This window comes from Hyla sarda, chromosome 6, assembly GCF_029499605.1.
Source record: "Hyla sarda isolate aHylSar1 chromosome 6, aHylSar1.hap1, whole genome shotgun sequence".
NCBI classification, from domain to species: domain Eukaryota; kingdom Metazoa; phylum Chordata; class Amphibia; order Anura; family Hylidae; genus Hyla; species Hyla sarda.
In genome coordinates, this window is record NC_079194.1 from 88,415,005 (window position 1) to 88,559,183 (window position 144,179).

A 144,179-nucleotide genomic window follows, 5' to 3' on the forward strand; every position below is an offset into this window, starting at 1 on the left:
CCAGAGCAGGAGAGGTTTGCTATGGGGATTTGCTCCTACTATAGACAGTTCTTGACATGGACAGAGGTGTCAGCACAGAGCACTGTGGTCAGACAGAAAATAAATTAAAAAAGAAAATAACTTCCTGTGAATCGCTTATACAGCAGCTAATAAGTACTGGAAGGATTAAGATTTTTAAATAGAAGTAATTTACAAATCTGTTTAACTTTGTAGCACCAGTTGATTAAAAAAAATGTTTTCCAGTAGAGTACCCCTTTATGCAGTGGTGAGGTTATGCTGGGAGTTGTAGTTTCACTGACCATAACTGTAGAACTGACAAGCGACTACAGCTCTGATGTAGAGAGGAGAATACACAATGATATCAGTGACGTCTTCTCTATAGTCTTCCCTTATCTAATTCAGATGGTACATACCGCCTGGTCCAGCTAAAACTTCTGTCTGTAGAATGTGACGCCCAGACGTCTCCTCACTATGTCAGCGGATTCTCATCCTCTATATGAAAACAATTATTATTATAAACCTGCCAGACACTGTATCCTCTAAATATAATACTACTATACACTATACTCTTTGATTATAAACCTTCCATACACCATACCCACTGAATATAATAATACCACACACTGTACATTCTGAATATAATACCATCACATACTGTACTCTCTGAATATAATACTACCATATACTGTACCCTCTGAATATAAATCTGCCACATACTGTACCCCTGAATATAATACTATCACATACTGTACCCTCTGAATATAATACTACCATATACTGTACCCTCTGAATATAAATCTGCCACATACTGTACCCTCTGAATATAATACCAACACATACTGTACACTCTGAATATATTACTACCACCCACTGCGCCCTCTGAATATAATACTTAGAGATGAGCAAACTACAGTAAATTCAACTCGTCACAAACTTCTCGGCTCGGCAGTTGATGGCTTTTCCTGCATAAATTAGTTCAGCTTTCAGGTGCTCCCGTGGGCTGGAAAAGGTGGATATTGTCCTAGGAGACTCTTTCCTATGAATGTATCCACCTTTTCCAGCCCACCGGAGCACCTGAAGGCTGAACTAATTTACGCAGGATAAGTCATCAACTGCTGAGCCGACAAGTTCGTGACGAATCGAATTTACTGTAAGTTCACTCATCTCTAATAATACTACCACAAACTGCGCCCTCTGAATATAATACTACCACCCACTGTGCCCTCTGAATATAACACTACCACAAACTGCGCCCTCTGAATATAATACTACCACCCACTGTGCCCTCTGAATATAACACTACCACAAACTGCGCCCTCTGAATATAATACTATCACCCACTGTGCCCTCTGAATATAATACTACCACAAACTGCGCCCTCTGAATATAACGTTGCCATACAGTGCACCCTCTGAATATAATACCACAACCGCAGTAACACCCCTCAACATCCGTTAGCTGATGCTATTACCACGGGAGGGGGGTATTGGTGGTGTTGCTAGTGGATGAACGGGGTGCTACTACTGGGGGGGGGTTTGCTGAAGGATGATGAGGGTGCTACTGGCCATCCCCCCTGGCAGTATCACCCCCATCATCCATCGGCAGGATCATCCTCCTGGCAGGAGCACCGCCATCATCCACCATCAGGATCTGCTGATGGAGGTGCCGCTGGGGGGGGGGGGGGGGGCTGGTTGCTGGCGGATGATGAGGGTGCTACTGCCAGGGGGGGGAGCATTAGGTAGGCAGCAGTTCCCCCACATTAGGTAGGTAGCAGTTTCCCCACATTAGGTAGCATCTTTTCCCCACATTAGGCAGCATAGATTCCCCACATTTGGTACCAGTTTCCCCACATTAGGTAGGTACCAGTTACCCCACATTAGGTAGCAATTTCCCCATATTAGGTAGCACAGATTCCCCACATTAGGTAGCAGTTTCCCCACATTCGGTAGCACAGATTCCCCACATTAGCTAGCATAGACCCCCCACATTAGGTAGCATAGACTCCGCACATTAGGTATCATAGACTCCGCACATTAGGTAGCATATACTCCGCACATTAGGTAGCATAGACTCCCCACATTAGGTAGCATAGACTCCCCACATTAGGCCGCAGGTTCCCTTGCAGGTTCCCCACAATGCGTCAAAGTCTCCCCCCCCCCCCCCCCCACACACACACACACACACACACAAAAAAAACATACAACACAACACAGAGAGACACACACACAAACACACACAGTCAGAGAGACACACACTCACAGACAGACACACAGAGTCACACAGTCACACACAGAGTCACACACAGAGTCACACACAGAGTCACACACACACACACACACAGTCACACAAATACACAGAGTCACACACACACTCAGAGAGTCACACAAACACACACAGTCACACACACAGAGTCACACACACAATCTCTCACACACACACAGTCACACACACACAGAGTCACACACACAAACATAGATAGAGACAGACACACACACTCACCCATCCAGCGCAGCGATCCTTCTCACCGGGCGCAAAGCGAGTGACGTAACTGACGTCCCCCTGCGCGGCCATGCGGTATGACGTCAGGCCGGCGCAGACGTGGGAGCGGAGGCCGGGCACAGTACTGGTGAAGGTGAGAGGGGGGGGCGTGATGACGGACGGGCGCACTGAAAGGGGGGGCTGGGTTGCTAATAGACGGGCGCACCGCACACACAGCACAGGGGGGGGGGGGGGGGGTGCTGACGGATGGGAGGCCGGTCGGGCACATAGGGGGGTGTCAGTGTAGCTGGGGAGGGGGTGTGGGTGCTGCGGAGCGTCTTGGTGTCACCCCATTAGGTTGGTGTCACCCGGTGCGGGCCGCACCCCCCGCACCCGGGTCGCAACGCCACTGGTAGCAGAGACCACTGTTGTGAGACAGAAAAGAACGTCTCAACTTCAGCAGCTGATAAGTACTGGCAGGATTAATATTTATTAATAGAAGCAATTTACAAATCTATTTAACTTTCTGGAGCTAGTTGATATGAAACAAATTGTTTTTCACTTGAATACCCCTTCAAATTACAAATCCCATGATTCCTTCTGTGAGGTCACTTTTCTCCCACCCACACATCAGCCATCCCACCCACTAAAACACACCAGTGATCCCGTCAATGCAATAGACCAGTGTTTTCTGACCATGGTGTCCCCAGCTGTTGCTAAACTACAATTCTTGCAGAATGATCTTCCTCCCAGCCAGCGGTTGCTCAACCCATTGAAAAAGACAGGCACCCTCTCATTACCTGACTAGTGATGTAATCTCTCAGGCTGCACTGCAACCTGGGAAAACCTGAGATGACACTCATTTTGTATGCTGTTAAAAATAAATCACAGAAAAATTGCGAGATCACACTAACTTTACAGCCCCCGGTAGCATAGTCAAATAAAAAAAATCCCAGAATACCCCTTTAAAGACATAGCTATAAGGCAGTGTTTCCCAACCAGTGTACCTCCAGCTGTTGCAAAACTACGACTCCAAGAATGCCCGGACAGCCTTTGGCTGTTCGGGCATGCTGGGAGTTGTAGTTTTGCAACAACTGGTGGCAAACTGGTTGGGAAACACTGCTATAAGGTATTCCAGTAGCAGTTGGACTCAGGTCTTTTGGTGTCATGGGCCCATAGTTCTCTCTCTCACATAAGAAAATGCCAGTATGCTAAATAGCATATGGTTGGGAGCCCTGATATGGAATTTGCATAGGGGTCTAAAGGTTATGTTCACGGTGGAATTTTCAAGGGGAATTTAGTGGAAATATTCCGTTTTAGAAGTTCTGCCACAGCACAGTCCCCCATGTCAATGGGATTCTGCTGTACTGTGAACACAAAATTTCTGCAGCAGAAACATCTGCCATGGAAATTACAATATCTGCGTCCATAGAAACAATGGACATGTTCATGGTTTGTACGAAATGCATTTCCATCTATGGAGACGGCACATTTTCAAGCGGTTTAAGCGCTTGGCAGAGCATGCAAATTGCAACATGTTTGTCCATGTTTTTCGGGCAGACATGTCGGGAATTTTTTCGCCTAAAAGTTTAAAGTTATGTCTCTTTTCTATTTCTTTCTCTTCTATGGCAATTGCTTTCTACAACAATACTGGAAAATTGTAGACTTTTATTTATGTATTCATATTTATTTATTTATATTTATTTATTTGCACTTAATTATATATATAATTTTTGTTATTTATTATTATCTTTTAATAATCTACTAAATGCTGCTTTCTCTCAAACCAATCTTGCCATAGATATAAATAGAACAATTATTAAAAAATATTTTGCACCTGCAAAATTGTGAGTGCAGTGTGTTTTTGTTTTGTGCATGCACTGAAATTGCCATCTAATTTTGCACTATTTTTATGTTGTCTGCACTGGCTTTGTCATTTTTCTTCTTGTGCGCTTCCAGGGGACGGTGTAGTAAACAGATGCGCTAGTTGGTGTCCTGGATTTATCACTTACGCAAAAATGATTTTTGTACAAAAGTACTTCAGTGACTAGCTGGCATAGGAATGTGTGAGCGTTTCACCCTTTTTGTGCACTATTCTTGTCATTTGTACAAATTTATGAAATGACAAGCGCCACATAATAGATTTTGTGCAGCAAAGGGGAAAGTCACACACTTGCATGGTAGGTTTCGCATTGCACAAAAATTTGCGCTAATAATAAATATCCTCCATTGTGTTCTTTCAATGAAGTAGGGGGTACATGATTAAATAAGATAAGCTTCTGGTGTCCTTCACCTTAGGAGGGAAAAGTAGACTGAGACAAACTCAACCTATACAATTCATCTGTCCCCGAAAATAATCCATTGGGCAAATGTGTACTAACACAGAATCTGTAGTCACATTTGAGCCCAAGAATACGGCAACCACTAATATGCAATGACTTAGCAATAAATCATGTAGCCTCCTAGCAGCAAAATGCTGTATATTCCCATTAGATTGATCCTTCGATGCTGATGGTATGGATGAGTAACTTAGAATTCTAGTTTCCTTTGAGAATCCTCTAAAAAACTTGCCTACATTGTAGTTTGTCTTTATAGAGTATGATTGCAGGCTAAGATACTAGTTATATCAAAATGTCTAATTTCGTTCAATAGGGTATCTGATCATTTACAACTTCACCCAATATATAAATTTACCAAAACTCTGTAGACCCGATTCATACACTGCAATCCACATTAGCGTAGGATCCGCGTTGCCTGCTTGTATTCTTGTGGGATCCATAGCTAGTGAGGTGAGGTGGAGTCTACATTATTCAAAATGAGAAGGAGAGAGGTCTTATCTCCCTGCGGGCTCTCAATATTAGATTCCACAATGCAGATTGGGGTGCCTGGGGTCCACCAGTAACACTAAATCTAGGGGTCGACCAAAAACTTGCATGCAAATATTACATATTTTACCATTTTTAAGAACACATTAAAAAGTTACTGCACAAAGCCAGGACGTTTTAAGATGTCTTGGTCCTATACAGGATCCACCTGTTCCCCTGTGGGCTATTCGGAGCCTTCCTGAATATAGGTTTGAGAAGGCGAGGGCATCACAACATTCAGCAAACTTCTCTGTACACGCACAGACTAATACTGTTGCGCACAATGTTCCCCACAAATAAATGTTCAGTGATTATTGGTGGACAAGGTGGCAAGTTTTTACTACAGTTTCTGTACCCTCATTAGAGAACTAGAGATTATTACTATAGTAATATTTTCCTTAAGTATATTTAAACTTTTTCATATTAGGGGTAGGGAGTCAAACAGAGTGCATCTGCAGTGTACTTCATACTGCAGATAAGCTGTTGGCAGTTACCAGAGCGAGCTCCCTGCTACGGGCGCGTAACTCTGTGTGTCTACATTCAGAAATCCACCGCTATGAGCAGACACAAAGAGCTACCCAGCCCTATCCTGGGTTCTAAAAATTATGGAGAGAAAAAAAGACATATACTCACTTACCTCACTCCTTCAGGGGTCCTCCACTGAATGCTCTGGCTGCTACTTCACACTTGTCTCGGCAGTGATGGCCCACTAAGACAATCACTGACTTTGGGGGGACACCACTGCAGCCAGTGATTGGCTGAGAGGGTGCTCCCTACTAAGACAAGTAGATAAAGAAAAAAAGAGAAGGCCCAAAGAGGTGCCTAGAGCATTACCCTAGGAAGCGAGTAGCACCCCACAAAAGTGGGGACAGGTCGGGGGTCTAATAGATGGCCGCTCACCTGGAGCGTATATTAAATACGCATATAACCTCAATTGAGGTAATGATGTAGGAATCCGTGCAAGCCCGCAGGTCTCAGGATGGTGAGATCATGGAAGTGAAGGAAGGTAAAGCTTTATTGGTAGATTAATCTACCAATAAAGCTTTACCTTCCTTCACTTTCATGATCTGGTCGTGACATCATTCGGATTTCCGAGCGCCTGGTTAAAGGTCCTTTTTTCCTTTGCTGCACCACCCTACTAAGACAAGTCCGTCTCAGACGTAGCAGCCAGATAATTCAATGGGGAATCAAAGAAAGGTAGGCGAGTATGTAAGGTTTTTTATACCCCTTTAAACATTTTAGCTCAATATGTAGCACCACTGCCTTGTAGCATAGGTGTCTTATGTTGAAATGCAACCACATGTAACACCTGTATGGAGTTTCTATGTTTTTACATACCTTGCCTCCATTTTTCCCACACTTAAAAAACCATACTGCAATTTTCCATGAAACTGCCACTATGATGTACATGTGTAGCCATATACTACAAACCAGACGTCTGGCAAGCCATCTTTTGAATCACTTGCTGTTCACGGTCAGACTATGGAGGTGGTCACTGTGGATGGCAATTCCAGAAGTAAAATTACCAAAATTGGCAGATTGATCCCAGTTTTGATCTATGATCTTGTCTGGTCTTCTGGTGATCAGGTATGCATCTGTCACTTGCCAAGGCCAATAACTTTAATTAACAATGGGCTAAAAAATCCATCATGTTATATCCAAGCTATCTGCCTTGGTCAGTGTTTACCTTGCTTAAGTGTGAAGTAGTTGTCAACAAATGACGCTGTTAAAACTTCCATGCGGTCAGCATGATATGACTTGTCCAGATGTCCGTTTTTTGGACTATTCAAGTATAGGCAGATATCGGTAACTTTTCCCCCATTAGCGTTTACAGCTTCCAAACAAATACCAGAAGAAACTAAAATTTTATTTAACAGAAAAACCCTTAAGATAATATCCTAAAATGTACATTTTTGTTGCTATTTACCAACTGATCTTTCACCTTTCAAACAATGAAAGGGGTTAACAGAGTATTTACCAGGTTAATGGCAGCTCTAAGCTATTTCAGGAGCCGTCTATGCCAGTTTGACCCAAAGGTTGCATCAATGTATACACCTATTAGCTGAAAACAATGCCCGTTCTGTCTTTTCGGAGCAGCAAACTGAAGGGTCCCATTTGTTGGATTTCATAAGTTGTATTGTTTCCCCCCACCATTCCACATAATACAACAGACTCCAATAACAATTTGCAGACACAGGATGTAATGAGTCACGGGATGTGTAATTTACATGGAAAATTTCACTGGCTCTTTCACTTCAATTTCTCCTGTACCCAAATTATGTAATTGCTTAAAAGTAAAAAAAAAAAAAGAGTCTTAATGAACATGGTCCTCATCAAATCCATGGAACGATCCCCAAATCCCTCTAAACTAACAAAGCCATGATGTAGACAATATGGAGTTCACTAACTCTCTTCAATCAAGAATATTTTCCACCTTATTAAAACTTTGAATCTCCACCTTTCAAGCCAAAGTCAAGAACTACTGTAAAGATTTTAAGAGAAGAAGAATAGAGGTCTTATTTAATGTAAACCATGTCAACAAAGCCGTTCCTTTGTCCAAAGTGGTGTAAAAAGTTTATCAAGCCCAGCTGGAACGTATTATAGGTTTTATTACAGAATACTGTATAATTAGTAACAGTGCGTTCCTGAACAGAAAAAAAAAATGGAAATATGAAGTCGAGCTGGGGCGAATTAATTGTTGCAGTGGTCTCTCAGTGGACCGTAAAAAAAAAAGGGTCCCCTGAAGGAAATAATCCAACCTTACAGGCAAGCTTACAGTGGAAAAATAAACCCAAAAAGGGGCCATTTTTAGAGAACGACCTAAAAGAGAACATTTTAAAATTGTATTGTTTCTTTTGATTAGTAAAATAGGTTTTACACACTTGTCGTGCACGATATTATGTCTGGGACAGGTTCATTTTTGGGGTGGTCAACATTCTATTGAGTAAAAAAAAAAGGGGAGGGTGGGTCAGGTATTGAGGCCATCGTATGGCAATGAAGCCAGTGTTTTCCAAGATGACCCGTAAAAGCCAAAGGTATTTTGACCTATGGGATTAATGTATGGTTTGGTAAGACAACTGTTAGGTACACGTTGTTTGTTAGCAAACTCAAGCTGCTGGCTTCATAATCCATTTTGATGTCTTGAAAGTTTTGATACTTTTGTACAACAGTGTATCAATCCAGCTACTAGTATTCTGGGGGACAGTTTATACTCTCATAGCTGGGTTCACACCACGTTTATCATAAGGGGACCAGATCTGGCTGGGAGATGGGAAAACCGGGTGCTCCCGTATTCCAGCTGGAACCAGCCCGCATCTCATTTATTTGAATGAGTCGACCGGAGTCAGATAGTGACTGGTAAACGGGAGCCCCCGGTTTTCCTATCTCCCAGCCGGTCCTGTATGTGATAAACAAGGTGTGAACCCAACTTTACTGTCATTAAGAAAGAGGTATCAGTTTAGGGTGAGAATTTATCCAATGTTCTTCTTAATATGCACATGTGATATATTGTACGTTCTTCTCTATGACCCTGACACTTTTGGGAGAATTTACTATTGTATGCTGAGTGTCTGACATGCCGACTGCATTGTGTGACTTGTTTTTATGAGCTGTATTTTTTTTGTGGTACCTACTATTTTGGCCCCTGTTTGTTGTTAAATCTGGGCATCTCCTAATGTACAATGCAAACTGCAAAGTTATCTACGCCTCTGTTTTAGTTTTTTGCGTGTAGCTTGCGCTAAGAAATTGCACCAGAAACATGCCTTTTTTATTTGTAAATTTGATGGGAGAACATACATCAGCCACCCCTCCTTTTACAAGGTTAAACCCCCTTTTTCAGTGGATAAAGTTATCTAAAACTCATGGAACACGTCATGCAAGTCATGTTAGTCAGTTTTTGGAGCATTTCCAGTAGTAAATCTGGGCCAGTATGTTTTCCAGTATTTAGATGCAGAACTTTGAAACAATAAAAATTTGCATTAGTACTCGTTATTAAATGGCGTCCATTTCTCAATACACAAGCCATGGTTCTACATGAATGTAACGTGTCAATAAAAAATTGAGTAAAGTAAAAAAAAAAAGAAAAAAATTGTTCTTCAGATTTTTTTCCTTCCATCACATGACATCATGTTTCCATTGAATCTCTCTTTATCTTAGACCTTGTGTTCAGCACATGCGTACTTTGACAGCTCTTCTGGTGTATATAAGGGAAAAGCCCTGCAATATTAGCAGAGAGGCAGCCCTGCAGTGGGAATGCTGTCAGCAGTCAACAGTTCTGTTCAGTTCCTGGATATTAGAAGCAGAGGGCCTAAGGATTAATTAGGCATAACACTGGGGCCTTTTCAGAGCACACTGGGAAAGGAAACAGTTCATCACTCTGATGAAAGATCAGTGAACCGATGAAGGCAAAAGGAGCTGAATAAATATAGACCACTTGGTAGTCCTCTAAATTATTGAAAAAAAAAAAAACCTGGTAGAGATCACAAGGTAAATCACTGCATCTTGTAATGCTAATTTGGTGCCATGTAGTGTGGGTGTTTATTTGCAAAACAATAAAATAAAATATATACCGTATATACTCGAGTATAAGCCGAGTTTTTCTGCACGATTTTTCGTGCTGAAAACACTCCCCTCGGCTTATATTCGAGTGAACTCTCCACCCTCAGTGGTCTTCAACCTGCGGACCTCCAGATGTTTCAAAACTACAACTCCCAGCATGCCTGGACATGTCCGGGCATGCTGGGAGTTGTAGTTTTGAAACATCTGGAGGTCCGCAGTTTGAAGACCACTGCCAGGCCTTTGTCATCATCCAGACACCCCCCCCCCTTTAGTTTTGAACTCACCTCCCCTCGGCGGGAAGGAAGAGTGAGCTGGTCCGGACCATCTGTGCTGCAGGGACCGTCCGGTGGGGAGAGATAGTTGTTCCAGGCTGTCCATCTTCACCGGGTGGGCATCTTCTCGGCGCTTCGGGCCCGGCCCCGGAATAGTTATGTTGCCTTGATGACGACGCACAGTGACGTTCATGCGCAACTTCCCTGTGCGTCGTCGTCAAGGCAACGTCATTATTCCGGGCCCAAATCGCAGAGAAGAGGTCCCCCCGGTGAAGATGGACAGCCCGGAACCACTATCCCTCCCCACCGGACGGTCCCTGCAGCACAGATGGCCCGGACCAGCTCACCCTTCCTTCCCGCTGAGGAGAGGTGAGTACAAAACTAAAGGGGGGGGGGGGGTATGGATGATGACGAAGGCCGCAGTGGTCTTCAACCTGTGGACCTCCAGATGCATTGCAGTTACTGATGCAATTTTTAAAACCCAAAGGCATAAATAAAAGACCGTCTAAGCAAGTAGAACATCACCCTAAATATTTGCCAATTCTTTTGAATCCCCTTTTAGCTTTGGCTTAGTAATAAATCTCCATTAAAAACTACACTAGTGATTTTTTTTCCCCCCCAAAGATCGGATTCACACCAAAGGGCAGATTTACTATTGCGAATGTGCCAGAATTGTGGCACAATTTGCACCACAGACAATAAAAAAACGGGGGTACATGACAGGCGCCATATTAAGTATGGGTTTGAGAAACTTTTAAGGCAATTTTGTGTCTTGCTGGACAAGGGGTGTGGCTTACAGAAGGTGGGAGGAGCTTGGCAGGAAAGGGGTGTGGTTTTTGTGTGACTTTTTGTATGAAAAAAATTGTTAAACAGTTGTTGAAAGCAAGTTCAGAGTCGGTCTAAGGCTAAGTTCACATATTATAAAATTTACAACATGTTTTTCGCACATAATTGGCCACATTTTCAGCAGTTATGAACAAAAATCACACAGGATAGTTTTTTTGTAAAACCGCCACTGCAGCTTTTGAGCCAAAACTAAGTGTGGACTCAAGGAATGGGAAATATAAAGTAAGAACTTATACTGTTCCTTTATTATGGATCCACTTCTGGATTTGTCTTTCAATGGGAGTTTCCCCCAAAAAAACCTCCAAGTGGAAACACAGCCGAAACAAATCTGTAGCATGTGAATATACCCCTATATGGACCATTTTGTAAGAACTATATGACAGATAAGTCTTAGCAGGCAGCAGAAAGCTGTAAAAACCATTGTGCAGTAAACCACATTAGAATCTGATCTAACATCTGAGCATCTCAAATAACCTACTTCCACATACAGTTGCATAGTGCTTGAGTACGAGCAGAGAAGTGGGTGTGAATTGATATGGTGCAGACTGGTGTACAAAGAACACCAAAACCAGTGCCAGCAACTGGATAATCGAGCTATGCTTTCAGCAAAGGAGAACAGAAATATTTATATAGAAGAATATTTTTTCATATAGCACTAATATATCCTGTGGTGTTATAACATGTAGAGGATCAACCTGTATTGAAACCCATAGTTTATACTCTTTTGGGCACTTTACATTTGAAATACATTTGAAGTATACTCGGGAGTACCGTATTTTTCCACCATATAAGACGCTCCGGCATATAAGACGCACCCAATTTTAAAGGATGAAAATCTAGAAAAAAAAAAGATTCTGAACCTTCAACCTGCGGACCTCTAGATGTTGCAAAACTACAACTCTCAGCATGCCCGGAGAGCCGTTGGCTGTCCGGGCATGCTGGGAGTTGTAGTTTTGCAACACCTGGAGGTCCGCAGGTTGAAGACCACTGGTATAGGAGGTAATACTCACGTGTCCCCGCCGCTCCGGACCCGTCACCGCTCGTCACCGCTGCCCTGGATGTCGCCCTCCATCGCTATTGCCGTGTCCCCGGGGTGTCCCCGTCGTTCCAGAACGTCTCTGCTGCCGGTTATCCTCACTCTCCGTCGCCACCATCACGTTGCTACGCACACCGCTCCTATTGGATGACTGGACGGCGTGCGGGACGATGTGATGACGACGAAAAAGAGCGCCGACCATGCAGGGGATCCTGGCATGGAGCAGACACCGAGGAGGCAGGTAAGGTCCCTCCTGGTGTCCTGTAAGCTGTTCGGGACGCTGCAATTTCACTTTCGCTTCAGACGTGGCAGTCAGCTTTGATCGATGCGTCTGAAGGGTTAATACAGGGCATCACCGCCGCGATCGGTGATGTCCTGCTTTAGCCGGGGGTCCCGGCCGTTGATGGCCGCAGGGACCGCTGCGATAGGACAGGTTTTAATGTGTATTTGCCGTATAAGACGCACCAACTTCCCCCCCCCCCCCAGTTTTGGGGAAGAAAAAGTGTGTCTTATATGGCGAAAAATGTGGTGAGAACAGAAGAGACAATCATTTTTGATAGAACTAATTGTATGTCAGATATGTCTGTGTAAGGGGACATAACAAGAGTAGAGATGTCGCAAATTGTTCGCCGGCGAACAGTTCCCGGCAAACTTAGCATGTTCACGTTCGCATCGCCGGGCCAACATATGTGAAGTTCGATTCGCCCACTATACTTTAACATTGCGAAAACTTTGACCCTGTGAGTCAGAGTCAGCAGACACATTAAAGCCAATCAGCAGCAGTCCCTCCCTTCCAGACCCTCCTACCTCCTGCACGGCATGCTGCAGACTTAGAAAGTGGAGGGACAGAGAAGCTGCTCCTGCTGTATAGGGAAAGCGATAGCTAGGTTGCTGCTAGGTGGTGTATTCAGGGTCCAATTTACTCCTAAAACACTAGTCTAACATCTGCTTTAAGGACAGCACCAAAAAAAGCCCTTTTTAGGGCTCAAATATCAGTCCATGTGTCTTGCAACAGCTGGAGGCACCCTGGTTGGGAGGAAACCGCTGGTTAAAAGGGGTACTCCGGTGTAAAACGTAATTTCCTTCAAGCAACTAACTACAGTATTAAAAGGGCTATAAGTTCAGTCCGTGTGTCTTGCAACAGCTGGAGGCACCCTGGTTGGGAGGGAACCACTGGTTAAAAGGGATACTCCGGTGTAAAACTTAATTTCCTTCAAGCAACTAACTACAGTATTAAAAGGGCTATAAGTTCAGTCTGTGTGTCTTACAACTGCTGGAGGCACCCTGGTTGGGGACCTCTGCTTAAAAGGGGAACTCCGCTGGCAACCTTTTTTGCTCATTGTCACACTAGTGCAAATCACATTTGGTGTGACAGCTGTTCAAAAAAAACACAAAACTTTTTTGGCTGTGAAATAAAAGCAGTGCTGCCTAAAGGGAGGCTCTAACGATGTGCTGCCTAATATGGGGGAATCTATGTGCTGCCTAAAGGGGGGATCTAAATATGTGCTGCCTAAAGGGGGCTCTATGTGCTGCCTAAAGGGAGGCTCTAAATATGTGCTGCCTAATATGGGGGAATCTATGTGCTGCCTAAAGGGGGGCTCTATGTGCTGCCTAAAGGGGGGCTCTAACTATGTGATGCCTAAAGGGGGATCTAAATATGTGCTGCCTAAAGGGGGCTCTATGTGCTGCCTAAAGGGAGGCTCTACCTATGTGCTGCCTAAAGGGGGGCTCTAACTATGTGCTGCCTAATATGGGGGAATCTATGTGCTGCTTAAAGGGGGGATCTAACTATGTGATGCCTAAAGGGGGATCTAACTATGTGCTGCCTAAAGGGGGGCTCTAACTATGTGATGCCTAAAGGGGGATCTAAATATGTGCTGCCTAAAGGGGGCTCTATGTGCTGCCTAAAGGGAGGCTCTACCTATGTGCTGCCTAAAGGGGGGCTCTAACTATGTGCTGCCTAATATGGGGGAATCTATGTGCTGCTTAAAGGGGGGATCTAACTATGTGATGCCTAAAGGGGGATCTAACTATGTGCTGCCTAAAGGGGGCTCTATGTGCTGCCTAAAGGGAGGCTCTACCTATGTGCTGCCTAAAGGGGGGCTCTAACTATGTGCTGCCTAAAGGGGGGCTCTATGTGCTGCCTAAAGGGGGCTAAAGCACGTTATTCCAAAGAATTTAGGAATAATAGGTGATTTATGCCCTTTATGGATTAAAACCAGACTCTGCATCAACTATGTAATTTTCCATGGGAGTTTTGCCATGGATCCCCCTCCAGCACGCCACAGTCCAGGTATTAGTCCCCTTGAGACAACTTTTAAATCACTATTGTGGCCAGAAAGAGTTTTAAAATTCGCCTGCCCATTGAAGTCAATGGTGGTTCGCCCGACTCGCGAACATTTGAGGAAGTTCGTGTTCGCCATTCGCGAACCGAAAATGTTATGTTTGCGACATCACTAAACAAGAGCTTTAGACAACACATCTCTACAACTTTCTATGTAAAATGCTGCCCGTCTATAAGCACCTTAGGCCCAGCTTACAAGGTGCAGGGCAAGAGAAAGTTTTAACTGTACTATTACAAGATTCGCACCTGTGTGATCCAAAAATTGTTAGGACAGATTTTCATTGTAAGGAAAAGAAGGTGCACATTCACTGTATCCAAGCAAAGTTCTTAAGATCATGTATAATGAATTACTACTATTAGAGTGGCACTGGCTTACTGGAAGCAAGAAAAATGGGAATGCATAGGAACATAACTGGGCCAGAGCATCTTCAAAATGACAGGTGTCGTGGTGTGTTCTAAGTATGCAGTGGATAGTAGCTACAAACAAAAGTGCAAGGATGGACAAAAGCATGGTCATGGGTGCCCAAGCAGAGCCGGTTCTGCCTATAGGCAGTCTCCTGGAGCACCCTCTTGATGGGGGCGCCGCTCTGCCTGCTGCAAGAAAGTTAGTAACCAGCCAGCATCTGAAGCGCCAGCTCAGCCAGAACCATTGTTGCGTGAGGAGGGGGTTTGTTACAGTGTGACAACCCAGTAGTAGGTGATTACACGAGAAGGAGGATTGTTACAGTGTGTCATCACAGTAGTAAGGAGATTACAAGAGGAGGAGGTTTGTTACAGTGTGTCACCCTAGTATTAAGGAGATTACATGAAGAGTGTTTTTTGTTACAGTGTGTCACCCTAGTAGTATGGTGGGTCATGTCAAAGGGCCAAGCCAATGGGCGGGGTCAAGGAGCGGCAAAAATTAGCTTTCACCTAGGGTGGCAAAAATCCTTGCACCCTGTGTCCAAGTCTCATTGATGAATTTGGGAAGTAAAGGCTAACCTGTCTAGTCAGATCTCACAGAAGAGTTACCATAGTACATTGCTGAACAGAGCACTGTTGCGAATAATAGAAAGATGTTAGTATACATAAGGCACAGTAGCTTGAAATGGATAGGGCTTAGTAGCTACAGACTAGTTAGAGTGCCCATGCTGGCTCCTGTCCACCACACACAGCACCAACACTGGGCACTTGAGCATTAGAACTGGACCATGATCTTCTACATAAGGTGAAAGCCCAGCTGCATGTGCATTACCTACCTGAGGAAGAGATGGCACCAGGGTAAACTATGGGAAGAAGGTAAGCAAGCAGAGAGTGATGCTCTGGGCAGGAGACCTGACAATCATTTGGATGCCACTATGACACATACCAACTACATTACTTAAACATTGCTTCAGACCAAGTACATCTGTCACGATGCCGGCTGGCAGGTAGTGGATCCTCTGTGCCAGAGAGGGATTGGCGTGGACCGTGCTAGTGGATCGGTTCTAAGTCACTACTGGTTTTCACCAGAGCCCGCCGCAAAGCGGGATGGTCTTGCTGCGGCGGTAGTGACCAGGTCGTATCCACTAGCAACGGCTCAACCTCTCTGGCTGCTGAAGATAGGCGCGGTACAAGGGAGTAGACAGAAGCAAGGTCGGACGTAGCAGAAGGTCGGGGCAGGCAGCAAGGATCGTAGTCAGGGGCAACGGCAGGAGGTCTGGAACACAGGCTAGGAACACACAAGGAAACGCTTTCACTGGCACGATGGCAACAAGATCCGGCAAGGGAGTGCAGGGGAAGTGAGGTGATATAGGGAAGTGCACAGGTGAACATACTAATTGGAACCACTGCGCCAATCAGCGGCGCAGTGGCCCTTTAAATCGCAAAGACCCGGCGCGCACGCGCCCTAGGGAGCGGGGCCGCGCGCGCCGGGACAGGACCGACGGAGAGCGAGTCAGGTACGGGAGCCGGGGTGCGCATCGCGAGCGGGCGCTACCCGCATCGCGAATCGCATCCCGGCTGGAGGCGGTATCGCAGCGCCCCGGGTCAGTGGATCTGACCGGAGCGCTGCAGTGAGGAGAGTGTAGCGAGCGCTCCGGGGAGGAGCGGGGACCCGGAGCACTCGGCGTAACAGTACCCCCCCCCTTGGGTCTCCCCCTCTTCTTAGAGCCTGAGAACCTGAGGAGCAGACTTTTGTCTAGGATATTGTCCTCAGGTTCCCAGGATCTCTCTTATGGACCACAACCCTCCCAATCAACTAAAAAAAAAGTTTTCCCTCTGACCTTTTTTGATGCCAGAATCTCTTTGACGGAGAAGATGTCCGAGGAGCCGGAAACAGGAGTGGGGGGAACAGATTTGGGAGAGAAACGGTTGATGATAAGTGGTTTAAGAAGAGAAACGTGAAAGGCATTAGGAATACGAAGAGAAGGAGGAAGAAGAAGTTTGTAAGAGACAGGATTAATCTGGCACAAAATTTTGAAAGGACCAAGATAGCGTGGTCCCAACTTGTAGCTAGGGACACGGAAGCGGACATATTTAGCGGAGAGCCATACCTTGTCTCCAGGGGAAAAAATGGGAGGAGCTCTTCTTTTCTTATCCGCGAACTTCTTCATGCGTGATGAAGCCTGTAAGAGAGAATTTTGGGTCTCTCTCCATATGATGGAAAGATCACGAGAAATTTCATCCACAGCGGGCAGACCAGAGGGCAAGGGGGTAGGGAGGGGGGGAAGAGGGTGACGGCCGTACACCACGAAAAATGGGGATTTGGAGGAAGATTCAGAGACTCTGAAGTTATACGAGAATTCGGCCCATGGTAGAAGATCTGCCCAATCATCCTGGCGGGAGGAAACAAAATGTCGTAAATAATCACCCAAGACCTGGTTAACTCTTTCTACTTGTCCATTGGATTGAGGATGATATGCAGAAGAAAAATTTAATTTAATCTTGAGTTGTTTACAGAGAGCCCTCCAGAATTTAGACACGAATTGGACGCCTCTATCCGAGACGATCTGCGTAGGCAACCCGTGAAGAAAAATTGTTTAGCCAACTGAGGCGCTGAAGGAAGACCAGGAAGAGGGATGAAATGTGCCATTTTGGAGAATCGATCAACGACCACCCAAATAACAGTGTTGCCACGGGATGGGGGTAAGTCAGTAATAAAATCCATACCAATCAGAGACCAAGGCTGTTCGGGGACAGGCAGAGGATGAAGAAAACCAGCGGGCTTCTGGCGAGGAGTCTTATCCCGGGCACAGATAGTGCAGGCACGCACAAAGTCCACAACATCCGTCTCCAGAGTCGGCCACCAATAGAAGCGAGAGATGAGTTGCACAGATTTCTTGATGCCTGCATGACCTGCGAGATGGGAGGAGTGACCCCATTTGAGGATTCCGAGGCGTTGGCGTGGAGAAACGAAGGTCTTTCCTGGAGGAGTTTGCCTGATGGAGGCTGGAGAAGTGGAAATCAGGCAGTCAGGAGGAATGATGTGTTGCGGAGAGAGTTCAACTTCAGAAGCATCCGAGGAACGAGAGAGAGCATCGGCCCTAATGTTCTTATCGGCAGGCCGAAAGTGAATTTCAAAATTAAATCGGGCAAAGAACAGGGACCACCTGGCCTGGCGAGGATTCAGCCGTTGGGCAGACTGGAGGTAGGAGAGGTTCTTGTGGTCGGTGTAAATAATAACTGGAAATCTTGATCCCTCCAGCAGATGCCTCCATTCCTCAAGTGCTAATTTAATGGCTAGAAGCTCTCGATCCCCGATGGAGTAGTTCCTCTCCGCCGGAGAGAAGGTCCTAGAAAAAAACCCACAAGTAACAGCATGCCCGGAAGAATTCTTTTGTAGAAGGACAGCTCCAGCTCCCACTGAGGAGGCATCAACCTCCAATAGGAAGGGTTTAGATGGGTCAGGTCTGGAGAGCACAGGAGCCGAAGAAAAGGCAGACTTGAGCCGTTTAAAGGCGTCTTCCGCTTGAGGAGGCCAAGACTTGGGATCGGCATTTTTTTTGGTTAAAGCCACGATAGGAGCCACAACGGTAGAAAAATGTGGAATAAATTGCCTGTAATAATTGGCGAACCCCAAAAAACGTTGGATAGCACGGAGTCCGGAGGGGCGTGGCCAATCTAAAACGGCAGAGAGTTTGTCTGGATCCATTTGTAGTCCCTGGCCAGAGACCAAGTATCCTAGGAAAGGAAGAGATTGGCATTCAAACAGACATTTCTCTATTTTGGCATAGAGTTGATTATCACGAAGTCTCTGAAGAACCATACGGACATGCTGGCGGTGTTCTTCTAGATTGGCAGAAAAAATCAGGATATCGTCCAGATATACAACAACACAGGAGTATAAGAGATCACGAAAAATTTCATTAACAAAGTCTTGGAAGACGGCAGGGGCGTTGCACAGGCCAAAGGGCATGACCAGATACTCAAAGTGTCCATCTCTGGTGTTAAATGCCGTTTTCCATTCATCCCCCTCTCTGATGCGGATGAGATTATAAGCACCTCTTAAGTCCAGTTTGGTAAAGATGTGGGCACCTTGGAGGCGATCAAAGAGTTCAGAGATGAGGGGTAGGGGGTAGCGGTTCTTAACCGTGATTTTATTAAGACCGCGGTAGTCAATGCAAGGACGTAGAGAGCCATCTTTTTTGGACACAAAGAAAAATCCAGCTCCGGCAGGAGAGGAAGATTTACGGATAAAGCCCTTTTTAAAATTTTCCTGGACGTATTCAGACATGGCAAGAGTCTCTGGGGCGGACAGAGGATAAATTCTGCCCCGGGGTGGAGTAGTGCCCGGGAGGAGGTCGATAGGACAATCATAAGGCCTGTGAGGAGGTAGAGTCTCAGCTTGTTTTTTGCAAAAAACATCCGCAAAGTCCATATAGGCCTTAGGGAGACCGGTTACAGGAGGAACCACAGAGTCACGGCAAGGGTTACTGGGAACCGGTTTTAGGCAGTCCTTGGAACAAGAGGGCCCCCAACTCTTGATCTCCCCAGTGGACCAATCCAGGGTTGGGGAATGAAGTTGAAGCCAGGGAAGTCCAAGGAGAATTTCAGAAGTGCAATTGGGGAGGACCAAAAGTTCAATCCTCTCGTGATGAGGTCCGATGCACATTAGAAGGGGCTCCGTGCGAAAACGTATGGTACAGTCCAATCTTTCATTGTTTACACAATTGATGTAGAGGGGTCTGGCGAGACTGGTCACCGGGATGTTGAACCTGCTGACGAGAGAGGCCAAAATAAAATTTCCTGCAGATCCGGAGTCCAAGAAGGCCACAGCAGAGAAGGAGAAGGCAGATGCAGACATCCGCACAGGCACAGTAAGACGTGGAGAAGCAGAGTAGACATCAAGGACTGTCTCACCTTTGTGCGGAGTCAGCGTACGTCTTTCCAGGCGGGGAGGACGGATAGGACAATCCTTCAGGAAGTGTTCGGTACTAGCACAGTACAGGCAGAAATTCTCCATGCGGCGTCGTGTCCTCTCTTGAGGTGTCAGGCGAGACCGGTCGACCTGCATAGCCTCCACGGCGGGAGGCACAGGAACAGATTGCAGGGGACCAGAGGAGAGAGGAGCCGGGGAGAAGAAACGCCTCGTGCGAACAGAGTCCATATCCTGGCGGAGCTCCTGACGCCTTTCGGAAAAACGCATGTCAATGCGAGTGGCTAGGTGAATGAGTTCATGTAGATTAGCAGGGATTTCTCGTGCGGCCAGAACATCTTTAATGTTGCTGGATAGGCCTTTTTTAAAGGTCGCGCAGAGGGCCTCATTATTCCAGGATAATTCTGAAGCAAGAGTACGGAATTGTACGGCATACTCGCCAACGGAAGAATTACCCTGGACCAGGTTCAACAGGGCAGTCTCAGCAGAAGAGGCTCGGGCAGGTTCCTCAAAGACACTTCGAATCTCCGAGAAGAAGGAGTGTACAGAGGCAGTGACGGGGTCATTGCGGTCCCAGAGCGGTGTGGCCCAAGACAGGGCTTTTCCAGACAGAAGGCTGACTACGAAAGCCACCTTAGACCTTTCAGTGGGAAACTGATCCGACATCATCTCCAGGTGCAGGGAACATTGGGAAAGAAAGCCACGGCAAAATTTAGAGTCCCCATCAAATTTATCCGGCAAGGATAGTCGTAGACCAGAAGCGGCCACTCGCTGCGGAGGAGGTGCAGGAGCTGGCGGAGGAGATGATTGCTGAAGCTGTGGTAGTAACTGCTGAAGCATAACGGTCAGTTGAGACAGCTGTTGGCCTTGTTGCGCTATCTGTTGCGATTGCTGGGCGACCACCGTGGTGAGGTCAGCGACAACTGGCAGAGGAACTTCAGCGGGATCCATGGCCGGATCTACTGTCACGATGCCGGCTGGCAGGTAGTGGATCCTCTGTGCCAGAGAGGGATTGGCGTGGACCGTGCTAGTGGATCGGTTCTAAGTCACTACTGGTTTTCACCAGAGCCCGCCGCAAAGCGGGATGGTCTTGCTGCGGCGGTAGTGACCAGGTCGTATCCACTAGCAACGGCTCAACCTCTCTGGCTGCTGAAGATAGGCGCGGTACAAGGGAGTAGACAGAAGCAAGGTCGGACGTAGCAGAAGGTCGGGGCAGGCAGCAAGGATCGTAGTCAGGGGCAACGGCAGGAGGTCTGGAACACAGGCTAGGAACACACAAGGAAACGCTTTCACTGGCACGATGGCAACAAGATCCGGCAAGGGAGTGCAGGGGAAGTGAGGTGATATAGGGAAGTGCACAGGTGAACATACTAATTGGAACCACTGCGCCAATCAGCGGCGCAGTGGCCCTTTAAATCGCAAAGACCCGGCGCGCGCGCGCCCTAGGGAGCGGGGCCGCGCGCGCCGGGACAGGACCGACGGAGAGCGAGTCAGGTACGGGAGCCGGGGTGCGCATCGCGAGCGGGCGCTACCCGCATCGCGAATCGCATCCCGGCTGGAGGCGGTATCGCAGCGCCCCGGGTCAGTGGATCTGACCGGAGCGCTGCAGTGAGGAGAGTGTAGCGAGCGCTCCGGGGAGGAGCGGGGACCCGGAGCGCTCGGCGTAACAACATCCCCTTCATGGCAGCGGGATTTCCTAATGGCAGTGACCTCTTTCAGGATAATGCCCCTACCTTACTGCAAAAATTGTTCAGAAATGGTTTGAGGAACATGACAGAGATTAAGGTGTTGACTTGGCCTCCAAAAGATCTCAATGCGATCGAGCATCTATTCCATCTCTGCTGGAAAAACAAGTCTGATTCATGGAGATTCAAGGACGTACAGGATCTGCTGTGAATATGTACCTTAGAGGTCTTGTGGAGTCCATGCCTCAACGGATCAAATTTGTTTTGGTGACACAAGGGGGAGAAAATATTATGGCTAACATTGGTAAATAGTTGCAATACTAGAGACATCAGATGGACGAGTGGCCTTTTTGTAAACAACCTGGAACCAGTTAATAAGTCGACATTAAGTCATAAAGTGAGTGCACAACTGGGGTAGTTTTGGTGGAGGAGGTGACAGAGTTACTTATTGCCAAAGAGGGGCAGTAAGTAGGTATGTACTCCTTGTGTTTATAAATAACAGTCCCCTATGCGGTTACAATCCAAGAGAAGTACAACACAAGTGTCAGTCAAATAGTCTCAATGAAAACAACGCATTTTGTGTGAAGGAACAAAACAGAACTAAGTGCTTGTTAAACAACTCTGTGAAAGAATTAATGGCTAACAAAATGTTCAATATCCTCATGGGTCAGAGTCTTAAGGCTGCAGAAGCAACCTGATTAGATGAAGCTGATAAGACTAAGGAAGAAGGCAAAACCAAGGAGGAATTCCAGCATTCCTGCTCTGATGACGGAGCTCCACTCTCTGTGCGCACAATTAATCCGGGCTGATGAGGGACATGATGAGGGGTGATGAAAAGACCAGGGGGCAGCATGGGAAAACAGCCGTCCAGAAACACAAAAACATTTCATTGTTTACAAGTAAGATCTTGAATGGAACATTGATGCTGACCTAATAATCTAAAATTAATTTGCAACCCCACCTATTCCTTAATATTGGATGTCTCTATTCAGACCGCTAAATCGCAGGGATAAGCTTATTAATACGTTTTCTTAATTTGTACATTTTTTATTTGACGTAAATACATCTCTTGCTGGTAGAAGTGCAACAATGCAGGCATCAAGGACAAAGTGCTTGCCACACTCTGTATATGAAACACAGGCATATATATATATAATAATATATATATAAAAAATAATTAATGTCCTGTAGGAAGCATATAAAGGTTGGTTGGAATGTGTTATAGCTCTGTTATTCTCCTGTCTGCTGGATTCTGCTGGTAATATAGCCCAAGGGTGCAAGGCTCTGTCTGTCTGTTGTTCACAGACAATGATCTTCTGGAATCTGAAATACATATGCTGGCCACACAAGTGCAAAACTGGCCAGTGAAGTTGGTCACTTTTATTACACTGGCTGCTGCACAATGCTTAAAATCATTCTTCAGGGGTATAAATTATTTGGCAACATTTTCTGTTGCTCCGATGCTTCATAATTACATGTGAATTCATGGAAACACATAGGGTTACATGGGAGCTGCATTCTAGGGTCCCTATTACAACCACAACATCCTTATCTCTGCCATTTCCATATACTGGAGGCATCCTGCCCTATTTGATACCCCACCTTCTGTGAATGTCACTGTACAGAACTTCAATGGTGATCTGCAATCAGTTCAGTAGAGCTGCAGGGGTCTGGGTTGTAGAGCCGTAATGCAGACAACAGTTAAGGGGTATTCCAGTCCTTAAAATCATATCCCCTATCTACAGAATTGGAGATAAGTTTTCTCTAGGACCCACAGCAAGCTCCACAATGCGGGCCTGACTCTCCACAGTGATGAATAGAGATACTTAAAGGAAAATTGTCAGCCAGTTCACCCACACTAAACCCAATACACTGGCATATAGTGTGGGTGAACAGGAGTCCATACAGGGGTCACTTACTTGTCTGCCTCCACTGGCCGCTGATTTATGCCCTGGTAAAGTTACGCTGTTTGTCCCCAGCATCGCGGTTTCAAGGCAGGGCCCCCACCGGCCATTTGCCTGTGCACCGTCCTAAGCCCTCCCCCTTACTTAGCATAATCATTATCTTCAACTCCACGTCTTAGTGACATGGAGTCACATGCCCCCTGAGCACAGCGATCTGTCTGCAGAGCGCATGCACTGAAGTTTTTACACAGGTCACACGTCTTGATGACGTGAGAGTTGTGCGTCGGGAGAGCTGCTCTGCGCAGCATAACTGCGCATGTGCCGGTCCCTCGCTACACCCGACTTCCGGGTAGCAAGGGACTGGCGCATGCGCAGTTACGCTGCGCAGAGCGGCTATCCCAACACGCAGCTCTCACGTCATCAGGACTTGAGAGCTGGGTTAAAACTTCAGCACAAGGGCTTTGCAGACAGAGTGCTGCACTCAGGGAGTGTGTGACAAGAGGCAGACAAGTAAGTGAGCCTGTATGGACTCCTGTTCACCCACACTATAATGCAGTGTATTGGATTTAGTGTGGGTGAAATGGCTGAGTTTTCCTGTACAGCTCTTGGCTATCTCCGTTGCTTACATAGACATTGCACGGAGTGTGTGCAAACCCATGGCCCCATTCAGTGGGGATAACCAGGGCCCATTCTAGAGATCGCAGGGTGTCCCAGCAGTTGGAATCTTCATAATCAGACACTTAAACTTTATCCTGTGAATAGGGGGATGAGTTTTTAAGGGCTAGAATACCCCTTTAAATGTATTTGTTGTGAAAGCAGCCATTAAAATATATGTAGCATTTTTGAAAAAAAATGTAATAAAAAATAAACATTTCCCATTTCATGAATGTTTTGATTGATGCGAGTCGAGGAATTGAAACCCCCAGTAATAATAAAAAGGGGCACAGTGCTTACGCCCCTTTTTTTTTTTTTTTAGCAATAGTCTCTCAGCTATGGATAGGCCATTAATCCATTTTCCCTTGAAACCCTTTTAGGAAAATACAAGCAATGGCAATTACTGAACACTTGTATTTCACACCTAATTGTAAAAGAAATCATTCCAGCTATTTCCTTCCCTTCCCCTTCATCCCTACCATGTCCTAAATTACTCATAATTGTCTTACATTCAAAGGAAAAATGTCTTCCTACTGACTCACAGCAACCGAATACCCAGCTTTATGTCAATGGTACAGGCAACAGGTGAAACCCTAGTCATTGGATTATCGATAGTTTTCTGCCTGTTGAGTCTATATGTGAAGGAAGCCATAAAGTCTCCTGTGTTTTTAGTCTAGGGAGATAATTTTGGGTTCAGGTCACAACATCTTTAAGTGTAGATCAACCAAGACATAATCTGAATTGTTTCCTAATGTAATTTCAGCCTACGGGCTCATGGATAAGGCTTTAATATGGCGCTGAGTACACGGTCACAATGAGTGCTAATGAAAGTCTATGAGGCCATTCTGTACCTCCCTATGCCCCTGATTTCTAATGGGGACACTCACAGGCTTCAAATAAAGTAAATGATGTCAGTTTTCTTAAAGCAACACCGTATGGCTGCATGGCCGTAGGACAGAGTTGAACAGACCTTGTGTGCCCATGAGGCTCCATGCACATTGTCCACATTGTCCATGTATTTCAATTGTCTAAAAAGAAAATCCTTTCTATAGTATTGTGCATTTGCAGGAAACATCATTCTCTACTGCACCTTGATAAAACATTTTTGTTATATGGCACAAAGGGAAAAACTTTTATCAAGTTCTAGTCTGGATACAACTTCTGTTCTCCCTATAATGGCAAATTATTTTCCACAGCCTATGTGTTTGGAGTCAATCCCCATTAGGGCGGTTTTAGAACCCAAAATCCTGAGAAGGGTCTGGTCTTGGATGGTGCCAGCATGCTTCATTGCCCCCCTTATACCCGTTCTCTGATGTTTTACACCTTTGACTTGAAGATAAGATATAGTCTATATATATCAGATTGCCATACATAGTATACACATATTGTAACAGTGTATGGCTTTGTTCTGTTCCCTCGGGTGGCATAAAGTATTTACAGGGGAGCCACCATTAGTTGGAGGAGAATAAGCCAGAAAGAATTGCAATCTCTGGAAAGCCCCGAGGTGCTTCCTCTTCCTGCTATCTTTTATTGTCCTGAACACTAATTACAAACGGACATTTTATGTTTCTACTTAGCTGCCAGGAGCTAAATTGATAGCATGTGACCGAGATCCCGCCATACCCCCGTATACATCTCACAACACAAATGTTTACAGACAAAAAACCCTTGTGGTTATTTTCTCCTGAGAGCGCGCACATGTTCTGTATGTTTTATGGAGGCCACATGCGAAGTACACACACAGCGTGCAGCCTGATAACAAGATTAGCAATATATATGGTTTTCTAGTCAATGAACTACAAATGCCATCATGCACCATGACTCTAAAGATCATGCACTCACATTTTTCATATATCATTGCTCTGCATTATGGTGACACATTAGGGCTGCTCCATTCAGAATTTTATAAAAGGGCTAAGTGATTGGCTACAGTGGTCATGTGTCCATGTCGAGAGGACCCTGGATGTACGGAGACCAGTGGGATGAAGAAAGTGTTGGAAAGGAAGCCATGGGTTATCAGTAAGGCAAGGAAGACTTCTTTTATTATTTTTGTCCGATCTAGGCTAAAAAAAATGGAATGGCTGAACAATTCCTTTATCAGCACTATGAGGGTATGAGACCTATTGGATTATTACACATTCTGGTTTATCATTCATAAGAGAAAACATATGAATCTTTAAAAAAAAAAAAAAAAGGAAATCCAACATGAGTATCAATGGTTATCTTAGTCTTTTGCTCTTGTGAAATTACTGATTATTTTGAGGTTTTGTATTGGAAACAATGGCTGGACTACTAGTACTTCTGTACTATCAGATATGGCGTGACATTATGAGTTGCTGTCATGGGATCAATCTGTGTCCCTGTAGAGGCTGATGTTTTTTTAGAGATCAGTGGGGGTCTCAGCACCCAAATCCCCACCAATAAGGACTGCTGGTATACCACTTGTCCTTCCTTCGACAACTACTACACACCTTTAACACCCCCATAAGACTAGCCTTTTGGAGATATTTTGACCCAATTGCCTAACATCACAATTTGCCCTTATCAGAGTCACTTCACTTGCTCATTTTTCTTGCTTCACATGACCGTCTGTTCCCGTTATATCATGCCCTTTATTAAAGGGGTACTCCGGTGGAAAACATTTTTCTTAAATCCACTGTTGCCAGAAAGTTAAACAGATTTGTAAATTACGTCTATTAAAAATTCTTAATCCTTCCAGTACTTATTAGCGGCTGTATACTACAGAGGAAATTCTTTTTGGGGGGATTTCTTTTCTGTCTGACCACAGTGCTCTCTGCTGACACCTCTGTCCATTTTAGGAACTGTCCAAAGAAGCATATGTTTGCTATGAGGATTTTCTCCTGCTCTGGACAGTTCTTGAGATGGACAGAGGTGTCAGCAGAGAGCACTGTGGTTGTGACAGAAAAGAAATCAAAAAAGAAAAGAATTTCCTCAGTAATATACAGCGCTAATAAGTACTGGAAGGATTAAGATTTTTTAAGAGAAGTAATTTACAAATCTGTTTAACTTTCTGGCATCAGTTGATAAAAACATAAAAAATAAAGTTTTCCACCGGAGTACCCCTTTAAATCTGTTCAAGCCTTTAGCAAACAGTTCAAGCCTTTTGCAAATGGATTCCATTGATGTCAGTGGGATCTTTTTTTACAATCCTTTGTCATCCTTTTGCATCCGTTTTGTTTCTATTCTGTTTTTCTACAGAAAAAAGGACAGTGCATGCATTTTTTTCCCCATCAAAAAAAATAAATAAAAATAATAATAATAATAAAAAAAAAAAAAAAAAAATGGAAGAGAAACAGATACAATAAATTTAACATTGAAGTCTATGGGAAATGGATGAGCCTTTAATGTCATCTGTTTGCATCAGTTTGCATCAGTTTTTTCAAATATCTTTTTGATCAGTTATTACTTCTGAGCATGCTCAGAAGAGGTGTGAGCAACCAGTAAATTGCCAGACAGAAAAAAGACAGACATTAACGGACAATAAAGAATATAAACTGATGCAAAAGGATGCCACTTTTTTTTTTTTTTATAGTCCGTTAAAATAACAGACAAATGGCATCCTGTTACATCAGTTTGCATCTGTTTGTTAGTATTATCCGTTTGGCAACAATAACAGGAGAATATCAGGATGGGAAAGAATGCCATGTGGACCTAGCCTAAATAATCATCTTCAAGAACAGTTTGTTCACTTGGTGCCTAACCTCTTCAGGACACAGGGCGTATGGATACGCCCTGCATTCTGAGTCCTTAAGGACACAGGGCGTATCCATACGCCCGTGGGAAATCCGGTCCCCACCGCTAGCCGGTTGGGGAACGGAGCCGGATGCCTGCTGAAATAATTCAGCAGGCACCCCGGCACATTGCCCAGGGGGTTCCTGAGACTCCCCCATGTCGGCGATCGGAGAAAAACGCATGTCAATTCAGACATGCGATTTTCTCCTATTCCGGGCTGATCGGGTCTGTGGTGACCCGATCAGCCGGAAAATAGGGCTGATCGGAGTTGTCAGCAACAGCACCGATCAGCGTAAGGGATAGTAGTGAGGTCGCAGAGCTGCGATCTCCTCCTATCCCCTGCCATTAGTCAGAACGGAGTTCTGACCAATGGCAGCGCAGGACAGGGGGTTGCCATGGCAACCCCCCATTTTGCCTGCCCCTGGATGTCGAGGGGATCTGGGTAGAAGATGGAGGCCGTATCTGCAGGAGAAGATGCCTGGGGACTCGTGATCTTCGCTGGAGCCTGCTGGATACTTGCTCAGGTAGGGAATCGACGGTGGGGGGGGAATTGAAAGTGAAAGTAAAACGATCTTTACTGTGGCAACCACTAGGAAGGCCAAACTGCAACTCCCAGCATGCCCAGACAGCGCTGGGAGTTGTAGTTTTGCAACATCTGGAGGGTCACAGTTTGGAGACCACTGTTACAGTGGTGCCCAAACGGTAGCCCTCCAGATGTTGCCAAACTACAACTCTCAGCATGCATCGACTGCCCAGGCATGCTGGGAGTTGTAGTTCTGTAACATCTGTCCCTTCAGATTTAGCAATTTTCATGACATTTTTGAAAATTGCTGCTCTACTTTGAAGCCCTCTAATTTTTTCAAAAAGCAAAAATATGTCCATTTTATGATGCCAACATAAAGTGGACATATTGTATTTGTGAAGAAAAATAAAATTTATTGTGAATATCCATTTTCCTTACAAGTAGAGTGCTTCAAAGTTAGAAAAATGCAAAATTTTCAAAATTTTCATCATATTTTGGGATTTTTCACCAAAAAAGGATGCAAGTAACGCCGAAAATTTACCACCAAAATAAAGTAGAATATGTCACGAAAAAATAATCTCAGAATCAGAATATTCGGTAAAAGCGTTTTCGCGTTACTAATTCGTAAAGTGACGGTGGTCAGAATTGCGAAAAAGCGCTCAGTCCTTAGAGTGAAAAAGGGCTGAGTCCTTAAGGGGTTAAGGGTAGGTTCACATTGTTGTTCGCATCCGACACATTAAAGGTCCGATTGCCTCTTTTTTTTTTTTTTTTCAAACCAATCAGACCCTGAAATGGGTCGTTTGCAAATTTGCTACTACCGGGTCCCGACCGACCCCATTCACTTGCATGAGGTCTGTCGGTGATCCTGTGATTTTACAGGAATTTATTGGAGAAAAAAATTGTACTTGCACAATTTTTTTCTCCGCTAAACTCCCGTCGATCCAACTGGATTGCCTACGGAACTCCAAATAGCGACGTCCGGTGGCAATGTGAACAAGGTCTAATTCATCCCCCTGCTCAATACAGTAGACATTTGTAACACTCACTTTCCGGAGGCAGGAACGCTGGAGGATGTGGATCCGCTGGACCTGTGTGGAAGATGACTCAGACCGTACCAGGGAGCGGAGTCTAAGGTGCTGTTGGTTTTCACCATAGCCCCAGCAAAGCGTGATTTACTTGCTGTGGCAGGCGGCACCCAGGTCCTATCCCTGGCATGGCTCAACCACACAGAAGGCTGAGTAGATGCAAGGCACAGGAGGGATAAAACAGCTCGTAGTCAGGATAGCAGAAGCTCAGGGCAGGCGGCACAGTAGCATAGTCAGGAACGTAGCAAATGGTCAGTAGGAAGGAGGCAAGGAGCAAGGTCGGGTCACAGAGCAAAGGATCAGATACACGGCAAGGCAATAACAGGAATTCTCTCAGGCTCAAGGCAACAAAGATCTGGCAGGGAAGTGAGGAGGTTGGAGGAATTTATCAATGAGCCACAGGTGAATGACACTAATGAGCACACTGGTCCTTTAAATCTTAAAGCTCCGGCACACACGCGCCCTAGGGGACGAGGACACGCTCACTGGAGCAGAGAGGCAGAGGCGGGGGCAGGAGAAGCACCAGGTGAGTGACGGACTAGGGCTCGCATGTAGGGGCGTCCCGTGATGCGAGTCCCAGCCCTGCCGGCAGCAGCAGGTAACGGGACCATGCACTCACGGCCAGCATGTGCGGCCGGAGCAAATAACGTAACAACATTATTGAATAGTGACATTTTTGCAATATACAATGTTATCTCTATTGTTATCTATTGTTTTTAATGTTAAGACTGGTTGGTGTATATATATTGCATTATGTGTATGGGTCCCCATAGCCAGAGTCCATAGGACGTAGGGGTCCATGTTGTATAGTCTACCCCTTGTCACCTCTATTCCATCTAGTAAACCAGTAACTTATGCAAGGTTTATGTAAATATAGTTATGTAAATGTAAATGAATAGTTAATTACCTGCGCATAGCATACCAGGACCTGCAGGTCACATGACTAGGTGAACTCTATGGTATTTCTGCTTGAGCACCTGTGGAGGTCCCTATGACGTATGCAATCCCATCATTCTGTGTACGAGTGAATGACAGGTATTCGGACCAATCAGATTCACCCCTCTCCTGCCCATATAAGGGAGCGGCAGCCATTATTTTTTTCTCTTGTTCCTGGGCTGTCAACCGAGAAGGACCTGCGCAGCTATTCTCGCAGTGAGTTAGGCCTGAGCCTTGCGGCGACGGATGATCAATACTAAATCGAGAGTGTATCAATCCCCAGACACTCTGCAGCATCACCGGACCTAATCTAACCCCTAAATCCGGACGGATTTAATACAGCATCATATAGTGGAAATGCATCATTCTTGTGCTGTACAGGCCACAATCCTCATTTTGAAAAGAATTAACCCTAAACACAACTGACCTACATTCAGAAAGATCCCAATACACAAGAGTCTGATCTTCCTGGATTAAAAACATTACAAGACACTGGGATCAAATAATACTCCACCCGCTGAAAAAAACACAAGACCAAGTAGTTCAATGGCTTTCGTCAATAGTTTAAGGCTTCCCCTCCATTCACAACATCCTCCAGAGGCAGTGCGGAGAGTTATGACGTGTTACTGGAAAAGACCAAGGCTGCAATCACTCAACAACAAGATCGCCAATACTATGAGCATCAGGTTTCCTGAACGCGCTGCCTTACAGCAGTACATGGGGTCGAGCTCCATTCCCAGCAGGGATTTAGGATGCAGACGGAGCAGAACGCAGTCTAGGTCTTGTCAGCTTCAGCTGCTGAGATCAGTGGAGGTGATGCAATGGCACAATCAAGTGGTTATTAATTCTGTCCTGTAACCCTGGTGATGTTAGTGTTACTGATGTGATGACCACAAGAGGAGTCTAATGTAATGAAAGACAAGGTTAAGAGAATTACCAGAGAAAACCTGCATACATTATAATGTGTTGGCTTACTGTGGATTTAGGCAGCATTTAACACTAGATACATTTACCGGTAGAAGGACATAAAATTACCTACTCACTCAATGGAAACAACCAGCCAATACCATCAATAACACAAACTACCATTCTAAAGTTCTATTTGAACAATAGTTACAAATATAGTGTTAAAGCAATGGCACAAATATAGGTCTGTTCATACTGTCCTTCAGCTTCTTTATCAGGAGTTACGTTCATGGCCTCCTTTGGGAGTTCCATCTGGTTTGATGACAAATGCTATTCTAGATGTTGGAACAACAGACACCTTGGATTAATTTCTAGGGGACTCTGTTATGAGGGCCCTTTTATATGGATTAAAGGGGTTATCCAGGTTTTATTGACTTTTCACTATCCTGCCTGTCATGCAAAGTTATTTCTTAACTGCGTTACTTGCCTTACATGTGTGGGGTGGATCAACCCTTTTTTGTGATTTCATGGCCCCCCCAGTTTCAGCGTTCCCCTGGTCCATGAATGACTGTTGTCTCAAGCCTTTCCCAGGATCCTTTTCGGATCGAGAAAACAGCTGATCAATGAGAACTTGGCATCTTTTTGTCTTGCCTGACAAGCCAACCCCCTGATGATGTGCGTGGTCCAGCTGTATGTGCCACAATGGCGACGTTCACTGCGTCCCCCGCTGTCACATGATCTCAGCAGTCTGCAGACAGCGTAGCATGCTTTAAATTCTGACGTGGCAGCACATATAGAGGTCCGCACACACTATCAGGGGGCTGGCTTGTCAGGGAATGCAAGAAGAAGGCAAGCCCCCTGTGATCAGCTGTTTGTCTCGAGCAAAGCAGGGTCCTGGGAAAGGCTTGAGACAACGGTCATCCAGACATTGGAGGAATGCTGAACCTGGGGGATTGGGAAATCACAAAAAAGGAGTCGATCCACCCCAAACATGTAAGGCAAGTAAAGAACATAAATAATTCACAAAGGAGGTAGTGCGGCACTGCGTGAGTGTGCTGGATTAGGAATGGCAGGTGGGAGTTGGTGTAGCTGTAATGCCTCTGGTGGTGCTCAGATACTATAATAAGCAAAGTTCATGATATCCGTGAAGAGAAATGAAAATATCGGCACTCACCAGTGTGGCTGCAGGGTCTTCTTTATTGAGACATACTCACATGCGGGGTACAGAAGAGAGGGGAGTGGGGGGACAAGTGGGGGCGACCGAGCTCTAGTTTCGCACACTTGGTGTGCTTCGTCCGGCCATCATGGAACATAAAGAACATAAATAACTTGCCATCACAGACACAATAGTTAAAATGTATTAAAACCTAAATAACCCCTTTATCCTCTGCCATGATGCAAGGGCTGAACTTCTTAATAACTTGTTAAAACAATGCAATTGTTGGGCTGATTACAAAGGAAAATATTGGCCTGTTAGGTCAATAATCGCCCCATGTAAAAGGGCCCTAAGTCAGTGGATTCTGTTTACTGCCACTGAAATTCATGTACAATGGATTTAAACCCAATTGGCAATGACCATTCAAATTCAAGTTCCTTGCAGACAATCAACATGCAGACTACAGACTCCTGTAAATGCCAATCTACAGGAGTGGCAACACTATAACAATATATTGTGAGTGCTTACACAATGAAGTCACATATTAAAGGGGTTATCCAGCATAAGGTGATTTTAGTATGTACCTGGCAGACAGTAATGGACATGCTTAGGAAGGTTTTTCGCCTGTCTTGGGGCTAAATGGCTATGGTGTGAGATTACCATAACACTGTGGCTAGCTGTTTGTGAACTAGTATTTCCTGTTTGACTTTTCCCACAATTCCATCTTCCTCCCTCCCACACATCAATCACCCCACCCATTGAAACATAAATGAGCTGTGGTTTTCAATCAGGGTGCCTACAGCTGTTGCATTAGTGCAGATTGATCCCTCCACACATTGAAGCAGACAGGCTCCTTGTCATCAGCTGACTAGTGAGTCAGGTCTCGGCCTCATTGCAAGCTGGGAAAAATCTGAGACAACAGTCATTTTGTATGCTGGTAAAAATAAATATTGGGGTGAAAATCACAGAAGAGTTGTGAGAAAACCATCACACACAGGTACAGACACTATATTATGAACTCCACTAACTTTACAGCCCCTGTAGTATAGTCAAATAAAAAAAATTCCTGGAATACCCTTTTAATGATAAACAATACTTCTATCTTTAAACATTAGATTGGGAGGCAAACATAGTGTACCACTTTTTAGATTTTCCTAGTCCTTATGACGGAAAATATAGATTTTATTAAAGACAGGAGACGAACATTATGCTAAACTTTTCTTTACTGAAAGATAGCAGCAAAGGGTTAATAACAGATGTATAGAAAAAAACTGATAATGTGCAAATAAGGTATGCATGAACAGCCAATCAGTGGCCAGTACAGGTGATATAGTGAGTGTACAGGCAACATACTTCCTCTTCTTTGGTGTGAAGAAAAGGATAACAGAAATGCAATACATATATCAATAACATGTCATATAGAGAAGTAATAAAAGGTAAGTATAAGTCAAAAGGCAAAAAGACACAAGTCCCAATGAGATAATGAAACTTGAAAAAGAAGACAACAATCTTCAAATTGGTAGAGGGAAGTCATGGAGAAGTCATCCGAAGAAAGAACTGGATATATGCTGGAACGAGAAATGGTAAGACTCCGATCCATGGATTTCATTGAAGCGATGCAATCAGGCTGCAAGCTCAAAACAAATATGATGACAGTATATGGTAGGGATATCAGGGTGGGATAATGTTCGTCTCCTGTCTTTAATAAAATCTATATTTAGGAAAATCTCCAATTTTATCACAAGGCAGGAGACTTCCATTATTCAAGTTTAAAGCTAATAATAAGCATAATTACAATCTACACAAAGTATAATAATGTATATGTAAAATATGATAGAAAATTAAATAATAGACATGGAAACATGAGGTTCAGGTCTGAAATAAAAAGTTTTTAAAGTAGAATCTGAAGTCCAATCAGCAGCTTTCAAAATGTCTGATAAAGATCCACCTGCTTGACATAATTTAGTGGGCATAGCTCCTCTAGTACAATGAGCTCCAAAAACAGAAGTGTCAATTCCGGCTAAAGACATGGTCTGTTTTACCCATCTGGCTAAGGTAGTGGAAGAAACTTGGTGAAACGGTCTGCAAAAGGAGACAGCGGACAATGCAAAGCTTATCTTGAAGGGGAAAAGCTGGATGGAACACAGAGTAAAGGTTAGTTTTCGTTCTTCTGTATATAGAAAAAGAGCTCCATTAGGAGAGAATTGTCTTTGGGATTAATCAAGGGCTCTGACATCAGAGATTCTTTTTAAGGAAATGAGACATAGTAACATAGTAAGCTTAAAAGATAGAATTTTCAAAGAAAGATTTTCATTATCTCCCCAAGAGATAATTAAATCTAAGACTAGATTAACATCCCAAGTCTTGGAAGAGGGGGGCATCGAAATGTTATGCCTTTCACAAGCATAAAAATTAACGGATGTTTGCCAATAGGCATATAAAGGATTGGGGCATGATAAAAGAATATTGCCGAATGATAGACATTGATGGTGCGGTATGCCTTAACAGCATCAAAAGATGCAGAAAGTAAATTCAGAACTTGGGTTAAAGATGCATGTATGGGATCCAATTCCCTATGCAGGCACCAATCAGACAAAAGCTTCCAAGCTGATCTGTAAGCTGATTATGTACCTGGAGCCCAAGCGTCTGAGAGAATACCTCTAGTTAATGTGAAATGTCAGGTCCCGTTGACCCGAAACGAACCAGGCAATTAGAGTTTGAAGATTGGAGGTTATCAAATTGTGAGGATTCCCGGAAGGATCCTGAAGTATTAGAGGATGAGATGGTAAAATCCGTGGATAATCTATTATCATGTCTAATATTTGGGGAAACAAAACCTGAGTGGGCCATAATGAGGTAATCAATACTACTGTTGACCTCTGGGATTTGCTCAGAAGGAAAACCCTCGAAATCATATTGAATGGAGGGAATGCATAAAGAACTTCTTGAGGCCAAAGTTGGAGGAGAGCATCTATTCCCTCTGCTTCCGGATCAGGATGCCAACTGTAAAATCTTGGAAGTTGTCGATTTAATCAGGAGGGAAATAGGTCTAGTTGGAGAGGACCCCAAAGGGAGTTGAGAAGAAGGTAAATGTTGGAATCCAGTTTCCAGTTGCTGTAATCCACTAGGAATCGAGAGTTCCAGTCTGCTATAGTGTTCGACAGACCTCGAAGGTACTCTGCTTTTAAAATAAGTACTTTTTACTAAGAGTGGAGTGTAGGTTTCTTTGTGGGTTTTATTTCCCTACAATTTTTCAATTTTCCACTGTATTTACTAAGCTTTCCCTACATTTTCCACTTTCCCTACACTTTGCTTTTTTTACACATGCTCTGATCTGTCTGGTTTTCCTCAGCTCAAATCCACCACATTATATGTGGAAACCTTAGTAAATATGTTGGGTTTTTGTGAAAATGTCAGGGACACGCCCCTTTCTGGAGACCACACACCCTTTTCCCGGAAGCCACGCCACTTTTAGGGTTTTCTTAGCAAAATGGAGAGTTAGTCGAGATTTTTTCAATTCTGGTGCAAATTCTGGCGCAGACAGAATTTCTGGCGCAATGCGACAGAATCTGGTGCACAACCTGACAAAACATGTGGGGTTTGCAATAGTAAATGAGGGCCAATGTCTCTATCAAGACAAAAATGCCATATTTCCTCCGCCAAATTGGCTAAGGTTAAAGATCTGGTTTCTCCTAATTGGTTGATGTATTGTACTGCCAATACATTGTCCATTCTCAGAAGAATACAACAGTGTGTTCTGTCCTTCACACAACTTTTTAGAGCAAAGAGTCCACCTTAAGTTCTAGAGAATTTATGTGAAGAAGAGTTTCCTTGGAAGACCATTTGCCTCCTGTAGAGGAAGAACCACATCTGGCTCCTCATCCTAGATGACTGGCATCAAATTCTATAGTCAGATCCGGTACAGAGTGGAATATAGTCTTTCCATTCCATGACACAATGTGATCTAACCACCATAGAAGTTCTTCTTTCATCATGGAGGTTAAGGTTATCTCGTCGGAATAGCCTAAACCTTCACTGAGATGTTGAGCCTTGAGGCATTGCAGTGCTCAATAATGTAGAGGTGCTGGGAAGATTGCTTGAATGAAGGCTAATAGAAGACCCACCAAGAGAGCAATAGATCGTAGAGAAACCAATTGTCTGTTCAGGAGAATACGAATTTCCCTGCGGATCATTTTTTGTTTTCTAGCAGGAAGACTGAGAGTCGTCAACTGTGTGTTCACGAGGAAACCCAGGAATTCCACTTCTCTAGCAGGGGAAAGAATAGATTTTTCATAATTTATGATAAATCCCAGGTTGGATAGAAGGGATATTGTCAAATTAATGTGAAGATGAATCTGAGACAAAGACTGAGCCATTATTTGAATGTCGTCTAAGTAAATTATCAGACGAACACCACAAGCTCTCAGAATCTATACTACTGGTTTGAGTAGCTTTGTAAAACACCATGGGGCCGATGAGAGGCCAAATGGTAGGCTGGTGAACTGCCATTTTAGATCCTTCCGTAAAAATTGGAGGTAACCGTGAAGTAGGCATCTTTTAAATCCAATTTTGCCAACCAATCGTTCTGTAGGAGAAGGTCTCTTAAGAGATGGATACCCTCCATCTTGAAATGATGGTATAGAACTAAATTGTTGAGGGTCTTTAGATTTATGATAGATCTGAAACCTCTGTCTTTCTTTTGTATGAGAAATAATTAGCTCACATAACCCGGAGTATGTAGAATGACCTGTTTTATGGCACCTTTGGAATGTAATTCCTGGACATCCAAATCTCAGTTATTGGTCTTTTACCGAAAAAGTTATGGGATGTGGAAAAACATGTTGTATAGGGGGATGAACAAATCCTATTTGGAAACCTAGGACCGTAGTTAGAACCCAGGCGTCTGATGTGATAATAGCCCAAGTATGGATAAAATGAGCTATCCTCCCAGTGGAATGTGAGAAAAAGATACCATGTGTAGACTTACCTTTTGAAGGTCTGGATATAGGATATCCTCTGTGTCCTCTTGCCCTCCAGGGTCTTCCTCTAGAGGGGAAGAAGGGGTTTGGTTGGAAGGAGATGGAGGGATTAAGGAATCTATCTGTTCTGGATGGAGGGAACGAGAGTATTGTCCCTCTTGGGGATGACGGCTGGGAAGCCTGCCCCTTCTCTTCCCAGCCCTACCAAAACTCGAGGTTGAAAAAGCTTTCTCAGGGATACCTGTGCTTTGTCCAAGGAGAAGAACAGATTTACATATTTATTTAGTTCTTTAATAAATTAATCTCCGAACAAGAGACCGTCTGAGGGAGAGGTGGTTAATTGGATCAGTTGCGGATCCAGTTTCATGAGTGTGGAACGTTATCTCTCAGTGCATATAGTGGCATTAACCCCTTAATGACCACGGACATATATTTACGTCTGTGGCCAGCTCCCCATCTGTGAAGCGCTCTCAGAAGCTAATCGTGCTTCGTAACTGCTGGGTTCTAGTTGCTATCAGCAACCAGGACCGGCTACTAATACCGGACATCGCTGATCAGGCTGATGTCCGCTATTAACCCTTTAGACTCTGTGATCAAAGTTGATTCCGGCATCTAAAACAGGAGAAATCCATTCCGGCTAGCTCAGCGGAGCTGTTCGTGACCACCGCGGTGAAATCGCGGTGTTCCGAACAACTGAGAGGACAGCAGGAGTTGCCTTACCTTCTTCATGGCTGTCCGATCGGCCTTTGATTGCTCCGAACCTGAAATCCAGGCTTGACCAAGCACAGAAAACACTGATCAATGCATTCTTATGGAAATAGATTAAAAAGTGCCTGCAATCAGTGTTTGCAATGTTATAGCCCCTAGAGGGGGCTATAACACTGCATAAAAAAAGTAAAAAAAAAAAAAAAGTAAATAAATGTGATTTAACCCCTTCCTTAATAAAAATTAGAATCACCCCACTTTTACCATAAAAAAAACTGTGTAAATAAAAATAAATATATGTGGTATTGCCACGTGCGTAAATTCCGAACTATAAAAATATATCGTTAACTAAACCACACAGTCAATGGCGTATTTGCAAAAAAAATTCCAAATCCAAAATAGCGTTTGTTGGTCACTTTTTATCCCAAAAAAAATGAATAAACAAAAATGGTACCGATAAAAATTTCAGATCACGGTGCAAAAAATGGGCCCTCATACATCCCTGTATATGGAAAAATAAAAAAGTTATAGAGGTCAGAAGATGACAATTTTAAACGTATTAATTTTCATGCATGTAGTTATGATTTTTTACAGAAGTATAACAAAATCAAACCTATATAAGTAGGTCATCATTTTAATCATATTGGACCTACAGAATAAAGATAAGGTGTCCTTTTTACCGAAAAATTTACTGCGTAGAAACAGAAGCCCCCAAAATTAAAAAAATTAGCTTTTTCTTCAATTTTGTCACACAATGATTTTTTTTCCATTTTGCTGTAGATTTTTGGATAAAATTACTGATGTCATTACAAAGTAGAATCGGTGGTGCAAAAAAAAGCCATCATATGGATTTTTAGGTGCAAAATTGAAAGGGTTATGATTTTTAAAATGTAAGGAGGAAAAAACGAAAGTGCAAAAACGGAAAAACGCTTGGTCCTTAACCCCTTAAGGACACATGACGTACTGGAACATCATGTGTCCACTCCCGATCTATAACGCGGGGCCACGGCGTGGCCCCGCATCAAAAACGTCCGGGACCCGTGGCTAATAGCGTGCGGCATTGATCGCGGTGCCGCGCGCAATTAACCCTTTAGACGCGGCATTCAAAGTTGAACGCCATGTCTAAAGTGAAAGTATGCCGGTTAGCTCAGTGGGCTGTTCGGGATAGCCGCGGCGAAATTGCGGCATCCTGAACAGCTTACAGGACAGCAGGAGGGTCGCTACCTGCCTCCTCGCTGTCCGATCGCCGAATGACTGCTCAGTGCCTGAGATCCAGGCATGAGCAGTCAAGCGGCAGAATCATCGATCACTGGTTTCTTATGAGAAACCAGTGATCAATGTAAAAGATCAGTGTGTGCAGTGTTATAGGTCCCTATAACACTGCAAAAAAAAAGTTAAAAAAAGTGAATAAAGATCATTTAACCCCTCCCCTATTAAAAGTTTGAATCACCCCCCTTTTCCCATAAAAAAAAAAAACACAGTGTAAATAAAAATAAACATATATGGTATCGCTGCGTGCAGAAATGCCTGAATTATAAAAATATATTGTTAATTCAACCGCACAGTCAATGGCGTATGCGCAAAAAATTCCAAAGTCCAAAATAGTGCATTTTTGGTCACTTTTTATATCATGAAAAAATGAATAAAAAGCGATCAATAAGTCCCATCAATGCAAAAATGGTACCGTTAAAAACTTCAGATTACGGCGCAAAAAATTATACTTCCCCATAGGCGGAAAAATAAAAAAGTTATAGGGGTCAGAAATGACAATTTTAAACATATTAATTTTCCTGCATGAAGTTATGATTTTTTCCAGAAGTATGACAAAATCAAAACTATATAAGTAGGGTATAATTTTAATTGTGGGAACCTACAGAATAAAGATAAGGTGTCCTTTTTACCGAAAAATGTACTACGTAGAAACGGAAGCCCCCAAAATTTACAAAACAGCAGGTTTTTTTTTCAATTTTGTCTCACAATGATTTTTTTCCCCTTTCACCGTAGATTTTTGGGCAAAATGACTGACGTCATTACAAAGTAGAATTGGTGGCGCAAAAAATAAGCCCTCATATGGACTTTTAGGTGCAAAATTGAAAGAGTTATGATTTTTTAAGGGCAAGGAGCAAAAAAAGAAAATGCAAAAAAGGAAAAAAAAACAGTCCTTAAGGGGTTAAAGGGGTACTACGGTGGAAAACTTTTTTTTTTTTTAAATCAACTGGTGCCAGAAAGTTAAACGGATTTGTAACTTGCTTCTATTAAAAAATATTAATCCTCCCAGTACTTTACATTAGCTGCTGAATACTACAGAGGAAATTCTTTTCTTTTTGGAACACAGAGCTCTCCGCTGACATTACGAGCACAGTGCTCTCTGCTGACATCTCTGTCCATTTTAAGAACAGTCCAGAGTAGGAGAAAATCCCCATAGCAAACATATGCTGCTATGGACAGTTCCTAAAATGGACAGAGATGTCAGCACAGTGCACTATGTTTCAAAAAGAAAACAATTTCCTCTTTAGTATTCAGCAGCTAATAAGTACTGGAATGATTAAGATTTTTTTATAGAAGTAATTTACAAATCTGTTTAATTTTCTGGCACCAGTTGATTTTAAAAAAAAAGTTTTCCACCGGAGTACCCCTTTAAATGGTTAATGCTGCCAAACACACAGATGGCTCTTTGAGCCCAACCCCACAATATAGAAACATCCACAGGGGTATCAGTGGAGATTGCCTCTTCAGACAAATCCAGAATCCTGGTTAAAGGACTCAGTAAATCCAAGAATCTGTCTTGGATGGTCCTGAAGGATCGGTCAATCCCTTTTTTGGGGTTTTCACCCAATTTATTCAGGTACTTCCCTAATGAGGGATCAATATCAGGGGTGTTTGACAGTTTGTGTGGCAGTGTGGGTCTAGGGCATTCAGAGGGCATTTTGCTTCTAGCTGCCCTGTCAAGTGATTTTCTTAACCATTGAGCAAGATACAGTGGGGATCAAAAGTTTAAGCACCCCAGGTAAAAATTTGTATTAATGTGCATAAAGAAGCCAAGGAAGGATGGAAAGATCTCATCACATTACAGATTAGATATTCTTATAATATGTCAACAAAAGTTAGATTTTATTTCCATCATTTACACTTTCAAAATAACAGAAAACAAAAAAATGGAGTCTGCGAAAGTTTGGGCACCCTGCATAATTTATAGCACGCACTGCCCCCTTTGCAAAGCTGAGACCTGCCATTGTCATGGATTGTTCTCAATCATCATCTGGGAAGACCAGGTGATGTCAATCTCAAGGGTTTTAAATGCCTAGACTCATCTGACCTTGCCCCAACAATCAGCATCATGGGTTCTTCTAAGCAGTTGTCTAGAAATCTGAAACTAAAAATAGTTGACGCTCACAAAGCTGGAGAAGGCTATAAGAAGATAGCAAAACATTTTCAGATGTCAATATCCTCTGTTCAGAATGTAATTAAGAAATGGCAGTCATCAGGAACAGTGGAAGTTAAAGCAAGATCTGGAAGACCAAGAAAATATCAGACAGATCAGCTTGCAGGATTGTGAGAAAAACCATTCAAAACCCATGTTTCACTGCACAATCCTGGATTTCCAGCGCTAACCAATCAATTTGGTCTTGATCGTCTCCAATGACATTATCATCTGAGATGTCTTCATACTCAGAGTTATCATCTGGTTCAGAAAAATCAACCTCATCAGAGGAAGAATGGTCCAGAGATGTGACATATGAATCTAGTTTGCATCTGTGAGATGCCCTAGTTGCCCGTATTTTATCATTCTCCTCACGGGTAGAGCATCCATTTTATCCTGGTCTACAGACTTTTTAGATTTTTTGTGGTGTTTTGAAGGTAGACCAGTAGTGAAATGCTGTTTCTGGGAGGCTTTCCCCTGTTTTTTCCATCCCTCAGCTAACTTTGAGGTAGAGTCCTCAGCAGACCAAAATTGGTCTGAGGGGGTAGATTGACCATGCTTGGGAGACTTTGGAATATTGCTGCAAGATATCGCCAGAGCGACCCACTTGGCCACTACATCAGGGATGGTAGACATAGCTGTGCGGATAGCAGATTGAACAGACATGGAGACTGATTGAATGGTCTACCAAGATTGAATCAAAGATTCATAAATTAACTCAAAGTGTTGAGTGTCATCAATTTTTGTAGGAGCTTCATGAGCAATGTTGATATGGATCCTTTTTAATATTGTATATATACTGTAAACAATATGTATATAAATATAGTAATATATATATATATATATATATATATATATATGTATAGAAATTTATTGGGGAGAAATATATAAATAATATACAGTACATTTAAATTAATAATAGGTTGGATATTAATTACTAATTATTAATAAGAATTACGAGGTAAAGGAAAATAGGGAAGGAGCTGAAAGATATAAGAATGATAAAAAAATAAATGAGGTAAGTATAAGAGTATGCCATATAAGTATTGGAATAAACAATAGGAACAAATTACCACCTGAATAATAAGAAGGAATCAAGTAATTCTTCTGACAGAAACAATGCTGCGAGAAGGCTGACTGGTACGGACAACGAGTGGGCTGTGAGACAGGAATTCACGCTTGCAGCAGAAATCTCAGCTGTGCGCAAGATCTCGCAAGAACGGCAACGGCCGAAGCAAGCGAGGAAAGTGACAACGGGGGCCGTAGTAAGTGTGACACAGACAGCAGAGGTAGCTATGTGGACAAGTAGACAAAGGAATTATAGATCTGAAATGAAGGAGAGGAGCATATATATGTCATAACATAAAAGGGGAACGATTACCAATGATTTATTGTGAGATAGAGATGAAGAGAGTAAAAACAGAGTGAAATAAACTCTATTACATAAATAATTCATACAATATTAAAAGAAATAGGATAATAAATGTAAGTTATTTAAGAAAATATAGGAAAAATAAGAAAAAATGAATAGAATAAGGTTTATGTGGAGAGAATTTTTTTGTAGTACTTATCTTGTGCACTGAGCAGCAAAGAAGAGGAAGTATGTTACTTGTACACTCACTATATCACCTGTACTGGCCACTGATTGGCTATTGATGCATACATTATTTGCATATTACCATTTTTTTTTCTATATATCTGTTATTAACCCTTTGCTGCTATCTTTCAGTAAAGAAGAGTTTAGCATAATGGAAGTCTCCTGTCTTGTGATAAAATTGCAGATTTCCAGCCAATATTCTTGGTTCACACACACTGCTATTGACAATACAGTGGTCATGTCGGTAGATATCGGGGTTGCAAACATTTCATGCTACTTATGCAGCCAAGCTTGGTCATCCAGATAATGCACAGGTTGATCTTAAGTCTATTTTTTTGTTTCCTATAGTTTATAAAACCCCATGGCTTCAATATCCCCTCAGTCTACATTGAGGATCTTGATTTTAACATTTTGGGTTACGGGGAAACAATGTAAATTGGTGAATCAGCATTTGTTCCTGTCACTAGGGGTCAGGAAGGATTTTTTTTTCTTTCTAAAATTCTAAAATTAATCTATGATATTTTCTGCATCAACTAAGATTTGTACGTATACATCGGCCTTGATAGACTCATGTCAATTTTCAATCCATTAACTACATGAAGTGTACCTTTCTTTTCAAAAGAATTTTACAAGCCTGCATTGTTTTATTAGATTAATTCTTCAGAGCGGAGACAAGGTGATTTTGGTGCTATAACTACTGTTATTGAGCCCATAAGAGTCCCCTCCATGGGTAATTTTAGGGAATGGGACCAGAGCTGGGCTGTTTGCCAGTAGTATTCACATCTTTCCTTCACTTGTCTGGCATATCACAGCATAAGTCTGGAGGCAGACAGGTTCACAGATTGCTGATACACAGGCCAGTCTCCCTCTCCTGCACATAGCACTAGTTGAGCCCCACCCCAATTACTATGTGCTGTCTAAGCCTGTTAATGAAGACTAGAGACTGAGCCTAACAACAAGCATTGAGCAGAAGATTGCAGGTAAGTGGGACACCTATTGGCCAAGACTTTAGAGCTTTTTTTTCTTGAGTAAGGAGTGTCACGATGCCGGCTGGCAGGTAGTGGACCCTCTGTGCCAGAGAGGGATTGGCGTGGACCGTGCTAGTGGACCGGTTCTAAGCCACTACTGGTTTTCACCAGAGCCCGCCGCAAAGCGGGATGGTCTTGCTGCGGCGGTAGTGACCAGGTCGTATCCACTAGCAACGGCTCACCTCTCTGGCTGCTGAAGATAGGCGCGGTACAAGGGAGTAGGCAGAAGCAAGGTCGGACGTAGCAGAAGGTCGGGGCAGGCAGCAAGGATCGTAGTCAGGGGCAACGGCAGAAGGTCTGGAAACACAGGCAAGGAACACACAAGGAACGCTTTCACTGGCACTAAGGCAACAAGATCCGGCAAGGGAGTGCAAGGGAAGTGAGGTAATATAGGGAAGTGCACAGGTGAAAACCCTAATTGGAACCACTGCGCCAATCAGCGGCGCAGTGGCCCTTTAAATCGCAGAGACCCGGCGCGCGCGCGCCCTAGGGAGCGGGGCCGCGCGCGCCGGGACAGAACAGACGGGGAGCGAGTCAGGTAGGGAAGCCGGGGTGCGCATCGCGAGCGGGCGCTACCCGCATCGCGAATCGCATCCCGGCTGGCAGCAGGATCGCAGCGCCCCGGGTCAGAGGACGTGACCGGAGCGCTGCAGCGGAGGGAGTGAAGCGAGCGCTCCGGGGAGGAGCGGGGACCCGGAGCGCTCGGCGTAACAGTACCCCCCCCCCTTGGGTCTCCCCCTCTTCTTGGAGCCTGAGAACCTGAGGAGCAGACTTTTGTCAAGGATGTTGTCCTCAGGTTCCCAGGATCTCTCTTCAGGACCACAACCCTCCCAGTCAACTAAAAAAAAATTTTTCCCTCTGACCTTTTTGGCAGCCAAAATTTCCTTGACCGAGAAGACGTCCGAGGAGCCGGAAACAGGAGTGGGAGGAACAGATTTGGGAGAAAAACGGTTGAGGATGAGTGGTTTGAGAAGAGAGACGTGAAAGGCATTAGGGATACGAAGAGAAGGAGGAAGAAGAAGTTTATAAGAGACAGGATTAATTTGACACAAAATTTTGAAAGGACCAAGATAGCGTGGTCCCAACTTGTAGCTAGGGACACGGAAGCGGACATATTTAGCGGAGAGCCATACCTTGTCTCCAGGGGAAAAAACGGGGGGAGCTCTTCTCTTCTTATCCGCGAACCTCTTCATGCGTGAAGAAGCCTGTAAAAGAGAATTTTGGGTCTCTCTCCATATAATGGAAAGGTCACGAGAAATTTCATCCACAGCGGGCAGACCAGAGGGCAAGGGGGTAGGGAGGGGGGGAAGAGGGTGACGGCCGTACACCACGAAAAATGGGGATTTGGAGGAAGATTCAGAGACCCTGAAGTTATACGAAAATTCGGCCCATGGAAGGAGATCTGCCCAGTCATCCTGGCGGGAGGAAACAAAATGTCGCAAATAATCACCCAGGATCTGGTTAATTCTTTCTACTTGTCCATTGGACTGGGGATGATATGCAGAGGAAAAATTTAATTTAATCTTGAGTTGTTTACAGAGAGCCCTCCAGAATTTAGACACGAATTGGACCCCTCTATCCGAGACAATCTGCGTAGGCAACCCGTGAAGACGAAAAATGTGTACAAAAAATTGTTTAGCCAACTGAGGCGCAGAAGGAAGACCAGGAAGAGGGATGAAATGTGCCATTTTGGAGAATCGATCAACGACCACCCAAATAACGGTGTTGCCACGGGAAGGGGGTAAATCAGTAATAAAATCCATACCAATCAGAGACCAAGGCTGTTCGGGGACAGGCAGAGGATGAAGAAAACCAGCGGGCTTCTGGCGAGGAGTCTTATCCCGGGCACAGATAGTGCAGGCTCGCACAAAGTCCCCAACATCCGTCTCCAGAGTCGGCCACCAATAGAAGCGGGAGATGAGTTGCACAGATTTCTTGATGCCCGCATGACCTGCGAGATGGGAGGAGTGACCCCATTTGAGGATTCCGAGGCGTTGGCGTGGAGAAACAAAGGTCTTTCCTGGAGGAGTCTGCCTGATGGAGGCAGGAGAAGTGGAGATCAGGCAGTCAGGTGGAATGATGTGTTGCGGAGGGAGATCAACTTCTGAGGCATCCGAGGAACGAGAGAGAGCATCGGCCCTAATGTTCTTATCGGCAGGACGAAAGTGAATCTCAAAATTAAATCGGGCAAAGAACAGAGACCACCGGGCCTGGCGAGGATTCAGCCGTTGGGCCGACTGGAGGTAGGAGAGGTTCTTGTGGTCGGTGTAGATAATAACAGGAAATCTTGATCCCTCCAGCAGATGCCTCCATTCCTCAAGTGCTAATTTAATGGCTAGAAGCTCTCGATCCCCGATGGAGTAGTTCCTCTCCGCTGGAGAGAAGGTCCTAGAGAAAAAACCACAAGTGACAGCATGCCCGGAAGGATTTTTTTGTAGAAGAACAGCTCCAGCTCCTACTGAGGAGGCATCAACCTCCAATAGGAAGGGTTTGGAAGGGTCAGGTCTGGAGAGCACGGGAGCCGAAGAAAAGGCAGACTTGAGTCGTTTAAAGGAGTCTTCTGCTTGAGGAGGCCAGGACTTGGGATCAGCATTTTTCTTGGTTAAAGCCACGATAGGAGCCACAATGGTAGAAAAATGTGGAATAAATTGCCTGTAATAATTGGCGAACCCCAAAAAGCGTTGGATAGCACGGAGTCCGGAGGGGCGTGGCCAATTTAAGACGGCAGAGAGTTTGTCTGGATCCATCTGTAGTCCCTGGCCAGAGACCAAATATCCTAGAAAAGGAAGAGATTGGCATTCAAACAGACATTTCTCAATTTTGGCATAGAGTTGGTTGTCACGAAGTCTCTGAAGAACCATACGGACATGCTGGCGGTGTTCTTCTAGATTGGCAGAAAAAATTAGGATATCGTCCAGATATACCACAACACAGGAGTATAATAGATCACGAAAAATTTCATTGACAAAGTCTTGGAAGACGGCAGGGGCATTACACAGTCCAAAGGGCATGACCAGATACTCAAAGTGTCCATCTCTGGTGTTAAATGCCGTTTTCCACTCGTCCCCCTCTCTGATGCGGATGAGGTTATAGGCGCCTCTTAAGTCCAATTTAGTGAAGATGTGGGCACCTTGGAGGCGATCAAAGAGTTCAGAGATGAGGGGTAAGGGGTAGCGGTTCTTAACCGTGATTTTATTAAGACCGCGGTAGTCAATGCAAGGACGTAGGGAGCCATCTTTTTTGGACACAAAGAAAAATCCGGCTCCGGCAGGAGAGGAGGATTTACGGATAAAGCCCTTTTTTAGATTCTCCTGGACGTATTCGGACATGGCAAGAGTCTCTGGGGCAGAGAGAGGATAAATTCTGCCCCGGGGTGGAGTAGTACCCGGGAGGAGGTCGATAGGGCAATCATAAGGCCTGTGAGGAGGTAGAGTCTCAGCTTGTTTTTTGCAGAAAACATCCGCGAAGTCCATATAGGCCTTAGGGAGACCGGTTACTGGAGGAACCACAGAGTTACGGCAAGGGTTACTGGGAACCGGTTTTTGACAGTTCTTGGAACAAGAGGACCCCCAACTCTTGATCTCCCCAGTGGACCAATCCAGGGTTGGGGAATGAAGTTGAAGCCAGGGAAGTCCAAGGAGAATCTCCGAGGTGCAATTGGGGAGGACCAAAAGTTCAATCCTCTCATGATGAGATCCGATGCTCATAAGAAGGGGCTCCGTGCGGAAACGTATGGTACAGTCCAATCTTTCATTATTTACACAATTGATGTAGAGGGGTCTGGCGAGACCGGTCACTGGGATGTTGAACCTGTTGACGAGAGAGGCCAAAATAAAATTTCCTGCAGATCCAGAGTCCAAGAAAGCCACTGTAGAGAAGGAGAAGGCAGAGGCAGACAACCGCACAGGCACAGTAAGACGTGGAGAAGCAGAGTAGACGTCAAGGACTGTCTCACCTTTGTGCGGAGTCAGCGTACGTCTTTCCAGGCGGGGAGGACGGATAGGACAATCCCTCAGGAAGTGTTCGGTACTAGCACAGTACAGGCAGAGGTTCTCCATACGGCGTCGTGTCCTCTCTTGGGGTGTCAGGCGAGACCGGTCGACCTGCATAGCCTCCACGGCGGGGGGCACAGGAACAGATTGCAGGGGACCAGAGGAGAGAGGAGCCGAGGAGACGAAACGCCTTGTGCGAACAGAGTCCATATCTTGGCGGAGTTCCTGACGCCTTTCAGAAAAACGCATGTCAATGCGAGTGGCTAGGTGAATAAGTTCATGTAGATTAGCAGGAATTTCTCGTGCGGCCAGAACATCTTTGATGTTGCTGGATAGGCCTTTTTTGAAGGTCGCGCAGAGGGCCTCATTATTCCAGGACAATTCTGAAGCAAGTGTACGGAATTGTACGGCGTACTCGCCAACGGAAGAATTACCCTGGACCAGGTTCAACAGGGCAGTCTCAGCAGAAGAGGCTCGGGCAGGTTCCTCAAAGACACTTCGGATTTCCGAGAAGAAGGAGTGTACTGAGGCAGTGACGGGGTCATTGCGGTCCCAGAGCGGTGTGGCCCATGACAGGGCTTTTCCGGACAGAAGACTGACTACGAAAGCCACCTTAGACCTTTCAGTGGGAAACAGGTCCGACATCATCTCCAGATGCAGGGAACATTGGGAGAGAAAGCCACGGCAAAACTTAGAGTCCCCATCAAATTTATCTGGCAAGGATAAGCGTATCCCAGGAGCGGCCACTCGCTGCGGAGGAGGTGCAGGAGCTGGCGGAGGAGATGACTGCTGAAGCTGTGGTAGCAACTGTTGTAGCATAACGGTCAGTTGAGACAGCTGTTGGCCTTGTTGCGCTATCTGTTGTGACTGCTGGGCGACCACCGTGGTGAGGTCAGCGACAACTGGCAGAGGAACTTCAGCGGGATCCATGGCCGGATCTACTGTCACGATGCCGGCTGGCAGGTAGTGGACCCTCTGTGCCAGAGAGGGATTGGCGTGGACCGTGCTAGTGGACCGGTTCTAAGCCACTACTGGTTTTCACCAGAGCCCGCCGCAAAGCGGGATGGTCTTGCTGCGGCGGTAGTGACCAGGTCGTATCCACTAGCAACGGCTCACCTCTCTGGCTGCTGAAGATAGGCGCGGTACAAGGGAGTAGGCAGAAGCAAGGTCGGACGTAGCAGAAGGTCGGGGCAGGCAGCAAGGATCGTAGTCAGGGGCAACGGCAGAAGGTCTGGAAACACAGGCAAGGAACACACAAGGAACGCTTTCACTGGCACTAAGGCAACAAGATCCGGCAAGGGAGTGCAAGGGAAGTGAGGTAATATAGGGAAGTGCACAGGTGAAAACCCTAATTGGAACCACTGCGCCAATCAGCGGCGCAGTGGCCCTTTAAATCGCAGAGACCCGGCGCGCGCGCGCCCTAGGGAGCGGGGCCGCGCGCGCCGGGACAGAACAGACGGGGAGCGAGTCAGGTAGGGAAGCCGGGGTGCGCATCGCGAGCGGGCGCTACCCGCATCGCGAATCGCATCCCGGCTGGCAGCAGGATCGCAGCGCCCCGGGTCAGAGGACGTGACCGGAGCGCTGCAGCGGAGGGAGTGAAGCGAGCGCTCCGGGGAGGAGCGGGGACCCGGAGCGCTCGGCGTAACAAGGAGTCATTTGTGGGCAAAATTAAGTGATTTAAAATATGATATAAAATAATCATACACTATTAAATGGATTAAAGCTATTTGAAATGATTGGCCATTTAACTATATTGATCAGACAAGGGTTCTGTATAGCAACCGCTAGTCATGTTGAGAGCAAGATAAAGCAGTTATACATAGGTTGAGGAGAACCCCATAATCGGCAACAACTGGAATAATAAATAGAACAAAAGTAGCTGTTGGACTGAAATTGCCCAAAAATTAACTTTTAATGTTAGTCATCATCCCAAAAAATGTTTATGTTTTTTTTTTGACATGTTGAGTGATTGTATTTATTTTTATACTCTATTAAAGTTAAAGAGCATGTTGCAAAAACAGCAACATGATTAAGCTCAAGTTTTGCCAATATTGTATCTCATTTTGTTATAAAACTTTCCTGTCTCCATAGCCAAAATGTTTTTGCTGCTGGAGTCTCTTAGAAAGATGGCACAGAATGGAAGTCAGCAGGCTCTAATGTTAATCATGGAGGGAGAACTATAATTTAAGGCTCATATAATGCATAGTGGGTTCAGATATGTACAGAAGTTTAGATGTTCTCAGCAAGTGGATGTTAAGGAAATGATATGGAGTACCAAATGTTATGATAAGTAGACACATATGTTACACACATCTTGCTGAAACACTTCTCTCAGGATAGCAGCTAAGGAGCATAGCATTGAAGGCTATTGTAGGTTCTTATTAGTATATATAGAAATATGTATTCACAAAATTGCATCTCCTACACGTATTAACACTTTCAAGATAACACTTTCAAGAGCAAACCAAAATCAGTAAAGAATAATGAACCTCATTCTAAAAATATTTATTTTTAGCAGTACCCTTTGGAGGAATTGGTGTGTGTGTGTGTGTGGGGGGGGGGGGGGGGGGCTACTGGAGAATATGGTGATATGGTGGGAGTGCTTGAGAATGTATTAATAGTACAGAAATTTTTTTTAGATTTGGAGTTTTGCCTGATTACAGAACACCAATTTAGATTTTTTTTTTTATTTACTTTTGGTTAGGTCAGACCAAATTTTTCACTTCTGTCTGACATACACATCAGGATTATTCCTTAGTGTATACAGAAATTTTATGGCACATGCTACTGTATAGGTGTACAGTGTCATATATCGGCCATTCATACCTACTGTATTCCCCAGTATAATAAAAGCGCAGTAGCCTAGGTTCTCCTAGCAGGTATGCCGATGCATGCCACCCCAGCATATGGATATATTAGCACATCCTGGATGAATAGGGGACCTATAGATAGATTCACCGTTAAAAAGATAATTTTTTTTAAATTCCTGGGGACAGGGTAAAAATAAAAAATAAATGAAAATTTTCCTACCCTGGTTCCATATGGCTTGAGTTCAGGTGACTACTGGTCCCCCACTGTTCTCCTCTAGCTTCCATTAGGAGACTCAGAAACAGAACCTGTCCACTCAGCCAATCACTGGCTGAGGTGGGACAAAGCTTTGACCAGTGATTGGCCAATAAGAAAGGTCCTGCATCTTTGCCTGATCTTGGAAGCAGCTGGAACGGTAGCTTTGGGGGACATTATTTTTTCTCAGTCCCGGGTAAAATATGAAAAAGTTTTTCCCCAGTGATCAGACATTTTATCTCCTATTCTTTGGAGTACCCCTTTAAGGCTGTGTTCTGATCATCTGGACAGCTCTTATATATATCCTGTATACAGTGGGTTCCACAGCTTCCCTTGCAGACTAAGTTACACCTAGCTCTAAAGCCCAGTGATGAGCTGTCTTTAGCACCTGTGCTGATCTGGGCTAGTCTGTGAAACCTGAAGTGGCCCAAGAAGAGGATAAAATGGCCCCACTACCAAACCTGCCTTTCATACCATAAACATCAAGGCCAGATAACAGGATTTAGTTAAGTCAATTGCAAGCTAAGTCTCACCAGGGATTTTAACTCGCTTTGGATTTCCCAAATCTCACCTAGCTTTTCCTGGATATGATAAGCGCTTCCTGAAACATGGTATCCACATATGACAGGTACCTTGAGGAAATATATAGTGATCCCTGGTGACTGATTCTGTTACTGTCAGATAGGGTATACACACAGATATAAGGTATGGTGGTTGCCATGAAGGGTCAACATGATTAGTGACCAACTATAAGATAAACTTGGGCGCAATGAGGCAGCAAAATTTGGATACTTGGATGATCAATAAGCCCTAACATAGAAATAATTAAAGGGGTACTCCGGTGCTTAGACATCTTATCCCCTATCCAAAGGATAGGGGATAAGATGCCTGACCGCGGGATTCCCGCCGCTGGGGACCCCCCGTGATCTTGCACGCGGCACCCCGTTTGTAATCAGTCCCCAGCGCATGTTTGCTCCGGGTCTGATTACGGGCGATCACAGGGCGGGCGGCGTGTGACGTCATGCCTGCGCCCCCGTGTGACGTCACGCTCCGCCCCTCAATGCAAGCCTACGGGAGGGGGTGTGATAGCTCCGGGGACTGATTACAAACGGGGTGCCGCGTGCAAGATCACGGGGGTCCCCAGCGGCGGGACTCCCGCGGTCAGGCATCTTATGCCCTATCCTTTGGATAGGGGATAAGATGTCTAAGCACCGGAGTACCCCTTTAAGACATAAGCAACATAAGTTATTAAGGGCCTCTCGGCCCCTTTACACTAAGACAATCAATTTAATACTTGAAACTATAACCACTGCATTTGGTAAAAAATAATCCCCCCAAAATGTTTCCAAAAGATAAAAAAAATAAACACTGTTTAATCGCTCCAAGGTGTAAATGTTTGTGCGGTCCTCAATTATGCAGAAGACCAGAGATAATATCTTAAGTTTTCATCACAGAGACAAAAGAAGAAACTCAGGATATGTTAAGGATCCCTTTGAAGTCAAGTTTTAGGTTGTCTTCAAAGGCCAGACATGAAGTTCTTTAGCCACATGATAATAATTTAATTAGCCACATGGATAACAGCAAATGTACATCACTTACGGGAGACGTATCGAGCTGCTGACAGTGAGAGCGACTCAAAGAAAACACTTCATGATACCAAATCATCCACATGACCGAATTATGTTATCACAAACTCACTGAACTGGAAATTCCATATTCAGACTGTACATGTATTTTATGTGAACCCAGAATCATAAAAATGTAGACAGAAAAATGTCTTTAATCTATGGTACTTTACTGTACATTACACAGCTCTACACAAACTGCATGGCATGAACGGGGTTGTAGTTGTGCAGGGCCACAGGTTGGGGACACAGTGAAAAAAGTATATAGATAGATATATAATAGATAGATAGATAGATAGATATAGATAGATATGAGATAGATAGATATAAGATAGATAGATATGAGATAGATAGATATAAGATAGATAGATGATAGATAGATAGATATAAGATAGATATGAGATATATATAAGATAGATAGATAAATAGATAGATATGAGATAGATAGATAGATAAAGACAAAGAATAAGTCAGCCAGCACTTTAGTTGATACCAAACTATTATATGGATGTGGCCTACAGGTGCACGCTACTAGGCTCCATATACAGCAACAGAAGAATGCAGCAGCACACTGCCAGCACAAGGATATAGGTGAAACATGAACATGCAGTTAAAACATGGAGAGCTATACAGTTATGGTGTAATAGATGCAAATGTGAAACTATGAAATAGTGAGGCACTTAGCTCGCAATTTGTCTCCGCAGGCAGTCAAATAGCTTGGACCGTCCCACCGCGATAAGGGGGGGGGACACGGTCCAAGCTATTTGACCGCCGGCGGAGACAAATTTGCGAGCTAAGTGCCTCACTATTTCATAGTTTCACATTTGCATCTATTACACCATAGCTGTATAGCTCTCCATGTTTTAACTGCATATTCATGTTTCACCGATATCCTTGTGCTGGCAGTGTGCTGCTGCATTCTTCTTTTGCTGTAGATAGATAGATAGATATAAGATAGATAGATAAATAGATATGAGATAGATAGATAAATAGATAGATATGAGATAGATAGATAGATGTGAGATAGATTTATAGATAGATAGATAATAGATATATATGAGATAGATAGATATATATGAGATAAATATGAGATAGAGATAGATAGATAGATAGATAGATAGATATGAGATAGAGATAGATATGAGATAGATATAGATATTAGAAAGATAGATATGAGAGAGAGAGATAGATAGATAGATAAATAGATAGATAGATATGAGATAGATAGATAGATATGAGATATATAGATATGAAATAGATAGATAGATAGATAGATATGAGATAGATAGATATGAGATAGATAGATATGAGACAGATAGATATGAGACAGATAGATATGAGACAGATAGACATGAGATAGATATGAGATAGATATGATATATAGATTTGAGATAGATATGATATAGATAGATAGATAGATAGATAGATATGAGATAGATAGAGAGATAGAAAGATATACATAGATAGGTAGATAATAATATTAGACATTAAGATATATATATATATATATGTATACTTAAACTATCACATAATAGATAGATATTATAATTACATAATACGGTAATATATAGTATTATACAAAAAGAAACCATATATATATATATATATATATATATATATATATATACATACAGTATGTGTATTGAAATATACTATTATATATTATTTGAAGCAAGTCATTACATATAGTAGATCAGATAGCAGTAACTTACTTCTCTGTCCGAGAATACATTTCCTTCATGCTTTTCCTAATATTTACAAGAGATAAAACAAATCCAGTGATAATCCTCTTTTTTAAAGAGCCCCACGATATAAAACAGAACAATTCAAACTATTCGAAGGTCTAATCTTGATGCGCAGAGAAAATAGCACATCTTACTGCTCAAACAACACAGACTCAGGCCAGACAAAACAATGTCTGTGTGATAAGATGGACATGGAAGACATTTTTGGGGACTGTGTTTAGGTGAGATGCTGGTAGCAGGTGAGCAACATGAAAGAGCCGCTCTGATGTACCACAGACAATTTTTATGTTGAAAGCAGCATTTCCCCGGAACTATCCTGGCAGCATTATAGCAAAAATGTGAATTATGCTGGAGGTTTTTAACATATAATTCACAAATGCGGCACCTAATATAAGACCGGATTGGTGAAAGCAAATAGAACAGGTGGGCCCTGGATGTTTTTAAAGAGATTAAAGGGGTTATCCAGGAAAAAACTTTTTTTTATATATCAACTGGCTCCAGAAAGTTAAACAGATTTTTTATTACTTCTATTAAAAAATCTTAATCCTTTCAGTACTTATGAGCTTCTGAAGTTAAGGTTGTTCTTTTCTGTCTAAGTCCTCTCTGATGACACCTGTCTCGGGAAACGCCCAGTTTAGAAGAAAATCCCCATAGCAAACCTCTTCTAAACAGGGCATTTCCCGAGACAAGTGTCATCAGAGAGCACTTAGACAGAAAAGAACAACCTTAACTTCAGAAGCTCATAAGTACTGAAATGATTAAGATTTTTTAATAGAAGTAATTTACAAATCTGTTTAACTTTCTGGAGCCAGTTGATATATATAAAAAAGTTTTTTCCTGGAATACCCCTTTAAGTGAAGGACATTTTTAAAAATTCATATTGATTTTGAAGTGTAGAAATTAGAGACATTTTTATTATCTATTGTAATTAAAGGGGTACTCCGGTGGAAAGCAATTTTTTTCTAAACCAACTGGTGCCAGATTTGTAAATTACTTCTATTAAAAATCTTAAAGGGGTTATCCAGGAAAAAACTTTTTTTTATACATCAACTGTCTCCAGAAAGTTAAACATATTTGTCAGTACTTTTGAGCTGCTGAAGTTGAGTTGTTCTTTTCTGTCTAAGTCCTCTCTGATGACACGTGTCTTGGGAACCACCCAGTTTAGAAGCAAATCCCCATAGCAAACCTCTACTACTCTGTGCAGTTCCCAAGACAAGCAGAGATGTCAGCAGAGCACACTGTTGCCAGGCAGAAAACAACAGCTCAACTTCAGCAGCTGTTAATTATTGAAAGGATTAAGATTTTTTTTATAGAAGTAATTTTACAAATCTGTTTAACTTTCTGGAGCCATTTGATATAAAAAAAAAGTTTTTTCCTGGAATACCCCTTTAACCCTTTCAGTACTGACCAGCTGCTGTATACTACAGAGGAAGTTGTCTAGTTCTTTCCAGTCTTACACAGTGCTCTCTGCTGACACCTCTGTCCATGTCAGGCACTATGGTTAGACAGAAAAGAATTATACAACTTGCTCTGGAGCATACAACAGCTGATAAGTATGGAAGGATTAAGATTTTTTAAATAGAAGTAATTGAAAAATTTTAAAATAATGTGGATTGTGTGCAGCTCACAAAAAAATAGGGGGCGAGGTTAACTGAGATGCTTTTTCACCAAAGAAAGCAAAAATAGTATATATATATATATATATATATATATATATATATATATATAAAGAGAGTACTCGGTCCTCAGCCTCCCACCTGTTCAAACAGGTATGTGATGGAGGAATGGATTCACTAGACAATGTTATCAAAGATTTATTAATAAAAATATAACCAATCCACACACCGCAGGGCCCTACGGATGTGTAATGGAATTACAGTACACTGATTATTTGCTCAATAATAACTTCTGCCCATATGTAATCATACAAATATTGAATTTAAACAGTACATATAGTAAGCGATAATCTGCTAATAACAAGAAATACTGATCTCATCTGTAAAAATAAAATATAGCCTAAAAATATCATGTGAAGAGTATCCTAAAAGAAAAAATAACCTGCAAAAAAAAAATAAAAAAAAAAAAAGGAAAAAATTTCCACAAATAATTTTAAATCTGTCCTGTAACAAAAAAACAATAGTGTGGCAAATCTCTGGATATTTTGTATCAGTTCCACAAATGGCTTGTGACAGTTCCACAGGTAATTTATATCCAAGGGTAAATTTATAACAGTTTTTCAATCCTGTAAGAAGTATATAATGTTTCTCCTGTGCGGCAATAATATTATACTATATACTTTCTGGTACAATAAGCCATATAGTCGTCTCCGCTATTAATCCTAAAAAGGAAGAAGTTCTCGGCACTGTGTGCCACTCACCACCCTTATGATTCGGGGTCCCGGTGTCTGAAGGTTCAGTCCGTACGCTGGAGGCTGCAGAGGTAACGTGCCTCGATGCAGACGCTGCTCACAGCACGTTCCTCGGTAATCCCCGGTGGTGTGTGATGTCACGGGTCAGCTGATTTCAGTCAGCTGACCTCTAGAGCCTGTGTGAGCCGTATACAGGCAAGTAGATAGGGACTCCAAGGGTGGTTTCAATGGTGTATATGATGCAAATGATGCAGATTAGCGGAGGTTTGTACACGGAATTAGAAAGTTTTGCTGGGACTTGTAGTCCGTGCCGCTAGATGGAGATAAAAAAAAGTTTTATCTCCATCTAGCGGCACGGACTACAAGTCCCAGCACAACTTACTAATTCTGTGTACAAACCTCCGCTTATCTTTTATAACATTGTTTAGTGAATCCATTCCTCCATCACATACCTGTTTGAACAGGTGGGAGACTGAGGACCGAGTACTCTCTTTTTTTATATCATTTTTATATAATTTACAAATCTGTTTAACTTTTTTGGCACCAGCTGATTAAAAAAAAAAAAAAAAAAATCCACCAGAGTACCCCTTTAATATATGGAAACGTCTTGGGTGACATTTTTATAAAACAATTATTAGGGAATAAATGTTATAATAAAAAAAAAGTTAGAAAAGTGATCTTAAAAAGAAGAAAGGGGGTCCAATAGCAAAGCATGAAATAGGCCTCCATTTCTAAAGTCTGATTTTGCCAACTGGAACAGAAAATCCTGGTGTTTATATCCCCTTGCTTTCCATGACCTTTGGGTCAGCACCCCTTGCATCCCTTTATTTCCTGACTACGCAGATCCAGCATCCAGGTAGTCTTGCCAATTGGCTGTGACGTCACACACCATAGGACGCCACAAGGTCCGTATCCAGAAGCCGCTTGTTACCATCTATCAGCGAGCACCTTGGGAGCGGCACAATTCCAATTGCATCTCGGTCTGTGGCAGGCAGACCGCCGCGGTAACACATGCCAGCGTTGTACACCACCCAAGGATTGCGGATCTCACCCATTGTCCTAAGTAGACCACGGCTGAGCCATCTACCAGGCTGGTAAATATATCTCTATCCTATCATCATATCAGGACTTTAAATACGGGACATTCTATCATTGTCTGGACTATCAGATACCGGATTACCGGAAAAACTCATCTTCTCTATGAAAACAGTGCTAGTTATCTGTGTGTATTAAGTTGTGATATTACAATTCTAATACACTACCTCTGCACAAGGGCCCTGTGTGCTGTGAGGTTTAATTTGCATATATTTGTATTTTAATAAAATGTTATACTATCTGCATCATATAATTGAAGCACGGTCTTAATTTATCTTAATTTATTTGAGGGGTTGGTTTATGTTTAATTTACAAATCTGTTCAACTTTCTGGCATCAGTTGATTAAAAAAAAAAATAATGTTTTCCAGTGGAGTACCCCTTTAAGATCACTGAAAAAACATCTAATACAAGTAAAAGTCTGTATGGTTAAGGAGCTGATATGGGGAAAGGACCAGCGATGAGGTGGACTAGGCATGTCAGAGGCCAGATGCTTGTATAGTGAATGACCGTGAAGGGGGGGGGGGGGGGTCCTGGGGCATTTGGCAGATGCTTGCATTGCCTCTATGCAGATGCTTTCGCATGTAGACTGATGAGTGTTGGACAAGCTTGAGGAAAATTAAAGGAAACCAAAGATAAAATTTTACCATATATAATGGTGTCACCACTCTGCTTCCTCTGCCTAGGCAGCAGAGCAATGACGCGGGCAGTCAATCACGCTAAGGGGACATTACTACGACTGGAGTGACAGGGCTAGGTAAGTATAGTTCCCTGCCCAGGAAACTACTTAGCGGGTGGCGGGGGGAAACTTAAAAACTTCTCCCCAGAGATAATGAGGATGAAGATTTTACCACATATAACTCATTGAATTTTATATGGTAAAATGTAATGCTTGGCTCCCTTTAAGGGAACAGGCATTCTCCACTGTGTAGTGGTGGCAAACATCATGTATGTAGGGCACAACCACCAGGCTGAAGATGACTGCTAACAGGGACCTGCAATTGGCCTATTGAGGGGGGATGTGGAGGACACAGGGCTACAACAGGTAATTTCTAGGCAACAAGCCTAGAGTTTTTTATTTCTTCCACATGGCAGGAATGCTTTAGGTTGATGGTGAATACTGGATATAAATTAAAGCAACTAAGTGTATCATTATTATCTAATATTTTACGTATTTTTTATAGTTTACATTTTTTTTATTGATTATTTTAAAGAGAAAGAAAAAACCCTCAATATAGTATTTGAAAAGCTAACCTACTGTAATTTTATACGTCATTATCTTCATTTTCGCCGACACAATGACTTCGCAGTAGAGAGGGTTGTGTTATGTATACAGTACTTCTACTGAAAGCAATTAGCCAACACCTAGGGCGTGCATCTCAATCCGATAATGTGTATCCGGTTGGGTATTGTAGATCTGAGAGAACATTAAATCATTTTACTTCATTATAAAAGGCAAAACACCTGGAACGGACTCGCAAGGCATTCCCACACACAATGTAACTCTCCACAGTTGGCGTGATACCGTCCTCTTGTTAGAGTGCTTTGGCCTGGTTCCCTGCGCGGTGAGGGAAGGCAGCCAGCCCTGGGCAGCAATGCCTTAGACACACCTGGCACACTGACATGGTTCATCTTTCTACCTGTTAAACGATCTGCTTGTTTTTTGTAAGTAGCCAAGGAATCATGTGTAAAGCAGACAACAGGGCGGGAAACATGAGTGGATGCTGGGTTTGTGCTGCAAGGTGTTTTAGCTTGCTCGGTATAATTATATAACATTCCAGTCGGCAGGCAGAACAAAGGGCTCGGTGCACAGAGTTGTGCTATTATGAAAAGAAAGATGACTGGCCAGAGGACAGGACTGAACAATCCATGCTTAATCTGCCGTGGGTTTAGATATTTCTTACAATAAAAAAAGAATCTGGTCAGATTTATCTTTGAATATACATTCAATAGGAGATAAAATGTCTCACCGCAGGGGTCCCACCGCTGGGGACCCCTGCAATCTTGTATTCGCCACCCACCTGTTTGAGCTGCACGCCGCAGTGCCAGCTCACAAACTGACCACGGGGCCAGAGTATCGTGACGTCACGACTCCGCCCCCATGTGACATCACCCCCTGCCTCCGCTATGCAAGTCTATGGGAGGGGGTCATGATGCTCCCGCCCGTGGTCGCCACCCGGCTGTTTGTGAGCTGGCACCGCGGCATGCAACTCAAACAGGTGGGTGGCGAATACAAGATTGCGGGGGTCCCTATCGGCGGGACCCCCGCAGTGAGATATCTTATCACCTAATCTTTGGATAGGGGATAAGATGTCTCAGGGCCGGAGTACCCCTTTAAGGACCCTCATCTATTATTTAGTATCTAGGGCAAGTGTCTTCAAACTGTGGCCCTCCAGATGTTGCAAAACTACAATTCCCGGCATTCTGGGAATTGTAGTTTTGACAACATCTGGAGGGCCACAGTTTGAAGGCCGCTGATCTAGGGCATAGGATAGCTACTTATTTTGGAAGACTTCACTTGTCCATGCATTAGACTGATAGTCCTTTTGTTCTGTGTGAATTATGTAATGATTAACTTGTTTCTAGGTTACTGCACAGATTATAATTGATGGCCGAGGATCCCACCAATAGGTATTACACATAGTGGCTTATTATAACCTATGAATTCCCGAGAAGGACTCTAGAGAGCATAGTTGTAACAAGGGATTTCCTGATACCATTTTCTTCAGACCTTTTTTTTTACTTTTTTAAAGTACTTGCTTTCACGCCCCCTCCAATAGACTTGCATTGAGGGTCGGGGTGTGACGTCACACAAGGGCAGAGTCGTGACGTCACGATCTTCCGTCCCGGTGGTCGAGATGGACTCAGCCTGAGGACCTCCAGCGGTTCCGGAAGCCGCTACAAGTGGGTGTTGCATGGTAGATCCAGGGGGTCCCCAGCAGCGGGACCTCAGAGATCTGACATCTTATCCCCTATCCTTTGGATAGGGGATAAGCTGTCTAAGGGCGGAGTACCCCTTTAACCCCTTAAGGACACATGACGTCCTGGGACGTCATGGCACCCTGGGCTTTAAGGACACATGACGTCCCAAGACGTCATGGCGTTTTCCGGTCCCTGCCGTGCGCCGGGCAGAGATCGGAAGCGGATCCCTGCTGAAATCCTTCAGCAGGGATCCAGGGAAAACGCCGAGGGGAGCCATGTCAGCCCCCCATGTTGGCGAAATCGTGCTAGCAATTTGCGGCGATACCGGGCTGATCGGGTCTGATCATTTTGCATGATCCCGGTTGTCACAGACAGCCAGGACCATGCTGGAGGCTAGGAGTGAGGTGGCAAGCCTGCCACCTCCTCCTATCCCCTGCGATCCGTCGGTTAGCTAACCGACCAATCGCAGGGAGGGGGCGGTTACTTCCTCCCGCCCTGCCCGGCCCCGTGAAGTCCGGAGAGGACGGGAAGAAGACCGGAGGACACGGCGGGGGATGGGGGAGTGCTGGGGACCGGCTCCGGGACTTACCTCGTCCCTGAAGACCCGGATCCTGGCGATGAAGACGGCGGCGGCGGCGACAGATGAGTTCCTCTTCAGCCGCGGTCGGGCCCTTTACAGCAATGCACATCGCCGTTAAGCGACATGCATTGCAGTATTGGGACCCTGCACACTACAACTCCCAGCATGCCCAGACAGCCCTTGGCGTCTTCCAGATGTTGCAAAACTACAACTCCCAGCTTGCCAAGACTGTCCAGGCATGCTGGGAGTTGTAGTTCTGTAACATCTGGCCCTTCAGATGTTGCAGAACTACAACTCCCAGCTTGTCTGGACAGTCTTGGCTTGCTGGGAGTTGTAGTTTTGCAACAGCTGGAGGCACACTGGTTGCAAAACACTGAGTTAAGTAACAAACTCTCAGTGTTTTGCAACCACCTTTTGCATCACCACAACCCCCAGCATGCACGGACAGCCAAAGGGCATGCTGGAAGTTGTAGTTTTGCAACAGCTGGAGGTTTGCCCCCCCCCCCCCCTTTGAATGTACAGGGTACATTCACATGGGCAGGGGTTACAGTTACAGTATCCTGCTGCAAGTTTGAGCTGCAGCTAATTTTGTACAGCAGCTCAAACTCCAGCGGGAAACTCGCTGTGACCCCCCGCCCGTGTGACTGTACCCTAAAAACACTACACTAACACAAAAAAAAGTAGAAAACACTACATATACATATACCCCTACACAACCCCCCTCCCCAATAAAAATGAAAAACGTATGGTACACCACTGTTTCCAAAACGGAGCCTCCAGCTGTTGCAAAACAACAACTCCCAGTATTGTCGGACAGCCGTTGACTGTCCAGGCATGCTGGGAGCTTTACAAAAGCTGGAGGCATCCTGTTTGGGAATCACTGGCGTAGAATACCCCTATGTCCACCCCTATGCAAATCCCTAATTTAGGCCTCAAATGCACATGGCACTCTCACTTTGGAGCCCTGTCATATTTCAAGGCAACAGTTTAGGGCCACATATGGGGTATCGCCGTACTCAGAAGAGATGGGGTTACATATTTTGGGGGGTCTTTTCTTCTATTAACCCTTGCAAAATGTGAAATTTGGGGGGAAACACACATTTTAGTGAAAAAAAATATATATATTTTTTTACATATGTAAAAGTCGTGAAACCCCTGTGGGGTATTAAGGCTCACTTAATTCCTTGTTAGGTTCCTCAAGGGGTCTAGTTTCCAAAATGGTATGCCATATGTTTTTTTTTTTTTTGCTGTCCTGGCACCATAGGGGCTTCCTAAATGCAACATGCCCCCCTAGCAAAATTTGCTCTCAACAAGCCAAATATTACTCCTTCTCTTCTGAGCATTGTAGTTCGCACCCAGTGCACTTCAGGTCAACTTATGGGGTACCTCCATACTCAGAAGAGATGGCGTTACAAATTTGGTGGGGTCTTTTCTGCTATCATTTAAAGGAAAAGTGACCAAATCTACATTCTCAGACCGATTCTCCTGAAGCAGTAACATGTGAAGCTGTATTTAAAGAACTGTACTTCTGATCTCTGGTCTCATTTCTGTACTTGCATGCATGAACAGCTTTATTTAAATAAAAAAGTGTTTGTCCCCTGATATATTTATGAAAAAATTGAAAGGAATCCAGCTCAGATACAGATCAAATATGCGCAGCTTTATTTCAACATCACGCCCAAAGCAACAGGTACAAGTCGGAAATGACGCGTTTCGGCCATTAGTATGACTTAGTCATACAATAATTACAAACTCTAAGGATACTCATATACGGAGTGGGAGATAACGAGATGCAGCATCAGATGAGAAGGATGGATTAACTCCTGTTGAACCTCTTCTCCCGACTCTGTTTACAAAGAACGCTACTGCGTTTTACTTTATATACAAATATGAACACATACATAAAATATCAAAATTAATTAATAATATTTATCAATAAAAACAATTATAAATGTAACAAAGAAAACATGCAATTTGTTAAACAGACGAATGACAGTGCTAAGAAATATAAGAAATAATATCTATAAAAAAATTTGGGGGATCAATAGCGAATACTGTCATGCGGCTGTGCAGCAAGTAGTTCTAAAACATAGTACAATTGTAGATGCCTTCAACAGAAAAAAGTTAAACAAAATATATAACTAAAGAATATTTATAAATAGATATGCGTTAGTATTATTATTATTAATAGCCAAAAATTACTTTATTTCTGTAGAAGGGAACCACAAAGAATGACTGCATTGTAATAATCATGTATTTCACTGAATTTTTAGGTGAGAACAGAAAAATGTAATATGGATACATAAGAAAATATACAAGAAAAAATATAGCAACAGGAAAAAAAAAAAAATATATATATATATATATATATATATATATATATATATATATATATATATAGCCATATGTGCAAGCGGAATCAGAGTCATTTGTCCTATCCAAAAAGGAGAGTACATAATCCTGCATGCCATGCTAAGAGGAATGCACCCACAATAACATAAATAATCCATATAATATTAGTCGTATGTCATTAAGTATATGGTGCATTCTTGGTATGTGTCAGGAATCATGTACATGGAAAAGAGGGGAGAAAAAAGGGGAAAAAGAAGGGGAAAAGGGGGGGGAGAGAAAGAGAAGGATGGGGGAAAAGGAAGAAAAAAGGAAAAATGGGAAAAAGAGAGAAAGAAGAAAAGAAAGAAGGGAGAAAAGGAGAGGAAAAGAAAAAGAAAAAAGACTGCAGAATACAGTAGATACATATGAAACTAACCTGATATCACAGCTTTATAAGAGAAATAGAGGTATCTACCTAACAATGGAGGATAACGTCCAACCTTTTATTTAAACCTCTAGGGTACCTAGTGTCGAGGCGAAGGATCCAAAATATTTCACTATCCATAAGTTTCTTTCGATGGTCTCCTCCTCGCAATGGTGGAGATACCCTCTTTACCCCTTGAACCTTCACACAGGACCAATCTCCTCCATGGTGTTCGGCTATATGTTTAGTAATCATAGATGTGTTTCTGTTACTAAAGTGCGGGATATCGGAAAGATGCTTCCTCACCCGCACCTTAAGTGGATTTATAGTACAGCCGACGTACTGTACCAAACACAACTCACATGTAAACGAATAAACCACGTATTTCGTGTTGCAATTTATATATTGTTTAATGTAGAATGAGTCATGATTGGAGCAGGACGTGAACGTAGTTGAGGGGGAACATCACCTCACAATGTTTACAAATTCTATGTCCACATCTAAAAGACCCTCTCTGATTAAGCCATGTAGGAATCGTGCAAGGTCCTTCTGTAAACAAACTGGGAGAAAGTTTTTGACCTATTATGGGTGCTCTATGAGCTACACATTTATAACCCCCTACTAATGCAGGTGCAATCATGGGATCAGACAACACAATTGGCATGTATTTGTCAATATTTTTGCAAATGTTTTTAAATTGAGTACTGTACGGTGTAGAGAATACCACTCCCTGTTGTTCTGCCACAATAGGTGTTTTAGACTTCACTGTATGTACCATTTGTTTCCTATCCTTTTGCCTGGCTCTATCTTGTGCTCTGGAGATATTCCAATCAGTATATCCCCTCTGACGTAGGCGTTGGCCGATATTATCGACTTCCACTTCAAAATCTTCTATTCTAGAACAATTTCTTCTTGCGCGTATCATTTCACCTGAGGGGATATTTTTTACAACATGATAGGGATGGCATGAATCTGCATGGAGAATTGTATTAGCAGCCATTTCTTTTCTATAAGTTTTAGACATTATACTATTAGCTTCACAATCTCCAATAAGTCGTAAATCCAAAAATGAAACATCTTTGTGGTGGTAAGAAATGGTAAAGACTAGACCCAAGAGATTATTATTTAAAAATTGTGTGAACCCCTGTATGGCCGCCACATCCGACCCCCAAATAAATAGCAGATCGTCGATGTAGTGGCCATACCTGTCACAGCGAGCGCTCCGGTCATTACCTCCGGACCGGAGCGCCCGCTGCTTCTGCCCGCTGTTACTGGGTCCCGGCGTCTCCCGGTCAGATGCACTGACCGGGAGCGCGGGTCCCACAGTAGCAGAGACGTGGCTAGTGTTGCGGCTGGTCCCCGCTCACGCGCCGCGTCCCTGTCCTCCTTACACGCTCCTCGCGTGGTGCTCTGTCCTCCCGTGTCCCGGCGCGCGCGGCCCCAGTCTCTAGGGCGCGTGCGAGCCGACTTCAGTAAATTTAAAGGGCCAGCGCACCGATAATTGGTGCGCTGGTTCCACAACTTCCACTGGTCCTTCCTTATAAAATGCACCTGCCCCTTCCTGCCCTGGCCGGATCTTTGTGCCCTAGTGCCTTTGAGAAAGCGTTCCACACTGTGTAATCTGCCTTGCCTGTTGCCGTACCCTTGCTACCGTCTACTGGCCTTTGAATCCTTGCCGCCTGCCCTGACCTCTGCTACGTCCGACTACGCTCCTGCCTGCTCCCTGTGTACCATGCCATATCAGCCACCAGTGAGGTCGAGTTGCTACTGGGGGATACGACCTGGTGGTTACTGCCGCAGCAAGTCCATCCCGCCTTGCGGCGGGCTCTGGTGAAAACCAGTAACAACTTAGAACTGGTCCCTTGGTACAACCCGCGTCATCGCCTCACTGGCCTAGAGGATCCACTACCAGTCCTGCCGGTTCCTGACAATACCATGCAATGCATTTAGCTTAGGGGTTGTGGGGAGCGAAGAGATTCTCCCTCTCCCACCAACACATATATATGTTGGCGAGAGAGGGAGAGAACTTCGCCCCCATCGACGCTCCGGTGGTCTGCAGGTAGTATTGGCCATAAAACATAAAGAAATTGTGGGACAATAAAAATTCAACCACAATAATTAAATACTCCTGCAGGTCACCGGAAAAGGACGTGAAGACAGAAAGAAACCAACGTAATGCGGTGAGAGCCAAATTATGGGGGATAACCGAATACAAAGCTGTGACGTCTGCCGTTATCCACATAGGGCAGTCTTGCCACACAAATTATATATATTTATACCTAGTTATTAGGTCTCCCTTAAGTCTTCTTTTTTCTAGATTAAATAACCCTAATTCTGATAATCTTTCTGGGTACTGTAGTCCTCCATTCCCCGTATTAACCTGGTTGCCCGTCTTTGAACCCTCTCCAGCTCCACTACATCTTTCTTGTACACTGGTGCCCAGTACTGTACACAGTATTCTATGTGTGGTCTGACTAGTGATTTGTACAGTGGTAGAATGATTTCCTTGTCATGGGCATCTATGCCCCTATTGATGCACCCCGTGATTTTTTTTGCCTTGGCAGCAGCTGTCCGACACTGATCACTACAGCTAAATTTACTATTAACTAAGACTCCCAAGTCCTTTTCCACTTCAGTCGTCCCCAGTGTTCTCCCATTTAATACATAATCCCAGCCCGGATTTTTCTTCCCCATGTGCATTACCTTACATTTATCAGTGTTGAACCTCATCTGCCACTTCCCAGCCCAAACCTCCAACCTATCCAGATCCATTTGTAACAGTGCACTGTCCTCTATAGTGTTTACCGCTTTACAGAGTTTAGTATCATCTGCAAAGATTGCTACATTACTATTCAACCCCTCTACAAGGTCATTAATGAATATATTAAATAGGACAGGACCCAATACTGACCCCTGTGGTACCCCACTAGTAACAGTCACCCAATCAGAATAAGTACCATTAATAACCACCCTCTGTTTCTTATCACTGAGCCAGTTACTTACCCACTTGCACACATTCTCCCCCAGCCCATCCTTCTCATTTTATGCACCAACCTTTTATGAGGCACCGTATCAAATGCTTTCGAGAAATCCAGATATACGACATCCAGCGATTGCCCCTGGTCTAGTCTGGAGCTCACCTCCTCATAAAAGCTGATCAGGTTAGTTTGACAGGACAGAACCCTCATAAAGCCATGCTGATATGGAGTCATACATTTATTTTTATCAAGATACTACAAAATAGCATCCCTTAGAAAACCCTCAAACAATTTACATACAACAGAGGTTAAACTAACAGGCCTATAATTCCTGGGGTCACCTTTTGACCCTTTTTTAAATATTTGCACCACATTTGCCATGCACCAGTCCTGGGGAACAGTCCCTGTTGCATCAGAGTCCCTGAATATTAAAAATAGGGGTCTGTCTATTACATTACTTAGTTCCTTTAGAACACGGGGGTGAATGCCATTTGGACCTGGCGATTTGTCTATTTAGATTTTTTGCTGGTGGCTCTGTACTTCTTCCTGGATTAGACAGGGGACCTGTACTGGGGAGTTTACCTTATCTTGCTGTATTTAACTTGGCATTTAATTTTCCTCAGTGAATACAGTGGAGAATTTGTTTAATATATTTGCTTTTACCTGAACCCAGTTTATAATTTCTTCTTTATAATTTTTTAAAGGGCCAACACTTTCATTTTTAACCTTTTTGCTATTTATATAGTTAAATAACATTTTGGGATTAGTTTTACTCTCTTTGGCAATGAGTCTTTTTGTCTCTATTTTTGTGGCTTTTATCTGTTTTTTTACATATTTTAAATTTTTCTCTATAGCTTTTTAATGCTTCTTCACTGCCGTCCTGTTTTAGTAGTTTAAATGCTTTTTTTTTTGTCGTTTATTGCCCCCTTAACATTTTTATTCATCCATATTGGTTTTCTTTTATTTCTGACCCTTTTATTCCCATAAGGTATATACATCTTACACAGAGAATTTAAGATATTTTTAAAAGTCTCCCATTTAGTGTCAGTATTCTTGTATTTGAGGACATTATGCAAATTTATATTGTTAAGGGCTTCTCTGAGTTGATCAAACTTTGCCTTCCTAAAGTTCATTGTTTTTGTGGCCCTTTGAGAGAGTCCCTTATTGAAGAACACGTTATAATGTATTATATTATGATCACTATTTCCTAGGTGTCCTTCTACTTGCACATTAGTTACTCTATCAGGTCTGTTGGTTAATATTAAGTCTAGTAGGGAGCCCCCCCCCCCCCCCCCCCCCCCCGGTTGGCCCTGCACGATTTGGGACAGATAATTGTCTTTAGCTATAGTCAAAAACCTGTTTCCTTTATGAGATTCACAGGTCTCAGTCTCCCAGTTTATATCAGGATAGTTGAAGTCCCCCATTATTATCACCTCATTATGATTTGCTGCCTTGTTTATTTGCCTCAGTAATTGATCTTCTGCCTCATTCATTATGTTTGGTGGCTTATAGTAAATAGTAAACCCCTATCAGAATTTTTTAAATTTTTATCTCCATATTTTTCTACCTATAATGACTCCACATTATCGTTTCCCTCCCATATATCCTCCCAGTGTGGCCTTCAGACTCGATTTCACATAAAGACAAACTACTCCCCCTTTCTGATTTGTCTTATCCTTTCTGAATAGACTATAACCCTGTATGTTGACCGCCTAGTCACAGCTATCGTCCAACCAAGTCTCTGTTATACCCACTATGTCATAATTTTACTCAAACATCAACCACTCCAGTTCCTCTGTTTTATTGGACAGACTTATGGCATTAGTCAACATGCAATTCAAAGGTGTATGTTCTTTCTTCCTATGAAGCCTTTCCCTATTAACTATTCTAACCCCTCCCATAGCTCCACCGTCAAGTACATTAATAAGTCCCCCCTCTCTATTTACACTATCCTCCGCCTCTACGTTGTAGGTCCCCCCCCCCAGTCCCTAGTTTAAACACTCCTCCACCCTTCTAGCCATCTTCTCCCCAAGCACAGCTGCACCCTCCCCATTGAGGTGCAGCCCGTCCCTACGGCAGAGCCGGTATCTGACAGAGAAGTCAGCCCAGTTCTCCATGTTCTCCATGAACCCAAACCCCTCCTTCCTACACCAGCTTCTGAGCCACTTGTTTACCTCCCTAATCTCCTGCTGCCTCTCTGGTGTGGCTCGTGGTACAGGTAATATTTCAGAAAATTTGGAGGTCCTTGCCTTAAGCTTGCGGTCTAAGTCCCCGAAATCATTTTTAAGGACACTCCACCTACCTCTTACTTTGTCATTGGTGCCAATATGTACCATGTCGGCTGGGTCCTCTCCAGCCCCACCCAGCAACCTGTCAACCCGATCCGGGATGTGCCAAACTCGAGCGCCAGGAAGATAACACACTGTTTGGCAAACCTGGTCTTTGTGACAGTTCGCCCTGTCTGTCCCCCTAATAATTGTGTCCCCCACTATCTGTACCTGTCTGGCCTGCCCTGCCCTGCACTCCTCCTTCCCTCCTTACACTACCCTGGTGGTCAGAGGCAGAGTCCTGCTGCAGTACTGCTAGCTCTGAAATGGCATCCCCCTCATCTGCCAACCGGGCAAACTTGTTGGGGTGTGCCAGATCAGGACTAGCCTCGCTGACACTTTTTCCCTCTACCCATTTTCTAACTGTAACCCAGCTAGCTGCCTGACTGTCCTGCACCTCTGTCCCACTTCTACCCCACCTCTACCCCAAAGAGTACTTGCTCAGTGAGCAGGAGACTCCTCTCCAAGTTGTCAATGCTCTCAGTGTTGCCAGTTGCTCCTCTAGATCCACGATCTGGGCTTCCAAATGAACAACTCGCGCACATCTCGCACAACAATATGCACCCTCAAACTGCTGTTCAAGGATTGCATACATTGTGCAAGATGCACACTGGACTGCCTTTTTCAACATGGAGGCCATACTAGATTTGCCGATTGAAAAAATTAACAGTAAAAAAACAATCAAATATTTCAATTAAACTCCCTGAATTTAAAGTCCCTTCATTTTAAGTCCCTCTCACTTTTATACTTACACTCACTTGTATACTTCACACTCTTGTATACAGACACACAATCACTAGCTCGGACAATCGCTTAGTATCCTTTTTTTTTTATAGTTACCAGACACCACCTCTCTCTTCCACTGCCTTATAAGTTTTAGAGTATGGATGACTAAAGTTTTACAGTGCGGATGACTAAAGTAACCCTCTAGGCAAAACACTGTGTCATGCTAAGGTGCATTACACAAGGACTCTCTTATTGGTGGTCTTTAATCCTTGTCAAGGACAGCCCTTAAGTAATCAGTGATCTACAACAGCACCTAATACTAGGGTTGCCACCTGGCCGGTATTTTACCAGCACACTGGTATTTTGGCTACCCTGCCAGTATTTTTATATTAAAAATACCGGCAATGCAATAACCATGTTTCCCAACCTGCCAACGGCTGTCTGGACATGCTGGGAGTTGTAGTTTTGCAACAGCTGGAGGCATCCCTGGTTGGGAAACACTGACCTATACTACATACTACTATATAGTCCAACATGCTTGGAGTTGTAGTTTTGCAACAGCTGGAGGCACCCCTGGTTGGGAAAAACTGATCTATATTATATACACTGCTCAAAAAAATAAAGGGAACACTTAAAGGGTTTAAAGGGTACCTCTCATCAAAAAAAACTTTTGATATATTATAGATTAATGTATGCAGACTAACTTTACAATTGCATGTTATAAAAAAATATGCTTCTTTCTATTTAATTTTCCACTTTGAAGAAATGACCACTAGGGGTCTCCCTACCAGTCCTGGCAGCAAGCATTTCAGACTCATGCTGGAGTCCTAAACACTACGAGCTGCCAGTCTGCTTTGTTCACAAAGGAGAACATTCAGAGCTGCCAGCCTGCTTTGTTCACAGCCTGTTTGGCTGTGAACAAAGCAGGCTGGCAGCTCTGAGTGTTTAGGACTCCAGCATGAGTCAGAAATGCTTGCTGACAGGACTGATCGGGAAAAATACAATAGAAAGAAGCATATTTTTCATTAACATGCTATTGGAAAGTTATTCAACATTCATTAATCTAAAATATATCAAAAGTTTATTTGATGAGAGGTACCCTTTAAGCTTTTATTTTTTTTTTAATCAACTGGTGCCAGAAAGTTAAACAGATTTGCAAATTACTTCTATTAAAAAATCTTAATCCTTCCAGTACTTATTAGCCACTGAATACTACCAAACTTCCATTTCCTGAGTGGACAGTGTGATTTCACAGACGTGTGACTGACTTCGAGTTACATGGGGGTTTATTTACTAAGAGTGGAGTGTAGTTTTCTTTGTGGGTTTTCATTTCCGAAAGATATTTTCCCACGGTATTTACTAAGGTTTCCCTACATTTTGCACTTTTCCCTACGTTTTGCGTTTTTTACACATGCTCCGATCTGTCAGGTTTTCCTCAGCTCAAATCCACCACATTTTCTGTGGAAACCTTAGTAAATATGTTAGGATTTTACAAAACTGTCAGAGACACGCCCCTTTTGTTCGGGACACGTCCTATTTCTCCTGTGGCCACACCCCTTTTCAGGGGTTTTCTTGTAAAATGGAGGGTTTTTTTTGGTCAAAAATTGTGTCGCATGGAACATGTGACACAATTTGGGCGCAAAACCCGACAAAAAAGAGTTGGGATCACGTTAATAAATAAACCCCATTGTGTTGTTTAAAGGGGTACTCGGATGGAAAAAAAAATTAAATCAAAAACAGATTTGTAAATTACTTCTATTAAAAAATCTTAATCCTTCCAGTACTTATTAGCTGCTAAATACTACAGAGGAAATTATTTTCTTTTTGGAACACAGAGCTCTCACGTGATGAGCACAGTGCTCTCTGCTGACATCTCTGTCCATTTTAGGAACTGTCCAGAGCAGCATATGTTTGCTATGGGGATTTTCTCCTACTCTGGACAGTACTGTTAGTTATCAGGTCAGGTATTTCTTGACCTGGCAGCTATATTCAGAAAGAGGCTCGATGAGTGTAAATGTAAACACTCATAGTAGTAAGTGTAACTGTTCATTTTGTTGCAGAACTCATCAGTGGGAGCACAATGCGTTGATTGCCACTCCCCTGTGGGGCTGCCATATTGAGAGCTGTCAGGCTCTAGCGCTGGCGCGAGCACTAGCGCTGCCGCGAGCGCAGATGTCAGCACAGAAGTCAGGGGTAAAGGGATAAAGCGCACACTGATTAGATGCCGGTGCCACACTGTTGTGGGGTCACGTGGATTAGATGGACCAATGACAAGCAAGGGGGAGTGGTTACCTCTAGGGAATTAATGGATAGTGGTAAATAATGAATAGTACATAGCGCTGCTGGGTGGTAGGAGCGATCATATTGCTAAATAATGAGCAAGAAAGAGTAGTTAACTCTAAGGGGATGGTAGTGCAGAGCGCTACTGATATAGCTAGATATGAGCATATTAGGTAGGGTATGCTGGAGTGTGATGTGGTCAATATGTGTATATTAGTCAGTCAGTATATTTGGTATGGTTAGTCATGCATAATATGACAAATGGGGATTATTGTGTTTACAAACATATGGGGCATATAGGGAAAAAAGTTATTCTTAAAATCAGATGCAGATTACATAATATATAGTATATAATACACAGGAATAATAGATGGAAATAAATAAATAAATGAATGAAAGGTCACATATCCAATAGATATTGACACATATATAGGACAAATGTATAAACAGGTATATGACCACATATATGTTAAAGAGTGATGGCGACCCTTGTAGATCTTATGTATTCAGAGAGGAAAGGATGAAAATGTTGACAATTGAATAAAATGGAATGAAATAAAATAAATTAAAATAAAGTGAATTGATGATTAAGTTGGTGTATTTTTATAGAATGATGTTAATGTTATATGTTTTCTATATATTCTTTGAGACCGTTGGGGACCAAAGTTTTAAGTTTTAAGTTTTTCGCACTTGCGTTATGTCCCAAAACATTGGTTAGTAGTTTTGTGGATATGTTTGATCGGTGTGAGTTTGAAATCGGGGATTTTGCAGTCATGGCTGGTGGCAGTGAAACTCGATGTAGGGTAAATAATTTTAAAATATTGGACCTATGTTTGTTCAGCTCTATGTTTGTTCGGAGGGGTTTGATGGTGCGGCCTACGTACTACAGGCCGCAGGTACATTCCAAAAGGTATACTACGAAGTCTGTGCCACAGTTGATAAATGTTTTCATTTGAAAGGTCTCTCCAGATATATTACATTTGAACTCCTTACAGTTGTGGGAAATAGAGGCACAGCATTTACATTAAATACTGCCACATTTGTGATTCCTAGTAACTGGTGGGAGAAATGTTTTTGTGTTAGTGGTCTTTATGGATTTGAGTTTGCTGGGTGCTAGATGGTTTTTGAGAGAGCGGCCCTTTCTGAAAGTGATCTGGGGTTTGGAGGGAAGAATAGTTTTCAGTAAAGGATCCAGCAGCAGTGTGTTCCAGTGTTTCTGAATTATAGTTCGGATAGCTTTATGGTCAGCAGTGTAAGTTGTTATGAAATTACCGTACATGGGACTTTTTTTTATGTCAGTTGGTGCAGGTTTCGGTTGTAAACAGCTTTTTTGATCAAGAATGCTGGCTTTCTGAAAGCTATGTTGTATTAGCAGCTTGGGGTAACCTTTGGCTAGGAATCTGTTTTTGAGAGTCAGTCCTTGTTCGTGAAAGTCATCTGGTTGGGTACAATTCCTTCGTATCCTCTTAAATTGGCTGAAGGGGACGTTGATGAGCCATTTGTTATAATGTGAACTCTTGAAATCCAGGAAGCTGTTGCTGTCAACTGTATTGAAAAAGGTTTTTGTGTTGATTTTGTGCTTTGAATTATAAAATATTATCAAGTCCAAGAATTCGGCATTATTGTCTGTAATGGTGAGGGTAAAATCCAGGCTCCAAGAATTTTGGTTAAGGTCATCGACAAAGATGTTCAGATCTTCACGGGAGCCATTCCAAATGATGAATATGTCATCTATATATCTGTTATAGGTAGCGCAGTGATGGAATATTGTTCATATAGGCCCATAAAGAGATTCACAAAACTTGGCGCAAAACGCGTCCCCATAGCTGTTCCGCGTTGCTGTATGTACATTTGACCGTTGAATTCAAAATAGTTATGTTTGAGGATAAAGTGAATGCTTTCCAGTATGAAGTTGCATTGAGGTAATGGCATCTGGGTGTCTTGTTTGAGGAAATGTGATATGGCTTCTATCCCAAGGTTATGATCTATGATGGTATAGAGTGAGGTCATGTCTATAGTTAACCTGTTAACGGTCACCTGTTTACCTGCACTATAACCTGATACACAGGGTTATAGTGTAGGTGAACAGGAGACCGATGCGGGGTCTCGGACTGCTATACCTACCTGCAGTCCGGAGCCCTGATCCCTCGAAAGTCCCCCTCTTCCAGCACTTGCTTGCACTTTGAGGCAGGCTTGCCGGCTAGATTTAAATATTCATAGGCTCTGGTCACGTGAGCGCTCGTGACTACTGAGCGCTCACGTGACCGGCGCTGATGAATACTCTGTAGTATACAGCAGCTGTTAAGTACTGGAAGGATTAAGATTTTTATATAGAGGTAATTTACAATTCTGTATAACTTTCTGGCACCAGCTGATTTTTAAAAAATTCCACCGGAGTACCCCTTTAACAATGAGTTGATGTAGACCATCTGTATTTGAAACTGCACATAATCTTTCCCTCCCTGGTACCATACAGGCAGGCAGAAATTCACAGTTTATTTCAACACATAAATATGTGTAGAAAAGAACACTTGAGTTGTCATTAAAAACTCCGGCCAAGACATATTTCTAACTGTTAAAAAAAAATGTTGGAAAAATATTGATCCAACAATAATAAAAATGAAATGTATTGTTCCGCTAACGTGTATGGTGTTATGATGTCAGGAGCCAGGATTCTAATTGCTGCAGCGAGCTGGGATGTGTGCAGTATCAATCCCTAACTGTCCTGGCGAGAGATGTTATAATGTGCAGAGGTGTCAGTCAGCGCACATGGCTCCCCAAGGATTTCTTGGTTGACAATACGTTCTTCAACATTAAGTAATAAAACATGGCTTCTCTTGTTTATCTATTTCTGCATTAAAAGATTTTCGGTCTTGAAACTACATAATGTGAGAGTCGATGGAAGAAACAATTAGAATTGGGAAATATCAGTAGTCTATATTTGACTTGACTGTTGCTATGGAGCATTCTGTTCATCGCAGTAAGGCACCAAACTAGGTGTGACCGTGACCACCTGTTCTGTAAAGCAGACTGTAAAAGGAGTGGACTTATACCAATTTGCATCAAATCGGTATAAGCAATTTTCAGGGCTTAAAATGTTCTATGATTTGGGATTCAAATGTTTGTAAGTATGTGTATGTATGGCTTATGATTAAGACCTTGGACATTCAAAATGCGTCAAGCTATTTTTTCTTACTATTATTATTTATTATTATTATTACTATTATTATTTTTACGTACTTATTTTTAATAAGATTTAATAAAGAGGATTGGCTTTTAAAAGATACCCGTGCTGAACTGTTTCTTGTTGTTCTTCTACCGTGCATGGTATTAGATTTACAACAGGTGTGCTGCTTTTCCCCCTTTCTGTGGATACATATGTACAGTATATGTATGGTACATACCTTGGGCCTTGAACCAGAAACTTCAAAGTAATCAGGGTAGGCATCTTTTATTTTTAAAAATCCATTTTAAAACAATTGTGTACTGGAATACCCCTGATCTGCCCAGTACATTTGGGCAAACCCCACCCCTTCTAGGTCCCCTTCCCAGGTCAACCCTGCAAAGAGTTAGATATTGAGACATCATTTTCAAGAATTGTATCTTTGATGTTATGTGGCAATTACAGCTTTAAAGTATTTATAGGGTTTATCACCCAGCTTTTGTTCTACCTATACAACTTAACCGACAATACAAAAATGTAAACAGGTATGAGTGTCAGTCTTCATTGAAATTATGAAGTTCTATTTAGTAACCATTGAGATCAGGTTGAACTATGTTGCAGTTTTGATAGGGGGATAAATTCTGTTTATTTTGTACATTGTGATAGATGTATTTATTGACAGCTACAATCCATTATTACCAATAAGCATAGATGTATTCATTAGTTACACTAAGTTATACTTTCCCGCTTTCCTTCATCCTTGGCAAAGATTTAGCTTGTTGCCCTAGCCCTGTATCTAAAGCTCCTAGTCAGATCAAAGGTGCTTCCTGGCTCTCTCCTCGGCACCCAGTACTTTGAGCACAAGCCCTTCCGTCCCGAAGGTAAGCCGGTGCCAATCACTATGGCTTGCTATTTTATTAGGGCTGTTATAATCTTTATTCAAGAGTCACATTTAGTCCAGCACCAGGAATATGGTTTAGATTTCCTGAGTGGTAACGAAAGACAAGGCAAAAGATGAAATGAATAATAAATATGTGTAAGAACAGTAAAGTTTTCCTTGTATTATTTGTCCAACTAAGGTTTAAAGATGAGAAAAAAAAATTGGTTTGATTTTGTAATTTGCTCAAACTGCACTAATTCAAAAGCAATATATTTATATAAAGGAACATGTGAGATGTATCACTGCCAGTGTACACAGCTTTGGAACGTCTCAGAGGATATCCAGTTGCAGAAGTGTATTATACTAGGATGAAGCATTGGTTCCCTGGGAGAAGGGGCTTGGTGTGGGGCCCCGCAATAAGACAGATACACAGCTGTTATAAACTAGCCACCATAATGTCATTCAGCAGACACCAATACAAGGAGGGACGCTGATCAATCCAACATTTCTTGTAAAAATTCCTTTATCCCCATTGGTGAGTGATCAGCTTTCCTGTGATGTGACATAAATGCCGGGTAACTGGGACACTAAGTTGCCGCCCTGAGACCTGCATGCAATTGCTGAACAAACAATGCTGTTTTTTTTTTCTTTTTTCTCTATTCACTCCATTACCCTTGCCACACTTAGGCTAAGTTTCCACTTGTTTTTTTTTTTTTCCCCTGCCTTTTTTTGTGTGTAAAAAAAGCCAGAAAAAAACGCCACTACAATTTCTTGTGTCTGACGTTTTTTCTGATGTTTTTGCATTTGAGTGAAAATTGCACTTTTGGCCCCTTTGGTGTTTTTTTCAAAATACATTTTTTAGTAGTGATGGAAAAAATGTATTTAACAAAATGTATATATTTATAACAAATTTTTAATTAAGTTAATAAAAATTAAAAACAGGGATCAATTTATGTGGGCGGGCAGGGCACTAAAAATGTAGCAGACAATAATAAAAATGTAGTGTGTGTGTGTGTTTATTTTCTATATTTTTTAGGTAGTACTACTACTCCCAGCATGGAACACACTGTTTCATGATGGGAGTAGTAGTTCCCGTACTAATAGATAGATCGCCACGGGTGTCACTCCTGACACCCGATGCGATCGTCCATAACAGTGTTTCCCATCCTTTTTCGGCTCGGGGCACCCCTCCAGAAATTTTTTTTTTACGGGGCACCCCGACCGAAGTTGACGAGCAAAAAAAAAGGGAAAAGCGCCGCAGGGTGGGGGTGCTGCTACACTGCTGCTTTAACCCCTTAAGGACTTAGCCCATTTTGGCCTTAAGGACTCAGACAATTTAATTTTTATGTTTTCATTTTTTCCTCCTCGCCTTCTAAAAATCATAACTCTTTTATATTTTCATCTACAGACTAGTATGAGGGCTTGTTTTTTGTGCGACCAGTTGTCCTTTGTAATGACATCACTCATTATATCATAAAATGTATGGCGCAACCAAAAAACACTATTTTTGTGGGGAAATTAAAACGAAAAACGCAATTTTGCTAATTTTGGAAGGTTTTGTTTTCACGCCGTACAATTTATGGTAAAAATGACATGTGTTCTTTATTCTGAGGGTCAATACGATTAAAATGATACCCATTATTATATACTTTTATATTATTGTTGCGCTTAAAAAAAATCACAAACTTTTTAACCAAATTAGTACGTTTATAATCCCTTTATTTTGATGACCTCTAACTTTTTTATTTTTCCGTATAAGTGGCGGTATGGGGGCTCATTTTTTGCGCCATGATCTGTACTTTTTTTTGATACCACATTTGCATATAAAAAACTTTTAATATATTTTTTATAATTTTTTTTTAAATAAAATGTATTAAAAAAGTAGGAATTTTGGACTTTTTTTTAATTTTTTTTCGTTCACGCCGTTCACCGTACGGGATCATTAACATTTTATTTTAATAGTTCGGACATTTACGCACGCGGTGATACCAAATATGTCTATAAAAAATGTTTTTTACGCTTTTTGGGGGTAAAATAGGAAAAAACTGACATTTTACTTTTTTATTGGGGGGAGGGGATTTATCACTTTTTTTTTACTTTTACTTTTACATTTTTTTTACATATTTTTTTACACTTGAATAGTCCCCATAGGGGACTATTCATAGCAATACCATGATTGCTAATACTGATCTGTTCTATGTATAGGACATAGAACAGATCAGTATTATCGGTCATCTCCTGCTCTGGTCTGCTCGATCACAGACCAGAGCAGGAGACGCCGGGAGCCGCACGGAGGAAGGAGAGGGGACCTCCATGCGGCGTTATGAATGATCGGATCCCCGCAGCAGCGCTGCGGGCGATCCGATCGTTCATTTAAATCGCGAACTCCCGCAGATGCCGGAATCTGTATTGATCCCGGCACCTGAGGGGTTAATGGCGGACGCCCGCGAGATCGCGGGCGTCGCCCATTGCCGGCGGGTCCCTGGCTGCGATCAGCAGCCGGGATCAGCCGCGCATGACACGGGCATCGCTCCGATGCCCGCGGTTATGCTTAGGACGTAAATGTACGTCCTGGTGCGTTAAGTACCACCTCACCAGGACGTACATTTACGTCCTGCATCCTTAAGGGGTTAAACAGCAACTCGCAAATGATGTCTTCTTTAATCAGCGTCGTTCTCTTTTCTTCTCCATCTGGTCTGGGCCATCATGACAATTTCTTCCAGCCACAATTCTTCACCGTTAAACCTGCAAAGCAAACCTACTTTTTTTTACATGGGTGACAGAGGGGTGTACATGGGTGACAGAGGGGTGTTGACAGGGCTCAAGTGCTGCAGGAATGCATGGGAATGGAGTTCCTGCACTTTTTTGAACAGCAGAAACTCTGTTCCCATTAGCAGGACCAGCCCTTGAGTAGAAATCTGGGGTGAGTTCCCACACTTTATTTTCCCAGAACTAGACCCCTGGGTGTAGAAGAGTGTACATGGTTGGCAGAGGGGTGTATAAGAGTGTGCATGGGTGACAGGGGGCAAAGGGGGTGATAGATGGGTGTACATTGGTGACAGAGGGGTGTTAGGTAGACAGGAGTGTACATGAGTGACAGGAGTGTAGAATGGTGCAGAGGAGTGTACATGGGTGACAGAGGGGTGTACATTGGTGACAGAGGGGTGTACATGGGTGACAGATGGGTGTAGAAGAGTGTACATGGGTGGCAGAGGGGTGTAGAGAAGTGTACATGGGTGGCAGAGGTGTGTAGAGGAGTGTACATGGATGACAGAGGGGTGTAGGGGGTGACAGAGGGGTGTACATGGGTGACAGAGGGTGTAGAAGATTGTACATGCGTGACAGAGGGGCGTAGGGGGTGACAGAGGGGTGTACATGGGTGACAGATGGGTGTAGAAGAGTGTATATGGGTGGCAGAGGGGTGTACATGGGTGACAGATGGGTGTAGAGGAGTATACATGGGTGACAGAGGGGTGTAGAGGAGTATTCATGGTTGGCAGGGGTGTATATGGGTGACAGAGGGGTTTAGAGGAGTGTACATGGGGGACAAATGGGTGTAGAGGAGTGTACATGGGTGACAGAGGGGTGTAGAGAAGTGTACATAGGTGAAAGAGGGGTGACAGATGGGTGTACATGGGTGGCAGAGGTGTGTAGAGGAGTATACATGGGTGACAGAGGGGTGTAGGGGGTGACAGAGGGGTGTACATGGGTGACAGAGGGTGTAGAAGATTGTACATGGGTGAAAGAGGGGCGTAGGGGGTGACAGAGGGGTGTACATGGGTGACAGATGGGTGTAGAAGAGTGAACATAGGTGGCAGAGGGGTGTAGGGGAGTGTACATGGGTGACAGAGGGGTGTAGAGGAGTGTACATGGGTGACGGAGGGGTGTAGAGGACAGTACATGGGTGGCAGGGGTGTACATGGGTGAAAGAGGGGTGTAGAGAAGTGTACATGACTGACAGAGGGGTGTAGAGGAGTGTACATGGGTGACAGAGAGGTGTAGAGGAGTGTACACTGGTGACAGAGGGGTGTAGAGGAGTATACATGGTTGACAGATTGGTGTACATGGGTGACAGAGGGCTGGACAGGAGTGACAAGGTGGTAACAGAGGGGTGGACAGGGGTGACAAAGGGAAAGAGGGGTGAATAGGGGTGGACATGGGTGAAAAGGATGTGGTCAGAGGGGTGGAAAATGGAGGGTGAACATGAATGACAGGGGGATGGACAGGGGTGACAGAGGGTTAGATAGGGGGGGGGAAATGGATGACAGGAAGGTGGACATGGGAGACAGGGTGTCAGAGGGGTGGACAAGGGTGACAAGGGGGTAAAAGAGGGGTGGACAGGAGTGAAAGAGAGGTGTAGGGGGTGACAGAGGGTTGGATAGGGGGGGTGGACATGGATGACAGGAGGGTGGACATGGGAGACAGGGGGTCAGAGGGGTGGACAAGGGTGACAAGGGGGTAAAAGAGGGGTGGACAGGAGTGGCAGAGAGGGGTAGACTGGGGTGACAAAGGGACAGAGGGGTGAATGGGGGGACATGGGGATGAAGGGGGTGAACATAGGTAACAGGGATGGACAGAGGGGTGGACAAGGCGGACATGGATGACAGGAGGGTGGACATGAGTGATGAGGGGGGAGGGTGGTCATGGGTGAGGGGGCACATGGGTGAAGGGGGGCTGGACATGGGTGACCGGGAGGTGGACAAGGCGGACATGGATGACAGGAGGGTCGACATGAGTGACGGGGGGACGGAGAGTGGACAGGGTTGAGAAGGGGTAACAGAAAGTGGTGGAAAGCAAGCCGGCACGGGAATCCGATGCAGCTTGCAGTTCTACGGCATGGGTATCCGGGGCAGCTTGCAGTTCCACAGCATCTTGTAGTTGTAGCAGGGCACCATTTTCGGCTCCCTGCACCGCAAGGGGGAGGGGGACGCTGTGTGCGCAGCACCGTGAGTCATAGGTGCGCAGGCCAGGGCAGGACATTTAAAAAAAATAATAATCCACGGCAAAATGCAGAGGCACCCCGGGCAGTGACAAACGGCACCCCAGTGGGCCAGGGGAACCCCGGTTGGGAATCACTGGTCCATAATATAGCAGAGATGCGGAGAGCTCTATACAGCACTGGAATCTCTGCACAAGTGGAAAAAATTATTTTGTGATTTCTCATTGATTTAAAGTTAAGATCTGGCCGCAGCGTTTTTTTGGGGCTGAAAAAACACCATGCGGCAGAATTGGCATTTTCCCCCTGCAAAAAAACAAGTGGAAACTTAGCCTTGGTAGGTTAAGTATCAAAGGGGTATTTCAGGATTTTTTTTATTTGACTATGCTACAGAGGCTGTAAAATTAGCTTAGTTCATAATATAGTGTCTGTACCTGTGTTTTAAGGTGGTCTCGCAATTCTTCTGTGATCTTTGCCTCAAGGTCTATTTTTTTTATTAATACTAAAGTCAAACTTTGGTGGATTATCCATTTAAAAGGGTATTCTGGGTAGAAGTAATTATTCATCACTGGATAGGTAACTGTTAGATCAGTGGAGGACAGACTACAATGACTGACCACAATCACCTAGGAACTCCACTGGTCCAAGCCAAGTCATTATCTTGTGGCTGTGGCCTTGTTCTAGGGGTGTCATGGTTGGACCCCCACCAATTTAGCAGCAACTGGCTATCTATGTATGCCTAGTTTGGCCAAGTTCCGAAGCAGGAGAGGAGAGTAAGCTGATGCCAGGCTTATATCACTGGGAACAAAAGGGTTAAATGTGTTGAAATCCAATTGCCCAATTCTTCTCTCCCCTAATACCATGTATCAGGGTAACATCAGGACATACACCTAGATGGTTGGCCACACCCACCGAAATCAGTCAAATAAATCTGGTCAGTCTAAGGGTAAAAACACAGGAGCTGTCAGCTGTATGGGGCCGGAATGCGGCAGTCAATCCATGCACAAGTTTGCTGGCAAATTGGGTAAGTGATTTACTGCCACATACCGCCCACAATTGGCCGACAGTTCGTGTTCTTTCACTCTTCAATCCAAACACCTGTTTGTTTACATTATTTCACTGCCCATTAAAACAAGGGATGCAGTAAACCTAGGCTGGGCCCTCTTTATCCAGGGGCTACATGGTAGCTCTTTGGGCTGCCTCATATGTCGAAGTATGCAAAGTCTTGAACACCCAAAAGTAAAACCATGTAAATCAAGACAGATTTCTATCCAACAACTCTAGATGTTGGCAAGAGATCAAAGTAAAGTGTACATGGTCACAGACTACAATGAGAGTAAATATAAAACACAATGTAACTGACCACACAAACACAAAATGATGTGAATGAAGAGTTACACAGTCATAGTAAAGTCTATGGAAAGCCTCTACATTATGATAAAGAACAGAGCATAACACATAACACAGTGACTATGTTACTGTCCACATTGCCGACAAGACTTCCCAGCAGAATCCCTTCAATCTTTCCCTCTCCTGACGCTTTGTTTATTATCTCGGTGGTTTAAAAGGATATTTAAAAAACTCCTTGGTGGATAGGAGCAGATCCTATATTGAAAAGGTTAAGGCCTGCCATGCTTTATGCACTGTATATACACATACGCTGTAACATTTTCCAGTCGCAAGAGAAAAGTCTCCCATCTCCGCACATTCCTCGCTAAGCTGAAATGGCTAATTTAATATCAGCATGGCACTGCTCTGGACTCTTACACAATCGTCTGCTTCGCCAAAGCACAAAAGAAAAATACAATTCGGAAGGTGATCTACAGACTTGGAAATAAAAATTAAAAGGAGAGGAGGGGAAAAAGCCAAAGAAATGGCAGCAATTGGCAGGAATAATGCGTTTACTGTGCCTGGGGCTCTTTTCAGAAGGAAGAGGCTGAGCTGCCGCAGAGGTTTCACAGCCCATACGCAGCAAATTATTCCAAGTAAAGCAGAGGACTCAAGGCTTGTGGATACACAAGGTCAACAGCTGTGCTCCACGTCAACTATGGTCCAATAACTCCCCGTTAATGATATAAATGACAATACATCTTAGGCAATGAGAGTGAGAGGGGCTGGAAAAGAAATTGAGCTTTATTTAATTTCCTTTCTAAATCACGGCTTAAAACCCAAAGTAAAATATCTCGGTGAATTCCCTAGCTCGTGGCTGTTGATTCTCTTTGCTGGAACCAAAGACTTTAATTACCTGCAGAAGTAGTGTTTACCAGCGAGAAGCTCAGTGGAACAGTCAATCTGTCATTTTCATTTTTCAGAATATAAACCAGCCCCGGCCCCTAGAAGCGGCATTTATTGTGGATTTCAAAGCAGACAGTCCCATCTGATCTGTTCCATGCTGACTGCTGCTTTGCCATTCAACATTCCTCGGTATAAAAGTTTTGCTGTAAAATGAGGAATTCACCTCATTGACAAGCCCGACCGAGGAACTCATTGGAACTAATGGTTAACCTCTTAGAATTTTATTGCTCCTACAAATACATGTATTGCCTCCAAATCACAAACAGCTGTACTTTACCTAATTACAGGAGAAACTGCTGGCCGGGCTAGAGGTTGGAGATTACTGTTTACCAAGTGTTGGAGACGGGTTCAACCTATTAACGCCATTGTTCTTGGTTTATTTGATGCTTGTGCTGTTTTAACTTTTTTTTCTCTATATATTTATTTTTTTTAAATCTTGGTGAACTGAACAACCTAATAGAATGACTTTAATCTTTCAGCGATTATATCTGCTTGATGGATAGGGAAATATTATTTAGGCCATTTTAATATGATTTCAAGTAGGTGCATTAACGCACCCCTATTGCAATCATAAGGATGTATTTCAACCTGTTTTCTTTGGGTGGGGGAAGGTTTTAAAATGCACAAATAATAAAAACCCACCAAATTCACTGAATAACAGAAAAAAATTTAGAGCCAGATGTTAGCTGGGAGTCAATAGGAAAATATGACATTTCAGACTCACTTGGCATTTTTTCCTTTGACGTTTGATCACTCTTTACTGGTATGACGTTTTCAAAAACGCATGCTGAGATTATGCCATCCTAGGTTCTTGAAGTCCCAGTGATCGGACTCCCCACGATCAGACACTTATCCCTTATCCTGCGGAGATGGGAATTCTGAGATTACAGAGTAAAGTCCCAGTTTTGAGTCCTATATCTATTAGTGAGATGGGCATATGGCTACTTAATTTTTCCTTTAGTGGCCTTATAATTTAACTAAACAGAGAAGTTGTTTTAACATACTTTGCAAAAATCAATAGTAAGAAACTTGTCTCTGTAATATCTTATCAGGCAAAAAGGCTTTTTTCCCCTCCTATTAAGCTCCTTTCCTGGCCAGCTCCTCCTAAACTTTTCTGAAAATGTGTTTACAAGAATAACTAGCAGTTAGCTGAGATATTAGTTTATATGCTGCAACTACATGTCTATGGACATTATCTCAGAATCTTTGTGGATTGTCCTTTGGACAGATGAGACACGACTGAAGCCTTTTGGCAAGTCACATCAGCCCTATGTCTGCACACACAAAAATGATGCATACAAATACTGTAAAAGATAACTGTACTTACTGTAAAGCATGGAGGAGGCTCGGTTATCTTTTGGGGCTGCATCTGGTACAGGAAGTCTTGAATCTGTACAAGGTACAATGAAATCTTAAGACTACCAAGGCATTCTGGAGCAAAATGTGCTGCCCAATGTCAGAAAGCTTGGTCTCAGTCGTAAGTCATGAGTCCTCAAACAGGATAATGACCCAAAACAAACAGCTAAAAACTCCCAAGACAGGCTAAGAGCAAAACATTGGACTATTGTGAAGTGGCCTTCTATAAGCCCTGATCTGATTCCTATTGGACATCTGTGGAAGTTGCTGAAATATGCTGTCTGGAGAAGAAACCTTCACACCTGAGACAGGTGGAGCAGGGACAAGATACCTGTAGACAATGGCAGAAGTCTCATTGAGAGTTACAGAATCACATGACTGCCTCGAAAGGTTGTGGAACAATATAGTAAGTTCAAGTTCAACTAGGATAAACATTAGTATAACATGACAATGATGGTGTTCATGCAAATAACTAAGAAACTCCTTTGAAATTTTTTATAGAGTGTATGAGAAGTTAATGAGAAGTTCTGCACTTTTCTCATATACTTATTTCTAAGCTCTCTTCTTAATATCCATTCTTCTTTACACCAATTTGTCATACTAAGGCAGCACTTGGATTGCCTATAGGTTCATAATATGGACATATGAACACTCTGTACAGTGTTGGTGCACATGGCTTGTGTGTATGAACCAATGGAACCTGCCAAGAGGCACCAAGTGCCTAAGCATCAAACATCAGCAACTCCCCATGACTAGGACTGTAGAGGAATCCAAGCTACTGCCCTGCCAGATCCAATATTAGAGCTTTTCCTAGGTGAACCTAAGCTTTAACAGACCACCGCAAAAGCCGGGACCCTTCCAATCACATGATGAATTCATCTCATTTACCCACATATAGAACCAATCACATTCAGCCAAATATATACCATTTTTATGTGGATGAAAGTTCCAATAATAAGAGCCTTTTGGAGGCTGGTAAATCTTGTGAGAGTTCCCCATACTGTACCTTATCTGAGTGCCAAAGGAAGGCTCATTTATTAAGCCAACGTCCCTTGGAAAGCATGACTAGCAGAATGAATGCAGCCTTTTCTTTGGTAATAAGTAAGTGAACACCCACAACCCACCCCTTACAATAATAAGACTGGCATAGACACATAAGGAATCCCAGAAGATTTGCAACTTGTCTAATTGCTTTATTTGAGCCAAATGAAATGTTGCCTTTTCTGCTCTATTAACCCTTGAAATAAACATCACACAAATTGCACTCTATATCCATATGGCAGAAATCTATTGCGGGGCTGCCAGTGGCTTTAAATTAAAAACTGGATTGTGATAAAGGTAAAAGAGTGGAAAAAAATTCTGCCCAGGTGTTTTCCAACGTCTGCTAGAAGCTGAGCACATATTTCTGAAACATGATACCTGAAGTACAAACATCACTGAAACAGAAGGCAGCCATTGTACTATTGAAATGAGTGTGACGTCACAAAAGACAATCTGTGGTTTCCATATATAGAACAGGTTTACACGACTCTCCAGTGATGGGGCGATGACTTCGCTCAAACACAAAAACATTACATATTTCTAGACCTGCCTGGCTTGAATCCCACATTACTTATGTCTCTTATCCCTGTAACATGCTTCACAGTCTAATTTAAAACCAAAGGTAAAATCTAACTCCACTAAAAAATATATTATTCCTCTTGTTTTGTTTTTTTTGTTTTTTTTTTTTCACATCCAGAAGATGTTTTGCTCAAATGTTCATGAGATCCACCATGACTGAATATTGTTTCTGTCATGGTGCAACCTGTTACATAATAATATAAAAAGACTAGGAACAAACAAACACAATAACAATATAAGATAAATGCTGTAACAAGACCTAGGTCTCTGAGCTCCTTACACTTTTATGACTGTATTTTAGAATTCACTGCTTTCTTGCTTTTTTAGGCTGCATTCACATCTCATTTTTGCAATACAGTTGCCGTATCCCGTTTCTGTACAAAAAAGTATGTCTCCAAACCGGACAGAAACGTATGCAACCGTATATGCCTCCTCACGTTTTTTAAACCGTATACAGTTTGAAAACGGATGTCCATTTGCATATGTTTTAATACGTTTTCCTTGAAAAAAAACGGATAAGGTTTTATGTTTGTCAACATTTTAAATAAAGTTCTTCTTTTTTTATTGAATTCCCAAATTTTTTTTAAAATAATGAAAAACAGTATTGTGCAAACCAGCCACTTTCAGACTCCCAGAGCCAGGGAACTATTACTCCCATCATGGAAATGAGTCTGTTCCATGATGGGAGTAGTAGTATTTCCAGCTGCGGGAGTCTGCAGACAGCTGATACTAATGGATGAAAAACTGATGTGTGCGTGTGTGTGTGTCACGTGCAATAGACACCCCTGATTGGCCAATACCCCACAAACATAAGCAAACACTGACAGGGCAACATAGCAACCAAACATCTAGCCACGTGAGACACAAAAAGTTAAACAGAAGGGCGGGAACTAGGCATTTGCATACGTTTTAATACGTTTTCCTTGAAAAAAAACGGATACGGTTTTATGTTTGTCAAAATTTTAAATAAAGTTCATTTTTTAAATTAATTTCCCAAAAATTTTTAAAAAACAGTATTGTGCAAATCGGATGTAACCGTACGCACATACGGTTCAATATGGTTACCATAGAACTCCATGCATAAATGATGCAAAAGTACACAACCTGATGCTACGGTTGGCATCCGGTTTACAATGAAATGTCTATATATACGGTTTGCAATACAGTTCGATACATTTTTTTCAATGAAACCGGACACGACAACCGTATTGCAAAAACGAGATGTGAATACAGCCTTAAACTATTTTAAAACAATTTGAGTCAACTGTTATTACAGGCTTTTGCAGGTTAAATTTAGTATTGCATGGTGGTCATTTAAATTAGTCCATAAACTTAAAATAGAAGGTAGGTTTGAGTCCACCAGACAAAGTGACACACTTGCATGTCTCTAAATTGGCTCATATAGGGGGATGGAGTCCAAAAGGGGGAAACCCTCTTCTATGACTGGTAATAGGACATATGTAAAGAGGGGTGTAACTGACTTAGTGGCTGTGGACCCTTTTATAATGTCCAGATGGCATGCCAACCCTAATGCTGAATGTTGCCACAGCTCTGCCCAGTAATAACATCACTAGCTAAAATGAACTTATTCTGGGTTCTGTCAATAGATAGATATATAGACAGACCGACTATGTATCTTTCTTGAAAGATACTGTATATCTCTTCCTGAAGCTGAGTCATTGATTCAGGTATTTATCGTGATTGTAAAATTTGGGGTTCGTAAGTAATTTCCAATCCTAACATGGGGCCATTGGCATCAATTATTCAAATACATGAATGTAAAAGTAGTTTTCTAGGAGGGTGATCTTTTCAAAGAAGAAAGCTAGTATACATAATATAAGGTGGAAATAAAAGTCTGTAAATGTGGTCGAGACAACTTTCTGAAGTTCAAAGGGGTACTCTGGTGGCTAATTTTGTTAGTGAAGTAGCTCCCTTTTTTATTAATTGATATGTTATTTTTTTCTGCTGGATGTTTGTGTTTTTATTACCTGTATCTTGGGCCAGATGTGCTGTAGTTTTTCAATGTCGTCCACTTCGCTTCATGCTGTGGACAAGGTGTAGCTGTTTTTTTTATTTGCCCGCCTCAGAGAGTGGGCGTCCCTTCACACGCCCTCCTTAAGTATATGTATGTTGTTTGTTCGCCGGGGCTGCCTTGATTGGTGTTCCATTTTGCTCAGCCGATTAACCCCAAAATTTATCCTCCGTGCACATTTATAATAATAAGTTTATTCCCCCCCAGTGTCCTTATGCCCCCATTTTCTTGAGCCACATGAGACACAGAATGCTAAACAGAAGGAAGGGAAGTAGGCATCACCAAGAAACAAAGGGGAAGTACTGGAGCGGACAAACAGTAAGCCGGGAGGAACCCAAACGAAAGCAAAGTACACGCCCCAAACAAAAAAAAAACAGGGCATAAGGCCTGCTGGGATATGTAGTTTGGAGCCCAGCAACAAAAAGGAAACATCAAAAGCTAAAAAACATCAACTTGCAGACAAAAAAAAATAGCAACCAAGACACAAAGGAAACAAAGTTAACCTTTTAAGGACGCCAGGCGTATGCATACGCCCTGCATACGCCCTGCATCCCGAGTCCTTAAGGATGTGGGGCGTATGCATACACCCGTGGGAATTCCGGTCCCCGCCACTAGCTGGTTGGGGACCAGACCGGAATGCCTGCTGAAATCATTCAGCAGGAATCCCAGCACATCGCAGAAAATCGCATGTCAATTCAGACATGCGATTTTCTGCTATTCGGGGCTGATCGGATCTCTGGTGACCCGATCACCCGGAAAATAGGGATGATCGGAGCTGTCAGGGACAGCCCTGATCATCCTGAGGGATAGGAGCGAGGTTGCTGTGCTCCTCCTATCCCCTGCCATTGTTCAGAACTGATTCTGACCAATGGCAGGGCAGGACAGTGGGTTGGCATGGCAACCCCCGTTCTGCTCCCCTCTGGATGTCGAGGGGATTGTGGGAAGAAGATGGAGGCCGGTACCTGCAGGAGAAGATGCCTGGGGATTCCCGATCGTCGCTGGAGACTGCTGGATCCTGGCTCAGGTAGGGAAGCTACGTGGGGGGGAGGGGGGGGATGAAAATGAAAGTAAAGTGATCTTTACTGTGGCAACCACTAGGAAGGCCAAACTGCAACAAGGAGTTGTAGTTTTGCAACATCTGTTGGAGACCACTGTCACAGTTTAGAGACCACTGTTACAGTGGTGCCCAAACGGTAGCCCTCCAGATGTTGCCAAACTACAACTCTCAGCATGCCTAGACTGCCCAGGCATGCTGGGAGTTGTAGTTCTGTAACATCTGTCCCTTCAGATTTTGCAATTTTCATGAAATTTTTGAAAATTGCTGCTCTACTTTGAAGCCCTCAAATTTTTTCAAAAAGCTAAAATATGTCCATTTTATTATGCCAACATAAAGTGGACATATTGTATTTGTGAATAAAAATAAAAAATTTTTGGAATATCCATTTTCCTTACAAGTAGAGAGCTTGTAAGGAAAATGATTTTCATGAAATTTCGGGATTTTTCACCAAAAAAGGATGCAAGTAACGCCAAAAATTTACCACCAAAATAAAGTAGAATATGTCACGAAAAAACTATCTCAGAATCAGAATATTCGGTAAAAGCGACGGTGGTCAGAATTGCGAAAAAGGGCTGCGTCCTTAAGGTGAAAAAGGGCTGCGTCCTTAAGGAGTTAAGATGACAAAAACATATTGACGACCAGAGTATCCCTTTAAATCGGGCATCAGAATGGGGAAGGGATGGAATTTAAGTCAGTTGGAACGTTACATGGTTATTGAAGCCAGATGGCTGCTTTAAGTATATCTGAAACTGCGGATCTCCTGGGGTATTTATGCACAACAATCTCTAGGGTTTACAGAGAATGGTCAAAAGGAAGAGATATTATCTAGTGAGCGGTAGTGTGGATGAAAATGCTTTGTTGATGTCAGAGGAGACTGGGCAGTAACTCATTTTGTTAAAATGAAGGTATGAAGAATGCCATCTCTGAAGCCACAACACATCAAACCTTGAAGCAGATGGGCTACAACAGCTGAATACCACATCAGGTGCCACTCCTGTCAGCTAAGAACAGGAAACTAAGGCTACAATTCTCACAGGCTCACCAAAATTGGACAATGGAAGACTGGAAGAACTTTGCCTGGTCTAATAAGCCTTGATTCTAGCTGCAACATTCAGATGGCAGGGTCAGAATTTGGCATAAACAACATTAATGCATGGATTCACCCTGCCTTGTATCAATTCACTGTAAAATGGTGTGGGGGGCATTTTCATGGCACACTTTTGGACCCTGAGTACCAATTGAGCATTGTCTCAATGTGACAGCCAACCTGAGTATTGTTGCTTACCTTGTCCATCCCTTTATGACCACAGTATCAGGAAAAATGAAGGCAGTTCTGAAGGCAAAAGGGGATTACACCTGCTACTAGCAAGGTTACCTAATGAAGTGGCCAGAAAGTGTACATGTTCAGATGCAGAGAAAAACAGAAAGTGGCACTCACCAAAAGCTTAGAAAAATGAATAAACTTTAAAAAGCTCCTTTATTTCAAAAAATATTGTGGCAGGAGTGGCGTGGACAAGAGGAAGGAAGCGGGCAGCAACAATCATTTCGTGCCCCCTGGCACTTTATCAAACTCTTATTTATACCCAGAGGTTTCACTAACCATCATTGGTGGGGGGCCATGGTGTGTGGACATTTGAGTTGTCATTGGTACCTCATATGTTTAAATGTAAGAAAATATTTACAACACTAACATATGTTTATGAATTCCGAATGAATTTAATGAAAAAGGATCAATTTCCATAAAGTTGGTCTAAGTCCCATGTCAGATGTCAAATGTAAAATAATGTAGCCAATTTCCATTTACAGAGTCCTTATGAGGTAAAATAGGCTTAACCCCCAGCGAGAATATAATACTAGACGCAGATTGTCCATCTCTGCACTAATAGGGCACAGCAAGTGGCTTTTCACGATAAGAACTCAGGAACGGATCAGAAATGTTTTTCTTGAGATTGAGACAAATGGGGTAGGATTTAGGTGGCTTTGTGACTGGCAGTGCATCAGAGTTCCAGTGATTCACTGCTTATTTAGTTCAGAGCTTAATCTTCCTTGAGATAGATGAAATTTTGATATTCTGCATCATACCATGAAGCCCAAGTCTCACTCTTATTTCTAGGTCATGATTTGAAGAGATTGTAAAATTAGCCAAGTGAAACTTTAGTATATTTTAACAACCTCATTCAGATGTGAAGTAAAAACATATTTAGTAACATCTGTGTCGACATATTCACTCTACATGCCAAATGTTACAATAAACATAATATGGAGCACAATAAGAATTGTATTTTTTTTTCCAGAAAATCTGTCATTTTACAAATTTGGTATTTCTTTGTTTTCCCCTGTAGCATCATCCAGGCGAAGAAAGACAATTTTTTAGGGGGTAGCCAGCGGGGGATTTGGCAGATATGCTCCCTAGGTGCTGGGTGCCATAATAGATACAGGCCTGTGATAGCAAACTAAATGTTTCTCCGAAGAGAAGCCTAGCTACTCTGTACTCATTACCATAAAACACATTTTATATAGCCTAAAAATGTAGTTTACATAAAAATCTTGTTACTAAGCCTGCTGCCCTCTGAGTGTAAGTAGAAGAGCTGCAACGCTGAAGACTGAGTTGCAATCCTCTGTTCTGCTTACCCTCCCTATAGAAACCTTTTTGGCAATATTTGTTGATGGCCAACGTGTTGAAGGTTGGTGGCAGTTTTCCATTGCTCCATTTCGTAGACTTGTCAACTGCAAAAGGCTGCTGAATGAAGGGAAGAACAGTGTGCCTAGTTATAATTTAGCAAGTTATAAATGCAATGGGGAAAACCAGAATTCTAGCCTAATACTTTATGTGCCTTGCATCACATTTATTAGGTATTTTAGACACTTTTTGTGTCTCATTTGACCATAGGTTTGGCTTGGATAGAATGAGGTGTGACTTAGTAAAAAGGGCCAGAATTCTGGCCTAATCTGCATAGAGAACATTTTAGAGAACATGTTTTAGAGAACATGTATACTCCTTGAGAACCGGTAAAGGAGCCCCTAGGTTAATAGAACACCTCAAAGAAACACATAAAGGAGGTTCCAAGCATCTTAAATTCTGCGGCATAGAAAAAATTTATCCAAAAGAAAGCATAGATAAAAAGAAATGGTTACTACAAAGAGAGGCTAAATGGATCTCGGTGACCAACGCTTTAGGTGATTTAGGTTTAAACAATAGTCGAGATCTGAGTATTGATAACCTTGCACCACAATTATGTAGAATATAATTTTTTTTAACATATTTGTATTTACTTGTATATATTTCTCTACATGGAATACGGACACAGTGTTCCGCCCCACTCACCTACGTCAGGAGAGGAAGAGGATATATACCTCCCCCAGGCTAGGTGAAGGGCATAGTCTGATGATACACCGGATGGTGTGAAACAATATTGTCACTACTCCTAGTTGGCGTCCTCACCCGACCTGACTGTTTTTATTGTATGCACAAGCAATAAAGAAGCAAGCATCTATGGTGGTGAGTGACTCATTTTTCTACAGTATATTTGATATTGCATAAAAAATTTACTGAACTTAAAGCCTTGAGGAAAGTTTATTAACTGTTGACACTTATTGTTTATCACTCAGTTCTACTGCTTGGGCAAACATTACACCACCATTCAGCTCCGTTCAGGGCAGCTCCGATTGCTAAGTCCGTTAAAACTATGGGAGAAGAAAATATTTGAAAACAATAGATAGCAAACATAAAATCAGATGGAACCCATTTAAGTAAATGGGATCCATTGGGACCCATTGGTGTACGTTATGCAAAGGACTCCTTTGGCTTTGTTTTGTGGCGCCCAACTGACCCTGTGATAAAGCTCCCCAGGATGGGGCTGAACAGTGATTCAACCTTATTCATTCTTGATCATTAAATTCTGATATACATAACATTTATTTTTCAGAGTGGGTTCAATTGCTCTTTAAAAGCCCTGCCACTGCCTCTAAGCTATGAATGGGGTTAGTGCCAATTCTCAGCCAGTGATGTTATTGAGTGTCAGAAGGATGATATATTATAACTTTAGTTGAAGTTGAAAAAGTTCCATTAACAACAACTTCCTGTTCTATATCCTTCAACCATTTTTGTATCCAAATATACATTTCAACCTCTGCCTAGGCCCACTGTTTCTTTATCCAGCTTTCATCATCTGTTGGGGGGGGGAAAAAAAAACATAAAAAAAAATAAAATAAGAAAAAAAAAAAAGGAAAGGGAAGAGCTATTTTCTTCTAAACAATTTCGCAAGGGTTTCAAGAAACAATGTTCCAAAGGAGTTTACAAGGATTGGCGGAAAGTCAGCAATTTAGGACATATTTACAATAAATAAGGTCTGAAGAACATTTCTGAGAACTTTATAGGGAAGTGAGATTATTTTACATGAAATTCAATTTTACATCAAAGTTCTTTTGTAAATAGAGAAGAACGAATCAGGGTCAGATGGAAGGGGGGGGGGGGGGGGTAAAATACAAATTCCTTTCCAAAAAAATTTTGGCTGCACAAATAATTCCTAATTTAAAAGCAGGTGACAGTTAGATATTTCCCTGGGGTAGAGTATTTAGCATCTGTGCTCAGGCCGACAGCCCGATGTTGATGAAAGCCGGACATTCCTCAGATCTAATGAAAGTGTCGACAATGTACGGTATTGTATGCATAAAGACGACAATGTCACTGTTTATGAGATCAATTTAACGTTTATCATCACTTATTGAATATATAATGTGAAGTCAGCAGTGTGGACACACAGGACCCATGAGAATGAGCATTATTTGGTATGTACTTTGCATACGAGCCAACTAGCTGCCGGCAGATACATATGGTCAAAGCAATCACAATTCTATCCCACAGAGTTTATAAGTGATATTAGAAGTGCTGTAAATCCTACCCAAATCTAGGTAGCAGATAGTCTATAATTAAAGTAGATACCAGACAGAACAAGCCACTGCAAATGGCGCAGAACACATACTTATAAGCAATTTAGCATAGTTGGTCCTAAAAGTCTCCATAGGGTCCATGTCATTTGAATGCAAGGCCAAATCTTTTCCCTTTTTCATAAGGGTCACACTGATGGGGGGGCGCCACTAATTGGGACACTCATGAATGATATGAATCCCAATACTAATTTTAATTAAGAGCTTATTTGACATTGTTGGCCATTTCTACATCAATGGGCATTTAAAGATCCTAAAAAAGCCCTTAATTTAGTCCAGGACTAGTTTAGTTTACTTGACATGAAGCTACTGCACTGTCTCCCTCCAACCCAATATGACCCTACTCATAATGTCACTTATGAATTTGGGAATACATATTGTTTTCATTAGGATAATTGGGGAAATTTTTGAGGTTTGATATGTACTGTATGTTGTCCATGTGCCATTTTTTAGATTGAAGAACACATCTTCTTGTCTTCTGACAAAAATATGATAGCGAAGGACACAATCAGCAATTGCATGACTTTCAACAACTATTTGGTACAGAAGCTTTGCTTTAAGTTTAAAGTGTCATCTACAAAAACTTTTTACACAATTTAGATAATACCATTATATGTACCGTATTTATCGGCATATAACACGCATTTTTTAGGCAAATTTTTTTTCCCTAAAGTCTATCTGCGTGTTATACGCCGATAAGCCGCTGCAGTTCAATGATTTAAAGCGGGCGCTTTAAATCAATGAACTGCAGTGGCTTTTGCAGGTGCAGAGACCTGCCGTTGCTGCCGGCTTCTCTGCCCCTGCCTGTCCTGGGGTCTAAAGCCCTGCTGCCGCTTCTCTCCCCCCTGGCTTTCGGCACCGCTGCCCCTTCTCTCCCCCTGGCTATCGGTGATATGCGCTGCGAGACGCAATGACGAGTGACGTCACTCGTCATTGCACCGCTCCGTGCAGCGCATAGCAACGACGCAGGGGACACCACACCGGAGGCCAGAAGCATCATGGACCTGACCCCGGCAACAGATAATTATACAACCGGGGATGGGGGAGGCAACGGGGCAGCAGCGTCGGCAATGGGTGCCCCTGCCCCTTCTCTCCCCTTGGCTATCGGCGCCGCTGCCCCATTGCCGGCGCCGCTTCTCCCCCCCTGGCTATCGGCGCTGGCAATGGGGCAGCGGCACCGATAGCCAGGGGGAGAGAAGGGGCAGTTGCGCCGATGGCCAGGGGGAGAGAAGCGGCGGCAGCAGGGCTCTAGACCCCAGGAAAGGCAGGGGGAGAGAAGCGGCAGTGACGGCCTCTCTCCCCCTGCCTTTCCTGAGGGCTTCTGCGGGGTCACAAACAGTGTATCGGGGTATACACATGCACACGCACCCTCATTTTACCAAGGATATTTGGGTAAAAAACTTTTTTTTACCCAAATATCCTTGGTAAAATGAGGGTGCGTGTTATAGGCTGGTGCGTGGTATACCCCGATAAATACGGTATATTTGTAATATACAGTGGTTAAAAATATTGTATATTTTTGCATGAAAAAATGCTGTCCCTGCAGCTATTGTCTGTGTGTCTCTATGAGGAGTCCAAAAACAGGAAGTGAGGGCAGGACAAGTAGGGATCTGTGCAGACTCGTGGCTTGTCAATCATCCTGATGTATGAGCCAGGAGCTTGTTATAGAGCCTCAGTGCACACTGTCCTGCTTTTTCTTAGTGTACAGAACCCTGCTTGTCCACCCTCACTTCCTGTATTTGGACTCCTCATAGAGACACACATGCAATAGCTGCAGGGACAAAAATATACACATTTTTTAACCAATGTATATTACAAATATATACAGTCATGGCCGTAAATGTTGTCACCCCTGAAATTTTTCAAGAAAATGAAGTATTTCTCACAGAAAAGGATTGCAGTAACACATGATTTGCTATACACATGTATATTCCCTTTGTGTGTATTGTAAATAAACAAAAAAATTTAGGAAAAAAAGCAAGTTGGACATAATGTTACACCAAACTCCAAAAACGGGCTGGACAAAATTATTGGCACCCTTAACTTAATATTTGGTTGCACACCCTTTGAAAGAAAAAAAAACGAAATCAGTCGCTTCCTATAACCATCAATAAGCTTCTTACACCTCTTAGCTGGAATGTTGGACCACTCTTCCTTCGCAAACTGCTCCAGGTGTCTCTTATTCGAAGGACGCCTTTTCACAACAGCAATTTTAAGATCTCTCCACAGGTGTTCAATGGGATTAAGATCTGGACTCATTGCTGGCCACTTCAGAACTCTCCAGCGCTTTGTTGCCATCTACTTTTGGGTGTTTTTTGACATATGTTTGGGGTCACTGTCCTGCTGGAAGACCCAAGATTTTGGACGCAAACCCAGCTTTCTGACACTGGGCTGTACAGTGCAACCCAAAATCCATTGGTAATCCTCAGATTTCATGATGCCTTGCACACATTCAAGGCACCCAGTGCCAGAGGCAGCAAAACAACCCCAAAACATCACTGAGCCTCCACCATATTTCACTGTAGGTACTGTGCTCTTTTCTTTGTAGACACCATTAAGTTTTCAGTAAACAGCAGAATGATGTGCTATACGAAAAAGCTCTATCTTGGTCTCATCTGTCCACAAGACATTTTCCCAGAAGGATTTTGGCTTACTCAAGTTCATTTTAGCAAAATGTAGTCTTGCTTTTTTATGTCTCTGTGTGAGCAGTGGGGTCCTCCTGGGTCTCCTACTATAGCGTTTCATTTCATTTAAATGTTGACGGATAGTTCGCGCTTACACTGATGCTCCCAGAGCCTGCAGGACAGCTAGAATATCTTTGGAACTTGTTTGGGGCTGCTACGTCCACGCCTAGGGAGATTAGCTACAGTGCCATGGGTTGCAAACTTCTTGATAATGTTGCGCACTGTGGAGAAAGGCAAATCTAGATCACTGGAGATGGATTTGTAACCTTGAGATTGTTGATATTTTTTCCACAATTTTGGTTCTTAAGTCCTCAGACTGTTCTCTTCTCCTCTTTCTGTTGTCCATGCTTAGTGTGGCACACAGAGACACACAATGCAAAGCTAATTGAAATTCCCTCCTTTTTTATCTGCTTTCAGGTGTGATTTTTATATTACTCACACCTGTTACTTGCCCCAGGTGAGTTTAAAGGAGTATCACATGCTTGAAACAATCTTATTTTTCCTCAATTTTGAAAGGGTGCCAATAATTTTTTCCAGCCCATTTTTGAGTTTGGTGTGACATTATGTCCAATTTGCTTTGTTTCCTCCCTTTTTTGATTTAGTTCCAATACACACAAATGGAATAAACATGTATATAGCAAAACATGTGTTACTGCAATCCTTTTCTGTGAGGAATACTTAATTTTCTAGAAAAATTTAAGGGGTGCCAACATTTACGGCCATGACTGTATATAATGGTATTATCTACATTATATAAAACGTTTTTGTTGACGACAGGTACTCTTTAAAGATAAGGAGTTTCTGACAGACTGGAACCAAAAAAGGTGCGTTCTCAACCTAACTTAGGGTCACAAAAAAGATGAAAAAAGTGGTTTGGTTAAGCTGCATGCCCTGTCCAACAGACTTGAAATATTAACCAGTAAGTTCTCGGATGACAGTCTCTCTGTTAATAGAAATGCACAGCCGATCATTAAAGGGGTACTCCATTGAAAACATCTTATCCCCTATCCTTTGGATAGGGGATACGATGTTTTCAGTGGAGTACCTCTTTAATGAATGTGGAAATAATTTAAAAAATTGTATAAGAAACTTTCATTGTTTTTAGTGGATATATGGGATCCCCCAAAGCCAAACTCACTTTCCAGGACTTAAAACATATATATTGCTTATCTACATCATGAACATGAACAGGTATCTCTGGTGCTCCCATAGATAATGCAGAGAGTGTATGGCATTCTATGACTCCATGCGGTCAGACCCACAATCAAACACTTATCGCCTATTCTGCTGGAATACCCTTCTAAGGGCTACAAACATCAAATGGTCGTTGTTTCTTTTGTATTTATGAATGAAATATCGGCTAAACCACAACTATATATTCAAATTCTGAAGACATTTGGATACATTTGGATAATCCATAATTCTAAATGTATAAATCAACAGACAATGAATAGATTTCACAAACAAATCCTTGCCCTTTCCTGGGTTTATACTTGTGCATGCTGCTGTGATATTTAAAAAAAAAAAAAAAAAAAAAAAAAACAAGCAATGCAGTAGTTAAAAATACTAAAGGAACAGCAACAACTCATGTTGTGATTACACAGAACAGTATCCATTCCCTACTAAACCACTCAGCAGGGCTCAGAATAAGGCACTGAGGACATAACACAAATCATGACGCATTCTTTCCTTAGTTATACCCAGACTATGCTGTTACGTCAGCCGCTACCTCCCTGTAATTCCCACAATCAAGCTGTTTGCTGTACCATGTAGCTATGTGGATTTCTTGGGGCTGTTTAGGCATTGGCACTTAAATCTAGATGCCTATCCATTCATGAGGAATTAATGTTTAGGATTATGTACAAGACCGACCAATCAACCAGATAAAATCAGTCAAAACTTCACCCCGGCTGCGTCTCAGTAGAATAAAGCCCCAGTGTTTCTCCAGTGTCTCCACCATGTTATCATAACAAAAGAAACCATTTATTTTCATGACAACTGAAAGTGCAAATTTATATTCATTTTTTATGAATGTAGAGAACTATTGGGATGACTATGCAGTTCATTGGTTATGTTGTAGCTATCACTCAGATACAGTTCAATTACTAATACTTAAACTGCACTACTTTTAGATTATGGCTTTAAATCAGACCTTTCAGCTGGTATATCCTGCCAGTATAGGGCACCCGCTCCTTGGGTCTAATTAATTCTGATGGTCAACCCTCCATCTATACAGAACATGTGCACATCTACTTATCTACTTTGAATGCTTTTTATCCTTTATTGTCATTATAGTTGTATAACCAAGACATTTCATTAAATGGTCTTATAGGTTTCTTCTGAATCATCTTACAACAAACTAGTGGTAAGTTAATAGCTCTAAAGTCAGCATTAAATGGGGTTGACTTCTTTTAACCCCTTTAACCTAATATTGTGTCACAGCCAAGGCCCACTGAAAGATCCTTGAATATTCTGGTGGGCCAGGCTGTCCTTGTTTGACCTAAGGGCAGCACATGATAGATGTGGTGGTGATGCTTGTTATAGACTAGGAGGGGCTGAGCAGATTGATGTATAGTTTTGTAAGAAAATATTAAGTATAACTTGTATTTTTATTTGTTGAAATTGACTCCAGGCTTAGGAGTCCAATGGGTGGTCCTAATCAGTGACTATATGCTACCTCCACTCACTGAATCCTAAACCCAGAATTATCAAAGATTTCAACTGATCATTTACAGGTTCTACTAAATCTTTTAAAAAATGAAACAATATATACCGATTTGCTCAGCCCTTTTTTCTTTATAGCATCATGGTGGTAGATTCAATAGTATTTTCATAAAGACAGGTTCTCTATGTATGCTCATATAGTGACAACTATCAAAAGAATAAAACTAAAATAAAACACAATAAAAAGCGCTTTCTTGTGGGAATGGTTCCCAACAGATAGGACAACAGGTGAAAGTCAAGGGCCGACTCACCTGTACAAGTCGTGCAAATTCTGGCACAACTCGTAACAAAGCTTAATGAAAACTAGGCTGCTGGTACCTGAGGAAAAAGCTGTACCAGTTTTGAAACACAGTGTAAGTTTTTAGAACATAAAAAATTTGAATGCATTGGTCAGGTTGTCCGTTTTTACTGGCATCGCCCTGAGATCCATTAGGAGAAGTTGGAATATTAGCTATCAAAGGATGACTTGAACTATCTTAAAATGCGCCTGTCACTAAAAAATGTCTGACATATCATAGCGACATGTCAAAAGTTTTGATCGACGAGGGTCTGAGTGTTCAGAAGTCTACCAATCAAAAGAACCAGAAGGGAGAAGTTCTGAATGCTGAACTTTTCCCGGCTCACTCTGGGCAGGTCAGCAGTGCAAATGTCAGCACAGTAAAGTAACTTGCACTAGGTAGAGTTACTATCTTTTTTCTAATCATTCAGTGAATGGATAAATTCCACATGTAGTAAGTAAATAGAGTAATTGTGGCAGTAAAGCCACTCACTAAGTTCATACAACAATACATCACATTAATAATGACGACTATCTCTACCTATTGCCCTTTTTGTTCCCATGATTAAGGGGATATTCCAGCACTTAACTATACTTAAGTTACTGATTGTGTGTGTGCGGGGGGAGAACTATGTCGGCACATGCTCCATCCATTGTCTATGGGAGAGCCGGAGATACCAGATTGCAGCGCTCTTACATCGGTCTGAACAATCAGATGCCTGCCAATCAAAACGTTTGACATGTTTTTAGGACCGACAAGCTCTGGGACAACTTAAAAAAAGAGATATAAAGTGCAAATTCTTGTGAAACAGTAGCCCAATAGAGTTAGTACCCGGCACCATTGATAACACTACTCCTACTCAGTATGACATTATCCACACTATGCGGGACATGACAGCGATATAGCCATAATGGTAACTGAGGCGCCGTAGCTTGAGGAAAATGAAGTCTTCTGATAATGCAATCTCGAAGAAGAATATAAACGTAAAACTCACCAGATTCTTTTCCAGCATGTTTCCTCTTTATTCAGACATAAAGTGCATTGGCATGTACAGGCAGGGAGTAGGTGAATATACACGCAGGGGGGGAAAGAATCGGGTAAGTGTTGCCTTTATATTCTTCTCGAGATTGCATTTGAGATATAAAGTGCGACTTATTCTTATCCTAAAAATTTTACTTGAAACGACAGGTAAGCTTTACTTCCATGCAAGAGATTTGCAGTTTTTTTTAGGCAAACAAATCTCCGACCCATGTGAAGATATATTAAGAAATAAATTAACACGTAAAGGGAAAAAAATAAAAATAATATTCAAAAAATTACAATATATATGACAAAAGTTTGACATTCCCTTTAAGAAAAAAAAAAAAAAAGACAGCCATTATCCTCATCTGCAACACATTATGATATTTGCTCTTCAGCTTTTGTTCCGGTGTCATGGTATTACTAGTTTGTTTCAACATAAAGGCTCCGTGCATAATTTTAAAATTGTTTCACAAGATGTGCTCAAGTGAAATCTCCTTGTCACTGTGAAGGGTCTTTGTGGGATAATAAAGACATCACGTACATCTGTGGATAGGATAAGCTATGCGCAACCGAATTCTGCAGCTCAGTGGAAAATATTAAAACTGTCATTGCTCTTCCTTCCGGGAGGATTGTCAAGTGACAGATTAAGCAGAAACACATACTTTAATTTGCACGGTGTAAAACTAAACCTCTGGTCTCCACTGTTTATTCCACAACAATAATATTTTGTGACTACAAAGAGTTGCGCACCATCCAATGGTAAGAAATTTAAAGGAAAGTTCCACCATTAAACAATACTTCCCAATTATAAGGTATAATAAATATTCAGCAAAGTTATCCTTTCTATTACTTATTCTGTTCTGACTTTAAAGGGGTACTCCGCTGGAAAAAAAAATTTAATCAACCTGTGCCAGAAAGTTAAACAGATTTGCAAATTACTTTTATTTAAAAATCTTAATCCTTTCAGGACTTATCAGCTGCTATTTGCTCGACAGCAAGTTCTTTTATTTTTGGATTTCCTTTCTGTCTTACCACAGTGCTCTCTGCTGACACCTCTGCCCATTTCAGGAACAGAGCAGGAGAGGTTTGCTATGGGGATTTTCTCCTACTCCCTTTCTCCCTTTCTCCTACTCCCTTTCTTTCTCCTTTCTCCCCTGTGTGCCATCACGCTCCGCCTCCTCAATGCAAGCCTATGGAGGGGGCGTGACAGCTGTCACCCCCCCTTCCATAGGCTAGCATTGAGAGAATGCGGGTGCTGCAGGGAGATCGCGGGGGGTCTCAGCAGCGGGCCCCCCATGATCAGACATCTTTTCTCCTATCCTTTGGATAGGGGATAACATGTTTTTGCCCGGAATACCCCTTTAAAATAAAATGGTCTTAAATTGTTATTACCATCCATTACATTTAAAGCATATCCACAGAATTTGCCACAAAAGTGTGGCAGGTGCGGAATCCACCTTAGGTTATGTTCACAACTAAAAATAGCCTTAGTTTAGTGTATACAACTGGCAGAAAAGGATAACAACATATGCATCAGCATACCTGCTTTAGATCCAGTAGTTTCAAGGGACCAGATGTAGACTAGTATTCACAATTTATTGCAGGACTTAAAAGCACATATGGTTGCAAAATCTGTATACGCTTCGAAATGTAGTCGCTATTAAACTGTGTTTAGACTACTAAAATCAATGGATATGGCACAGGTACACCACAGTAAACTTTGGTATACCAATTTGCCAGTAAGCAGACGTGTGGCACAAATGTACGATACTTTAGAGATATGAAGGTAGCCTTACTTTGTCTTTTTTTTTTATTAATTTTTTCAGGCTTTGAACCCATGATGTCAAATTATTTAAGTGTGTACAATGCATTCATTCATTACCCTTGTGGACTACTTTTTTTCTGCATGGGACCCACACCTGGAAGTGCTGTAGTGCAAATGATTTTGTTCCTGGATACTTTCCAAGAGTTCTGTGTGGCCAGAGACAATACATCAGAAGTCACATGGTCTCTGGTGGAGCAAGGCCATGATGCAGTGGGTGGGTGGATTCCCCCCGGGAGACCACGGAACCTTATGAAACACTGTCTTTGGACACATAGAACTCCAGGATCGGTGTGAGAAATTTACATGATGACAAAGGCCATATGGTCTCCAGGGGAATCAGCCCACCCACTGCAGCGTAGCCCCGCTCCCCTAAAGGCCATCTAGCGTCTGACATAGTGTCTCTGACTACACAGAACTTTAAGAAAGGTGAGACAATAGTAAAAGCAAATCACTAGCACTTCCACGTGTTTCCCATGCATGAAAACATGGTGCACTTGGGTAATGAATGTATATTACACACTAATATAACTTTGTATCATGGGCTCAAAAGTCTTAAAAAAAAAACACAGAATACTACAGAGTAAAAAGAGCAAGTAAAGTCATCTCTCCATTTAGTTCTATTGGAACAGCAGATGCACAGGATTAGCAAATAGAGATCATGTGTTCACTGTATTATCAACAGGTGAAGGTCCCAGGGGTGACATTTGCACCTATCACGCACTTAGGGCCTATCCTGTAGTAAAGGCATGAGCACATAAAGGAACAACTTTGAAAGAGTAGCTGTCATCAAAAAACAATGTTGATATGTTGTTTATTATTGTATTATAAACAACTTTTAAATTGCACGTTATTAATTTTTTAAAAATATTTATACCTTTTTTTTAGATTTCTAAAAAATTACCACTAGGGGTCTCCCTACATGTCCCGGCTGCAAGTCTCCCATAGAGTTTGGACTCATGCTGGCCTGTCAGTGCAGCCGGGACACTGAGAAGCACAGCGCAGCTCCCTGCCTGTCTCAGACAGGCGGGAGCGAGCGCTGTGCCCGCAGCACGGTGCGCTCCTGACATGCCCATCTGTCTGGGAGAATTCTGCGAGCCTGAGCCATTTTTCCATGCCTGCTGATCGCACCCCTCGCCCCCTGTAAATAGAAGGGAGGAAGAGGGAGTGCAGCATAGAGGAAGAAGGGAGTAAGTGAGCCCAGGCAGGCTTCAGATGACGTTGCGTCTGCCGGGCCATGCCCCCTTCATCTCTCACACAGGCACAGAGCCATGAGCAGCAGGACATGGAAGAAATAAGGGAAAACGTGGGGGGGGGGGAATAAAAAAAAAAGCTTGATTAGCATCAGTATTAGTCAGGGACAGATGGTGGGGGGGATTTGGGACAGAATAGTTGATGACAGGTACTCTTTAAATTAACATTCCAGATAAAAGATATACTGTGTTATGCCTAGTCTAGGGTATAAGTAGGCACAGTATGACCTCCATGATACATCAATATCTGATAGAAGGGGCATCTACCTTCTAACAGGCAAGACAGCTGGCAATGGCTGAATCATGCTGCAGGCCAGATAGGTGGGAACCATATATGTTCGCTATGCAAAGTATGAATAATGAGCAATGAAATAGTTTAGTATTCATTAGTATTTTTCATTCTAGCAAACATGAAAAGACGCATTGTGGGTTAGGTTGGTGGTCTTTATTTTGCTTGACATCAATGTGCCCAGTGTTTGTTCTGGAATTGCTGTAAATACAGGCCTATAAACGGCACAGTCCGGTTCTCAAGTAACCTATACAGTATCTTAGTCCATAAATCCATCATATGCTAATTGATAACACATGCTCAATTAACCCCATTTAAAAAGAGAAAATAGGAAAATAGGAAAATATCAGTACGAACATTATTCATCAATGAGACTCATTTTAATAAATAGCTCACTTCTATTAAGGGCCAAATTGCGGCTATTTCCTGTGACGGTTTGGAGTCATTTTATTTTACTCAATCCTATGGATCTTACAGAACCCTCAGGTCGTGGGACTCTAAAATGAATCATTTGATTATTGTTATTTCCTCAGGGCTGGGAGACAAAAAGAACACACAAAATAAAAACTGACCACTAATTCATTCACAATCCTAATTTCTGAAAAACATTAACAAAATTCCCAGTGCTGGTCCAGTGCTGGGGCATATTCCCAATGCACTCTCCATTACCTTTATGATGGCTGATCAGATATCAGCCACTTAGCAAACTAAGAGGGGGATTTGGCACAGGTGTGCACAGCTTTGTCGCATAAAAAAATTGCAGATTTTTGTGAAAGCAACTGTCCTGCAAAATAAATATCCTTCTCCCTAATGAAATAATCTTAGCTAAACATGGAGGCATATGGTTAGAGTAGCTACTGGTCAAATGCTCATAGACAGCTGTCTTTAGTGTATGGCCAGCTTTAGAGCCAAACAAAGGAGTAGCTTGGGATGCTCCAACCCTATCCACCACTTGCTATTTTGTGCAATGACTTCACATTGTGCCAGATCTGTATATATTATAAAAGTTAAATATTAATTGTCCTGTATACAAATACTCCATTGTTAAAACATTATGAAGTCTGACAGATTGGCAAAGAGAAATTATTGTTGGGGAAGCTGGCAGGGGTGTCGGTGACCCAAGTTGCTAAGTTGATGGGTGTGTTAAGGCCTACTGTTTCCTTGATCACATCTCAGACACCAGCGAAATTGTAGACACCCCCCCCCCCCTTAAAAAAAAAAAATACAGCTCCTTAAATTACTGCAAAGTTGAATGCAAGCTTATGGGCACTACTAGTATCAGTAAAACTGTCAGACTTGCACTGTGCAAATATGATATCCATGGTAGAGCTGCTATAGTAAACCTTGGTTGATGCCACAAAACATCAGTGGTGCAAAGACAACAAAATTTAAACACTGGAGGTTAGAAACATCGGATATCAAGTAATAAATACTGTATAGTTCTAAATACTCTATTGTTTTATTTGCAAATCAGAGCTAAACCCTGTGTAATTTTTTTTATGTATCATCCTATTTATATCTCTAAAATGGGGAAACATACAAAATTACAAAAAGTTTGACTCAAAAAAGGAAAGATTTTGTGTTAAACACATTATAATATCCAGGTCTCCAATGCAGACTTGTACTCGGTCTATTCCTGAGAAGCCATCATTGTGGTAGTTTCCTTCCAGCCTGCGACAGCCAGGACAATACACCCCGACCATTTTTCCTCATGATTAATTCTAATGTCCCCTCACTGTTTATTTGTCAGACTGCACATATAAAGCATTTTGGAAGAGGGGAAATGGGACGTATATGGTGTAATGTATTTCTTTACACTATGGCATCCACTCAAACAGCTTAGCGCAGCTCTCAGCCTGTAATTGTTTTTCCGTCTAGTTTCAATGGACCATGAAAACAGAGACCTGATCCAATGTGCATTGGCAGCCAGCAGCGATTTGTATCAGAACATCTGTGCACCTTTGAACCTCCCATCTTTCTTCATCTACATTTTTCGGATAGAAAACACATCAAAATTAGGTCTATAAATTGCTGTCTCACCATTTTGAGCATAACTTGTAATGGACCCCCTCAGGGCAATGGATTCCAATCTATAGTAATCTATACTGAATTGTAATGAGAATAAATCTGCTAGAATAATTTGTCATAATTTTTTTCAGCTAGACAACATGGCCACAGATTTTGTAAAGCTTGTGCCAAACATTTATACAACTGAAATTTCAGATGATGACAGCAACAGATACGAAACTCGCATTATTGAGACACGCAACCTGCCACACAGGTGTCTCCCTGAAAATCTAAGGTTACTTGTTAGCAAAGTGTTCTGGAGAAAACTGGCTGGCGAACAAGTGGCGATATTAAAACTATGAAAACAGAACCGCCTTATCTGAAAAGAATGATAAAATCCCAGATGTCTGCTGGACAGAATAACACCTTTATAACTAGTCTGTTATTTGAGCTATTTATGGCAACAACTTTGAAAATAATATATTCCCTGTATAGACATTGCCTTGTAGATCCTAAAGTTTTCTCCTATAGAGCTCCCCTGTGTAGAGCTTAGTCATCATAATCATAAGAATCCCAATGGTGGACACAGAAAGCTGAGGGCCCAAGGACAGTGTAAAGGTCCATGTTTTCAGTTGCTATTTGATGAGAACATGGTGCTTGTCCCCAGTGGTGCATCAAGTAGACTACATCTTCTAAGGGCCTCGACCCTTTCCCACTCTGTAATTTCAAGTCTATACTCAACACCAACATTTTGTGCAAGTAGGTTTAATTCGAGTTAAATAATATGCCCTTGTTGCGCTTGTATGACTACTGGGTGTTGTCAAAAAGCTGTATCCCTACATAGTCTGACAGTGTCCAATCATCTCTGACAGTATCATACTGGATTTACACAGTCTAAAAGGAAAACAAAAAAACAGCAGTAAAATAGAACTAAACAGTCTATGGAAAACTGCCCAGCAGTGCACACTTTCTATAAAAAAACAACAACAAAAAAAAAAAAACAGCAGCAATTCCAACATTGGAATTACGGCTGTTATTTATACAATGTATGCACTGATGACCACTCCTCCATAGACTTTATTAGAAGATATTTTTATATAAAAATAAAGTGCCACTTTTTTATACCTATTACCTGCCCTTATTGTTTTCATTTCACCCTGTGTAAACCCAGCCTCAGACTGTGTAGGGATACATCAAATTAGCAAAGGACAAGGATATATCTAGTTGATAATGAGACCTGATCGACAGGGCGCATGTGTGTATACTTTTTTGTGGAATACACTATTACAAATTAGACATTCTCTTTCCAATTCTTCATCCAGCCCAGACCACCATGTTGTTGTCTTCTGGTGACTTCAGAGTTTGCTGCTGAAGCTTATTCCCTATTATAGCAATACAAAAATATTTATACCCCAAACTAGATCCTTATTTAGGCCCCAGGCCAGATCCCTATATTATTACAGACAACAGATCCCTACTTTTTTTTTTTTCTTTAAAACCAAAGAACAAAGCAGACAAAAAAAAAACATAAAATTGCAAACCTTTTATAAACAATTAGAGAGAATCCATAAAAATGCTGTCAGGGACAAACTGGGGAGACATGGAGAGTGAGCCCTAAACTGACCCTAAAACCACTCTCCCTGCCTACTTGCCCATCCACCCTAACCGGTGGATCGACAACTGGGCGCCGGTCCCTCCCTGAACTAAAGTGCAGGGGACTAATAAAAACACATACTAATAAATAGTCAGTCCAAAACCAGAAACATAACAGGAACATAGAACACTATAGTATTAAGTTCAGAGGACACAGATCAGTGAGCAGCACAGGGGACACTATATCAGCGGACATGAACAGGGGACTCAGTGGTCGTGAACAGAGGACACTATAGATAAGCAGTCATGAACAGAAGTACAAAGATCTGAATAAAGAACTAATAACCATATAGAGTTCAAGACACCAGACAGGAAACGAATAAGTCTGAACAGACTCCAGAACAAAACAGGAATAAGCTTAATCCCCTAGAAAAACCTCTGGTTGACACAGGTATAACAATACCCTCTGAGTCCCCACAGACAGGTAAACGTGATCTATCGCTAATCAGGAATAATCGAAATCCCTCCGAACACCTCCAGTAGACATGGAGTCCCCACGGACAGGTAACAGGGATGCCAACTTAAAACTCAGAAAACGGATACAACAGGATATAAATATAGAACAATGTTCACACTGAACACAAGACAGGAATAGTAATCCCTCAGAACAACTCCAGTAGACAAGGAGTCCCCATGGAGCGGTAACAGGGATCTAACATAGGACACTGTTCACACTGGACACAAGACTGGACACTCCACTCAACTAACGAAGTAGCCATTAATAATAAATCCAAATAGACTACTAGCCAGTGGCACACTTACCACTTACCAGTGTGGACAGGATGCTGGCCCAGTAGGAAAACCGAAATATAAAACACAGAACTTCATAAGGACGAATACAAGAGAAAACACAGTGTGAACAGACACATTGCCGAAAGGATATACCAATCCTAAAACCGACTATACAAACACAGTTTAAAACAAAAAACAGATAGAAAAAGCGGAGTCACTTATAGAACACATTAAGTGTTGAATTTTATTAATTCCGTAGAATGTACAATGCAAAAAATGGTTAAAATTGCGTAATATCAAAGAGGAATACAGCAAAAAAGTTGGTATCCCCGGCTCTGCACACGAGACTAAAGCTGTGGTATATTAAGTGTATTGTTGTCTGCATCAGCTACAAAGCAATAAATAATGTATATGTAAACCAGCACACTAATTGCACATATCCAGGCGATTGCACTATAACATGTCAAAAATTACATATGCCTCAAATGAGACCAGAGTGCTATATATAGTACAAAGTGCAATGTGCATGTAAACAGGAGAAAAGTTATTGCAGAGATACAGACCAATGTAAAGATATACAGCACTAGATGGCAGAGACCAGGATAGCAGCAGTCCAACGTACATTTTCAACCTTTGTCTGGGAGTCAGTGCTCTCTGCTGACACCTCTGTCCATTTTAAGAACTGTCCAGAGTAGGAGAAAATCCCCATAGCAAACATATGCTGCTCTGGACAGTTCCTAAAATGGACAGAGATGTCAGCAGAGAGCACTGTACTCGTGAATCAGTAGAGAGCTCTGTGTTCCAAAAAGAAAATAATTTCCTCTGTAGTATTCAGCAGCTAATAAGTAATGGAAGGATTAAGATTTTTTAATACAAGTAATTTATAAATCTGTTTAACTTCCTGGCACCAGTTGATTAAAAAAAAAAAAGTTTTTCACCGGAGTGCCCCTTTAATGTAGACCACAACCAGCTAGCTAAATTACAGAGGTAGCATGCACCAACTTGTGTGTGGTGTTACTGCTTTTGTTAGGATAGGTTCACACTGCGTTTTGTACTTACGGTTCCTGTATACGGCTGGGAGGAGGGGGCGGGGCTTAATCGCGGCGCCCGCACTCAGCCATATACGGGAACCGTATTTAATGCATGTCTATGAGCCGACCGGAGTGAACCGCACCCGCCGGTCGGCTGCATTTTCGTCCGTATGCGGTGGTTGACATGCATTAAATACGGTTGACATGCATTGAATACGGTTCCCGTATACGGCTGACTGCGGGCGCCGTGATTAAGCCCCCCCCCCCTCCTCCCAGCCGTATACGGGAACCGTAAGTACAAAACGCAGTGTGAACCTAGCCTTACTATGGCTGTCAGATATACAGATAATTGTTTACATCGCTGCTCACTCTCCATTTATTCTTACACCTTTCCTGTCCGGCATCAAGACCCAGTGTGTACATGTTCTGCTGAAGATCTGCTGCTAAGATGGTGCCAGAAAGCACATGACAATTTCTGATGTCTTGTAGGGTCCATGCCTCAATGGGTCAGAGCTGTTCTAGTGGCACGAGGGTGACCTACATAATATTAGGCAAATGTTTTTTGAATATTTTAGAACGCTGCATTCTACATAAGCAGTATGTAGGATATATGAAATAGCATTGGTTACATAAAACCAACAGTTTTACAAAAACAAAAAAACTAAAGCTAATAAGCCAAATATACATAACCTGCAGAACATCTATGAATATAAATGTATCATTATTAAAGATCTGAACATATCTGAAAAAACACATCATTTGCCAAGATATGTCTAGTTCACTGGGTACTGGATAGTTTCCAAAAATAATCATAACTAGCTAATTACACATTGTATGCGGTGCAGATCTGACAAATACCATACATTCTTATGTAAATGAGTGGGCGATTAACGTATCTAGGGGCCCAGGTGTATTAGAAGGTGTGGTTAACCAGGTTTGAGGGCCAATAGATAGATACAAATGCAAACCCAGATATCAACATATAGATAAAGCATCTGGCTTCATAAAGGCTTTTGGCAAGCAATCCAATGTTCAAAGTATTTTTCTTGGATGTAACATGATAAAAGAAAAAGGTCATATTAAAGTGATGTTACCCTGAAAAAAATAAACCCTAGAAAGGTGTCATGCAGCCGAAATCCCCAGCAACATCTTCCTCATGACACCAACAGGGTTATTAGAGTATTTGAATATGGGAAGTAATTTCAGCACTTGGAGATTGGAGGTCTGGTACTTTGAATTTGGGCTTTCTAAACCATATAACTATGATATCCTAAAGTTTTTAAAATATTTTCATCTAAAGCTCTATGAATAATTATTATCATGCCATAGCCATGAAACAACACAGTCCTTAACCAGAAAATGGGCAAACGCTAAGTACATCTTCTATGGACAAGAATGGCTTCTATAGGACCTATATAATGGCTTCTATAGGACCTATGTTTTATGTATCCATAATAAATGCACGTTTAGAATGACTCTACGGTGTGTGAATAACGCTGATTGAGGTCTATGATCACCGAAGAGAATGAGAAAAGGAATGCTGGTTGGTGTTCACTACAGGTGAACTCTGAGACAGAAGCAGCAATTGCCTATTGTCTTCGGCTTGTGCAGAGAACTCCAGGAGAGAGGGAGTTTGGACCAATATTCTCCTCTCAGAAGTAAGAGGCTTATGAGTAATAGTCATTTACATCATGCGATTTATTCTGGATGTAATGCTGGCCCGCTCTCCTCTTTTACTTTTTTCTACATACTGTGGGGAGAATTATCAAAACCTGTGGAGAGGCAAAGTTGCCCAGTTGCCCATAGCAACCAGATGGCTCGTTTCATTTTTCAGAGGCCTTGTTCAGAATGTAAGAAGTAAGCTGATTGGTTGCTATGTGCAACTGGACAACTTTGCATCTCCACAGGTTTTGATAAATCTTCCCCTGTATGTATAAAACCAATAAACAAATGTTTGCTTCCAGTTTTCATGGTAGCTATTTAAAGGAGTACTCCGAAGCACTGGTACTTAAAAAAAAGTTTACCTCATCTGATAGCTCTTTCAAAGACCTTTCCAACGATACCTCATTTGTCAAATTTGGCCCAGCCATTCTCTTGTAATTGCCACCTGTAGCAGTAAGCAGCCATGTCATAAAGACTACATTTCCCATGACTCCCTGCTCCAGCTTCCTGTTAGCTGCTGCTCTCTCCCCCTCCTCTCCCCCCCCCCAGGAAATTATAATAAGTTATAATAAAGTTCCTTCCCTCCTTCCATGTGCCCACTAGCGCAGTGTTTCCCAACTAGGGTGCCTCCAGCTCTTGCAAAACTACAACTCCCAGCATGCCCGGACAGCTGAAGGCTGTCCGGGCATGCTGGGAGTTGTAGTTTCACAACAGCTGGAGGCACCCTGGTTGGGAAACACTGCACTAGTGGTGTCACAAGAATGCCTCCCATCCCTACCATCATCACTATCGGGGTTGCGCGCAGCTAACGTAGTACTGCGCAGGCGCAGCACTACGCAAATAGCATAGGGCTAACGTAGGCATAGGAGCCTAGCATTAGCCCTACGCTATTTGCGTAGTACTGCGCATGCGCAGAATAAATTAACTTTGGGGGAGTAGCCGACTCCGGGCTGGGAGGCCGGCACAGCCCGCAGTGACTCATGGGAGCGATGAGTCACCGGGCTAAGATGGCGGCGGTGCAGAAGAAACAGCGGTTGAGCGTCATAGATTGAAGAAAAAGGAGCCAGCTTCCGTTAGAAGGAGAAATGCGGGAGAAGACCAGGAAAAGAGTGATATGGATAAGGTAAGTAATTTACAATGTTATATAACTTTGCTTTAGGGTTAGTTTACCATAAAAAAAAACTAGCATCGGAGTACTCCTTTAAGAATTGGATTTCTAAAGCTAACTCAAACTTAATGCAAAAGGTCCTCTGTTACAAAGCTGTAGGCACTTCATGTTCCACTGAATATTGCCTCTAAGACCGGGTTCATACTACGTTATTTCCGACTGAAAATTCCACTCAGGAATTTCAGTCTGAAATTCAGCTGTATAAAGTTTAACATGCAGGAGAATGGGTTTTCAGTGGACCCATTCACACTACGTAATTATCTTGGAGGAATTTCCAACAGAATATTCTAATAAAAAAATTCTGCCAGAACATTAAAGGAGTACATCGCCCCTAGACATGTTATCCCCTGTCCAAAATATAGGTGATAACATGTCTGATCACGGGGGGGGGGGGTCAGGCTGCTGGGACCACTCGCCAACTCCGGGCTGGCACTGTGGCATTTCGAACACAGAAGCCTGGGGCCTCTGTGTTGGTGATGTCAAGCCACACCCCCTTCATTCATGTCTATGGGAGGAAGCATGACGGCCAGTACACAGCCATCACGCCCCCTCCCATAGACATGAATGGCAGGGGCATAGCGTGAAGTCACATGCTGCAGTGCCGGCTCGGAGATCGCATGGGGTCCAAGCGGGTGGACCCTCTTCAATCAGACATGTTATCCACTATCCTTTGGATAGAGGATAACATGTCTACGGGCTGAGTATCCCATTAAACCTGCTCAATGTTCTGGCGGAATCTGTCTATGGAGGCGGCACTGTCTGGCAGTCCTGGCCGCGCTTAGAAGCTCTCAAGTGTGCACATGGCCTTAATCAGCATTCCCATAATACAGTATGTGGCAATAAAATATGAGGCCATAGTTTTCTATGAGTGCTGCCTTTTTAAACTATACAGTACTGGATTGTAGTATGATAACAATGGCTGGACAACAAACTTTAGCCTCTTCTTTCTAGAGATGTTATGGGATGTCCTAGGATGATGGCCAATTGGAATTTTGCAAAACAAGTAGAACCTTTAAAGTATTGAAACATTAAATAATTATATTACTATGATATATACATATATATACTCTATACACATACATTTATATACTCTATACACCAAGTCAGCAATAATTGGTAGAAAGCTTGATTTCCATTCCCTGCTTATACATAGTAGAGAATACACTGGAAGCAATGATGATGCCGCTCAAAGAGAATTTCAGTTGCTCCTAGGTGTGAAACCACAATATTAAAAGATGTTTAATACACCTGTGCCAATAACTTCAGGAGCTTCCCCCCGTGCAGCGTGTAGATGATGTTTTTGGCGCTGAGTATTCAGCATATACATGTGTGGGTGCACTGTGTCTAAGGGCCACATTGTTCATTGCTCAGTAGAAAGTCTCTATGCAAAAATATCGTAAATGAACGCGGGTTTAAAGGGTCCCATTAAAAGGCAACTAACTACTTAGCGATTCTATTAAACTTTTTTTGTAGGGAATCCTATTTGAGAGCTTTGGATGAAAAAAACACAGTGGCTGCAACTTAAGTCCTTTTCTTCTCACTCCATAGTATAGTGGAAAAGTTAAAATACTCCTTCCCACTGGAGTGTGGAGTGCTCCCCACAAGCACATTTCTAATATCTTTTAAAGTTAAATCACATTTGCTCCACATTTGATGGTGTTTCTTCTCTATCCCCCAAAAAGTTGAATTTTGTAGTACTTACATTTTTTTCTCATTCAGTTCACATGATTCTTTTGTCTGATCACTGTTCATGTTACTCAATGGACTTAAGAGGAAGCCTTACAGCATAACTTCTGGTAAATTTTGGAAATAAGAGTAGCATTTGTGGATGATACCCAGAGCATACTGACTAGGGGAGAGGTAAAATAGCTTTTCCAGGAGTGTCCTTTATTGGTCCATCCTTTGAAGGGGTCATCAATTATTGATTGGTCAGGACCCCTATGGATCAACGCAATACAGGCTCTAAAGCAAGTGAATGGTGCTGGGCTACAATGCAAGATTCAGGCACATACTGTATGTTTGTGCTACAGTGACTGAAACAACAGTTAAAGGGGTACTCCGGAGGAAATCATTTTATTTATTTTATTTTTTCAAAACAACAGGTGTCAGGAAGTTATACAGATTTGTAAATTACTTCTCATAGAAAACCCTAATCCTTCCAATACTTATCAGCTGATGTATACTACAGAGGAAGTTGTGTAGTTCTTTCTAGTCTGACCACAGAGCTCTCTGCTGCCACCTCTGTCTGTTTCAGGAACTGTCCAGGGCAGGAGCCAACGTCAGAGTAAACCTTCCTGCACCTTACAGTTTCTGACACAGACTGTGGTGGCAGCAGAGAGCACTGTGGTCAGACTGAAAAGAACTACACAACTTCTTCTATAGTATACAGAAGCTGATAAGTACTGTAAGGGTTAAGATCTTTTAAATAGAACTAAATTACAACTCTGTATAACTTTCTGTCACCAGTTGATTTGAAAAAATAAAAAATAAAAATTTCCTCTGGAGTACCCCTTTAAGGTTGATCACGCATTCGGGTGCCTATTATGTTTTTCTCTGTAACTTAAGAATGAATATAACTTGGATACTAATGTAAGAGAGTTAAAAAAGCTGATAATATAAAAAGACTCAATTGTGCAAATCAATCACAAACATGCTAATGTATGTTCCCAGTTCCATAGATACATGTCTAAATGTACTATATGCAAAGAACATTTGAGAACTGGAAGCATTCTCCAAGATTCTCCAAGAAAAAGTGGGAGTAAAAGAACTGCAGCAATAAGAGTGTTTCAGTCTACAGGCACTTTAAGAGAGACATCTTTGTTTTCCCTTGACTGCCTAAGGCTGAACTCACACCTCGTTTTCAGCCTACGGTTGCTGGATCCGGTTGGGGGAGGGAAAAATCTGGCGCTCCTGTACCCCAGCCAGACCAGCGCTGAAATCCATTTACTTTAATGAGCCGACCATAGTCAAACGGTGACTCTGGTCGGCTCATTTTTGACCCGTATCTGGTTTCTGACTGGACCTAAAACCATAGTATACTTTACAGGTCAAAAATGAGCCGTCACCGTTTGACTCTGGTCGGCTCATTAAAGTAAATGGATTTCAGTGCCGGTCCGGCTGGGGTACGGGAGCTCCCGATTTTCCCCTCCCCCAGCTGGATCCGGCAACCATAGGCTGAAAACGAGGTGTGAATGCAGCCTAAGTAGTAATATGCTATTGGTTATACTAGTCTGGCACACTTGGGTTTACAGTAGCTTATGCATTACTGACCAGTATTGTATTTCTATTACGTACAGATAGTCAGATATGTAATATGTCATCCACAATAAACTGTGACCTTACCACTCATTTACCTGCTCTGGTGTTAAGCATTGGTCCTTGTTTTCATCAGATGTCTTCCATCTCCTCCCCAATTCCTCTTTCCCTATCTGGCTCATTATAGATCAAAGTTCTGGGGTTCTCACTCTAGGCAAAGGTTGGATAGATGATCAATGTACAGCATGAGATCTTGTCGTGACGATGTGACTCCGGCAGAGACGGGATCATCTGCATAAACGAAAGACAAAATGTCTTTTAGCTAGGTTGTATTAGTTAAAATATACTTAAAACACCATGGTAATGAAAAACTGAAATAAAACAGAAAAATGCAGTCGGCAACTCACCAGAGTCTCTTCAAGTATCTTCTTTATTAATAATACTCACACATACAAACGAAGAGGGACAAGTGAGTGGGGCGGGGGTACAGCTAGGTGGCGACAGCAGCCATTTCACACTTAGATAGTGCTTCCTCTGGCCCTATGTGAGTATTATTAATAAAGAAAATACTTGAAGAGACTCCGGTGAGTTGCCAACTGCATTTTTTTCTATTTTATTTCTACTATATGGACCTGCATCATTGTCAATCATTGTCAGAGCACCTCCGCTACTTCATACACCAGCGACCCGGCTTCCCCTATTCCACACTGTTACATTATTCAGATTAAGCAGTGCCGAGCTACTGTTCTTGTTGTTACTGTATATAATGATAAAACTGATCTGATTCCATCCATGTAACCAATGGAAAAACTCAAGAAAACCATTTTTCCAATATGGGGCAAAGATTGTGTTCTGATTTTTTCAGAAAGACTTTCTATCCTCCTCTGCTGCATTTTTATTGCTGCCCCTTACACCAACCTACCAAGATTTGCTTCTGCATATGGGCTCCTTGCGCCAAGTAAAGCATCCCATTTCCATAACAGTAAAATCCCTCTATACAAACAATTTAAAGTATATTGTGCTGTCATGAAACTTGTCAGTTTGCCTCATATGACTTGCCACAAAGTTTGTGCATTTCCAACTTGGTCAAAGTCGTGGTATCTCAGAGGAACAGAATAATAGAGTGTTGGCCATTGAGTGAGATGCAATTCAAGGAAAAGTTGCAGACATAGATGAGCTGCTGTCCCTGAATAAACCATGAAGGGGCCAAGGTGCCCTTTCACTTTGATGGTGTGCGGGGTTCTGAGATTGGACCTCCATCAATCCTATTGATGTTCTCGGTAGGACTTACTACCTCTTTTTTTTTTCAACCTTATTAACCATGTAATATTTAAGCTACTGAACACCTCTTTTCATTTGTCCTAATAGAGTACAGGACCACTGACCCAGCCAATCTTAATTTCCTATGAATGGTTGGCAGCAACTTACGAACTTCTTACCAAGGAGAGATTGTCATGGTAAGATAACTACTTATAACCTAAAGACTTAAAGGGGTACTACCATGCTGTTAACTTATCCCCTATCTAAAGGATAGGGGATAAGTTGCCTGATCGTGTGGGGTCCCGACGATGGGGACCCTCGCGATCTCGCACGCAGCACCCCACTCTCATCAGGCCCCGGAGCGAACATCCGCTCCGGGTCTGATGACTGCCGATCACGGGGCCGGAGTATAGTGATGTCACGGCTCTGCCCCCTTTGTGACGTCATGCTCTGCCCCCTCAATGTCAGTCTATGGCATTGGGCGAGACAGCTGTCTCGCCCCTGCCATAGACTTGCATTGAGGGGGCGGAGAGTGACGTCACAGGGGGCGGGGCTGTGATGTCACGATCACCGGCCCCGTCATCAGACCCGGAGTGGATGTTCGCTCTGGGGCCTGATGAGAGCGGGGTGCTGCGTGCGAGATCGCGGGGGTCCCCAGCGGCGGGACCCCGTGCAATCAGGCAACTTATCCCCTATCCTTTAGATAGAGGATAAGTTGTCAGCACGGTAGTACCCCCTTTAACTAGCTCAAATACAATTAATTTGGAAAGTCTTCAGACCCTTAAAATTTTTTCACAATTTGTTATTTGCTTAAATACAAAAAAAAATGACTTCCATCAGTCTTCACTCTATACCCAATAATAAGAAAGTGAAAATAGAATGTTAGAAATGCTTGTTAAAAAAAGAAAAACTAAAATTGAAATGAGTGGCCAAGAATAACAGTAAGATACAAAGCTTTTCAAAGTTCTGAAAATGTTTTAAGGACTGAAGGGGTGTTAGGAGTAGTTAAGGAACATAGCCTGAGTTAGTTTAGAACAGTTTATTTGGTGACAGGTACTTTTAAAGTTTCCAAGCTTCTTCTACAATATAATTGTGTTTCTATGACATTTGCTGCATAATTTACCTGAGTAATGAAAACTGTGAATACTTTCACATGATGAACACCCAAAACTGCATTGAAAAGTGGTCTATGGTTTCTACAGGGTCGGTCTTCTCAAAGAAAATGGTGGACTGAAAGTCAGTCACACAAAACCTGGTCTGGATAAGGGTCTTCTCACAGAGGTGGTCTTTTGTAGAGGTTTCACTGTATAAGCATTTCTCTATTGTCTTCATTTTTTATTTTTTTGTATCATTATTATTGTTATCATTATTATGACCACATTATTATTATGACCACATTGACTATATATAGACAAACTATTTGGTAACCACTTAATCTGGGGTAAAGCTGAAATTCCCAGCAATCTCCTAATTCTTGAGGTCAAGGACAGAGCAGGACTGAAATTTACATGCCTATAACAAACTTGAGGAAGCCCTATGTGAGCCTATTGCTCAGTGTCACGTAACCTCCCGTGGCTTCAAAATGTAACAGTAACCTTTACCCCCGCACATTTAAAAACTATAATTATGTAATTAAAAGCAATTATGTAATTCACAGTCCAACATTTGACTCTATAGGAGGCATGTTAGTGGCTTGGATCAATGACCTTTGAAAGTTTTGCACACTGAGCTAGAACAATGAGCCTTTAAATTGATTTTGAAGCACAATCTGATCCCAACATCTGCACAGATTATACAATTAAAAGTGGAACTAGCGGATTGTTGAAATCATTAAAGAAGAATGTTAGCTGTACACTGTGCCTGCCGCTTATCCCTATCAGTCAGTAATACCTCTCCCTGCCCACTTCAACATCTCATGGGATCAACTTCGCATAAAACTACATCCCAGACGTTTTACGAGGCCATTATCATTAAAGTCAACATTTTGTAAATATCATTGGATTTTTTTAAACAAATCTTATTATACTTTACAGGACAAAAAAAAAAGACTTCATCCTATATTAAGATATATTACTATTTGTCTTAAAGTTGGGAAGTACTTCTATATCTTCTATACAAACAGTCATTTATTTGCCAGAAAGAAAAAATGTGGTCATTATAAATATATATATATATATATATATATATATATATATATATATATATGAAAAACTTAAATTTAAATAATACCTTATGCACCAGGACTTTAATAAGCTGACTATAGCTGTCCTGAAAGGAAAGGGGAGATATTCTATGATGCTGTAAGTTTAGATCTTTAGAACTGTGGTGTGGTCAGCTTTCGTGAACATAGAATAGGCACAAAATATTTGCCAGGTTTATGGGGGAGATTTATTAAAACCTGTGCAGCGGAAAAGTGGAGCAGTTGCCCATAGCAAACAATCAGATCGCTTCTTTTATTTTCCATAGGCCTTTAGAAAAATAAAAGAAGCAATTTGATAGGTTGCTATGGGCAACTGCTCCACTTTTCCTTTACACAAGTTTTGCTAAATTTCCCTATATGTGTTTTAGAGAGTTTATCTTGGCTTTATTGTTGAGTGGATTACTCAGGTGCTTACAGGAGCCTTAATGGGAGATCAGTGCTCAATCATGAGAACAGAGGTCCCCCTTAGAAAAAGAAGCAGCAGTGCGTATGCTTAGCCACTGCTCCATTCACTTCCAAACATTACCAAATTCAGCACTCGTTCGGCAATGTTCTGTGTGCATTTCCATGAATCACTTAACTTGTGATCGTTGGGGGTCCCCTATTCACATTTAATCTTGGGATAACTTCTTTAAAAACCAGAAAAACAAAGTCAATAGTAGTAAGACATTTATCTATGAACCCAAACTTTTCCTTGTACCGTACATACATCGCAATGATTTCATTGGGCACGTCGTAGTGCTTCATGTCTCCTGTGGTGGTGCTGCAGGGAAATGAAATCACCAGTAATAAGATTATCATCAGGAAACCAGTCTTTAAGGATTAGTCTTCACTGATGATTTTATTTATTTAACAGACATTTCCATTGAACCCCTATAAATTTATTCAATAAATATAAATTTTTTTAAACTTGAGATTTAGACATTAAACTCAATTTCCCTTGCTTCACCAGTTTACATATAAAAGTAAGGCTATGATATTCTATTGCAGCTAAATTGTTTTTATAGAAAAAAATATAGTCTGGTATGTTCATAACGCCACGTGATATCATTTGTTACTATCCATTTGGAGGTTCGTTTTATGTGATACTGGTCCGTTATGTGCATACAGGCGGCTAATTTGTTATCCATTTGCCTAATTCTGCTTCCTCTTGCATTAATTTTTATATACATCCTGGTCATCAATATCAGATATCTGACTGGAGGATAGAAATCCATTCATGTTTTCCCCCTGTTTCCTTGCATGTGATTCTCCTGGGCCTCTTAGGATGGACTTAATAAGTAACATACTATTTTGCCAAAGGAGATCCTTGAGCTGGCCTCGGGAATGTATCACAAATTAGTAACAGAGCCACAAATTCATGATACAGTTGTTACTTCAAGTCAGTTTTGTAGAAAAACTTGGAACATAAGGAACTTTCGAAACAAAGCCATCAGCTATTCATCTCTAAAGATTAACAGTATAATTATTACAGTTATTATAATAATAATTATTATTATTGTTAGAGGAGTTAACAGGATTACAAAAAAGGTCTATATTTTCCAACTAAAATAGCACCACTCTTGACCACGAGCAGTGACTGGTATTCCACCTGAACCCTATTCACTTTTTTGTGGATAGGCTGCATTACCAGACACAGCCCTTGGTCATGAGTGGTGCTGTTTCTGGGAACTAAAAACAGACATTTTTTCTATACTTAAACTACCTTTCTAAGACTGAGGCTATGCAGTTTTTCTGCATCATAATTTGGCATTGGGCCCATAGTCAACATGGCCAATATACGACAACCAGTGTAATATTAAAGGGCTACTCCGCCCCTAGACATCTTATCCCCTATCCAAAGGATAGGGGATAAGATGTCAGATCGCTGCGGTCCCGCTGCTGGGGATCCCCGGGATCCCCGCTGCGGCACCGCACTATCATTACTGCACAGAGCGAGTTCGCTCTGCACGTAATGACGGGCAATACAGGGGCCGGAGCATCGTTACGTCACGGCTCCGCCCCTCGTGATGTCACAGCACGCCCCCCTCAATACATGTCTATGGGAGGGTGCGTGTCGGTCGTCATGCCCCCTACCATAGACTTGCATTAAGGGGACGGGCCGTGATGTCACGAGGGGCGGAGCCGTGATGTCACACTGCTCTGTCCCCTGTATCGCCCATCATTACGCACAGAGTGAACTCGCTCTGTGCAGTAATGACAATGGGGTGCCGCAGCGGCGATCCCGGGGCTCCCCAGCAGTGGGACCGAGGCGATCTGACATCTTATCCTCTATCCTTTGGATAGGGGATAAGATGTCTAGGGGCAGAGTACCCCTTTAATCTGGTATAGGTGAAGGCTACATGATTACTATATTGTAATATTGTTGTCAAACCCCACATTTTCTGTATTTTTTTTATATATATGTTGTTGGAATATCACAAAAACAATAAAATGTTTGCCATGTTTTTTACTGCTAGTTTAAGAATCTCAGTCCTAACTAAAATATGTCAGCGGACGTTTCCTCTGTCGCTCTTATTTATAGCAGCAGAATGGAGCTAAGATTTCAAAGAGTGACCACATATAGGCATGCACTGGTATAGATTATACATTGAAGGTTTCAGTATGGATACCAGATACAGCTAAAATGTTGATTCCAAATGTTCTTAATTCCTTCAAAAGACTTTGGAATGCGTAAGCAGTGAAGTTGTCCTGTGTGAGGATCTGTCAAGTAGAAATCAATTACACTAAATGATATTGTTTCACTAAGGGTTAGATGCATGAACTCAGAAGCCTTTAAAGGGGCTGCCTCTTTATTAAAAAAAAAATGAATCAAAATGAAGAGCTGCTCTGGTGGGCCTGGTTCATTAATGAATTACATGGTTAGCTACTTATTTCGGTGTCCACCTTGTGAAAGTCTGGTTAGATATAGTTTCCCCAAACAGTAAAGAAGACCTGTGGCCAACCCCTCAAAAATTAAGATTTTACTAGCTTAGGGTGCCCTGATCAAACATTATTTTACAGTTCCTTGATACACTCTCCTGTTCCTGAGATATGAGGGTTTATATTTTGCCAGACAATTTAGGGAACCAGATGGATGGAATCATAGACATGAATGGAGGGGGCGTGGTGGCACCCGTAGGGGGCGTGGCCATAACATCACATCCCCATCTCGGAGGAAGCGCTCAGCACAGAATGCAGAGGGCTGCACCTAGATCGCGGGGGTCCCAGCGGCAGGACCCCTGCGATCAAATATCTTTGGATAGGAGATAAGATATATAAAGCCGGAATACCCCCTTAATCATGGGAGAAATTTTCAGATGATAGGCGGGGTTATACAGTCAGAAGATGGGAATGCTTTACATTGAGGGGCATGTATACCTAATACACCAATTGATTGTTTAATTCCACACATCACATGATAATCTCTCCTCCAAAAGGAAAAAACTATCCTATACCTGTCAACCCAGAGCCTTCTCCAAAAGTAACAGTCTGCCATCTGCAGACAGATTCCATTATATTCCTTCTGGAGCATAGTTAATCCAAAGAGATGTCTACAGGTGGGTGACTTTCCTTTTTGAGGAACCTGTGGTTTGGGTAGTTTTTTTTCTTCTAAAGCAGAACAAATCTGAATACTTTTTCAGTCTCTTTACCGAGAATCAATACCCTATTGGGCAACATTCAAAGTGAATGTCTCCCAGAAGCAATCTAGGGCACCTTAAGAATTGTATGACTTTCTTTACCTTGCATAGTTTGTATTATTTCTTTGCCTAGGAGACAACATCTCATATCAAGCATTCATTTGAATACAAATCCCTATGTAGACATATTTCATTTATGATTACAATTATGTATTCACATTTGGGCATTTTTTCTATGCATTGACATGAAACATATAGACACATAACCCGAGGCAAGATCAGATGGAATTTTTTGTATGGCTCTCTACATTTAGCCACTGCAAGAAACCAGCCAGAAGCGCCAATTACCTACAAATTCCACAAGATGTATGTATGGTGTGTATTATATGATTATATGTATACATATAATCAGGTAGAGGAAGAAAGATACCTCCCACTGGTTTAACAAGATGATCTGCCTTCACAGTTCACTGAGCGGTGTTTGTATGTGGTTAAGTATGTGCCGCCATAAAAAAATAAAATAAATGAAAGTTTATCCCCTTAATGACCAAGGATATTAATGTACGTCCTGGTGCGGCGGGACTTCACGCACCATTTACGCCATGTACATTACCGCGAGCATCAGAGCGATACTCGGGTCATGTGCGGCAGGTCCCGGCTGCTCATAGCAGCCAGGGACCTGCCGGTAATGGCCAACATCCACGATCGCGCTGATGTCTGCCATTAACCCCTCGGATGCCGTGATCAATACAGATCATGGCATCTGCGGCAGCACGGCTACATTTTATGCTGATCTGGTCACTCTGGGCACAGCCGCGGGGATCAGATCAGCTAACATGGAGGACGGAGGTCCCCTCCCCTGCCTCTGCCACCTTTATGGCTTCTTCTGCTGTGATCGAGCAGACCCGAGCAGAAGATAGCCGATAACACTGATCAGTGCTTTGCCCTATGCACAAAATTGCTGCTTTTTTGTCACATTTTGTTTAAAAAAAATGTATAAAAAAATGTATAAAAGTGTTATATACACAAATGTGGTATCAATAAAAAGTACGGCGCAAAAAATGAGCCCTCATCATCCGCTTACACGGAATAATTTTACAGTTATAGGTCGTCAAAATACAGGGATTTTAAACGTACTGATTTCCCCACACAAATAGTATTATTTTGGTTGCGCCATATATTTTATGGTAAAATGAGTAATTATATAGGACAACTGGTCACACAAAAAAAAAGCCACTCATACTAGTCTGTGGATGAAAATATAAAAGAGTTACGATACTTAGAAGGCGAGGAGGAAAAAACTAAAATGAAAAAATAAAATTGTCCTGGTCCTTAAAGGGGTACTCCACCCCTAGACATCTTATCCCCTATCCAAAGGATAGAGGATAAGATGTCAGATCCCGGTGGTCCCACTTCTGGGGACCCCCGGGATCTCTGCTGCGGCCCCCCGCTATCATTACTGCACAGAGCATGCTCGCTCTGTGCGTAATGACCGGCAATATAGGGGTTGGAGCATTGCGAAATCACGGCTCCGCCCTTCATGTCATCAGGGCCCACCCCCTTAATGCAAGTCTATGGGAGGGGGCGTCATGGCCACCATGCCCCCTCCCATAGACTTGTATTGAGGGGGTGGGCCGTGACGTCACGAGGGGGCAGAGCCATGACGTAACGATGCTCCGGCCCCAGTATTGCCCGTCATTACGCACAGAGCGAGTGTGCTCTGTGCAGTAATTATAGCGGGGTGCCGCAGCGGAGATCCAGGGGGTCTGACATCTTATCCCCTGTCCTTTGGAGTACCTCTTTAAAGTCAAAATGGAATTGGTCCTTAAGGAGTAGAAAAAAAAAGTTCTTTTAACAATTCTTTCTAGACTCTGTGTATAATAAATACTAATGACTTCAACTCTTTTTTTTTCCAATGCTGGCAGTAATAATTGTATGAATTTTTAATTTTTTCATATATATTTTTTTTTTACAAAATTCATGCTCAACAAAAAAAAAGTCAAAAAATGAGTAAGATGGTAAGGCTTAGAAACAATAATAAGGCTCATTTTTTCCTAGTGTCGGCAGAATTGCATGAATAAAATTTTTTAATTTTTTTATTTATTCACACAAAATTCTTACTCACCACTTAAAAATAAAACACGAGTAAGATGGTAAGGCAAAAAACTAAAAAATAATAATAATTAGGCTAGAAGCAACAAGCAACAAGGATCAGGAGTTGTAAAAATAAGCAAACTATTTCTCTTGTTTTCCCCTCTAGGGATTGGCTTTAGAAATAAAAATGTCAGCACTCTATTTCATCAGTTTTCCCAGTTATTTAAGGAATCAATGGCCAAAAAGATATCTTGTACCCACGCACTGAAATGAACTTGGTATTACCCAACGCTAACAGCATTAACCACAGTGATTAAGAGGGCAACAACTGGAAAATCCCAATTGTTTTCCTGTAAAAGAAAGAAAATAAGGAAATTCTTGTTTGTCTCCTGGGTACAACGGCTGGCCTCAGAATAGTGATGAATTTATGCAAAGAATAACATAACATAAGGATACGTCTAAGCTGCAGAACAAGAAGAAAGGCCATTCCCATCGGCTTGATGATATGATGTGTACTTTATACTTCACACCAACTATTTCCACAAATTTCTGTTTTTCTTTTTTTGCTTTCATGAAATGTTATATGTTCCAGACTCCGATACCTCTAACACACACCGTTCTCCTCTCTAGGTGTTGAAATGTTGAGATGGACTAACCGGGATGGTGAAACATACGAAAAAAATAAAAACATGGTCAAAATGGGACATTAAACCCCAGGAGGCCTAAAGAGTTCAACACATGAACAAATCCAAAAACTCTAAGGGAAGCAAAGCCAGAAATACAGTAGCACAAGGGCGCCACCATCTAAAGGAACCTATTTAAATTGCACAACAATGGCCCTCATTTACTAAGCTAAGACCGACCAGTTTTTGTCTGGTTATATTTTGGCGCAGAGTCTCTGCGACATGTCTGCACCAGTGTGCACCAGGAAAATCCGTCAAACCTGACATTGCACTGTGAAAAGCCAAAAAAGGGGCAAGGTCTGTCACAAAGGGGGCATGACCATCACAAAAAAGGGGCGTGGTTTCACCATCCGACCTATTTACTATTGAATTCAAAGAAAATCCTGTGGATAAATGGCTGGAAATTTCCACCTAGAAAAAAACTGGTCAGAAAATGTTCCCGACTTTTCCCATAGCAAATACAGAGGAATTCTGCAAGTCTGAAATAACATTTCCAACTAGTAAAAACCTGACACTCTTAGTAAATGAGGCCCAATATGTACATTTTAAATCAAACTTGTCAATGCAGTACTCAAAGCTTAAATCTTTCTGGCTAGATTACAAGGCGGAGTAAAATGAAAGATCTAACTAATCTAGGATCAACTTCTTCTCAGTTCAAAGGCTACGGACCTTTCTACAGGATCAATTGCAACATCCTTTGAAGACATGCCCTTAAGTTCATTAAAGAAATTTCACTGACTTTGACAGATTTCAGCTTTTAAAGATAACACAAGTTCAAAAATGACAGCTGGTCTGAAAGGTATTCTTTATGATATACATATATAGGTATTGTGTGTGTCCACTTAACCCTTTCCATGTCAAAGAGGCAGCCAAGAGATGTGATGGAGAGAAAACAGTTTCATAATAATTATAAAATGAATGCACTTATGTAGATAGATTTGTGAACTGTATTAATGTGATTATCTTTATACACTGCTCAAAAAAATTAAGGGAACACTTAAACAACACAATGTAACTCCAAGTCAATCACACTTCTGTGAAATCATCAATGTCCACTCAGGAAGCGACACTAATTGACAATCAATTTCACATGCTGTTGTGCAAATGGAACAGACAACAGGTGGAAATTACAGGAGACATGCCAGTACATGAGGAGACATGGAGGAGGCCGTAGGAGGGCAACAACCCAGCAGCAGGACCACTAGCTCCGTCTTTGTGCAAGGAGGAGAAGGAGGAGCGCTGCCAGACCCCTGAAAAATTACCCAAAAATGTGCATGTGTCCACTCAAACAGTCAGAAACAGTCTTCATGAGGGTGGTATGAGGGTCCAATGTCCACAGGTGGGTGTTGTGCTTACAGGACAATAAAGTGCAGGATATTTGGCATTTGCCAGAGAACACCAAGATTGGCAAATTCACCACTGGCGCCGTATGCTCTTTCCAGATGAAAGCAGGTTCACACTGAGCACATGTGACAGATGTGACAGAGTCTGGAGACACTGTGGAGAACGTTCTGCTGCTTATAACATCCTCCAGCATGACCGGTTTGGCAGTGGATCAGTAATGGTGTTGGCTGACATTTCTTTGGAGAACCGCACAGCCCTCCATGTGCTTGCCAGAGGTAGCCTGACTGCCATTAGGTACCGAGATGAGAACCTCAGACCCCTTGTGAGACCATATGCTGGTGCGGTTGGCCCTGGGTTCCTCCTAATGCAAGACAATGCTAGACCTCCGGTGGCTGGAGTGTGTCAGCAGTTCCTGCAAGAGGAAGGCATTGATGCTGTGGCCTGGCCCGCCCATTCCCCTGACCTGAATCCGATTGAGAACATCTGTGACATCATGTCTCGCTCCATCCACCAAAGCCACATTGCACCACAGACTGTAAAGACCGCCACCTCATCAGGAGCATGCCCAGGCGTTGAAGGGAGGTCATACGGGCACGTGGAGGCCACACACACTACTGAGCCTCATTTTGACTTGTTTTAAGGACATTACATCAAAGTTGGATCAGTGGTTTTCCACTTTGATTTTGAGTGTGACTCCATATCCAGACCTCCATGGGTTAATAAATTTGATTTTCATTGATCATTTTTATGTGATTTTGATGTCAGCACATTCAACTATGTAAAGACAAAAGTATTTCATACAATTAGTTCATTCATTCAGATCTAGGATGTGTTATCTTAGTGTTACCTTTATTTTTTTGAGCAGTGTATATAAATATATACATATGGATACATTTTTCTTTGTTTTTCCAGTTATATCCCATTATTTTTTAATTGTCTACATCACTGACCTGACTGAAGGTTGTAATTTAAAGCTAGGACTCAGAGGCCCATATATAGATGGCAGTATAATGTATACAGTAGTTATCAGACATCCACGTACCACCTCGTTCCTGGTCCAGGCCTCTTCTTGTGTAACACTCTTGGTCAAAAAATGGAGGCTCTTAGCGCACTTTTTGATCAAAATGTGTCCCCATCCACCACGCGGAGGTGGCCTCTTGTCGGATGGGACCCTAGCATGCTTAATCCACTCACCTCTGCTGGGCATATGGCCTCTAACTTGGTGACATGCAGGATCCATTATAAATTTCAAAACCTCCTGTGAGAGAGGGTGCCACTCCCCCTAAATTGCACAGCAAAAACACAAAAAAGAAAAATAGCCAGCACAACTACCTAAAACACGGGTGCATGCTACTGTGGCAAATACAAAGTATACAAAAAAGAAGGTTGCAGCAGCACTCTTGGTCAAAATATGGAGGCTCTTAGCGCACTTTTTGATCAAAACGTGTCCGCCCGCCATCCACCACGCGGAGGTGGCGTCTTGTCAAATGGGACCCAAACATGCTTAATCCCCTCACCTCTCCATTTTTTGACCAAGAGTGCTGCTGCAAGCTTCCTTTTTGTATACTTTGTATATGCCACAGCAGCGTGCACCCGCGTATTAGGTAGTTGTGCTGGCTATTTTGATGGTGGATCCTGCATGTCACCCAGTCAGAGGCCATATACCCAGCAGAGGTGAGTGGGAGCTAAGAAAATTGTTGGTGGATCCTGCATGTCACCCAGTCAGAGGCCATATGCCCAGCAGAGGTGAGTGGCCGCTAAGAGCCTCCATCTTTTGACCAAGAGTGCTGCTGCAACCTTCTTTTTTTTTGTACTCTTCTTGAGTAGCCCCACTTCTAATGATGAAATCACTAGAGGCATAGCTACAACAGAAGTTCACAGCCTGGAATAAAGTTGGTAAGTATGGGTCTGTTCACATTATGCTTTTTTAGCATGCCTTTTGGTTTTAAAAAGGCATGTTAAAATGTATAATGTGAACAGACTCTTTCTTGCAGTGTGTTCCCATACATGGAGCCTTCAGCTGTTGCTAAACTACAACTCCCATCAACTTTCAAAAAAGTTCAGCGAGCCGAGATTTCAGACAGCTCGCTCATCCCTGGGACAGATGGAAGAAAGTATGATTGTCTATAATCAGTGACCATGGACATATATATACCAGCATAGGAAACGTAGACAGAATATTGCAGTATATATTAAGTTATTGCTTTTCCAACAGACCTACTAATATTGATCATGTTTTGGGGGTAGAGTACTTGCTTGGACTAGAACCTAACAGCATATTGTTGAAATACAGTAGTGACCTATCCATTGTTCACACAAGTGGGCTCTGATAAGCCAAAAAGAAGTTAATCACTTGCCACTAGGGTATAATTCCTACTAGATGCTTTCACACATAAGGCTCCTTTCACACACCGTCATTAAGCCTCCATTTTCTGAGTAAAAACGGATGTATAATAACGGATGAAATAACGGGTGCTAACGGCTGAATAAATATTCATCCGTTAAGGCCCGTTATAACATCCCTCATGTATGGCCATTTTAACAACTCTGCCTACAGACTCCCACAGACTACTACTACTACCATCATGGAACAGACTTCTTTTCATGATGAGAGTAGTAATTCCCTGGCTGTGGGAGTCTGCAGACAGCTGGGGGGGCTACATTAGTGTTTGTACTACAACCCCCATCATGGAACAGAGTCTGTTCCATGATGGGGGTTGTAGTACAGGGGCTGAGGGATTGATCGCACCAGGTCCTCAACCCGGCCGCAACCCTGCGATGTATCGTGTGTTTTAACTTGCATTTTTAAATCCCTCGCAGAGAGTCCTGAATGACCGGTACTGAGGAGCCATTCAGGGCTCTCCACGGGGTTTTTAAAATGAACATTGTGAGTGGCAGCGGGGGCCATATGTATATTAAAAGTGCTGTGGGGGGCAAGATATATAGCGCTGCAGGGGGGCAGACATATAGCCGATATATCTAGCCCTTCAGCGCATTTATAATATGCCCTCGCAGCGCATTAATATATGACCCCCACCAGCGCATTTATATATATATATATATATATATATCCCACGCAGCGCATTCATAAACATATGACCCCGCCAGCGCATTTATATATATACCCCCCGCCAGCGCATTTATATATACCCCCCACATTGCATTAATAAACATATGACCACTGCCAGCGCATTCATATACATGTATATATATATATATATATATATATATGTATATATATATATACCCCCCACAGCACATTTGTCATAATATGCCACCGCAGCACTATGAATGAAAAGTATATCTATCAGCAGCGCATAGAACCAGCAGCCGGCCGGCCGATGATGCTGATAGAAATACTTTTCATACATATCACTGCGGCGGCATATGTATATAGAAACACTGTCGGGGGGGGGCAGATAACACTACATGTCTGCCCCCCTCAGTGCATCTATATGCATATACCCCTGCAGCGCTATGAATGAAAAGTATATCTCTCAGCAGCGCATAGGGCCAGCAGACGGCTGCTGGCACTATGCGCTGCTAATAGATATACTTTTCATTCATATCGCTGCAGTGGCATATGAATATAGATGCGCTGGGGGGGCAGACATATAGCATTATCTGCCCCCCACAGCATTTCTATGTACATACAGTGGGGATCAAAAGTTTGGGCACCCCAGGTAAAAATTTGTATTAATGTGCATAAAGAAGCCAAGGAAAGATGGAAAAATCTCCAAAAGGCATCAAATTACAGATTAGACATTCTTATAATATGTCAATAAAAGTTAGATTTTATTTCCATCATTTACACTTTCAAAATAATCAAAAACATAAAAAGGCATCTGCAAAAGTTTGGGCACCCTGCAGAGTTAATATCTTGTACTGCCTTTGGCAAGTATCACAGCTTGTAAAAGCTTTTTGTAGCCAGCCAAGAGTCTTTCAATTCTTGTTTGAGGTATCTTTGCCCATTCTTCCTTACAAAAGTCTTCCAGTTCTTTGAGATTTCTGGGCTGTCTGTCAAGCACTGCTCTTTTAAGGTCTATCCATAGATGCTTAATTATGTTGTGGTCAGGAGATTGTGAAGGCCATGGCAAAACCTTCAGTTTGTGCCTCTTGATGTAATCCCCCGTGGATTTTGAGGTGTATTTAGGATCATTATCCATTTGTGGAAGCCATCCTCTCTTTAACTTCAGCTTTTTCACAGATGGCATCAAGTTAGCATCCAAAATTTGCTGAAATTTTATTGAATCCATTTTTCCTTCTACTCGTGAGATATTCCATGTGCCACTGGCTGCAATACAACCCCAAAGCATGATTGATCCACCCTCATGCTTAACAGTTGGACAGAGGTTCTTTTCATTAAATTATGTTCCCGTTCTTCTCCAAACGTACCTTTGCTCATTCCGGCCAAAAAGTTTAATTTTAACCTCATCAGTCTACAGAACTTGTTTCCAAAATGCATCAGGCTAGTCTATATGTTCATTTGCAAAGTTCAAATGCTGATTTTTGTGGTGAGGATGTAGAAGTGGTTTTCTTCTGATGACTCTTCCATGAATACCATATTTGTACAAGTATCTCTTTATAGTGGAATAGTGTACCACAACTCCAGTGTCTGCCAGATCTTTCTGGAGGGATTGTTCAGTCAAACATGGGTTTTGAATTGTTTTTCTCACAATCCTGCGAGCTGTTCTGTCTGATATTTTTCTTGGTTTTCCAGATCTTGCTTTAACTTCCACTGTTCCTGATGACTGCCATTTCTTAATTGCATTCCAAACAGAGGATATTGACATCTGAAAACGTTTTGCTATCTTCTTATAGCCTCCTCCAGCTTTGTGAGCGTCAACTATTTTCAGTTTCAGATTTCTAGACAACTGCTTAGAAGAACCCATGGTGCTGATTGTTGGGGCAAGGTCAGATGAGTCTGTGCATTTAAAACCTTTGAGCTTGACATCACTTGGTCTTCCCAGATGATGATTGAGAACAACCCATGAAACTGGCAGGTCTCAGCTTTGCAAAGGGGACAGTGAATGCTATAAATTCTGCAGGCTGCCCAAACTTTTGCAGACGCTATGTTTTTGTTTTCTGTTATTTTGAAAGTGTAAATGATAGAAATAAAATCTAACTTTTGTTGATATATTATAAGAATGTCTAATCTGTAATTTGATGCCTTTTGGAGATTTTTCCATCTTTCCTTGGCTTCTTTATGCACATTAATACAATTTTTTACCTGGGGTGCCCAAACTTTTGATCCCCACTGTATGCCGCCGCAGTGCTATGTATGAAAAGTATATCTATTAGCTGCTATCTTTTCATTCATAGCGTTGCGGTGGCATATTATGACAAATGCGCTGCAGGGGTGTATATATATATATATATATATATATATATATATATATATATAAAAAAATACGCTGGCGGGGGTCATATGTTTATTAATGCGCTGCAGAGGGTATATATATATAAATGTGCTGGAGGGGTCATATGTCTATTAATGCACTGTGGGGGGTATATATAAATATGCTGGCGGGGAGTATATATATATATATATAAATGCACTGGCACGGTCATATGTTTATAAATGCGCTGCAGGGGTATATATATATATATATATATATATATATATATATATATATATATATAAATGCACTGGCGGGGGTCATATCTTTATTAATGCGCTGCAGGGGCATATTATAAATGCACTGGGGGTCTAGATATATAGGCTATATGTCTGCCCCCCTGCAGCGCTATATATCTCACCCCCCACAATGCTTTTAATATACATATGGCCCCCACTGCCACTCACAATGTTCATTTTATAAACCCCGCTGGTAGCCCTGAATGGCTCCTCAGTACTGGCCATTCAGGTCTCTCCGCGGGGGATTTAAAAATGAAAGTTAAAACATACGATACATCGCAGGGTTGCAGACCATGCCGCCCGCTCCCCTGCTTAATAACTTCTGATCGCATCGGTTCTCAGAAGTGAAACTCAGTGCGATCAATCCCTCAGCCCCTGTACTACAACCCCCATCATGGAACAGTCTGTTTCATGATGGGGGTAGTAGTACAAACACTAATGTAGCCTCCCCAGCTGTCTGCAGACTCCCACAGCCAGGGAATTACTACTCCCATGATGGAAACAAGTCTGTTCCATGATGGGAGTAGTAGTAGTCCCTCAGCACTGCAGGAGTCTGCTGATGTCACCTCTTCTGAGCATGCTCAGAAGTTATTACAGATAATCAATAAATTCCATAGACTTGAATGGGATTTTGTAACGGATGTTTAAAATGAATCTTTTAACGGAACAACTTTATAGTATGAAAGCAGCCTAACCTATGAGATCTTACTGCTGATATGTCCTGTGTGTACAATGACAACAAAGTTTATAATCCAGGTAAATGTGGATATCCTTTTGTTCTCTATAGATGGACCCACACACTAATTCCACCTCCATAACCCCCACAGGTTAAATCCATGACTTTTTATTTAGAAGGAAACAGTAGTGATGATTTATACCCGCAGAGAGGACATCAAACTGTGTAAAATCAATTAAGAAAATGACCCAGATTTTTTTTATTAAGACAACGCATAAATATAAATTTCCCATTTTTTTTAGATCTGTTATTCAAATCTGTCATCATGAATTTAGCCTCCAAAAACAGCAGTGAACAAATTCCTTCCTGAATAAAAAGCGGTTTCCCTTTCTAAAATCTCAAAATGTCTCTACAATAAAATATTTCCCCCCTTTATATAAATTGGATTATAGGGTTATCACCTTAAGAACATGTTTGTTCGCATTACGCAGTTATTGCCTTAAAACCAGTGACAGATAAAGTCAATCACATTGATAATCTTGTGACATATATTATCTCATGGGATATATTAGGCAGTAAATGACTGGTTGGTTCTTGAAGTTGATGTGTAGGAAGCTGGAAAAATGGGTAAAAATTAAGAATGTGAATGAGCTTGATATGGACTAAATGTCTATATGACTGGGTCCAGGTGCTCAATGTATGCAGTGGATAGTACCAACCAAGAGCCTTCCAAGGAAGGACAACCAATGAACCAGGATAACAGCGCTAGGATCACTTACCGTATATACTCGAGTATAAGCCAACCCGAATATAAGCCGAGGCCCCTAATTTCACCCCAAAAACCAAGGAAAAGTTATTGATTCGACTATAAGCCTAGGGTGGGAAATACATCATCCCCCCATGTCATCATCCAGACCCCCGTCATCATCCAGACCCCGACATCATCCCCCCCCTCCTTCACCATCACTGCCTGTCAATCCCTTCATCAGTGGTCTTCAACCTGCGGACCTCCAGATGTTGCAAAACTACAACTCCCAGCATGCCCGGACAGCCATCGGCTGTCCGGGCATGCTGGGAGTTGTAGTTTTGAAACCTCTGGAGGTCCGCAGGTTGAAGACCACTGTGGCCTTCGTCATAATCTAGACCCCCCCCCCCCCTTTAGTTTTCTACTCCCCTCCCCTCGGTGGGAAGGAAGGGTGAGCTGGTAGGGCCATCTATGCTGCAGGGACCGTCCGGTGGGGAGGGTTAGTCGTTCTGGGCTGTCCATTTTCAGCGGGGGGGGGGGGGGGGCCCTCTTCTCCGCGCTCCGAACCTGCCCTGGACTAGTGATGTTGCCCTGATGATGACACACAGGGACGTTCATGCCCAGGCTGCGAATGAACCTCCCTGTGGGTCGTCGTCAAGGCAACGTCACTAGTCCGGGGCTGGCCCGGAGCCGAGAAGAGGGCCTCACGGTGAAAATGGACAGCCTGGAACGACTAACCCTCCCCACCGGACGGTCCTTGCAGCATAGATGGTCCGGACCAGCTCACCCTTCCTTCCCACCGAGGGGAGGTGAGTAGAAAACTAAGAGGGGGGGGGTCTGGATGATGACGAAGGCTGCAGTGGTCTTCAACCTGCGGACCTCCAGAGGTTTCAAAACTACAACTCCCAGCATGCCCGGACAGCCGATGGTTGAAGACCACTGAGAAGGGATTGACAGGTGGAGAGTTCAGTCGAGTATAAGCCGAGGGGGGCGTTTTCAGCACGAAAAATCGTGCTGAAGAACTCGGCTTATACTCGAGTATATACGGTAATGTGCTAGAACAGTTAAGGCTAGTCTAGAAGTGAAAGGCCTGTCTAGGAAGTAAAAGGTCACATAAGAGCTACTGTAGTACAAACTGGGCTATGGTAGAAGGGTGTCAGAACATGCATCGGGCCATCCACCTAAATTATCAGAACAGGCCACCTTCTTCCATCACTTGCTGTTGGATCCCCATTGATTAACTTGTTATCCCCCATCCTGTGCCTAGAGGAAAAACATGAAGAGATCGGAATACTCCTTTAAAGGGGTACTCCAGTGCTTAGACATCTTATCCCCTATCCAAAGGATAGGGGATAAGATGCCTGATCACGGGAGTCCCACCACTGGCGACCCCTGGGATCATGCACGCGGCACCCCGTCTGTAATCAGTCCCCGGAGCGTGTTCGCTCCGGGACTGATTACCGGCGACTACAGGGCGGGCGGCGTGTGATGTCACACACCCGCTCCCGTGTGATGCCACGCTCCACCCCTCAGTGCAAGCCTACGGGAGAGGGCGTGATGATCTTGGGGGTCCCCAGCGGCGGGATTCCCGCAATCAGGCATCTTATCCCCTATCCTTTGGATAAGGAATAAGATGTCTAAGCACCGGAGTACCCCTTTAACCATTAACATTTATAAACAGAACCAATCTCTTTAATAATGATTTTTTTTTTTTATGAGGGCAGTGGTAATTCATTCTCTTCTATTATAATATAATACATGTATTTCCAAATATTTGCAGTTCTGTTTCCTCAATTGCTCTAAAAATGTGTTACCTATTTTAGAATTTTTTCGATTGAACATTATTAGAAATTGCAGGTCAAAGTTTTGACCTTGTGGCTAAAAAGTGGTATTGGTCAAAACGGAAACAGAGATCTCAATGCTGTCTCAAGATGACTCCAATTTAACTAACCACTTGCAGCTGAATATTAGTCTATATTATACAATTAGACCGTTTCAAGCAAAATGACACAAACTGGGCAGCTATGATGATACTGTAGAAGGATTTGACCAGAAACATTTCTATTTTAAGGAACATTTAAAGATGGCCTGTGGTAAAACCCAAAAATGTAGATGTAGATTTTGTCAATAAATAGCTTAGGGTATCCTGATCACATTAACAGTTTCTTGATACACCCTCCCGTTCCTGAGATATGAGGGTTTATAGTTTGTCTGACAATTCATAGAATTATAGAAATATCAAGATCAACATATTCCAATTGCATAATTTTATTTATTAACAACACTATAATAGTAGTAAGGGTGGTTCAAGACAAATATTATTTACATAATCATAGCATATCATTAAATGTGATAAGCAGATCAGATGGGGACTAGACTAGACTCATCCCTATCTGTATTAACTGCATGACTGCCTAGTGACCTGGGCCTACACCGGAACCTCCTAGTAGACCCTAGGCTAGGTAGGGGGCACAAATAAACATGTTTGGTTTCTTTGTAATTTATCTGCGCGGCTGTATTCTCAACCCCCTACTTTAGGGGTTATTCTCCTGCTGAATTATGCTGGTATATCACCATTATTTGTGCCCCCTACCTAGCCTAGGGTCTACTAGGAGGTTCCTGTGTAGGCCCAGGTCACTAGGAGAGGGGACCTACAGTACTATCAGGCAAGTAATACAGATAGGGATAAGTCTAGTTGTCCTCATCTGATCTGCTTATCACATTTAATGATATGCTATGATTATGTAAATAATATTTGTCTTGAACCACCCTTACTACTATTATAGTGTTGTTAATAAATAAAATTATGCAATTGGAATATGTTGTTCTGGATATTTCTATGATTTTCCTAACATATTTCCCATTATCTTAGACTAGTAACGTCTCAACAAGTTACATCTATGTGCCCTAATTCATAGAATCAATCAGATAGGTGTGATCTTAATTTAAAAATGGGAGTGATTATCAGGTGATGGGCAGGATTATATAGTTAGGGTTTGTGAATGTGGTACATTGAGGGGCAGGTATGCCTTACACAAACACCTCCTGACTGTATAATCCCGCCCATCACCTGATTCAATGAGTCACTACCATTATTAAAATTAGGTTTGTGCCTATCTGACTGATTTCTCTGAATTGTCAGACAAACTATATACCCTTCAGGTATATAGGTGTCTATGGATCCATTTAACACATGCGCCAGGACCAATTCTGGTGTTCCTTAAACAGATTTGGCTGTACAGCGCTAACACAATGTGAAGACAACCTAAGGGCATGACTAGAGATGAGCACATTTTTGAAAATTTGGATTTGGCTGATTCACCGATTTTTTTGAAAAAATTTGATTTGATCCTAATAAATTCACGCGAGTCAATATAATAAAGTGTGTGTTTAACTTTTTTCACTTTTTAATTTTTTTTAGGTAGTACTACTACTCCCAGCATGGAACAGACTGTTCTATGATGGGGTAGTAGTACCTGTACTAATAGACAGATCGCCCCGGGGTCTCACACCCGTTACGATCCTCCTATATAATTTATAGATGCGGGCGCCCGACCATTCTTCTGCACGATCCTGCACTATGTTCTGCCATGTGAAGTTCTTTACATCACAGATTCATATTTCCTGCAGAGAGCTGTGATTGGCCAGATGGTAAAGCCAATCACAACTCTCTATGGGAAATATGAATAATAGGTGTATATATTTAAATATATATATATATATATACGGCAGTGCAGGGGACCAGAGAAGAGCGGCCGTTCCCTGCCTCTATACATTATACAGGATGATCGCAGTGTGTGTCAGGACTGACACCTGCTGCAATCTTTCCTTTACTGCAGGTACTACTACTCCCAACATGGAGCACACTCTGCTCCATGCTAGGAGCTGTAGTACCTGCATTAATAGACAGATTGCAGCAAGTATCACTTCTGACACCTGTTGCGATCTGTCTATTAATGCAGGTACTATAGCTCCCAGCATGGAGCTGAGTGTGTTCCATGTTGGGAGCAGTAGTATCTGCAGTAAAAGCGTGACTGTCACAGATTTTAACGTCCACAAACTAGCCCCAGGATGACAAAGTTGTTAGAAATTACAGTTCAAGAATACCTTTTGCTGCTTTCTAGCAGCTTTAATCTGTCTATTAATGCAGGTACTACAGCTCCCAGTATGGAGCTGATTGTACTCCATGTTGGGAGCAATAGTACCTGCAGTGAAGGACAGATCACAGCGGGTGTCACTCCTGACACCCACTGCGATCGTCCTGTATAATGTATAGATGTGGGGCAAGGGCACTCTTCTCTGGTCCCGTGCACTGCCGTATATATATATATATATATATATATATATATATACATATATATATATATATATATATATATATATATATATACATATATATATATATATATATATCCAAAAATAACAGGGCAGCACTCCAGCGATCCAATGTAGAAAAATATTTTATTCACCAAAATGTGAGGCGATGTTTCAACCTACTCAATGAGGTCTTTTTCAAGCATGCTTGAAAAAGACCTCATTGAGTAGGTTGAAACGTCACCTCACATTTTGGGTGAATAAAATATTTTTCTACATTGGATCGCTGGAGTGCCGCCCTGTTATTTTTGGAACTACATTGCTTGGGATGTGTTGGTCTGGTTTTACATAGAACTGAGCACCCGCCTGGTTCCTGGGATCTGAATCCCACACAATGCCAATTCCATACTTCAACTATCTATATATATATATATATATATATATATATATATATATACACATATATTATTCATATTTCCCGCAGAGAGTTGTGATTGGCTGGAACCATCTGGCCAATCACAGCTCTCTATGGGAAATGTGAATCTGTGATGTGAAGAACTTTACAACGCAGAACATAGTGCAGGATCGTGCAGAAAGGTGGCCAGCCACCCGCATCTATACATTATATAGGAGGATCGCAATGGCTGTCAGACCCCAGGGCGATCTGTCTATTAGTGCAGGTGCTACTATTCCTATCAACAAAATTAATTATAAAAAATCTATTATTTTTTTAATTTAAATGGCCCCTTTCTACATTCTTATTATTGTTGGATACATTTTTAGGTCCCTGCCGCCCACATAAATTGGTCCCTGCTTAAAAATTTATTACGATTTTGTTATACAAAATGGAGTGGAAATTTGGATTCGGTCAGAATCAAATTTTTCATGAAATTCGAAACAATTCGATTCGCTCCTCTCTAGGCATGGCCACATCAGAGCCATTCTTGACTAGACAATGTTTTTATAGATTACACTAATGCAAAAAGGAAACAATTTATATAAATTTCGTGCTGATAAAGGGTATGTTCACAGGTTTTTTATTGCAATTATTGAACACATAGCCAGAACTGTGTTTAAAAAGAGTAATTTAGTCCTTTTGGTGGGTTAAGAAAAATATTAATAGAAAAAGGACATACATGGCATTGTTTGGGGGCCAAAAAACTGTGCGGACAAATGGTAGCTGGGAGTCATTAGGAAAATATGAAACACCATACCCACACACTATTGCTTGGCATCTTTTACCGTTTAGCGGCATTTTTTGGTTCGGCAGTATGTTGAGGGTATGACATTTTGGTCATGTTCATGTTTTGGCATAATTTTCCCTTACGAGACTTCTATGGGAGGAGGAAAAAAACAAAAAAAAACTCCAATTCTTTAATAGAAACACCGGAGTCACATAATGAAAGAATCACATGACTTGTAATGAAAATGCAGACAATAAAATAAATCTACTCTTTGGCCGCGTTCAATCTGGCATTGTCACGATGCCGGCTGGCAGGTAGTGGATCCTCTGTGCCAGAGAGGGATAGCGAGGACCGTGCTAGTGGACCGGTTCTAAGACACTACAGGTTTTCACCAGAGCCCGCCGCAAAGCGGGATGGTCTTGCTGCGGCGGTAGTGACCAGGTCGTATCCACTAGCAACGGCTACCTCTCTGGCTGCTGAAGATAGGCGAGGTACAAGGGAGTAGGCAGAAGCAAAGTCGGACGTAGCAGAAGGTCGGGGGCAGGCGGCAAGGGTCGTAGTCAGGGGAGATAACAGAAGGTCTGGTACACAGGGTATAAACACACAAAAACGCTTTCACTAGGCTCAAGGCAACAAGATCCGGCAAGGGAGTGCAAGGGAGGAGACTAGATATAGCCAGGGAACAGGTGGGAAGCAATTAAGCTAATTGGGCCAGGCACCAATCATTGGTGCACTGGCCCTTTAAGTCTCAGGGAGCTGGCGCGCGCGCGCCCTAGAGAGCGGAGCCGCGCGCGCCAGCACATGACCGCAGGAGACGGGAACGGGTAAGTGACCTGGGATGCGACTCGCGAGCGGGCGCGTCCCGCTGTGCGAATCGCATCCCCAACGGGCATGGCAGAGCAGCGCTCCCGGTCAGCGCAGACCGGGGAGCTGCAGGGAGAAAGACGCCGTGAGCGCTCCGGGGAGGAGCGGGGACCCGGAGCGCTAGGCGTAACAGTACCCCCCCCCTTAGGTCTCCCCTTCTCTTTATCGGGTAACTGCCTCCCCTGGGATGAGGACACCGGGAAAGGATGGAGGGATTCCTCAACGGCAGGCAGAACCGCAGGAGTAGGAATGGGGAGAGAGGGCAGAGGGCGAGACCTGGCACGGGGCAGTGTGACACCAGGACGAGGGCCATGAGGGGACACAGAAGCTTGCCTGATGGAACTGGGAGGGGGGGAGGGGCATTTCCTGTGGCAGGCAGAGTCCTTAATGACCTTAGGGGGACCGGATACAGGAGGAACCACAGGGTCACGGCAGGGAGTACTGGGAACCGGTAGAAGGCAGTCCTTGGAACAAGAGGGACCCCAACTCTTGATCTCCCCAGTGGACCAATCCAGGGTTGGGGAATGGTGTTGAAGCCAGGGTAGTCCAAGGAGAACTTCAGAAGAGCAATTAGGAAGGACAAAAAATATAATCTCCTCGTGATGAGGTCCGATGCACATTAGGAGGGGCTCCGTGCGGTAACGCACGGTGCAATCCAACCTGGCTCCGTTGACCGCGGAAATGTGGAGTGGCTTGGCAAGACGGGTCACCGGAATGCGGAATTTATTCACCAAGGACTCCCGAATAAAATTCCCAGAAGCTCCAGAGTCCAGGCAGGCCACGGCTGAGAGGGGAGAGCTGGCTGAAGTGGAAATCCGAACAGGTACCGTGAGACGTGGAGAAGCTGACTTGGCATCAAGAGACGCCACACCCACGAGAGCTGAGTGCGAGCGTGCGTTTCCCAGACGTGGAGGACGGATTGGGCAATCCACCAAAAAATGTTCAGTACTGGCACAGTACAGACAAAGATTCTCTTCCTTACGGCGATTCCTCTCTTCCAGGGTCAGGCGAGACCGATCCACTTGCATGGCCTCCTCGGCGGGAGGCCTAGGCGCAGATTGCAGTGGAGACTGTGGAAGAGGTGTCCAGAGATCTAAGTCCTTTTCCTGGCGGAGCTCTTGATGCCTCTCAGAAAAACGCATGTCAATGCGAGTGGCAAGATGAATGAGTTCATGCAGGTTAGCAGGAGTCTCTCGTGCGGCCAGAACATCTTTAATGTTGCTGGATAGGCCTTTTTTAAAGGTCGCGCAGAGAGCCTCATTATTCCAGGATAGTTCAGAAGCAAGAGTACGGAATTGAATGGCGTACTCGCCAACGGAGGAATTACCCTGGACCAGGTTCAGCAGGGCAGTCTCAGCAGAAGAGGCTCGGGCAGGTTCCTCAAAGACACTTCGAATTTCCGAGAAGAAGGAGTGTACAGAGGCAGTGACGGGGTCATCGCGGTCCCAGAGCGGTGTGGCCCATGAGAGGGCTTTTCCAGACAGAAGGCTGACTACGAAAGCCACCTTAGACCTTTCAGTAGGAAACTGATCCGACATCATCTCTAAGTGCAAGGAACATTGCGAAAGAAAGCCACGGCAAAACTTAGAGTCCCCATTAAATTTGTCCGGCAAGGACAGGCGGAGGCTAGGAGCGGCCACTCGCCGCGGAAGGGGTGCTGGAGCTGGCGGAGGAGATGATTGTTGCTGCTGTAGCTGCGACTGTACTTGCTGTAGTTGTGACTGGAGTTGCTGTGTCATGGTGGTCAAGTACGACAGCTGGTGATCTTGTTGCGCAATCTGTTGCGACTGCTGGGCGATCTGACGAGCTTGCTGGGCGACCAGCGTAGGGAGGTCAGCGACCACTGGCAGAGGAACTTCAGCGGGATCCATGGCCGGATCTACTGTCACGATGCCGGCTGGCAGGTAGTGGATCCTCTGTGCCAGAGAGGGATAGCGAGGACCGTGCTAGTGGACCGGTTCTAAGACACTACAGGTTTTCACCAGAGCCCGCCGCAAAGCGGGATGGTCTTGCTGCGGCGGTAGTGACCAGGTCGTATCCACTAGCAACGGCTACCTCTCTGGCTGCTGAAGATAGGCGAGGTACAAGGGAGTAGGCAGAAGCAAAGTCGGACGTAGCAGAAGGTCGGGGGCAGGCGGCAAGGGTCGTAGTCAGGGGAGATAACAGAAGGTCTGGTACACAGGGTATAAACACACAAAAACGCTTTCACTAGGCTCAAGGCAACAAGATCCGGCAAGGGAGTGCAAGGGAGGAGACTAGATATAGCCAGGGAACAGGTGGGAAGCAATTAAGCTAATTGGGCCAGGCACCAATCATTGGTGCACTGGCCCTTTAAGTCTCAGGGAGCTGGCGCGCGCGCGCCCTAGAGAGCGGAGCCGCGCGCGCCAGCACATGACCGCAGGAGACGGGAACGGGTAAGTGACCTGGGATGCGACTCGCGAGCGGGCGCGTCCCGCTGTGCGAATCGCATCCCCAACGGGCATGGCAGAGCAGCGCTCCCGGTCAGCGCAGACCGGAGAGCTGCAGGAAGAAAGACGCCGTGAGCGCTCCGGGGAGGAGCGGGGACCCGGAGCGCTAGGCGTAACAGGCATCCACCCTTACCAGTCTACTTAAACCCTCCCAACCAAGGGCCAATGATGTGCTCACATCGGTGAAGCCTAACGCAATAACTAAGTGCTCCTTCTCCTGGGCCTCTTCTCTGCCTTTGACACAGTGGACCACTCTCTCCTGCTACAAACTATTATACCACAGTGTCAAAAATTTGTCCTTCTCCTGGATCTCCTCATACCTCCCCAACCTCTTCATCTATACTTTTGGTCTGGGACAAATGATCAAATACCATGGCTTCAAGTATCACCTCTATGCTGATGACACTCAAACCCACCTTTTTGGTATTGATGTCACTTCTCTACTATCCAGAATCTCTGAGTGTCTGTCAGCTGTATATTCATTTTATTTCGGTTTTCCAAAACTTAACATGGATCTATCAATTACAGTAATTGGCTCCTTTCTCTCCCAAGTCCTATAAGTCTGCTGCCTTGGGGTCACCTTCAATTCTGCACATTCAGACCCATACTCTGCTTTCTGCTGTTTCCACCTCAAAAACATCTTGGGAATCTGCTCTTTTCTCAACTTTGACTCCACTAAGCTACTGGTACATGCTCTCATCATC